General features: G+C 52.4%; 7 protein-coding genes, 1 long non-coding RNA gene, 3 other non-coding genes and 2 pseudogenes across 16 annotated transcripts; 10 read left to right on the top strand and 3 right to left on the bottom strand.

Annotated features, from left to right (window-relative positions):
* Positions 1-910: 910 nt before the first annotated feature.
* On the top strand, positions 911-15,023 carry ABO (ABO, alpha 1-3-N-acetylgalactosaminyltransferase and alpha 1-3-galactosyltransferase). Of its 3 annotated transcripts, XM_064371749.1 has the most exons (7): positions 911-951; positions 7,224-7,293; positions 7,985-8,041; positions 9,505-9,552; positions 11,370-11,405; positions 11,949-12,083; positions 14,241-15,023. In XM_064371749.1, the coding sequence occupies exons 1-7, from the start codon at positions 924-926 to the stop codon at positions 14,929-14,931; spliced, it is 1,065 nt and encodes a 354-aa protein (XP_064227819.1). In that variant the 5' UTR covers positions 911-923; the 3' UTR covers positions 14,932-15,023. The 3 variants fall into 3 exon arrangements, with proteins under 3 accessions (XP_064227819.1, XP_064227818.1, XP_064227817.1); XM_064371748.1 differs by lacking the exons at positions 911-951; positions 7,224-7,293; positions 9,505-9,552 and having other exon boundaries at positions 7,926-8,041; positions 11,952-12,083; XM_064371747.1 differs by lacking the exons at positions 911-951; positions 7,224-7,293; positions 9,505-9,552 and having other exon boundaries at positions 7,926-8,041.
* Positions 15,024-38,683: 23,660 nt separating this feature from the next.
* Positions 38,684-48,305, bottom strand: LOC110567512 (surfeit locus protein 6-like). The gene is made up of 5 exons (XM_064371746.1): positions 48,212-48,305; positions 46,587-46,796; positions 45,924-46,012; positions 44,766-44,978; positions 38,684-44,565 (listed from the first exon to the last, which is right to left on the bottom strand). Exons 1-5 carry the CDS (start codon positions 48,303-48,305, stop codon positions 44,086-44,088), a joined length of 1,086 nt encoding a protein of 361 aa, XP_064227816.1. The 3' UTR covers positions 38,684-44,085.
* A 2,382-nt stretch (positions 48,306-50,687) lies between these two features.
* On the bottom strand, positions 50,688-58,272 carry LOC135272966 (mediator of RNA polymerase II transcription subunit 22). The gene is made up of 5 exons (XM_064371702.1): positions 57,891-58,272; positions 57,297-57,457; positions 55,837-55,917; positions 54,821-55,029; positions 50,688-52,428 (listed from the first exon to the last, which is right to left on the bottom strand). Exons 2-5 carry the CDS (start codon positions 57,417-57,419, stop codon positions 52,239-52,241), a joined length of 603 nt encoding a protein of 200 aa, XP_064227772.1. The 5' UTR covers positions 57,420-57,457; positions 57,891-58,272; the 3' UTR covers positions 50,688-52,238.
* A 1,278-nt stretch (positions 58,273-59,550) lies between these two features.
* LOC135272973 (uncharacterized) lies at positions 59,551-62,376 on the top strand. 3 transcript variants are annotated; one of them, XR_010340865.1, is made up of 3 exons: positions 59,551-59,796; positions 60,744-60,885; positions 61,071-62,376. It is a non-coding gene; the product is annotated as an uncharacterized LOC135272973 (long non-coding RNA). The 3 variants fall into 3 exon arrangements; XR_010340866.1 differs by lacking the exon at positions 59,551-59,796 and having other exon boundaries at positions 60,478-60,885; positions 61,071-61,559; positions 61,966-62,376; XR_010340867.1 differs by lacking the exon at positions 59,551-59,796 and having other exon boundaries at positions 60,482-60,885; positions 61,071-61,150; positions 61,429-62,376.
* Positions 60,152-60,223, top strand: LOC135272980 (small nucleolar RNA SNORD24). Its single transcript, XR_010340873.1, has one exon. It is a non-coding gene; the product is annotated as a small nucleolar RNA SNORD24 (small nucleolar RNA).
* Positions 60,928-61,001, top strand: LOC135272983 (small nucleolar RNA SNORD36). The gene has a single exon (XR_010340876.1). It is a non-coding gene; the product is annotated as a small nucleolar RNA SNORD36 (small nucleolar RNA).
* On the top strand, positions 61,287-61,357 carry LOC135272985 (small nucleolar RNA SNORD36). The gene has a single exon (XR_010340878.1). It is a non-coding gene; the product is annotated as a small nucleolar RNA SNORD36 (small nucleolar RNA).
* Positions 61,804-61,868, top strand: LOC135272976 (small nucleolar RNA SNORD36; annotated as a pseudogene).
* Positions 62,377-62,807: 431 nt separating the features above from the next.
* Positions 62,808-67,132, bottom strand: LOC110568969 (surfeit locus protein 1). Its single transcript, XM_064371717.1, has 9 exons — positions 67,079-67,132; positions 66,935-66,986; positions 65,783-65,916; positions 65,619-65,701; positions 64,715-64,906; positions 63,663-63,735; positions 63,419-63,581; positions 63,064-63,145; positions 62,808-62,986 (listed from the first exon to the last, which is right to left on the bottom strand). Exons 1-9 carry the CDS (start codon positions 67,130-67,132, stop codon positions 62,917-62,919), a joined length of 903 nt encoding a protein of 300 aa, XP_064227787.1. The 3' UTR covers positions 62,808-62,916.
* Positions 67,133-67,221: 89 nt separating this feature from the next.
* On the top strand, positions 67,222-88,727 carry LOC105721006 (surfeit locus protein 2). The gene is made up of 5 exons (XM_064371763.1): positions 67,222-67,341; positions 67,558-67,712; positions 68,483-68,586; positions 87,114-87,195; positions 87,383-88,727. Exons 1-5 carry the CDS (start codon positions 67,264-67,266, stop codon positions 87,492-87,494), a joined length of 531 nt encoding a protein of 176 aa, XP_064227833.1. The 5' UTR covers positions 67,222-67,263; the 3' UTR covers positions 87,495-88,727.
* LOC135272967 (transcriptional regulator Kaiso-like) lies at positions 70,039-83,760 on the top strand (annotated as a pseudogene).
* A 5,874-nt stretch (positions 88,728-94,601) lies between the features above and the next one.
* Positions 94,602-100,373, top strand: LOC105721063 (lipocalin-1-like). 2 transcript variants are annotated; one of them, XM_021674017.2, is made up of 7 exons: positions 94,602-94,905; positions 95,359-95,489; positions 97,195-97,265; positions 97,803-97,913; positions 98,769-98,870; positions 99,071-99,097; positions 100,183-100,373. In XM_021674017.2, exons 1-6 carry the CDS (start codon positions 94,816-94,818, stop codon positions 99,094-99,096), a joined length of 531 nt encoding a protein of 176 aa, XP_021529692.2. In that variant the 5' UTR covers positions 94,602-94,815; the 3' UTR covers position 99,097; positions 100,183-100,373. The 2 variants fall into 2 exon arrangements, with proteins under 2 accessions (XP_021529692.2, XP_021529691.2); XM_021674016.2 differs by having other exon boundaries at positions 100,178-100,373.
* A 5,229-nt stretch (positions 100,374-105,602) lies between these two features.
* Positions 105,603-123,201, top strand: OBP2B (odorant binding protein 2B). The gene is made up of 6 exons (XM_012457836.2): positions 105,603-105,772; positions 106,085-106,155; positions 106,437-106,547; positions 107,242-107,343; positions 108,484-108,654; positions 123,146-123,201. The coding sequence occupies exons 1-6, from the start codon at positions 105,603-105,605 to the stop codon at positions 123,199-123,201; spliced, it is 681 nt and encodes a 226-aa protein (XP_012313259.2).
* Positions 123,202-123,730: the final 529 nt, after the last annotated feature.

Here is a 123,730-nt window from a genome sequence, read left to right as displayed (position 1 = left end):
CTTTCCTGAGATGAGAACGGGGCCCGTGAGGGTGGGAGGGGATCAGGGTCCTGTGAATGGGGTATCAGTGTAAAACCCTCTGAGTGATACCAGGGAAAGCAGGAAGAGGCCTCTGGGACGTCGCCTGGAGCCTTCGGGAGGTGCCTCCTCCTCGCAGCTGGGCGCGGTCTCCCGAGTCCCTGCCGCCTCCGCCGCGGGCTCCCGGGCTTCCTCGGGCGGAGGCCAAGCAGGGGCGGGGGTCGTGGCGGGGCCGAGCAGGGCTCAGTCCGCAGAACGCGCGAAGGGACTTCAGGGTCCGGGGCGGGCGCCGGAGGGGACTCGATCTCAAGCAGGACACGAAGGATTCTCAGCCTGCGGGGCGCGGAGCTCCGTGGGGAACGTGGGCCCGGGTTGGGGAGGCGACTCTGTCCACCTGGGGGCGTCGCGGACGCAGGGCGCAGGGTCCTGGGGGGCTGGAGGGCTACAGGCTGCAGCGCGCGAACCCGGAGGCTGGGGGTCGTGGGTTCTGGGGCCGGCGCTTCAGGATTTCGTCTCCCCTATTCTCTGGGAGCAGGATAGCAAGGGGTCGCCCCCACTCAACCCTGCTCGAGGACAGGGTGTCAAGGGGTCACCCCCGGGGGCGGGGCTTTAAGGGCACCCGGAGCTGCTTGGCCCCGGGCGGGATGTAGGGACAGGGCCTCAGGGGACCAGGGCTGCCGGGGGCTCGGGTGCCATCGGGGGCTCGCGCGAGGAGGCGCCGTTCTTTCTCAACGGGGGTCCCTGGGGATCCCGGCCGCCTCCCGCGCCCCACTGTCCCCTCCCGAGTCCGGCCTCGGCAAGTCGGGGCGTCGGGCGGCGCGGGCCGGGAGGGGGCGCCTCGGGCTGATCCCGCCCCAGGGCGGCCGGGCGGGCGGAAGGCGGCGGCGGAGACCAGGCGCGGAGCCATGGCCGAGCTGCTGCGGACGCTGGCGGGTGAGTGCCGGCCTCGGCCCCGGGTACCCGCGAGGGAGCCGCTGCGGCTGGGAATCAGGGGTGCGCCCGAAAGCCGGGCCGGGGCGAGTGTCGGGGTTGGGGGCGCCCAGGGCCGCGAGGTCTCAGGCCGGCCGCCGCCCCAGCCTCCGAGACCCTGCGCCCTGGGGAGCCGGCGGCAGGTGGGCGCGGCCGCGATGTCGGGACCCGCAGGCCAGGTGGGCGCGGTGGCGCTGCCTGGCGGGGGGCTCCTCTCCGGGGTCCCCGGGTCCTGGGGAGAGCAGGGCCCCCGACGCCATGGCGGCCTCCGGCCTCTCCTCGCCCCTCCACGCTCCCCGCCTTCCCTGAGCTGCGATTTTCAGCACAGATCGACGGACCCTGTACGAGGACGAGGACGAGGACGAGGCCGAGGCTCGGGGCTGCCCTGCCCGCCCCCAGCCCTCCCCTCGGGCACGGTGACCAGGTGCCCGGTCGGCCGGGAACAGCCTCGAGACCCCAAACGCGGAGGCGCCTCCGGAAGGAGGTGGGCAAGTTCAATGCCGAGCGTGACCGGGGAACTGCGCCCCAGACGCTCAGGTGATGTAGGAGTTAAGAAGAAATTATTGAGGCAGACCGTGAGGGTACTGGAGTCCTGGGTAATGTTTTCCTTTTAATGAAAAGCAGTCCCCAAATCATCTTCTTTCCTAACAATGAGCAGCCGGTAACAATGAGCTGCAGACATAAACAAGCAAGCTGGGGCGGGCCAAGTGGAAAGTCCCTGGGCTTAATAAAATTAGGGTGGGGTGGCCAGCCTTCCCATGCAATGTAGACGTCACACCTGGTCCAACCAATCTTGGGCCCTATGTAACTCAGACACCCGCTTCTCAAGCCTGTCTATACAATCTATTGCACTCACCCCAGGCCTGAATTCCCATTGGGTCGTCCCCTCTCACAAGAGAGACAGCGGTTCTTTCTCTTCCTTTTGCCTATTAAACCTCTGCTCCTAAACTCATTCCTTGTGTATATCCCTGTCCTTTTCTTGGCGCCAGAAAACAAATTCGGTATTAACCCCAGACAAGGACGTCGCTTCAGAGGGTGGGACACAGGAGGCAGGGCATGGGGCGTCGGCTGCAGGCCAGTGAACCCCAGTGCCAAAGGCCAGGGAGAGCCAAGTGGGGCGCCCAGAGCCGGCACACAGCCCTTTAATTTGGAAGACTGCCGCGTACACATCTGGGGAGAGAAATGTTTGACTTTGACTTGCAGTCAGGTGGGGGATAAGGCGTGGCGAGGCCGGAGTTGGTGGGGGCTCCTGCCCCAGAGGTGCAGGAGGGAGAGGAGTGGAAAATTCATGAAGAAAACCGCGTGGGGGTGTGGTAGGTCGCGGCCCTGCCCTCAACAATGCTCACCATTTGTCAGGGTTTACTGTGAGGCAGGACTGGGTTCAGTACCGCTGAGTTCTCAGGAAGGAACAGTAAATACCTCCCAGGTCGTTCTTTCACCCATGGGAAAACCGGTTTCCAGATATCCGGGACTTTGCTCTGGTCCCAGGCAGGCTGGGCTGAGTGGGGCCAAGGAGTCAGGTCTCACTTCGATTTTGCGATCTTGCTGTGGTCTCAGGCAGGAAGGGCTGAGTGGGGCTGGGACTCAGGTCTGACTGAGAACATCTGCCTCTTCGCTGTGCTGCCAGCTCCTTCCGGGTTCTTCCCTGTTCCTCCTTTGTGGTCTTTTGTCTTCTTACTATGTTTCAACAGATGTATACAGTAAGCTGTACATAAAAGGTACAGGTGGATACATTTTGACCCATGTCCACACCTGTGGAATGGTCCCCCAGTCAAGATTATGAACACAGCTGCCACCCCAGGAGTCCGTCCTGCCCCAAGGGTTACGCCGTGTTAGTTGGTCTCACGTCTGGGAGCCTCGGAGGACCAGGGACTCGGCAGTTCTCCACCCCCCTGGGGTTCTGGCACTGGGTCTGGCCCACGACTGGATCCAAGACAAACATCTTGAAGAAGAAATTAGGTGTTTTGAGAAACCTGGCAAACAAGTGCCCATTCTCAGGTTACTCACATTCATGCATGTTGATTCAGTCATCCGATCGATGCTGGTTGAACGCTGATGAGAACAAGCAGGCCTGCAGCTGCAAGCTGCACAGAAAGAGACAAGATAAGGCTGATCACCCCAGCACCTGGACCCATTTAGATTAAGTAAATTGACTGAAGCTCTAGAGAAAGGACTCAGACCTTAGTTATAGATTAAAAGAACTTAATCACTTACGTCTTTTTTTTTTTTTTTTTTTTTTTTGAGATGGAGCCTTGCTCTGTCACCAGGCTGGAGTGCAGTGGCGCAATCTCAGCTCACTGCAACCTCCGCCTCCTGGGTTCAAGCAATTCTTCCGCCTCAGCCTCCCAAGTAGCTGGGACCACAGGCGCGCGCCACCATGCCCGGCTACATTTTTTGTATTTTTAGTAGAGACGGGGTTTCACCATGTTGGCCAGATGGTCTCGATCTCTTGACCTCGTGATCCGCCTGCCTCGGCCTCCCAAAGTGCTGGGATGATAGGCTCGAGCCACTGTGCCCAGCCTCTCTTTTAGTTATTTTCAAGTGTATAATTAACTTATTATTGACTATAGTCTCCCTGTTATGCTATCAAATACTAGGTCTCATTCATTCTATTTTTTTGTACCCATTAACCATCCCACATACCCTCCCACCCCTGCCACGGCCCTTCCCAGTCTCTGCTAACCATCCTCCTATTCTCTATCTCCATGAGTTAATTGTTTTAATGTTTCAATACACATAAGTGAGAACATGCGGTGTCTTTTTGTGCCTGGCAAGAAAATGTTTGTAATATTTGTATTTAGCAAAGGACCTGTATCCAAAATGTAGAAATAAATTCTACTGTTCAATAATAAAAGAGAAACAACTCAATTTAAAAGGAGACCCAGTGTCTACAAACAGTAGAATAATTAGCCGAGTATGTTGGTGCGTGTCTGTAGTCCCAGCTAATCAGGAGGCTGAGGGGGAAAGATGGCCTAACCACAGGAATTTGAGGTTGCAGTGAGCTGTGATCATGACACTGCACTCCAGCCTGGGTGACAGAGTAAGACCCTGTCTCTAAAATAAAATAAAAACGAATGTCCGGGTGAGGTGGCTCATGCCTGTAATCCCAGCATGTTGAGAGGCCGAGGCAGGTGGATCGCTTGAGCCCAGGAGTTCGAGACCAGCTTGGGCAACATGGTGAAACCCCATCTCTATCAAAACCCCAACAAATTAGCTACGTATGGTGGTGCACTCCTGTAGTCCCAGCTACTCAAAAGGCTGAGGTGGGAGGATCACGTGAGCCCAGGAAGTGGAGGCTCCAGTGAGCTGGGATCCTGCCACCACACTCCAGCCTGGGCAACTGGAGTGGGACTGTGTCCCCTAAAATATATATAAGTAAATAAATAAATATTAAATGGGCTGGGCGTGGTGGCTCACACCTGTAATCCCGGCACTTTGGGAAGCCAAGGCAGGCAGATCATGAGGTCAGCAGATGGGGAGACCATCCTGGCCAACACGGTGAAACCCCGTCTCTACTAAAAGTACAAAAATTAGCCGGGCGTGGTGGCATGTGCCTGTAATCCCAGCTACTCGGGAGGCTGAGGCAGGAGAATCGCTTGAACCAGGGAGTCAGAGGTTGCAGTGAGCCAAGATCGCGCCACTGCACTCCAGCCTGGTGACAGAGTAAGACTCTGTCTCAAAATAAAATGAAATGAAATAATAAAATGAGCAAAACATTTGGACAGGCTTCATAAGAAGCAAACAAATGGCCAATAAATACATGAAAAGATGACTGTCCTGCTTAGTCACCGGCCACAATCAGACACCACTACTCACCCCCTAGGAGGCTAAAACGTAAAGGAGTGACCCTCAGGTGTCAGCAGGAATGTGGAGCACCGTGGTTCTCTTGCATTGCTGGTGGGAGTGGAGAATTCAGTAACCGCTTTGGAAAAAAGTTAAACGCAGGATTACCGCATGATTCATCTTTTCTGTTCCTTGGTATTTACTCAAGGAAAATGAAAACGAAGGCCCACAAATCCCTGCACATGAGTGTTTATAGAAGCTTTGTTGCTAGGGGCCCCAAACCGTAAAACCATGATGTCTGTCGGTAGGAGACAGGATAAGCCAATTGTGGCGTATTAACAACGGCGCTTCTCCGCGATAAAAAAGAACGAACAACTGATACCCGGGACGATGGAGGTGAATCTTCCAAACGTCATGCTGTGTGATGCAGCCAGACAAAAAAGAGCATGTGGCAGGCGATTCCGTTTATGGGAAACACCAGGGAACCAGATCCGGGGTCAGAGGGACCTTACTGGGGTGATGAAAATGTTGTCTATCTTGTTTCGGGGCGATTACATGTGTGCATTGTTCAAAACCCCTCAAAACCGTATACCTAAAGTGCATAGATTTTACTGGATGTAAGTTATCCCTCAAATGAAGTTGATTTTCAAAGATTTTGAAAATGGAATAATTTTTGCCAAATTGAAGGACAATTATTTCCATCTAGATTTCCCTACAGCCAAACAATCTACCGACTACAAAAGTGGAAAAAATAATTTAAGACGTGTAAAGTTCACATTTTGCCTCCCACGTTTCCGTTTCAGGAAGCTATTCGAGATAAATTGTTCCATGCTCACAGGATTTAGAAAGGTGGAGGTAAATACAGACAAGCTTTATGGGATAAGAAGCAACAGAACAATCAGCTGAAAGGGACTGATTTCAGGGGAAGGCATAGGAACCCGGCCGGGAGACAGAAGCCTTCCAGGCTTGACCTTGTGAAAACAGGAGTCCCCTCTTACCTGCGGGGGATACGTTCCGAGATCCCCAGTGGGTGTCTGAAACCACGGCTAGTACCAAACCCTATACGGACTGTCTTCCCCTATGCACACATACCTACGATAGAGTTTAATTTAATAAACTAGGCACAGGATGGATCCAACAACCGTCATAATAATATAGAACAATGATAACAATATATTGTCCAAGGCAGGCGGATCACTTGAGGTCAGGAGTTCGAGACCAGCCTGGCCAACATGGTGAAATCCTGTCTCTACTAAAAATACAAAAAATTAGCTGAGTGTGTTGGTGGGCACCTGTAAATCCAGTTACTCTGGAGACTGAGGGAGGAGAATCGCTTGAACCCGGGAGGTGGAGGTTGCAGTGAGCCGAGGTTGCCCCATTGCACTCCCAGCCTGGGCAGCAAGAGCAAACTCCATCTCAAAAACAACAACAAAAACAATGCACTGTAATAAAGCTTCTGTGAATGTGATCTCTCTCAAAAAAAAAAAATATATATATATATATCTTAGTTTTTTTGTTTGTTTGTTTGTTTTGTTTTTTAAGAGACAGGGTCTTGCTCTGTCACCCAGGCTGGAGTGCAGTGGTGCATTCATGACTCACTGCAGCCTTGACCTCCTAGGCTCAAGTGATCCTTCCACCTCAGCCTCCTGGGACCATAGGGGTGTGCCACTAGGCCCAGCTAATTTTTTTTCTTTGATAGAAGTGAGTTCTCACTATGTTGCCCAGGCTGGTCTAGAACTCCTGGCTTCAAGCAGTTCTCCTGGCTTAGCCTCCGAAGTGCTGGGATCACAGGCATGAGCCCCCAGACCTGTCCTCAAAATATTTTACTGCCCTGTACTCACCTGTTATTGGCCTTTGGTTGACCATGGGTCACTGAAACTCCAGCAAGTGAAGGCGTGGACAAGGTGACTTTAACAGACATCAAAATCGCCTTAAAGAAACACCACCGTTGTTTCCAGGGCACGGGCCTCTCAGAGGGCAGGGAGACACCGGGGGAAGTGGGTGGCTCCTCTCCGTGGCAGGAACTGGTCCGGCCTCCTGGCTCAGCCTGGCCATGAGACTGTCCTGGCCTCCCCCAGTGGGTTCAACAGTGACCTCGAGGTGCTCATTTCAGTGTGGTTCCCTTCGGTCTCCCATGGGGAGGGGGTGCTGAGTGGAAGGAGGTCACTGGGAAGCCGGGGTGACGCTCAGAGTCTGTGGGAGCAGTCGGGCTGATGAGCTGGGAGGAGCAGACTGCCTCCCTGTTCTCTGAGCGGGAGGAGGGCCGGGTCTGGACTGGGTTTGCAGATGCTCAGGTGGGGCTGAGAGCATCCCTTGTGGGGCAGAGGGACCGTGTTGGCAGATGATGGCCCCTCGAAGGGTCTGGTGCCTGAATCACAAGACAGGACACGGAAAGTGGGGCAGGGGAGAGAAGGAGGGTGAGTGATCTGATTTTTCCCCTCCTGTTTTTCCAGGAAAACCAAAATGCTATGCACCTCTACCTATGATCCTTTTCCTAGCAATGCTTGTCTTGGTCTTGTTTGGGTAAGACACATTTGCCCATTGGTGCTGGCCCGGTTTGGGGAGAAGTGGCCACAGCAGCTAATCATACCCATGGGGACCCCCTCAGCCCCCCAAGCATCACAGTAGCCATCAGGGTCCTAAGGACAGTTGTTGCCCACGTCGGGCTGTGGAAGAGGTGTGTTTACTTGCTCTCTTATTTAAGCCTCACCGGGCAATGGGCTCCTCACTCTCCCATTTGAAATTTTCATAAGTGGGGAGTCAGTCTGGGGCTGGGAGAGCGAGCCCCTTGCCCGCAGTCACGTGGCTGGCGTGAGGAAGGCAAATCTGGGTCCCGAACTGTTAGCCGCATCCAGACACAGAAGGTCCCAGAACCACAGAGTGGGTCATCTGTGGACATGGCCTGGAAATGCTCCCTGAGGTGGCCTCGGGGGCTGCACTGACCAAGGCATGGGGGCGGGGGATCTTCTGCAGCTGCTGCAGGTGCCTCTACATGGGCAATATCCCCAGGGACCCCCTCCTGCCCACCTCCTGGTGTGGCATGTGGTGAGGTGCCTGGGCTTTGCTGAGAATGTTTCCTGCCTGCCTGGAGGCCTTGCAGCTCATCGGGGACTCCTGTGCTCATGGCTGGCCCCAGCATGTGCTGTTTGGAGGAAGGGATCGACAGGCAGTCTTGATTCTGTGTCCTGAACCTTGGCGCACTTCCTTCCTGCAGTTACGGGGTCCTAAGCCCCAGAAGCCTAATGCCAGGAAACCTGGAACTGGAGGCCTGGTGAGTGAGGGGAAGGACAGACAGACCGTGTGCGCTGACCGGGGTGCTGGCTGTGGGCTGGGGTCCCTCTCTGGCAACTCCCCCTGCCCCTCCCGGGCACACACATGGGTGGGCCTGGGCCCCCTCTCGATCCTGTGCCCAGCGTAGATGCAGCCAGCTCTGTGGCCTTGAAGGGTCACCGGACACGTCTGCCTCCACATCTCTGGAGTCAGCCTTGACCTCCTTCTGACCTCCAGTCCCCGACTCCAGGCTTACCCAGAGCTCGCACACATGGTCTCTGCTCCCTGCCCACACCCCTCCTCCTGAGTCGCCTTCCACCTGCCATCCTCAACTCTCCCTTTGCCCTCAGCCCTACACTGGGTTCCCAAGTCCCTCCAGCCCTGCTGTTCAGCAGGTCACACGCCCACCGGCCTCTCTGCCTTCACAGCCCTGCTCCATTGGTCTGGTGGGGCTGCCTCATCTCTCAAACAGCCTCAGACTTGCCTCCCCATCCCCATCAGCCCTGTCCCCCGTGTCCTCACAGTAGCTGGAGTGATCTTTCCAGAACAGAAGGTAGGGGCTCTCTATGGTCTGATCCTGCCTGCTGACCTCCCCAGCCTCACCTCTCCCACCTCTGCCCTCGCCCTCTGTGCTTCAGAGTGGCCTGCCGCTCGTCCACGTGCCGTGCGGTCCTGACTCCGGGCCTGTGCCCGTGCTGTGTCCCCTGCTGCGTCTGCTAATTCCCACTCGTGTCAGTGACCCATGGCTGCAGAGCACCACCCCATGGATGGAAAACGATCAGTCATTGGTCACATCTGTCCCTGGGCTTCCTGGGGTGCACGGGGCTCACCTGGCTGGTTCACTTCGGGGCCTCAGGCAGTTGTGGGCAGATGCTGGGTGGCTGGGGTCATCGCAAGGACTTCCCTGCGTCTCTGGCAGTTGATGCTGCCTCTCAGCTGAGACACCTACCCAGGGCCTCTCCCCGGGGCCTGGACTCCTGCTCAGCTTGGTTTGGAAGCTCCAAGACCAATATCCTAAGAAAGAAGATACAGAAGCTGGATGGCCTTCTAGGGCCTGGCTTCAGAAATCACCCAGTGTCACTTCTGCCGCATTTTCTTTCTTAGAAACAGGAATATCAGACCCCATCTCTTGATGGGAGGGGCCTCGGGGTTTGCAGACATGTTCTGGAACTCCACTCCACCCAGCCTTGGCTTTGAGGAGTCTGGTGAACCTGTGGGCTGTGAGGCCCCCCAGACACAGACCTCAGACAGCAGCATTGGCCTTACAAGTTCTGGCACACGGGCCCACGCCAGGCCCATCAGCACAGGGATGGCTCTTCTGTGACTGTTTCTGGTGGACTCTGCTCCGCGCACCAGGCTGACGCTGTGTCCCTTCCACTGGGACCCTCTGCTGGCTTCCACGCACTTGTGCCCTCAATCCCTGCTCCCGGAATAAACTTCGTCTCCTGTGTTCTCATTCTGCAGCACGGCTGTTCGGGAACCGGGCGGTCTGCAGAGTGTCGCATTGCCAAGGTATAATGTCTTCCTTCGGTGGCTCCCATGTCACAGAATCGTCCCGCAGCCGGGTACTGTGTGTGTGTGGGCAGAGGCGTGTGGGAGCAGCTCCTCTTTCCTCCTGCGGCTGGGAGGGAGGAGGCCGCTCCTTCCCCAGTCTCTGCTCTGACTCTGCCCTCGTCCTGCAGCCACTCAGAGAGCACAATGCGGCCGGGGCTTCAGTTTCCACCAGCTGCCTGTCATTGGCTTTGAAAGAGGAGGACCAGCTGGCCTGCTCTGTCTGGGCCTCGGGGGCCGTTTCCCGGGATGTGGGCCTTTATCGGTGCTGAAACCGGGGGAGTCTCGGCAGCCAAGGCCAAGTTGCCCACACCGCTTTTGATTTTGTTTTTTTTAATTGTGGCCAAATACACTTAACATAAAATTTGCTATCTTAATCATTTTTATTTTATTTTACTTATTTATTTATTTATTTATGTAGAGACGGAGTCTTACTCTGTCACCAGGCTGGAGTGCAGTGGTGTGATCTCGGCTCACTGCAACCTCTGCACCCCAGGTTCCAGCAATTCTCCTGCCTCAGCCTCCTGAGTAGCTGGGATGACAGGCACATGTCACCACACCTGGCTAATTTTGTATTTTTAGTACAGACAGGGTTTCACCATGTTGGTCAGGCTGGTCTCAAACTCCCGACCTCATGATCTGCCCACCTCGGCCTCTCAAAGTGTTGGGATTACAGGCGTGAGACACTGTGCCCGGCCGGAAGCTGTCTTTTTATGACGAGCTTACTTCACTGAGCGTGATGTCCTCACAGTCCATCCAGGCTGTAGCAAGTGCCAGAATTTCCTTCCGATTTCGGCTGATTCCCTGCTTTTACAGGCCATCATAGGACGTTAAAATTGTGGCCATTACCAAGCGTGGGGGCTCACGCCTGTAATCCCAGCACTTTGAGAGGCCGAGGTTGGCAGATCACCTGAGGTCTGGAGTTCGAGACCAGCCTGGCCAACCTGGTGAAATGCTGTCTCTATTGAAAATACAAAAATTAGCCTGGTGTGGTGGTGAGTACCTGTAATCCCAGCTACTCAGGAGACTGAGGCAGGAGAATCACTTGATTCCGGGAGGCGGAGGTTGCAGTGAGGCGAGGTCGCACCACTTCACTCTAGCCTGGGCAACAAGAGTGAGACTTTGTCTCAAAACAACAAAACCAAATTGTGGCCATTACTGACGGTCAAAATGGCCGTGGCTCATGTGTCCTGGGCCTCTCCAGTACTTTAGATGGGGACATCACTGCGGCCCGCACGTCCCCACAGGCTGTTTGTGGCACCTGACTGTGCTTTGTGCCACTGTCGGAGCAGGTGTTACTCACTGACTTCTCAGAGAAGAAGCCGGGCTGTGGACGCCACCAGCCCACAAGGAGGCCCAGCAGGCTTCGGGCCCAGGTGGGGCGTCTGCACGTCTCAGGCCCTTTCCCTAGGAATGACCAGGGACAGAGGGCACACACGCAGCCTCCTCTCTGCCCACAGTGGATTAAGACAGGACCTCTTACGTCCCTCCCAGCCTTAATTCAAGTGGAAAGCAATGGGCCTGAGGTCACTTCGTCCCTCTCCCCAGTCTACAAGTGCTGAATCGGAGACTCTGAGCTTCGGCCCTGCCCCGGGGTCCTGGGGTTGTGGGCTGACACAGCCCGGAGCAGCCACAGCGATTTCAGCCTGGGAGTGCGGCCTTGGCGGGAGGGTGGACGCCCAGTCACAGTGCAGCAACTGTGCGCGCCCCCTGCCTACCTGCATCCCACGCTTCCCATACAAACTCCAAACTCACAGGACGCCACTTTGTGCTTGCAGGATGGTCTACCCCCAGCCAAAGATACTGACACCATGGTGAGTAAGTTACTGAAACTGCACGCAGCTCCGGGGGCTGTTCTGAGGGCATCAGAGGGCGGTTTCCCTGATGGAAATCTCAGCTGGGGCTGCTCCGCCGCTCTCTCCTCTCAGGTTCCCTGACATCTGAATTCCGAGGCCCACGTGGCTGTTCTCATTCCCTTTGCTTTCTTTGACTTGGTCTCTTGTTTTCTATCTCTTTGTTCACCAAAGCCCCTGCAGAGTCCTGATAGGTACCTCCTTCCTGGGGAGGGGGGCTGGGGGAGGGTGTCGGTGGGGGGGTTCCTATCTCTGCCAGCAAAGCTCAGCTCCCTCTGTGGTCCGGCAGATCCAATGTTGAGGGTGGGTTGGGAATGACTGGTCCAGCTGGAGTCTGCATTTGCCTCTGGTTGGTGTCGGGGGGATGGTGGCTGCCTCTGGAAGGGCGGTCAGAGGAGGCGGAAGCTGAGTGGGGTTTCCAGGTGGGGGTGGCCGTGTGCCAGAGGCGTGTGTGGGCGGTGCCCTGCCGGCTCCGTGCTACCGCACGCCTCTCTCCACGTGCAGTAGGAAAGACGTCCTTGTGGTGACCCCTTGGTTGGCCCCCATCATCTGGGAGGGCACCTTCAACATCGACATCCTCAACGAGCAGTTCAGGCTGCGGAACACCACCATCGGGTTAACCGTGTTTGCCATCAAGAAGTAAGTCAGTGAGGGGGCGGAGGGCAGAGACCGGGCTGTGGAATGACCGGGAACATCGAGGTCTCTGTGTTCAGGACAGAGTGGGGTGGCGGCCAGCCTTGTCCTCCCAGAGGGTAGATGGGAAAGGCCATTCACACAGCATCTTACTGCGCCCACGTGGGCTCCCTGGGGGTAAAACTGAGCTCCTTGTCCAGAGGCTGCGTCTCGCCCAGGGATGGCGGCTCCTGCTGCCCCCTCCTCTCTGTACCTGTGGCTGGCCCTCCTGCTGAGCCACCACCTCCATACAAGGCTCCAGATGGACTCTGCTCACTTAACAGAGATGACAGGAGGGGGACACCTGTTTACTGTCCTTGGACCCTAGAAAGAGGATGCTGGCAGAGCCGTGGTCACTCTGTGTCCTCAGATGAGGTGAAGCAGGCAAGGCAGTTGGCCCCAGACCTCAAGGGAAGCGGCTGACCCATAATGCCCTTGGACTCTGGGCCAGACCAGGTTCACGCGGAGCTAGCGAGGTGAACGCAGACACATGTTTGACCTGTCAGCACCTGTGGGCAGAGGGGCCAGTGACAGCGACTGCTTCTGAGACTTCTGTGGGGCACAGATGGAAGGCATGGAAGCGGCATCTGCACATGGAAGGAGGAGCGTCCTTCCCCGCAGCGTACAGCCTGCAGGACGGCCCTGTGGCCTTCACAATCCCCTTTACCCATTCAGATGTGGGCGAGGTGTGGCCACAAACCCTGAATCCAAAGGTAGAGCTTCTAGACCCAGGTCAGGTGTCTCCCTAACCACAAAACTTTTTCTCCAACTGCCACAGATGGCCGGTCCCTCCTTGAGGTCCCCCAGGGCCATGTGCCACCACCATGGGACATAGGCTTTCCCACCATTCAGCACGTGTGCCGTGACCCCCTGAGGCCCGAGTTTATGGAGCAGGCACTGCGGCTGCTTTGCCATACCCAGCTCATTGGCAAAGCACTCACAAGGGGAGTATGGGCCCTACAGATACCTGGGGACACACACGCCCCCGGGGGGAAGCAAACCCAGCAAGCCACCCAGGCATGGGGGTCAGGCCACTGGGGTGGTGTGGCCCGATTTGCAGGGACTGAAAAGGGCATGGGGATAGCCAGATAATTCACGCTCCAGTTCCTAGGGACAAAGGGCTGGGGAGTTGCCCCTGGGGGCTGTGTCAGGGCACCACCTCACTGCTGTGGGCTGTCTGGCTGGCTGTGTCCTCTCTGGACCCTGAGGTGGTCCCCACATCCCCAGTGCCTATGGGGAGAAGCAGCCCTACAGAGCTGAGCCTTGAGCCCACAGCCACACTGGGCCTGGACTTGCACCCCAGGGCCTGACTGCCATGCCTGGGCTCCCCGCTGGGCTCGCTGGCTCCCTGGGACATGGGTGCCCCCAGGTATCTGTAGGGCCCTTGTGAGTGGTTTGCCAAAGAGTCAGATGGAGCAAAGCAGCCACGGTGCCTGCTCCATAAACTCGGGGCCTCAGTGGGCACAGCACACCCGCTGAATGGTGGTAGACGCCCACCCCATGATGGTGGCACACGGCCCTGAGGGACCTGAAGGAGGGGCCGGCCATCTGCGGCGGTTACAAAGACGTCCTGGGGTGGGGGGACACCTGACCTGGGTCTTGAGGTTCTACCTTTGGACTTGGGGTTTGTGGCCTCAACAAACCTTTACCCCTCTTCTTTCTGGGGTCCCCTTTTTCCCTTCCCCCACATGATAGCCCTGGTTCCTGATCCAGTGGCGGAGTCCAGGAGTGACCTACTCCTAGGAATATGTGCAGTTCAAGCCTGGGATGGAGGAAGCTCTAGGGTGCAGAGGCGGGTGTGTGGGGCCCCAGCGCAGCTTCTAATGAGGGGCACATGGCTGGCCCGGGCATAAGAGGGGCAGCTGTCTGGGGGCTCAGGCCAGGCGGAGGACTAGTGAGCCGGCACCAGCCTGCGGCCTACTACGAGCCTCCAGCCGCCTGTCCTGGGAAGATGATGATGTGAGTCACAGCCCGAGGACTCGCTCAGGACAGGGCAGGAGAACGTGGTGCATCTGCTCCTCTGAGCCTTCTAATGGCCGCTGGTGGGAGCGCACAGGGCAGGCCTCCTGCAGCCCAGGGGTGCACGGCCGGCTGCTCCCCAGCCCCTGTCCCCCTGCCTTGCAGATACGTGGCCTTCCTGAAGCTGTTCCTGGAGACGGCGGAGAAGCACTTCATGGTGGGCCACCAGGTCCACTACTACGTCTTCACCGACCAGGCGGCCGCGGTGCCGCACGTGGCGCTGGGGGCGGGCCGGCAGCTGTCGGTGCTCGAGGTGCGCGCCTACCGGCGCTGGCAGGACGTGTCCATGCGCCGCATGGAGATGATCAGCGACTTCTGCGAGCGGCGCTTCCTCCGCGAGGTGGATTACCTGGTGTGCGCCGACGTGGACATGAAGTTCAGCGACCACGTGGGCGTGGAGATCCTGTCCCCGCTGTTCGGTACCCTGCATCCCAGCTTCTACGGAAGCAGCCGGGAGGCCTTCACCTACGAGCGCCGGCCCCAGTCCCAGGCCTACATCCCCAAGGATGAGGGCGATTTCTACTACATGGGGGCGTTGTTCGGGGGGTCGGTGCAAGAGGTGCAGCGGCTCACCAGGGCCTGCCACCAGGCCATGATGATGGACCAGGCCAACGGCATCGAGGCCGTGTGGCACGACGAGAGCCACCTGAACAAGTACCTGCTGCGCCACAAACCCACCAAGGTGCTGTCCCCCGAGTACCTGTGGGACCGGCAGCTGCTGGGCTGGCCCCCCGTCCTGAAGAAGCTGAGGTTCGTGGCAGTGCCCAAGAACCACCAGGCAGTCCGGAACCCGTGAGTGGGTGGGCTCTGGGAGGGCTGCCGGCAGCCCCATCTCCCTCCCGCCCTTGGTTTTAGAAGAATGAGTAAAGTCCGCTTCCTTTCTCCGTCCTATTGAGAGCAATTGAAGCCTAGGCCCTGCCCCCACCTCAAATCACAACCCCCCCCGACAGAGACACACCATTGCATACACAGACATACACACAAAGACATACACAGAAAAACATACATGCAGACACACACAGATGCACAGACACACAAACACACACAAAGATGTACAGAAATATAGACAGACACAGACGTGCAGAGACACAGAGACACACAGAGACACAGACACAGAGACATACACAGAAACACACACACAGACACAGACACAAATACAAAGACACAGAAACATATCGACATAGACACACAGAAATGCACACACATGGAGACACACATGCGAACATGCAGAGAAAGACATAGAAGTGCACAGACACATAGACACACAGACATGCATACAGAGATACACAGACGTGCACACACACAGACAGCTATGCAGACATGCATACAAACACAGATGCATGCACACAGACTTAGGCAGCCTGAATGCAGGGCCTCGGGGCATAAGTTCCTGGAGGGGCTGCCACCTTCAGCCCCCATGGTGAGCTCCTGGGGCACCTTCCGCTTAGACAGGGTATCACAGACGAGGTCTCTTCTGGAGCCTGGAGGGAGGCAAGGACAGTCCCGGGGGGGCTCCCTCCTCTCAGAGCTCCTGCACTGCCCCACCCTGCTCCTCCCTGAGTTCCCCCACCCCCAGCCTCTCAGGAGATGCTCCAGCCAGACCCTGAGAGTCATCTGTGACCTCTCTGAGGCTATCTCAGACTGCTCACAACCCTGCCGGCTCTGCCTTCCCCAACCATTTGCAATCAGCCTGTACTTCTTCCAACCCAGTCCCAGCCAGCATCATTTTGCCTGGATGGTGGAATCGCCTCCCCTGGCCCCACTTCCACACTGGACCCCCTGGTTCACACTCCCCTCAGTAGCCACTGGGATCCTGTTAATCCCCTGTGGAGTTGCTCCTCTGCTGGGAATCCTGGGGGCCCATGTACCACCTGGAGTCACAGTGTTTCCTGTGGCCCCATGGGCCAGCCTCCCACCTCCTCCCCATCCTCCTTTCCACTCAGGGATGGCCCAGCTTGCATGAGATGAAAGGCTACAGTTTGGGGGGCTTTTTAAGGAAAAGGATAAAAATTTACTTACAAACATGAATACATAGGATGGGAAAGGCAGGGCCGGGCGTGGTGGCTCACGCCTGTAATCTCAGCACTTTGGGAAGCCGAGGCAGGAAGATCGTGAGGTCAAGAGATCAAAACCATCCTGGCCAACATGGTGAAACCCTGTCTGTGCTAAAAATACAAAAGTTAGCTGGCCATGGTGGCGTGCACCCGTAGTTCTAGCTACTCGGGAGACTGAGGCAGGAGAATCTCTTGAACACTGGAGGCGGAGGTTGAAGTGAGCCGAGATCGCATCACTGCACTCCAGCCTAGCAACAGAGTGAGACTCCGTCTCGGGTGGGAAGGTGGAGGGGAAGAATGGGAAATACAGTTGCACGCTCTCCCTTCCACTAGTGAACATATAATGAAAATGTTCCGAATAGACAGTGGTGATGGCTGTGCTGAATTGTGACTAAAAATCATATAATTGTGCACCTGGTAAGGATGAAAATGGTGAATTTTATATCATGGGATTTTTTTTCTATGAAAAATACAAGTAAAAAATGAGGCACGGCCAGGTGCGGTGGCTCACGCCTGTAATCTCCGCACTTTGGGAGGAGGCAGGAGGATCGCTTGGACACAGGAGTTTGAGACCAGCGCGTGGGGTGCCAGCTTTTTCTCCAGTCCCTGGCATACTTCTGCACCAGGGCTTTGCATCGTCTCTGCCCAGAGGCCCTTCCCCAGATCGCAGACACTTCCGCAGGTCTGTGCTCATGTGGCCGTGTCACAGAGGTCTCCGGCCAGCCACCGGCAGATGGGACCAGCAGCCCTGCCCCACGCTGCTGCCTTGGGTACACTTCGTCTTTCAGCATAGCATTGAAAATATTTTTATTTTGAAATCATGATGGATTGACAAGAAGTTGAATGAAGAGTAAGGGCCAGGCACGGTAGCTCACGCCCACGGTCCCAGTGCCTCGGGAAGCCAAGGCAGGAGGACCGCTCGAGCCCAGGAGTTTGAGATCAGCCTGGGCAACACAGGGAGATTCCACCTCTACAAAAAGTAAAGGATTGGCTGAGTGCGGTGGCACGCGCCTTTTGTCCCAGCTACTTCGAAGGCTGAGGTGGGAGGATCCCTTGAGCCTGGGAGTCTGCGGTTGCATTGAGCTCTGATGGCAGCACTGCACAGCCTGGATGACAGAGCAAGAGCTTGTCTCTAAAAACAATAAAAAGGAGTAAGAGGGAAAGAGCGTAGAGAATGCTCCCATGTTCCCTTCACCCGCTTTCTCCTTTCATCGCCTCTTACTTCACAATAGCACCCTATGAAAATCTGGAAATGAACACCAGCCCAGTGCATATAGTTCCGGGCCATCTTGTCCCAAGCGTGGATATCTGTGACCACCCCCCCGACAGGATACAGGACTGTCCGCACGGAGAGCTCCCAGTGCCACACCATTAGTCATGCCTGTCCTCGGGCTCGCCATCTATTCTCCATCTCTGCTTTGTCATTTTGAGAATGTTCACGGGGCCATTCGGTATGGGGCCCTCTGTGGGGTGTGTTTCTCAGTCCCAGCTCCTCTGCGTTGCTGACGAGCAAGCCGCGATCTTGATGTACGTGGCCCACGGCGTGTGCCCATCCACCTATTGAAGGACACTGTCTTCTGGCACAACCTCCACTCAACACCGTGTTGGTTTCAGCCTGGACAGTTAAGCAAGGAAAATGAAACACATCCAGATGAGAAAGGAAGAAGCGAAACCATCTTCGTTTGCAGATGACATGATGTTATATGTAGAAATCTAGGAAAAAGCCTTTTCCACGTCATATACGTTGAGTAAAGTGAAACCAGCCCAAATGGATGAGTTGATGGATATCAACTCATGACTAGATAAGTGAATCGCGGTCTATCTATATCATGAAATAGGATTTAATTGTTCAAATAAATGAGATGCTGATACGTGCTACAACATGGATGAAAGTTGGGACCGTTATGCTAAGTGAGAGAAACCAAGCACAAAAGGCGTCTTATGATCACATGATTGTATCTCTATGAAACGTCCAGAACACGCAAATCCTTGGAATGGAAACGAGGGGGCGGGGCTGGGCATGGGGGGCTGGGGCATGACTGTCAATCAGCACAGTTTCTTCTGTGATGAAAATATTCAGAACGGACAGTGGTGATGACTGTGCTGAATTGTGATTATACTAAAAATTGCAGAATTGTACATCTGGTAAGGATGAAAATGGTGTTTTCTATTATGGGACTTTTTTTCTATGGGAAATACAAGTAAAAAATTAGGTATGTCCAGGTGCGGTGGCTCACGCCTATAATCTCAGCACACCGAGAGGCAGGAGGATCGCTTGGACACAGGAGTTTGAGACCAGCTTGGGCAACATAGTGAGACACTGTCTTTACAAAAAATTTAAAAATTAGCTGGGGGAGCTAAGCTATGAGGACACAAAGGCATAAGAATGATACAGTGGGCTTTGGGGCTTGGGGGAAGAGATGGGAGGGGGAGAGGGCTGAACGAATACACGCTGGGTGCAGTGTACCCTGCTCAGGGATGGCTGCACCAAAATCTCAGAAATCACCACTAAGGTACTTATTCATGTAGCCAAACACCACCTGTTCCCCAAAAATCTATTGAAATAAACAAGTTATCTGGGCGTGATGGCGTGTACCTGTAGTCCCAGCTACTTGGGAGGCTGAGGTGGGAGATCACTTCAGCTCAGGATGCGGAGGCTTCAGTGAGCTGTGATCGCACCGCCGCACTCCGGTTTGGGCAACAGAACAACCACCTTGTCTCTAAAACAAAACAAAGCAAAAAATAGATAGAGCGGTTTCTGCAACTGTATTATTCTCTTTTAGTACTGTGTTTTACCTATTCTAATTCCTTTCCCTTTCCATGTAAAGAGATGAAAAAACTTGTTTATGGCGAGGTGTGGTGGCTCACGCCTGTAATCCCAGCAGGTTGGGAGGCTGAGGCAGGTGAATCACCTGAGGTGAGGAGTTCAAGACCAGCCTTGCCGACATGGTGAAACCTCAGATCTACTAAAATTATAAAAACTAGCTGGGTGCGGTAACGCGTGCCTGTAATTCCAGCTACTTGGGAGGCTGACACAGAGAATCACTTGAGCCCAGGAGGTGAAGGTTGCAGTGAGCTGAGATTGCACCATTGCACTCCAGCCTGAGCAACAGAGTGACTCCATCTCAAAAAGAAAAAACTTGTTTGTGTTAAATTGAAATCATGCTGAGATTTTGATAGACCAATGTGGGAGAACTGATTCTCTTTACTATTGTAAACCAAAAAGTATCTGAGACAGGTAGGTCTCAATTTAGAAGTTCATGTGGCCATGGTTGAGGAAGAGCCTGGAAGAAGAAACCCGAATACAGGAGGATCTGTGGCTGGTACTTTTGCTGGAGAGGATTTTGAGGGCTTCGGTATTTAACGGGGAAAAGTAGACAGGAGGGGAAAGGGGAAAGAGAAACAGGGAGGGTATGGCCACGTTCTCGTGACTCCGCTTGTTGCATGTGAAAAGTAGGAAGTAGAGGGAACAGTCCATTGTGTATTTGTCTCACGCTCAGTCAATCTGCACTTTACAAAAGATACAGTAAACACGGGCTAGAGGAAGCAGGCAAGGTGGCGCATGCCCGTAATCTTGGCACTTTGGGAGGCTGAGATGGGAGGATCGACGGGGGCCAGGAGTTTGAGACCAGCTGGGCGACATGGTAACACTCCATTTCTACCCAAAATTTAAAAATTGGCCCTGTGCAGTGGCGTATGCCTGGGGTCCCAGCTACTTAGGAGGCTGAGGTGGGAGGATCACTTGAGCCCAGGAATTCGAGGCTAAAGGGAGCTGTGTTTGTATCACTGTAGTCCAGGCTGGGTGACAGAGCAGGAGTCTCTCTTAAAAGAGAAAAAATAGAGGAATCAGTCAATATGCATTCATCTTGGAGTGGGCATGTGGGGGACCATTTCTAGTGCCCTCCTATCCCATACTCATGAAGACAAACTGTTAATTTACATTGCCAGGGCCGGGGGTGCCCCGTGGAGACACGTGGCCTTCTATCTGTAGCTGTCGGTTTAGGAACAAAAGGACATGCAGGGGTTTTTGCTTTTCTCTGTGACTCAGTTTCCAAGCCTAACTTTCCCCTTGGCGTAGTGAATTTGGTGTCCAGAGATTTTATTTTCCTTTCACACTATGTTGAGTCTTGCAATCCGCGAACACAACACCTTTCTCCATTCATTTTGATCTTTGATATTTTTAGTAAGCATTTTACCATTTATATGTACAGCATACAACTATACATACCTTATTAGATTAAAAAACAACCTTTTGTTTTTTAGTCTATCTTTGTTTTTTTTTTTTTGTTTTTTTTTTGAGACAGGTTCTTGTTCTGTCGCCCAGGCTGGAGTATAATGGTGCGATCTTGGTTCACTGCAACTTCCACCTCCCAAGTTCAAGTGATTCTCCTGCCTCAGCCTCCCAAGTAACTGGGATTACAGGAGCCCACCACCACACCCGGCTAATTTTTGTATTTTTAGTAGAAACAGGGTTTCACCACGTTAGCCAGGCTGGTCTCAAACTCCTGACCTCAGATGATCTACCAGCCTCGGCCTCCCAAAGTGCTGGGATTACAGGCATGAGCCACCACGCCCGGCCAGTCTTTCATTTAAAAAAAAGCAATTGTAAATGCTATTGTAAGTTTTGTTTTCCACATGTTCATTGCTTTTCACATTTAAAAAATACAATTTTATGTTGAGCTTGAGAAAATAAGCTGGGATTACGGGCATGAGCCACCACACCTAAACCCTGCTCTCTCTACCCAGAGGACAAACAGAAGTGTTTTCTGATTAAAATGAATCAAAGTGGAAATTAATAACAGAAAGATAACAAGCTGGGAGTGATGGCGTGCTATGGAGTTGAGTTCCTTGTCTATGTTGGATATTAATGTTATCCCTGAGCGAGTCAAGGAATGCGCCACACTCTGAGATTGAATTATGAGTCCTTTATTTTAACCGGCGACCGAGAGGTGGCTAACGCCCAAAATTCTCTCGGCCCCGAAGAAAGAGTTAGGGGCTTCTTATACCCCAGCTTGTAAAGGGAGGGGGGACCCAGCTGAAGCAACGTTTTCACAGAAGCAGAGTAAGCAAAACGTTCAAAGATAAACTAGTACATGAGAAATAAAACAGTGCCAGGCACAAGGCTGGAGCTGTCACAAAAAGACACACAACTGACAGATGTGGGGGCTCCCGGCGCTCGACGCACCTGCATTCCCAGGCTCTGCTGGTGCCGCTTGGCCTCTTATCGGCAAGTGCACTCCGGGATGCGCCCGGGGTCAGCCTGCCCCAGCTACATGCTACAGTTACATACTGAATGAGGGGAGTAACTCAAATGAAGAAGCTGAGATGGAGTCTGTCCGGCTGAGGAAGCTAACATGAGGCCTGAGCAGCTCTCAGCTAAGAGAGAGAGAGTCAGTTTAAGCTAACATGAGGCCTGAGCAGCTCTCAGCTAAGAGAGAGAGAGTCAGTTTAAGCTAACAAAAAGCAGGTTATCACATTAAGCCCTTATCAGATGTAAGATCTGCAAATATTTCCTCGCATTCTGTAGGCCGTCTCTTTATCCTGTTGATTGATTTCTTTCCTGTATGTAACCTTTTTAGTCCGATGTAATCCCATTTGTCTGTTTTCAATGGTGTTGACTGTGCTTTGGGGCTGAGGACAAAACTCTTGAGTTTTTTATCTTACCTAAATTCCCGTCTAAAGGGTCTGGGAGGTCATGCCCTAAAAACCATAGATTCTCATCAGATGGGTTTTATTTAACACTATATATCACGACTTACTTTCCAATCTGACTCTGGCGTAACATTACAGGACAAGGAAGAAAATCTAAATATTTTACCCCAAAACATGTTTCTTTGGTCCTGCAAGCTGTCCTTTGTGGGGGAACACAGGCATCTGTTAAGAACCTTTATTAACATAGCTAGATCTTTTTCTTCCAGGCCCTCCTAATCCTGAGGAGATTAAGAGTCTAGCACATTTTTAAGATCTGAATAGGAGACTGGGCTCAGTGACTCACACCTGTAATCCCAGCACTTTGGGGGGCTGAAGTGGGCAGATCACCTGAGGTCGGCAGTTCAACACCAGCCTGACCAACATGGAGAAACCTCCTCTCTACTAAAAATACAAAATGAGCTGGGCATGGTGGCGCATGCCTGTAATCCCAGCTAACTCAGGAGGCTGAGGCAAGAGAATCACTTGAACCCGGGAGGCGGAGGTTGCAGTGAGCTGAGATCATGCCACTGTACTCTAGCCTGGTGACAGACCAAGACTCTGTCTCAAAAAAAAAAAAAAAAAAAAAAGAGATCTGAATAGGAAACATTTTTCATCTATTGTCTCTAAGGGCAGCCACTATAAGACTTCAAAAGAACCTTGGTCTCCACAGTCTTTTATCTTAACCTACACATTTTCTTTCTATAGAGCCCAGCTCTTTAGACAAACTCAACCAATTGTCAATCAGAAAATACTTCAATTTGCCTGTAGCCTAGAAGCCCCTGCTTTGGGTTGTCCCGCCTTTCTGAACCAAACCAATGTATTTTTGAAATATCTTTGATTGACTGATGTCTCATGCCTCCCCAACACGTGTAAAACCAAGCCACGCCCCAACCGTCTTGGGCACGTGTTCTCAGGACCTCCCGAGGGCTATGTCATGGGCCATAAATCTCTCCAAATATTTTACAGAGTTTGACTCTTTTCGTCAACAGGGCCATAGCCAAGAACAAATCATTGTCCACATTGATACTGTGGCGTTTTCCTCCGTGTTTTCATCTAGTAGCTTTACAGTTTATGTAAAGACTTAAAGACTCCATCTAGTCGTTTTGCAGGTCTTATGTTTAAGGCTTCAATCCGTTTTGAGCTTACTTTTGAATGGGATGTTCCCACACGGAATAAGGTCCGGCTACTCGTTCCTGCGGTCCAACGACGAGATGCAGACAGGCTGGGAGAGAGGAGAGTTTATTTCTGCAAAACCCGTTTCAAGGAGAAGGTCAGAGCAACTCACCGGATCGACTCGAAGTTCCAAGCTTTCTACTGGTGTTTATCTACATTTTAAGATCCATGCCTACGTGTGGGAGTGCACTTACAAGCAGGTGTGTTTCATTCACTCTATATCTAAGTTGGGTCTGGGGTCTGGAAAGCTTTCTCTAGAGCCTTGGCAAGTTTCTTAATCCTAAGTGAGCCTTGGCACGAGATGTATAATAACGCCTCTCTCTGGCCGGGCGCGGTGGCTCATGCCTATAATCCCAGCACTTCGGAAGTTCAAGGTGTTGGGATTACAGGCATGAGCCACCGCGCCCGGTCAGAGAGAGGCGGGCAGATCACTTGAGGCTAGGAGTTCAAGACCAGCCTAGCTAACGTGGTGAAACCCCATCTCTACTAAAAAAACAAAAAATTAGTCGGGCGTGGTGGCACACGCCTGTAATCCCAGCTACTCAGGAGGCTGAGGCAGGCAAATTGCTTGGATCTGGGAGGCCGTGAGCCAACATTGCACCACTGCACTCCAGCCCAGGTGACAGTGCAAGACTGTCTCACAAAAAAAAAAAAAAAAAAAAAAAAAAAAAGGATGCCTCTTTCTTTTTCTTGGTAAACTTCTTAATCTTAGGTGAGCTGTTAAATATAGTGAACCCCAAGTTTCTCTTCAAAGAATCCGTATGTCAGTATGTTCGGTTCTCTTATTCTTTCTCTATTTTAAAGTTTAACTCCCTTGTAGTTTCAGTAAACAACCTTTTCCACCAGTTCTAATCAGTAGTTCACATCTGTTCCCCGTCCCCTGCCCTGCGCTGATTCATCCCAGTCACCTGTTCTGACCCCTGCTTACCTGCTCTGACCTGCCCATAACTGTCCTTCCCACCAAACTACCCACCTCGACACTCGGCTCCTACCCCTGCTCCCTTTAAAATAGCCAATCGGAATTAGACTAGCCTGTGCCGTCTAAGCCTAGCCAATAGGGGAACAACACAGTGGTCAGGGCGACCTCTGTCAGGGCATAAGTACCCCTTCCCCTCCTTGTCCAGGTGTGCACCCGCCATTGTTCCATGTGTGAGCCACACCCTTCTAGAGAAGGAAATTGACTTGCTGAGGAAATTTATATTAGACTGCTACTTCTTTGGCGGCATCAAAAATTCTACTTAGAACCGTAGTATGAGATGTGTAAGAATCCCTCTTTCTTCCTCCCTCCCACCCTCCCTTTTTCTTCCTTTTTCTTTTCTTTTTTAGATATTTTCACTCTTAAGAATGCCTCTTCCTTCCTTCCTTTCTTCTTCTTTTTCTTTTTTTTAATTTCTTTCAATAGACTTTCACTATTGTTGCCTGGGCTGGAGTGCAATGGCATGATCTTGGCTCACTGCAGCCTCCACCTCCCAGGTCCAAGCCATTCTCCTGCCTCAGCCTCCCGAGTAGCTGGGATTACAGGTTCCCGCTACCACATCCAGCTAAATATTTGTATTTTTAGTAGAGACGGAGTTTCGCCATGTTGGCCAGGCTAGTCTTGAACTCCTGAGCTCAGGTGATCTGTCTGCCTCGGCCTCCCAAAGTGCTGGGATTACAGGCATGAGCCACCATGCCTAGCCCTTTTTTTTTTTTTTTTTTTTTTTTTTTTTAAGATATGATCTCACTCTGTCTCCCTGTCTGGAGTGCAATGGCACAATTTCAGTTTATTGCAACCTCCATCTCCCAGGCTCAAGTGATTCTCCCACCTGAGCCTCCCAAGTAGCTGGGACCCCAGGTTTGTGGCACCATGCCAGGTTTCTCATATTTTTGTAGAGATGGTGTTTTGCTATGTTGTCCAGACTGGTCTCAGACTCCTAAGCTCAAGTGATCCACCCACCTCAGCCTCCCAAAGTGCTGGGATTATACGTGTGAGCCACCTCACCAGGCCGGAATTCTTATATTCTTCTATTAGACGAATTGCAGTTAGGATCTGCAAACACCCATGAGGGTTCTTAATGGACTTGTGTCCACATTTCACTCTCATACTCAGGCGCCAGGTTCTCCAGTTCTTTTATATTTAACTTACACATTCATCAGAGTTATAGTAAAGAATTAGTGGAAACATACTGCTGTGGTTGCTAATGGAAACCTGGCTTGCCACGATGTGATAGAAGAATCTAATTTCATTCTTCTGCATATAGCTATGGAGTTCTTAATACCACTTATTTTTTCTTCCTTTCTTTTTTTTTTAAATAGAGATGGGGGTCTTACCATGTTTCCCAAGTTGGTCTCTAACTCCTGGCCTCATGCGATCCTTCCACCTCAGCCTCCCAAAGTGCTAGGATTATAGGCATGAACCACTGCACCTGGCACTAACACCATTTATTGCAGAGTCCTTTCCCCATTGTGTATTCTTGGCATTTTTGTTGAAAATCAGTTGAGCATAAATGCATACATTCACCTCTGGGCTCTGTATTCTGTTCCATTAGTCTGTTTTTATGCCAGTACCATGCTGTTTTAATTATTATAGCTTTGTAGTATATTTTGAAGTCAGGTAGTGTATTGATCCAGTTTTGTTCTTTTTGCTTAGAATTGCTTTGGCTATTCAGGGGTCTTTTGTGGTTCTTTATGAATTTTAGGATTATTTCAGTGAAAATGTCATTGAAATGTTGACAGGGATTGCATTGAATCTGTAGATTGTTTGGGCTGTACGGACATTTGGACAATATCAATTCTTCCAATTCATGAACATGGGATATCTTCTTTTTTTGACACCTGATCTCAGACACAGGATATCTAATTATTTATATCTTCAATTTCTTTCACAAATGTTTTATTGTTTTCAGTATACAGATTTTCACTTCCTTGGTTAAATTTATTCACAAGTATTTTATTTTTTGTAGCTATCATAAAGAAGATTGTTTCCTTGATTTGTTAGTGTATAGAAATGCTACTGATTTATATGAATTTTATATTCTACAACTTTACTGATTTCATTTATTCTAACCGCGCATTGGTAGAATTTTTAGGGTTTTCTAGCAGATCATGTCATCTGTAAACAGGGACAATTTCACTTCCTCCTCTCCAGTTTGGATAGCCTGTATTTCTTTCTCTTGCCTACCTGCTTTGGCTGAGAGCCGACTTGTTGGGTTTGTCGTCTGTGCCCTTTGGTGTTTTGTGTTGCTGGCTTCTCCAGCACGCAGTCACAGATATATGAGGCAGAAAGCAAACCCAGGGAACTCCTGCCATGTCATTCCTCAGGTCCCAAGGTCCCTACCTGGTCTGCCTTCCTCTCTCCACCTTTCAGTGTTTTCTATGTATACAGTTCTGTATGTGCTCATTGATGTATGTGTCACATCCAGGGAACTCTACGGGGATTTTAACTGTCCTTAGTGTCGGGCATGGGGACGGGTGCATCTATTCTACCTTGCCTGGAAGTGGAAGCTTCTTCAAGCCAATTTATCACCAACTGGCATGACAGAACCACTGGTTTAGTGTCTAGGTGTCCCCACTAAGAGCGATCACCATGCAGTCAGGTGCTCTCTTGCTTCTGTGCTGCATACGGGGACCTGAAACAGCGCCCAGCACCCCGAGTGCACAGAAAGTCTGAGGTGCAGGAAAGAATGAGTCATGCAGCCTCTTATGTGCCCCACCCAGTCACCCCAATTCAGGCCCGGACTGGGAGCTGAAGTGACAAACTGGCAGTTCTGTTACTTAAGCCTGGTTCTTCCTGACTCCAAAGGTCAAGCCCCACCCTGTGCTCCTTCCCAGCAGAAGATGGTTTTATCCGGGTCTCAGGAGGACAGGATGACTATTCCTGACCGTTGTATAGCAGTGCCGTATCTCCCAGTTTCCAGAACATTTCGTGTGTTGCTGCGGAGGTCTGACAGCTCTGAGTAGCCCCTTGCACCTGGAGGGAAGGGGTAGGCTGAGACTTCCAGTATCCTACATGGGAACTATGTTGCTAAGGGCAACCTCCCCTCCCTGGGAGGGAGGGGAAGGAAGAGGGAGGGCACCCTTCCTCCCTCTGTGTTTCCCTGGAGATGACCTGCGTCCTGCTGTGGTTGCACCTGGACCAGCCCAGAGGGACTGGAGTGACTAACTGCAGGTGGGGTGCACCTGGTCTGGGTGCAGGGTTTCCCCGAGATCCCTGGTCCCCGCCTCCTTGGGGCTTTTCACGGCTTAGTGAGCGGGGTTGTGGGGGACCACAGACGAGGCCGGCACCTACATAGCATGGCTGGAGTCCAGCTGCTCTCTCCCTCCACGCCCCTCCCTGTGTCCTGCACCCCTAGAGTCCCAGCACCGAGGCCAGCAGCGGTCGGGGTTCCAGAAGTTCAAGTCCAGGCTAACTCCTCAAATGCACCGAGCTTTGCCCAGGAGGGGCAGGGAGAGGGCAGCCTCAAAGTGTCACTTTGATTATTCTTTGTCCAAAACCAGCCTTGGGTGTGTGCCCAGCATGGGGAGAGCTGCTGCCTCTGTGGGCTCTGGCTCACCTGGAGTTGGAGTTATTTTTACTTCCTTGCCCTTCTCTGCTCTGTTTGGTGTAAAAAACAAAAACCAACACCTGCGGGTGGGACTAGGCGAGCCTTGACCTACCCTACTCTGCCCCTGCAGCCTCGGGGGCTCCATTCTCCCATGTAGCTGCCCTAGGGGTGCTGGGGGTTGAGTGGGGACCAGACCCAAGGGGGTTCCAGGTACGATTTTCCAGCAGGAGCGGCTCAGGTGTCATTAGTGGGGCAGGTGACCCAGGATCTGAGCCGGAACCCTCCAGGTGGAGGTGGGACCATCCATCTGCTTCCCACAGCTGCCTTCTGCTCTGTGGGCAGCCCTGGCTGAGAATCCAGTCAAATGAGGGCTTTAAAATGGCTGATTTTAAAAAATGCTTAGTCATTCCTTTTTTTTTTTTTTTTTTTTGACAGAGTCTGACTCTGTCACCCAGGCTGGAGTTCAGTGATAAAATCTGGGCTCACTAAAACCTCCACCTCCCAGGTTTAAGTGATTCTCTTGCTTCAGCCTCCTGAGTAGTTTGAATTAGAGGTGCCCACCACCATGCCCAACTAATTGTTGTATTTTTTAGAAGACATAGGGTTTCACCATGTTGGCAAGGCTGGTCTTGAACTCGTGACCTCAAGTGATCCACCCGCCTTGTCCTCCCAAAGTGCTGGGATTTCAGGCATGAGCCACCGTGCCCAGTCATGTGTAGCCATTTTTTAAAAGTTGTGAATGGAGAATTAAGTCTATTCTCAACATTTAAAAAATCTAAGTAAAAATTTAAAGGACTCGAGCAAGAATTAGCGTTTAGGTGCCCTGGGGCCCCCTCTCCCCACAACCCAGAAAAGAGTTTTCTATTTCTCTTATTTATACAATGGGTTTGATTGAAAACTAGTGTTTTGAATCTGACTTTGCCTCTTCACGGAGTCTCGCAGGTCCTTGCCCAGGTCCAAGAGGCTCTTCTGTGACCTGCTGATGGGCAGCTGCCTAGTTGTGACAGCATCTCCCATCACATGGTGGGACCCCTCCCCAGGCCACACCTGGCAGAAGGTGGCTGATGATGTTAGAAGCTTGAAAATAGTCTAAACCAAAATTAAAATTCTAAGCCCACTCCCCCAACCATCTGAACGGACCCCTCCTCTAGGCCAGGGCACTCCAAAGTGAACCTGAAAAACTGGTTCAGGCTGTGAAGAGAAGGTGGGGTGGACATGCCTCATTTGTGCCCTCCTCCCTTTTGGGATTCAGCAAAAGCTGACCAGCATTGAACATCAACACAGGCCTCAAGTCTGATAAGAGGCATTTACACTCTTTTCTCTCTGAAGCCTGCCACCTGGAGGCTTCATCTGTGCGATGTAACTTTGGTCTCCACGACCCCTTATCATAACCTAGACATTCCTTTCTAGTGAGAACTCTTTCAACCAATTGCCAATAAAAAAATTTTTGAATCTACTATAAGCTGGAACCTCCCCGCTCCACCTTCCTGGATGGAACCAATGTGTATGTTGCATGTATTTGATCGATGCCTCATGTCTCCCTAAAATGTATACAGTTAGGCTGTGCCCAGATCACCCAGGCACACGTCCTCAGGATCTCCTGAGGGCTTCGTCACGGACCATTGGTCACTCAGATTTGTCACAGAAAAAATCTCCTGAAATATTTAAGAGTTTGACTCTTTTGGTTGACAACAAGCTGATCAAATTAAAGCTGTTGGAACTTTAAATGACTGAGCCTTGAAGGAATGTGATTCTGAGACCCTAGGCAAGCAGCGAATCACTGTGAACTTTGCTTCTGCAGTTACAGATTAACCCTCTTCCTTTCCTGATTTGTAAAATGTTACGAGAGACTAAATGGCAGCAGCTATAAGACCCCTTCCGTCTGGCAGTAACTGACCTGTTACGGATTAGCTTCCTTCCTTCTTTTCTCACACCCAGCTCAGACCAGATGGCACAAAAGACCCCATGACTATCAAATTGCATAAGACGGATGTTAAATATACCTTTCCTGAAGGGAACAAGATGTAACCAAACAAATTGCTGCAAGTCATAAGCCAATCTCATGTGGAAAATGTAATTACGCTAAACCTCCTTGTGTTCGCCCATATAAGTGAAGCCCTAACCCCTCCACCTCAGAGCACTGAGCCCACTCCTATGGAGTCTGGGTGTTCTGAGTGGCGGTCCTGAAAGTTACAATAACCTCTTTCAAATTGGATTCTGGGCCTTTCAGTTATTTCAGGTGGCAGGAGAAACACTGACCCCACCTCTTTCTTTGGAGTTTCGTACTGCTTATTTCAAAGGGATTTCATCCTGCCTTTTGATAAGCACCCAAGGGGTTCTTCCTGCCCGCTGCCCAAATAAAGACCACGCATTCCAGTAAAGAATGCGTTGCTCAAGCCTGTAATCCCAGCACTTTGGGAGGCCGAGGCGGGTGGATCACGAGGTCAGGAGATCGAGACCATCCTGGTCAACATGGTGAAACCCCGTCTCTACTAAAAATACAAAAAATTAGCTGGGCACGGTGGCGCGTGCCTGTAATCCCAGCTACTCAGGAGGCTGAGACAGGAGAATTGCCTGAACCCAGGAGGCGGAGGTTGCGGTGAGCCGAGATCGCGCCATTGCACTCCAGCCTGGGTAACAAGAGCGAAACTCCGTCTCAAAAAAAAAAAAAAAGAAAAAGAAAAAAAGAAAGCGTTGACTAGACAGGAGGCCGGCCACACCACATGGAGGAGAGAGTCTGAACGCAAATCATCTCATCAAAGGCTCATAGGTAGGTGTGGGCCCAGATGACCAGGGGCAGACGTATGCTGTCTCTACTGTTCCTGATTAAACAAATCTAAGTTTGATTTTGCTTATTATAGAGTTTGCGGTACAGTGAAGTTTATACCCTGCAATAATAGTGAATGAAAAGCACAGCACAAAAGGGAACAGCCTGTAGCTTGTAAAAGCACGAGCAGAAGCGGAAATGGGGGGCCCCATTAAGCAGGGCACATCGTGGGTGTGGTTTCGGGGCAGGAAAACACCGCCTTGGTCCCACGAACTCCTTTCCAACATGGGGTCCGCACGCGGTCACGTAAAGGGGGCTTGTGTAAGCACCCAGGAAAGGTCAGCGACCTCTGCTCACAAGATCCAGGAGGGTCTTTGCAGATGGGAGCTGGCAAGGCAGGAGGGCCTTGCGGGTGGAGACAGTGGAACACCTCCCGCTCTGCTTGTGTTCTCAGAATATGGGGTAACATGGCTGCCCCAAGTCCACAGTGCTCAGGAGACAGAAGCCCCTTGACGCGTTGTGTGCGGTCGGACCTGGTGGCGCCCCCACCCGCCGTGTTCCGCTGCAGCCGCACGTCATTAATGATCAGTGGTAAAACCTGGTGGACTGGGTTAGCTGCGCTTAGAAAAACCAGCTGTTTTTTGTATTGTAATGATGCATGCTTCTCCCCCTGGCTATCTTGCCCCACAATAGTTTCAAAGCCTCTCCTGATAACCCCCCGCTGCTTTCCACCCCTCGATTCACCAGTGTGTGCACCTAATAAAAACCTGTGGAAACCAGAACTCGGGGCGAACGTGTTCCTCGCACTTCGCTTTGGTCCCCTGGACCCACGCTTTCACTCTGTGTCTGTGTCTTTATTTCCTTTCTCAATTCCTCGTCACCACCAGGGCTTGGGACACCCACGAACAGGGTTGGGGCTGGTACCCAACAGGTAGGGGTTTTTCATGGCAGTTTAGGGGGGTTGGGGTGGCCAGGTAACAGGTGATTGGTTGGGCAGACATGAACTCATAGGGGCTCAAAGCTGTCCTCCTGCTTCTTAGGGGGTCACCGCAGGAGCGAGACTGGCGGGTCCAGGTAGAACCACGGGTATCAGACACGCAAAAAACCCAGAAATACGTCTCAAAAGACCAATGTACGGTTGGGGAAATGGCATATTTTGTGAGCGGGGCTACACCTTAGCTCCTCCCTCTAGCCTCGTGGCTTTTCATTAGCTTTTCACAGGCAGTAGAGTTTTGGGGGAGGCCTATTATTTAAACTATGAACCAAATGTCTCTCAAAAGTTAGCTCAGCCCAAAAGCCCAGGAATCATTAAGCGAAAGGACAGACGGGAGGCGTGTTCGCTCAGCTCACTCTTAGAGTTTTTCTCATTGATAGAATTTTTGCAAAGGTGGTTTCACTTTCAGCGTGGGCGTTTCCTAACCTATCCTGCTTCCCCAGGTCCTCACCCCAAACCAGCACCCACCCTGCACTCCCAGGTCGTACCTCCCTTCCCTCCTGCTCACCTGGGCCTATCCCGGGTTCCCCACAGGAGCTGGGGAAGGGCTCAGTGGTGCCACCTTGGCCTCCAGGCATCACCCCCCCAGCTTCTTCCCTCCTCCCTCCACGGGAACCTTGCCTCAAACATCAGTCCCGCTGCTCTCTGCTGCACTCAGCCTCTTCCTGGCAAGTGTGCCTCTCCCCTCTTGAAAAAGAAGCCATTGTCAGCCTCTCTTGCCCACCCCCAAATAGACCCCCACTCCTCTCCAGACCCAGTGTCTTGGAAGAGCCTCTGGATCACAGGGGCTGGGAAATTCAGCTGTTATCCCCACCAACCAAACACATTCTCCCATCCACGGCCCCTCAGTGTGTGAAGGCTGAGCCCCAGGAAAGGATAGATCATCACTGTCAGAGGCAATTGAACTAGAGCGACTCCATGTTGAATAGAGGCTGGTTCACATGAGGCTGAGACTTACGGGGCTGCATTCTCAGGAGGTTAGGCATTCTTAGTCACAGGGTAAGATAGCAGGTTTGCAGGATTGGTATCACAAGATATAAATCAGTGACACACCTTTGATAAAACAGAATGCAGTGAAGAAGCCCACTGAAACCCACCAAGACCCACCAAGACCCACCAAGACCCACCAAGACCCACCAAGACCGAGATGGCAACAGAAGTGACTTCCAGTCGTCCACAGTGCTCATTATGCGCTAATTATAATGCATTAGCTGCTAAAAGACATTCCCACCTGCGCCATGACAGTTTACAAATGCCATGGCAATGTCCAGAATTTAGAGTGTATGTCTAAAAAGGAGAGGGACCCAGTTAAGGGAAATCCCCTCCCCTTTCTCAGAAAACTCTCGAACAATCCACCATTGTTTAGCATATAATCAAATAACCATAAATATACTCAGCTGAGATCCAAGAACCCTGTCCTGGGGTCTGGACCGGGACTCCTTTCAGGTAACACTACTAGGTACAGGGAGCCCCCACATCCCGGGGAAGTGGGGCAGAAACCGGAGCATCGGCGGCCAGTCCAGCCAGGCTCCTGTGTGGACTCCTCGGTCCAGGGTGTTCGGCTTATCAGACTTCTTTAATACTCTTTGCTCTGAAATCACTGAAAGTAGAAAGAGTACTGAAGAGGATCATCTCACAACAAGGGATAAATTAATCAACAAGACAACAATTGTAAACTACTATGTCTCTAAGAAGGGAGCTTCAGGCCGGGTGTGCTGGCTCATGCCTGGAATCCCAGCACTCTGTGAGGCTAAGGTGCGCTGATCACTTTAGGCCAGTTCAAGACTAGCCTGGACAACATGGTGAAACCCTGTCTCTACTAAAAATACAGAAGTTAGCCAGGCATGGTGGCATGCACCTGTAGTCCCAGCTCTCGGGAGGCCGAGGCAGGAGAATCACTTGAGCCTGGGAAGCTGAGGTTGCAGTGAGCCGACACTGTGCCACTGCATTCCAGCCTGGGTGACAGAGTGAGACCCCGTTTCATAAGTACATCCATGGCAGACACAGGCTCTGCAGTGGGATCAGGGTCCAAGTGCAGCAGCTGTGACCTCAGACGTGTCACATGCTTGCTCGTGATGGCATCATCATTGATCACACAGGCAGTCATTCCTTTAAGAGACATTTGCTGCCCAGAAGTGGCTCACACCTGTAATCCCACCACCTTGGGAGGCCACCTTCCAGCTTCAAGCAATTCTCCTGCCTCAGCCTCCCAAGTAGCCCGCCACCACGTCCAGCTAATATTTGTATCTTTAGTAGATACGGGGTTTCACCATGTTGGCCATGCTGCTCTCAAACTCCCGAGTACCGAGTACCAGCTGAGTCATGAGACTCCCACCCAGGTGGGCCGAAGGTATTTGAGAGGCAGACACCCAGATAGAACAACAGAGTGGATGTATCCTGGGGACCAACAGCCCGAGAGCCTGCAGGGCTGACAGCTCTCCAGGCTAAAGGTCCCGAGCAGATTTTCATCCACGTGTTTACTCCTGGACAGGTGAGTCTCATTAATACACAGGTGTTCTACATAGACACAGAACGCAAGAATATACCAAGCAGGCAGCTGTTACCCACCTACCACTAATTACAAACTAAAAGACCTTCCACAAGGGAACCCTGGGGCAGGGGAAACAATGTTCCTCAACATCTCCCCATTTCACAAAGCTAGGTACGCAAGCACGGCTCTATCTCGGTGGACCTTTCTCGGACGCTTCTGGATCCATACTTGCAAACGACACAAAGAACAACAGATTAATAACATGATCACAGTAGCAATCATAGATCCTCCAAGTGTTTTCATCCAAATTTTAGGGCTGCTAATCCATCAGCAGCTTCCTCAAGCACCTCGGAACCTGACTACCTACTCCCCATTTCTTAAGGAGTTGGGACCCGGAAGCCTTTTGGGAAATAGGACGGAGGCTGTTCTCTTGTAACTACTTCCTGCTGAAAAGGGGCGTGGAGGGCCCTCGAGGCCCCTCCTCCTTGCTTGCCATCTAAAGGCCTTTCCAGGTGCTGTTTTATTCTCCCACTTATGTTCAGTCTCATGCCTTTTAGACTTACTAAAGTTAATTTATAACTCTCCCACCACCAAAAGTTTTGGGGGGTTTAACACAGCTCTGAATCTAACGAGTTTTTCTTATAAACTTCTAATCAATAAGAATCAGGGCCCGATTCTCTATTACATTTCCCTTCCCAGACTTATCAGCTTTAGGGCCGTAGGGATTTTTCAGAGTTCCTTTTTGTTCAGCTCTTAACATCGGCCATGGTCCTGCTAGTCCCCCATCTCTCCGGACAACACAGTTGTTCATCTCGGTAGGTATAAATTCTCAGTTGTAGCTCTTTATGTGCCATCTGAATTCCGTGTTACCCCAAGAGCACTGACCGGTGCAATCAATGCTAAGCGTCCCCTCAGGGGACCAATAATAACTCCGTAGGAATTCTTGCGCAGCACCTCAGCCTCTACCTCGCCACGATCTCTCCAGGTTAATGGTTTTAACTTAGGGGACCGTTCTTTTATTTGCATGCAAGTTTTGATGGCCAAAACATTGTTACTTTCTTTCCTAAATTACAGAAAATACTAAGGCCAGAGATCATTAAAGGAAGGAAAAAACATATGCCCGATGTGTGACACTTACTTCTTTCCGAACTCCAGAAACACTCACTGTAATCGTGATAGCCATCGTCCTCATTACCATAAGCTGTCCTGCTTTCTTCAGGTTTTCCTCCGCTATTTGTGAAAGCTTTAATTTGACCCCAAGTCGGTGGTGACGTTCGGCGCTTTCTCTTTGTGGGAACAGTACCCCCTCGCTGTGAGTCTCGCCGTCTGTGACTGGGGGCTCCTCTGCAAGTCTGTTTTTGTCATCTGGCTCCTAGCACGGCTTTACATGTCTGGATGGTACCACACCGGTTGTTGGTGTGGATCTGCAGAAACGCAGCAAATCCTCTCCCCCAGGTTATTACATTACCTCTTTCCCGACTCTTTGCGAGTAGATCTCGCCAGCGGATCAATTGCCTTACAGTTTCTTCCCTGGATGGTTTATTCAGGTGCTGTTCAGTAACTACGTTTTCTAAAGCCTCCGGTTTTTCTTTGGTCAGCCGCCATGGCTCTATCCATATAGGTTTGTCATCCATTTCAAAGCAATAGGCTCTGGAGGCTTAACAATGGCTGCCATCAAAAAGAACATCCTAAATCCTGGCCAGAATTTTGTCCTATAATTTCTGAAGATTCCCTTGGGCTCTGCAAATTTTCTTCCAATCCCATCCCAGGCACACAGCCCTTGTCCTGCATCATTCGGTGGCCTGGGGGCTATATGATGGTTCAGGTATTAAAACCTGAGCTCCCCACTGCTGTAACAAATCTTTTCCCCCACAAGTTAACAGGGATTTGCATCACAATAGGCCCAGTAGGTCCAAGCTGTCCCTCATGCCCTTGCCAGGTTAAAATGCCACTACTTGGATACATTTCGGAGGTCTGCCCTACTCCAAGCACTTCGAGCCTTTTCCAGGGGCCAAGAAAGTGGCCAGTGTTGGAAAGAAATAATAGAAACATCTGCTCCAGCATCTACCAACCCTGTAAATTTCTTTCCTTGAATCGTCATCTCACATGGAGGATGTTTACCAGTAATTTGACTTACTTAATATGCTGCTGTCCCATTTGTTTGTACCTCCAAGTCCTCTCGTTCTTTTAGTGTCACTTTTCCCTATTTTGTCATACGGTGTAACTAAAAGCTGCGCTATGCCCTCCCCAGGCTCAGCACTCCAAGGAACGAAAACAGACGCTACAATTTGAATTTCCCCTATAAAGTCCGCATCAGTAACTCCTGTATGAACTCTATCTCCTCGAGCAGCAAGACTACATCTTCCTAGAAGTGAGCGCACAGTTCCGGGGGTAAAGGGCTCAAACTCCTGTAGATTATTTTTTGCGGTGGCTCTCCCGGTAAAATGATTACCCTTTGAGAACTGCACAAATCTGCTGCCCTCCCAGCTGTGGCAGGGAACAAGCATTGCATAGGGATGAGGAAATAGCTCACACTGGATAGGCCCCGGTTTGGATCGGGGCCCGAGGAAGGCCCCTCGACCGTTACCCAAAATCAGATCTATTGGAATCAGCCGGTAAGAAATAGCTACGTTCTTTAATAATCCCAGCACAAATGGGGATCAGGCCCATGCTGACCGATGGCCTCTTTAAACTCCTTCAGCTGTTTGAAGGGAAGGGGTTCAAGAGCAAGGCGTACTTGCCCCTGCTGATCTTGAGGGTGCACAACAACTGGAAATTGCCCTGCCTCCAAATCTCCCTCCTTTCTCACTGGCTGAATTCTGGCTTGGGTGAAACCACTTACTGTAATTCTAGGAATACGAACGCCTGAAGTGGTTACTGTAGTTCTAGGAATACAAACGCCAACAGAAGCAGAGGTAGAAATATCGGGAGTACCGGCCATCCCTCAGCAGGGTACTGGGACGGGGAGCTGACGGGCACACCTTTTCCTCATTTGGCTTTTCATCTTTTTTGCTCTATAATTTCTTTACATACTTCATCACATTCCTTCTCCTCTCCTGAATCATCTTCCTTCTCATGGGGTCTGAAACAGCCCCAGGGCAAAACACATCAAAGCCCAAAGAGACCACACCAAATAAGCCCCGTGTTCACTTTTGTCCCATGTTACCCTAATATGACCGAGCTCCCCCAGCTGCCACCCTGGGAGATCTTTTCAAACGTTCTCGGGCTGATCCCGAGCTCCCCCAGCTAACCCTGGGAGACTTTTTTCTCTAAGATTCTCAGCCGAACCCCAGGTTCTCCCTAACTCACCTGGGAGTCTCCCCCGGGTCCTCTGAGCTCCCCCCAATTCACTTGGGGCATTTTTCAAACATTCCCAGGATTCCTTCTGAGCTCCCCAATTTGCCCCGGGATTCTTTCCAAATGTACTCGGGATACCTTCAGCTTAGCCTCTCCTTTCTTCGTTGCCCTGGCAACTCTTCATCCTGGGTTTGAGTCCCCACACTTGGGTGCCACTTACCGAGAACCAGCTCAGTCAGGAGACTCCCACCCAGGCGAGCTGAAGGTATTTGAGAGGCAGACACTCAGATAGCACAACAGCGTGGATGTATCCTGGAGACCAACAGCCCGAGAGCCTGCGGGGCTGACAGCTCTCCAGACTAAAGGCCCCGAGCAGATTTTCGTTTACTCTTGGACAGGTGATTCCCATTAATACACAGGTGTTGTACACGTGCACAGAACTCAAGAATATACCAAGTAGGCAGCTGTTACCCACCTACCACTAATTACAAGCTAAAAGATCTTCCACAAGGGAACCCTGGGGCAGGGGAAACAATGTTCCTCAACACCCAACCTCAAGTGCCCTGCCTGCCTCAGCCTCTCAAAGTGCTGGGATTGCAGCTGTGAGCCACCGCGCCCAGCCAATTCGTCCTTTCTTGAATGCCCTTTTCTGCCATCCCAGTTTTCCCATTGTTTGGGGTCAAGGTTGATGCTCACCTTCCCCAGTAAGTCCTCCCTGATCTCCTCCCAATTCTCGTGGGGTAAGCAGGGCAGCTCAGTGGCTGGAGGCACAGGCCTCATAGCCAGGAAGCCCCGGCTTACGCTGTGACCCCACTGCTTCTGGCTGACCCTGGAGAAGCCATCCACGCTGAGCTGCAGAAGGGCCACAGCATGAATAGTAAGTATGAACAGTAGGTAACCACTAGACCAAAGACATCCGGCCTTCCTAAAAACCAGAAAAGCTACATTTTTTTTTGAGACGGAGTTTCGTTCTTGTTACCCAGGCTGGAGTGCAATGGCGTGATCTCGGCTCACCGCAACCTCCACCTCCTGGGTTCAGGCAATTCTCCTTCCTCAGCCTCCTGAGTAGCTGGGATTACAGGCACGTGCCACTATGCCCAGCTAATTTTTTGTATTTTTAGTAGAGACGGGGTTTCACCATGTTAACCAGGATGGTCTCGATCTCTTGACCTCGTGATCCACCCGCCTCGGCCTCCCAAAGTGCTGGGATTACAGGCTTGAGCCACTGCGCCCGGCCTAGAGGTACATTTTTAAAAAGCAAAGAAAGCAGATCGAGTAGTCACTACGTGTAGTAAACGTCAAATGAAACAATTTCAAACAGAACAAAGTTGGAAGACTCACGCTACCTGATTTCAACACTTACTACAGAGCTACAGTGACGGTGTGGCACTGGTGAGAGGTTCAGGGGAACAGAACACACAGTTTAGAAACAGACCTACCCAGACCCATGGCCGATCGATTTCAGATAAAGGTGGAAAGGCAATCTGCGAAGACAGTCTTTTCAGCAACTGGTGCTGGAAGACTGAACATCGTTATGGAAAAACGAATGAACCTCCAAAATGGTTAAGCCCATTTATTTAGTTATTTACTTATTTATTTGACAGAGTTTCGCTCTTGTTGCCCAGGCTGGAGTGCAATGGCGCAATCTCGGCTCACTGCAATCTCCACGTCCTGCGTTCAAGTGATTCTCTTGCCTCAGCCTCCCAAGTAGCTGGGATTACAGGCATATGCCACCACACCTGGCTAGTTTTGTATTTTTAGTAGAAATGGATTTCTCCACGTTGGTCAGCCTGGTCTTGAGTACCCAACCTCAGGTGACTGCCCACCTTGGCCTCCAAAGGGCTGGGATTACAGGCATGAACCGCCACACCTGGCTGCCATTTATTTATTTATTTGAGAGGGAGTCTCACTGTTGTCTAGGCTGGGTGGAGTGCAGTGGCGACATCTCAGCTCACTGTGACCTCTGTTTCCCAGGTTCAAACGATTCTCCTGTCTCAGCCTCCCAAGTAGCTGGGATTACAGTCATGTGCCACCATGCTTGGCTAATTTTGGTATTTTTAGTAGAAACGGGGTTTCAACATGTTGGCCTCTAGTTTTGGACTCCTGACCTCAAGTGATCCGCCTGCCTCGGCCTCCCAAAGTGCTGGGATTACAGGCGTGAGCCACCGTGCCTGCCCACAAGTCCTTTATTATACTGTATGTTTTACAAATATTTTCTCCCATTGTGAGCCTTTTTTTCTTTTTGTTTTCTTAATTTTTAATTTTTGATGAAGTGCAATAATTGGCAGGATGGCTAGTTAGAAAATTGGCAAGGATATGGAACTGAAATACACTGGACCTGACTGACATTAAAACAGTTGACCCCACAAGAGCAGAATACATTCTCCTCCAGCACACACACACATTTACCAAGAGAGACATAGTCAGGGCTATGAGACAAACCCTGTTAACTTCAAAAGGATTCAAGTGGTTTTTCGTTTTGTTTGTTTTTTTGATACAGGCTCTTCCTCTGTTGCCCAGGCTGGAGTGCAGTGGCAGGAACATGGCTTACTGCAGCCTCAACCTCCTGGGCTCAAGTGATCCTCCCACTTCAGCATTCCCAGTAGCTGGGACTATAGGCACGGGTAACCACCCCAGGGTAATTTTTCTGTAGAGACAGGGTCCTGCTACGTTGCCCAGGCTCAAGTGATCCTCCTGCTTCAGCTTCCCAGTGTTGGGATTACAGGTGTGAGCCACCACGCCCCAGGCAAGGACTCAAGTTGTACAAAATATGTTCTCCGACCACAGTGAAATTCAACTAGAAATCAGTAACGAAAGATCTCTGGAAAATTCCCAAATATTTGGAAGCTAAATAACACACCTCCAAATAACTCATGAGTCAAAGAATAAATCAAAGGGAAACACAACATAAGAAAAGTTGCCAGCTATCACTCAACTTTTTAGACCTTACAAATGCCTGACGGTCCCTCTTGCCTCTGGTCTTCTGCCGGGGCTTGCCCTTCCCGTCTTTCTTCACTGTGCTGAATCCTACATGACACTGTCAACCTACGAAGAAGTCCAGAGACGGACTCTCTGAAATAAATGGGATTTGGGAATAGCAGCTTACCTGGAATAATGCAACTGTGAGGATGGTCTTGTGCTCAGTCCTGCCATCGGTCTGTCTGCAGACATGTCTTGTGCTGAGTCCCGTTATTGGTCTGTTTGAACAAATGTCTTAAGTCCTGCTATAGGCCTGTCTGTAAGATGTTTTGTGCTAAGTCCTGCTATTGGCCTGTCTGTAAGATGTTTTGTGCTAAGTCCTGCTATTGGCCTGTCTGTAAGATGTTTTGTGCTAAGTCCTGCTATTGGCCTGTCTGTAAGATGTTTTGTGCTAAGTCCTGCTATTGGCCTGTCTGTAAGATGTTTTGTGCTAAGTCCTGCTATTGGCCTGTCTGTAAGATGTTTTGTGATAAGTCCTGCTATTGGCCTGTCTGTAAGATGTTTTGTGCTAAGTCCTGCTATTGGCCTGTCTGTAGAAATGTATTGCGCTAAGTCCTGTTACAGGAACGTGTGTATCAGGGCTGCTTCATCACCTCCGTTTTATTAGAGTTTGACATAAGGGACTCCATTTTGGTACCGGCAACATTCACAACTTTCTATGTGACATCAGGGCCCTGCACCCTGAGCCTTCCCCTAGCCATTTTGCAGGATGACTATCTATGAGACTGAGTTCCTTGAGAGGTAGGACTGGGTCTCATTCCCTCCTGAAACTCATCTGGGACAGCGACGGCCCATACCATCCATTGCTGAATGACTGCATCCACTCTCCCAGCCAGTGTGCCAGTCCCCACCGAGCCTCGCTGTCAACCTCGCTGGCTGGCATAGGTGCCTTGCACAGACATCCAGTGGCACTAAGATTGCTGCGCTCTCAGCTTCCCCGACCTGCAGCCCTCACTGGCCCACCCAGCTGTCCTGTCTCTGCTCAGGATGAGATCCCGCCCTCCCCCACCCATCCTCTCAGTCTCCATAGCCAGGTGATGGTAGGTCCCCCGTGGTCTTTTCCAGACCCTCACTGGCCCCTTAGTTCACTATGAAGATGACCTCACCTCTTGGGACTCCATGTGGACATCTTTCCCTCAAATACATCTACATTTGCCTGACCAAGAATGTGGTTTCAAGATGGGTCCCATATCTGGCTCCAAATCCCCTCGTCAGATTAAGGAAATCCCCTGAATTCCGAGCTTGCTAAGAATTCTTATTATAAATGGCTGTTGGGTGACTTACTGAGTGCCTGTTCTGCAGCCACTGAGATGGTCACATGGTTTTGCTCCTCTCGTCTATTGATGTGAATTACACTCTTAGATACTCTGGCGTTGAAACCGCTTTGCAATTCCCAATTAAATCCAGTGTGGCACTTTGCTAAACTTGGTTTATTATTGTTTAAAATCTTGACGTCGGTATTTGGTTTGTAAGTTCCCTTCCCCTTACCTCGTTTCTTCTTGTCTAGTTTTGCTATCAAAGTTAAATTATGAGGTGTTCTCTGACTTGATTCTCTGTTAGAATTTGTCTAGGTCTGGAATTACCTGTTCTGTTTCGTGGAACTTCCCCGTAAAACTGTCTAGGGGAACATTAACTACTGACTCAATTTCATCAGTGATGACAACTCAGGCTTTCTGTCAGTCAGTTTTGGAGACTTTTCTTCCATTTACTTTGAGTTGTACAAACGTAAGTAGCCCACTTAGTTTATCTTTGGCCCTTAATAATACAGACACATGTGCTGGGTGCGGTGGCTCACACCTGTAATCCCAGCACTTTGGGAGGCCGAGGCAGGCGGATCACAAGGTCAAGAAATTGAGACCATCCTGGCCAACATGGTGAAACCCTGTCTCTACTAAAAATACAAAAATTATCTGGGTGTGGTGATGCACACCTGTAATCCCAGCTACTCTGGAGGCTGAGGCAGGAGAATCGCTTGAACTCGGGAGGTGGCGGTTGCAGTGAGCTGAAATTGCACCACTGCACTCCAGACTGGCGACAGAGTGAGACTCGTCTCTAAAAACATAAAAATAAAAATAAAGTGTAGAGACATACAGCACATATGTGTATGAACGACACTATCTATCTATAGACACACATGCATTTAGGGAACATGAGCGGTTTTTTGTGCAGGTTTAGCTCTGTTCCACAAATTTTTTTCTTTTTGAGACAGAGTCTCACTGTCGCCCAGGCTGGAGCGCAGTGGCGCCATCTCAGCTCACTGCAATCTCCACCTCCGAGGTTCAAACGATTCTCCTGCCTCAGCCTCCCCAGTAGCTGGGACTATAGGCACGTGCCACCACACCCAGCTAATTTTTGTATGTTCAGTAGAGATGAGGTTTCACCATGTTGGCCAGGCTGCTCTCCAACTCTTGACCTCAAGTGATCCACCCACCTCCACCCGTAAAGTGTTGGGATTACAGGCAGGAGCCACCAAGCCAGGCCACGCTCCACAAATGTTAATATGTAGTATGTTATTATCTTTTAGTCCCAAATATTTCTAACATCCATTAGGAATTCTTTATCTCATAGAGCTCACTTATAAGTATGTTTCAAAAATTCCAAATATGAAATTTTAAAAATTAAAAAAAGTTGTTTTTGAGACGGAGTTTCACTCTTGTTGCCCGGGCTGGAGTGCAGTGGCATGATCTTGGCTCACTACGCCCTCTGCCTCCCAGATTCAAGCAATTCTGCTGTCTCAGCCTCCCAAGTAGCTGGGATTACAGGCTTGCGCCACCACGCCTGGCTAATTTTTGTATTTTCAGTAGAGATGGAGTTTCTCCATGTTGGTCAGGCTGGTCTCAAACTCTCAACTTCAGGCGATCCATCCGCCTCGGCCTCCCAAAGTGCTGGGATTACAGGCGTGAGCCACCGTGCCTGGCCTAGCTCAAAATTGTTTTAATGACAGTGGGATATGGTCAGATGATGACACTGATTCCTTGAAATATCTTAAGACTTCTTTCCTGGACAGAGTAGGTGGTGTTCCATACACGCTTGAAAAGAAGATGTATTCTTTTCAGACACTGTTGTGTCTGTCCTGAGATGAAGCTCGCACACATCTGACGTTTGATCTTTCAGTGCCTTTCCACGTCGGTCTACTGTCTAATAACAGACATGCCAGTTCCCTTTTGGTTACAATCTTTGTCTCATAACTGGAGACCAAAGAATTTTATTCACAGCTTTATCATCCATATACCACTAAAATTCACCTGAGTTCATTCTCCTGCGTTCATTTGTCTGCCTGTAGCTTTGGATTTAATTCTTCCATCCCACTTTCTATTTTCCATTTGCCTCAGACTCTCTCTAGTTTGATTCTCTTTTCCTTTGGACCAATGCACGTGGCCCAACTCACATGCATGGACTCTGGGAAGGTACAGCTCCCTTCCTCCCTCTAAATTCTGAGCAGTGAAGAAGAGAAAGGAATGAGACCCCCACAGGCAGAAGCCAAGAGAGGGGGGAGGAGCCATGGCGTTCTGCCCCCGGATGCCCCATGCCTGGACATGCTCCTGCCACTCCCGAGTGCCAGGTGCCCATACGCTACACCTCAGGGCTCTCCTTGTGAGCTGTGAGCTAAGGTGGCCTGGCAATAGAGGCCACCCTCTTCCGTCCTGTGGCTCCTGTGAACACAGGCAGGGGAGAAGAGGCAATGACTGCCCACCCCCACCATCCCTCCTCCCTGACCCTGCAAACTTCGGGGAAGCTTTCAGGCCTGGAAAAGACCGTGCCCCAATCTGGCTCACCCTTTCCCTGGGTCTGAAGGCCGCGGGCCCCATTTTCAAGGATGACGCTGAAACATCCTCTTTCACACGGATGATCTGAGCTCTCACAACTCAGCACAGCGACTCTGTCCCCTTCACATGGAGGCGCCGAGGTCCGTGGACATCCTGGGGTGAGCCACCATCAAGGACTCAGAGGGTCCCCCGGAGCCTCCCAGGCGGGAAAGGCTCAGGCCAGGCCCGCGCGCTCCAGGTCCTGCGGCAGGATGCGGCCCTTCTTGCGGGCCTTGAGCAGGCGGCGCTCGGCGCGGGCCGCCTTCTTCCTGCGCAGGTTCTGCCGCCGCCGGTCCTGGCGCTGCCGCATCTTCTCCACCACGCTGGCCGTGCGCTTCTCCCACCTGCGCTGCCGCTGCGCCCTGCGCTTCTCCTTGCGCTTCAGGGCCTCCTGCAGCAGGCGCTCGTCGTCACGGATCTTCACGCCCTCCGCCTTGTACAGGAGGTTGGTCCACTTCATCTTGGCCTCCAGCTCCCGCGCCTTCCCCTCGTCCCGGCCGCGCAGCTCGTCCAGCCGGCTCTGCCGCGCCTGCAGGCGCTCCAGCAGCTGCCGGTAGTTCCTCCCGGTCAGCGGCGTGAGGTTCCCCTTCACCCTCTGCCTCTTCTCCCTCCTGCGCTGCGCCTTGCTGGCCGGCTCGTCTTCACTCACCTCCACCTGGGAAGGCGATATGACGTCAGCTCGTGCCAGCCCCGCGCTCGGGCCCCCGCCCTGGCCAGCACCCCAAGGGACCTGCCCTGTCCCTGTCGCCACCTTACAGACGTGATGGGGTCGGTGGGGAGGTCACGAAGCTGACAAAGGGCAACGCTGAGGCCTGAGGCGGACCCGGCCCACCCGAGGCCCCGGCTGCCACTCACCTTATTGAAGATCAGCCCCGGCGGCTCCCGAGGCTCCCTGCCGGCCCCCTCTGGGACTGGCTCCACTGGCTCCTGGGCGTCCGCAGCCTCCTCAGCCTTCCTGGCCTTCTCTTTCGCCCGCAGCTCCTTTCGCTTCCTCTTCTTCCGGTCCCGTTCCTGCTTTCTCCGCTGCCTTTTCTCCAGGGCAGCAGGGGACAGCTCCCGGGCACTGCCCTGTGGGAAAGAGGCGCTCGCTCATTAAAGCTCTCTCGACCCCGGGGTCCCGTAGCTTGGCCCATGGTCGACAAGAATCAGGGCTGGAAGACAGGTGAGAAAATCCTCACGCCGAACAAGGGGCCCACTTAGTTCAGAGTTCCACAACGGGATGCTGCTCCCCAAAATGCAAATGACCCCAAAAGGGAGAAGGGACCCCCCGAAATAAGAATCACAGCTTCCAATTCCCAGGCAGTTACCATGTGCCGGGATACGTTACGAACATGGTTTCACCTGTCACACAGCGTTTTATGGATGAGGAGACCACTGCCTAGAACTTGGAGTTGGGGTCTGAACACCCAGGCACCTGTCCCGACCCCTACCCGCTCTGCTCATGAGGTTCCCAAACGAAGATCTCCCCAGTGGCCTTTCCCATCCCCGGGCCAACGAGAGCACGACACCAGCCCGAACCAGACCTGTGCTACAAGAATGGGGGCCGCGAGCCTCTCAGGAACCACACCCCGTACCTCGGGATGGCAGAGGAGAGAAGTGGGGACTGTCCCCCACACAGCACGAGGCTGTAAGGAAGGGCCCCAGGGAAAGCGTGGGTAGGGGCCCACACCACCATTCAGCACAAAGAGTGCACTGGCACTTCCTGTGCCTGGTCACTCAGCTCAGGCCCCTCTCAACTCACAGGACTATCACGACATTCAGAGAAACAGACACAAGAGGTGCCCATCCCAGTGTCGTGTTCAGCAAAGGTAGCATCCCAGAAGGAAGGAGGCTGATGACGCTAGGGACTGAGGCTCTTCCAAGAAACTAGGAAGTGCTCTCCCCGGGCCCAGCTGCGGGGCCCAGGCAGGGTCACCGCAGAGGGAGAACAGGGCTGCAGCTCCTGCTGACGGCTGACCCCGGGGAGAACACAGGCAGGGCAGAGACAGCACTCCGGCACACCTGCCCGCCTACCTGGCTCCGGGCCTCCTGGATCTTCTCATGCAGTCGTTGTCGCAGAACATCCAGGGCAAACAGAGACTCAGGCTCTGTGGCCAGGCCACCTGCAGGGAAGGAGACAGGACTGCAGGGGGCGCTCTCTCACCCTTCCCCTCCCTCCCTAGGACCCAGCACCCCTGTCCCACTGTGGCCACTCATGGATCTGCAGGACAATTCCCGTAAATTCTACTCCACCGCTTCCACCTGGACTGGTTCCTACACCCTCCTCCAGGATAGAAAACTGAGTGCCTCTCGAGGTAGGTCAGTGTGCTGAGAAAACACTTCCTATGGCACAAGCCAAACACCTCCTCCAAATTCGGCAGCCTGGGCCCCTGAACAAGTTGGCTCTCACCACACCCCTGCAGAGACGTGAGGGCAGTGCAGCTCTTCAAGCCAAGCTGCTCCAGGTGCTCAGAGAGACACAGCCTCACCCCCTGCCATCCTGCTCGCCACGTGGCCTGGAACGCCATGCAGTTCCTTCGGTCCCATCCACCCTAGTGCTCCTGTGAGCTTCACTCTTGGGGAAGTCTCGTGCTATCCCTGTGGGCCTGATGATGCTTTTTTTCTTTTAAGAGCAGAGGGGACCAAGCCCAAGCCAGCCTGCCCCACACAGAACCAACACGCCCTGAAGCCTCTCACCTGCAGGGAGCTCTGCTGAGCTGGAAGCTGAAGCCGCTTCCCCTTCGGCTGCCTCAGGCCTCCTGGCCCCAGAGGCTGCTGGAGACTTCTCCCCGAAGGACTTGGCCTTGTGCTCAGCAGTCTTCTCTTCGCGCTCCCGAAATTTCTTTTGTGTTTTCTTCCTTTTCTTTCTTGGGGGCCCTGCAGTTTCTGAGCCTTGAGTTCTGCGAGCTAAAATGTAAAATGAGAAAGAGTCGCCGTTCCGATCCCGTGGCCCATTCAACAGGCAGGAAAGGCTCAGCAAGGCTTTGATCCCAGTAGGAGGCAGAAAGAGGATCAGGACTGGGGGCCAGAGACACTGACCCCAGAGCTCAGAACCACAACCCTGATCCGGCTGTTCTGCTTGTGAGAATTCATGCACAAATATTAGGCCTCAAGGACGTTCATCACATTATTTGAGAGAAAAATTAAGAAAACCTGACTATCCACCTCCACCAATAATTTCTGGCCCTGCTTCACGACAAGCTACTATGTGGCCATCAAACACGACGAGGGCGCGTCCTTTTAGTGGCTGGGGGTGACGTTTACATTTTAAATGGAAGACATCAGTATGTAAAGTGGGAACTGAATCGTTTTAAGAAACGAAAAAAATGTTTTAAAAACTTCGAGAAAGACAGACTAAAGACGTACTGAGTAAGAAGAAAACTCAGTTAAGTTTTTGGATTTGCTATAACCAATATTTTGTCCTTGAATAAAAAGGAAACCCCGTTTTACCTCTGGTGGTTCCAAAGACCCTGCTGCTCTCCCCTCCTCCTGGGCCCAGACAGCACTGACAAGTCCCCGCTGTCTGCTTCCCCGCCCGATTCTCTAGATTATCTACTTCCCTTGCGCAGCCTGCTCACCGAGCCATGCGAATCCTATGCGCAGAAGCCCTCTGCCATCCTCCGCCTCCCCACACCGCACCATGCGTGGAATGAATGAAGGGGCTAAAGGCTAAAAGGGCCTTTTCCCACTGACTGACAGTTACTCCTGTCTTCCCGCCCAGTGCGGAAGTGGTGCGTTAGTTCAGGACGCCAGCAGCCGAGAACCTGCCCTACAAGGGTGGCCTCCTCTGAATCCTAGCCATGCTTCGAGCAGTATGGGCAGGCGGCACCGAATTCCGCAGCCCCCCGGGGTGGCGGTTTCTCCCTGATACCCATAACAAATAGGGGAAACCGGCTGGGCGCAGTGGCTCACGCCGTAATCCCAGCACTTCGGGAGGCCGAGGGGGGTGGATCACTCCAGGCCAGCAGTTCGAGACCAGCCTGGGCAACATGGCGAAACGCCGTCTCTACTAAAAATACAAAAATCAGCCAGGCGTGGTGGAGTGCGCCTGTAATCCCAGCTACTCGGGAGGCTGAAGCAGGAGAACTGCTTGAACCCGGGAGTCGGAGGTTGCAATGAGCCGAGATCGCGCCATTGCACTCCAGCCTGGGCGACAGAGCGAGATTCCGTCTCAAAAAAAAAAAAAAAAAAAAAAAAGGAGACGGCGTCACTGAGATTCACACGTCACTGAGATTTTTTTCTAGTACTTCACAGACTCGTCTACACCGACCTCGGCCACGTCCCCACTTCGCAGGCCCCCCAGTCCCGGCCCTGAGCATTACCCCGCGTGCGCGCCTGCGGCTGCGGGCCCGGCTGGGCGCAGATCTTCCTGGCCAGGCTCTGCAGGTAGGCGTCCTTGGCGAGCAGAGAGGCCATTGCGGAGATCGGGGCAGTCCACGACTCACACCGTCCCCGCGGCGCTGGCCACCCTCACCAACCCCGCCGGAAACCACTACACGTGCAGGCGCCGCCAGACGAGCGCCGAGCCTCCAGCCCGCACGCTCGATTAGTCAGGCCTGGCTCCTCCGGAAGCGGCGCGCGGGGCTGGGCGCACAGCATTGTGGGCCGAGGGTAGCGGACCTTCGCCCGCAGCAGCAGCAGTCGGAGACTCAGATTTCGGGCCTCGGGGCGTCCATCTTCTGCATCCCGCACGTGTCCCTTCGCTCCCCTCACCCCCACCCCCGGCACAGCAGGCGCTCTGGAGTAGGGGCGAAATCAATGAATGACCAGCAGTATATTCATTCAGTCCTTAAGGGGCCTCAGGTCTCGGGCGGACGCGGACTGAACGCCTGACACGTGGCAGGCCTTAGGTTCAGTCCCACCGGACACAAGTCGTGTGTCACACACAGGTGTTCTCGGCCAGTGTCTGCCGTATAGGTAACTGATAAACAGGGCAAGCGTGTGACCGTCATGTGAGGGGAGCGCCAAGGAAAGCCCCGGGGAAAGGGACAAGTGTTGGGTGGGAGGGAGCCAGCCTGTTCAAGGAAGACCCCCTGGGTGAAAAATATTATTACACACCACTATCTTTAACACAGGACGTGGCGTTCGTAAGAACTCACCAGGGGCAGGAGAAAGGACAAGTCATGGCCTGAGGCTCGGGACCCCCATACCCCAGTTCCTGCACAGGAAAACTACAGGCTCGTTAAGGACCCAGAGCCCCTTCCAGGGCAACCCTGTTGGTGAAGGGAGAATTTGGAACTCTTAAATTACAATTGAAAAGGTGGCTGCTAATATATGTATATTAGAAACAGTAAGAACTAAACTTTCTTCCTCTAATTTCTGCCATGAGGCGAGTTAAAAAAAATTTTTTGGCGGGGCACAGTGGCTCACGCCTGTAATTCCAGCAGTTTGGGAGGCCAAGGAAGGATTACTTGAGCCCAAGAGATGGAGACCAGCCTGGGCAACACAGTGAGACCCTATCCCTACAAAAAAATTTAAAAATTAGCTGAATGTGGTGGCCTGCCCCTGTAGTCCCAACTACTCAGGAGGCTGAGAAGAGAGGATCGCTTGAACCCGGGAGCTGGAGGTTTCAGTGATCCAAGATCATGTCACTGCATTGTAGCCTGGAGTGCCAGGCTGTCTCAAAAAAATTTACATTTTTTTCACTTTTAAAAAACCCAGTCAAATTGAGCAGTGGGGGGGGCAGGTTGTATGTCAACTACGGTGACACTAAGGTTAGTAAGTTCTGACATCCCACTGCCATTCAGACCAGCCTAGAGGTGATGCTTCATGCATGGGCGTGGAGAATGGGCGTGACACTTCACTGCTGGGCATCTTAACCCCATCACCTACTGAGTTCAGAATGGGTATCTGATCCCCTAAGCCCCATCTCTTCCTCTCATCCCAACTCTTTTCAGTTAAAGCAGGTCCATCCTTCCAGGTGCTTGGGTCAGACTCTGAAACCAGTGACTCCTTTCTTATTCCCACATCCAATGCTTCAGCAAATCCTATCAGCTGTGCATTCAGAGCACCTCGATTACCCAACTAGACCCACTCCCATCTCACCACCATTCTGATCCTGTTTTTATTTTTTTTAGACGGGGAGTCTTTTGCCCAGGATGGAGTGCAGTGATGTGATCTTGGCTCACTGCAACTTCCACCTCCTGGGTTCAAGCACTTCTCCTGCCTCAGCCTCTTTAGTACTGGGACTACAGGCACGTGCAACCACGCCTGGTTAATTTTTGTATTTTTTTAGTAGAGACAGGGTTTTACCATATTGCCTAGGCTGGTATCAAACTCCTGACCTCAAGTGATCTGCCCACCTTGGCCTCCCAAAGTGCTAGGATTATAGGCGTGAGCCATCGCGCCTGGCCTGGTCCTGTTTTACATTTTAAGACTATCCGAAATAACAACCAAATACGATGCAAAATAAAAACAGGCATAAAAAACTACTTTCGGAAAAACAGAAGAAATCTAACTATGGCCAGATACCAGAGGATATGGAATCATTCTTTCTGATTGTGATGATGGGAGGAGAATGTGCTCAGATGTAAACTGACAAGTGTTTCCATGAGTTCAAATCCCTTCAAAAGAAAAAGCTTGGGATAAAAGAGTAGCATAGCCTGGGGATTGGCCAGGGCTTAGCAACGCGGAGGCCGCTGGTGACCTTAATAGGTGTAGCTTTGCTAGAGTCGTGGAGACAAAACCTGTCTGATGTAGGCTTGAGGGAGAACTGCAGATAGACGTGTCAGCTGCTTCCCCATGGAGCACTGCTGCCAAGGGCCATGAGCCGGAGAGGAAAAGGATCAGGAGAGCAGCTTGGCTTTAAGATGGGAGAAACAACTTTATTTTCACATGGGAATGATGGTACTGACCGAGCAGAAAACAAAGCTGATGGCAGAAGGTCTTATCACTCAGCTTTTCAGAAACGGGACAAGTGGAATCCCACCACAAAGTCTGGCCTGGTCCTTCCGGGCTTTCCCTTCATATATGCTTCCATCTGGTGGTAATCTTTTTGCTCCTTAGTCGTTAAGTACATGGCATTTCCACAACTAAAACAGTGCAGGAAGATCACCAGACTTCTCAATGGGGAAATTCTCACTCAGAGGGGAAGCAACTTCCCTAGGCCACCCCAGAAGCCAGGCCCAGAGTTGGGGCTGGGCCTCAGGCTCCTGTCTGTCTGGTGCTTCTGCTTAGCTGTGGGGTCCTCTGGTCCAGGTGGTGATGGGTCAGCTGTGTCCTGTCCGCAAGGCTGGATCCTGGGCTGTCACCTCATCCATATATCGGGGAAGATGATGGTCTCCCCCGCGAGAAGGTGAAGCACATGGATGGTGGTAGAGGAACTGGGGGGTGCGGGAGTCAGGGGCAGGTGTGCGCCCCCCAAACTTCCTGCCCAGTGCTGTGATTTCTGCATTTCTAAGGTGAGCTTGGCACCAAGAGACACTGGATCTAGAGTTCCATCAGGGTTCTGCCACTTCACTTCCTATCTCTGTGGCCACGGGTACACCTCACCCCTTCTAAGTCTGTATTCTCTCCTCTCTGAAATAGTGGCACCAGGAGCACTGGCTCGGGTGGCAGTGAGGATGAGATGCCATCACAGGCACCAGTGCCTGGATGTGCAATGATGCAGCAGGTCCATTCACTGAATACTGGGGATCTACCAGGTGCCGGTGGGGAGAGGGTGACCTCGGGCCAGGCTGTCCAGGCAGAGCTGAGGAGCTGCTGCTCGGACAGGTGCTGGGAGACTGAGCGTGGTTCTGGACTGATGAGGCATGAGGAAGAAAGAGGAGCAATGCGACGGGGTGGCGGTGTTCTCATCAACTCTCATCACAGAGGCAGAGTGAGGAATGAGTCCCACCTAGCTTCCACATGCGGGGGCAGCCCCTCTCATATGGCCCTGCCGTAACACTCAGCCACGCGCCAACATGCGCGGCTCAGGGCAAGCAGCAGCAGGTGGGGCTCCGCACAGGAACCCCGGACTGCCCAACACTGCTTGGAGCCCCTCCCAACTCTAACAACAGGCTCGGGTTGGGGCTCCCCCATATCAGGCACCCTCCTGCCCCACTGCTGAGGTCTCCAACAGGCCAGACCTATGTTGGAAACTTTCTTCTACCTGGCTGGCCAGAAAGAAAGCAAAAAGAGATGATGACTCGGGGAACGATGGGCTGTTCAGAAACAGCTAGGAAACAACTTTCCCAACCGTCCTGACTGGACCGGCCCTGGGCTAACGAGCTTCGCAAGGAAGTCCCAGTGGCTCTGGGGTCCTGAAGTCCCCAAATGGGAACCTAAGCTGAAAGAAGCAAGGCTGTGGCAGCATCCAGAGGGCGACCTCAGGTTTTGTTCCTGACAACGAAGGGTGGCCCCAGAGGCTCAGGCGTGCTCAGTGGGGCCGGGGCCACCGGCATGGGAATGGGCAGGGGCTGCCGCCTGCAGGGGGCCGGCACTGGGCTCCGGGGACGCCAGCAGAGGGGCCGAGAGGCCGTCAGCAGAGTCTGTGTCGAGGTCCAGCCTCCCATAAGCTTCGCACAGAGGCAGGTCATTAGCTTCGCAAAGGCTTGAGCTTTTCCACCACCAGAAACCCCAGGGAGACAGGAGCAGGCAGAGAGGAAAGCCAGGGGAGGGGAAAGCAAGACAGAAGCAGAGTTAAGAAAACGCGACCACACCCAGACCCGCCTTTCCCTTTTTCTACTCCTGCTCCACTGGCCTGAGCTGGCAGGCCTGGCAGAGAGAGGGGCCAGTGGTGAGAGCCACCCTAGCATCCTTAAGGGAAGAAGCCACCCTGGCCCAGCCACCAACAGCTGTGTGACCTCAGCAGGCTCTTCCTGTCCAGCCTCCACATGGGCCTGTCCTAACCCCTGCCTCCCAGCTGGTGCTGGTCCCCTCCTCTTGCAAGAAGCTGTGAGCCTGGCGGCCCTCCCGCCTCCCTGACTGCAGAAACCAGGGTCACTACACTGCAGAGAGCTCTCTGAGGTGGACTCTGTCTTCTTTCTGAGTCTGTCCCTGACACAGCCTGAAGGGGACGAAGTTGGGAACACAGGCCCTGGCACTTCCCCGTAGCGCTCCATCAGCCAGGTGGCCTCCGGCAGGCATCCCCGCCTCTAACACGGGGAATCCTCAGGGCGGCCAGGATGCAGCTGAAGGGCACAGCTAGCCCTTCCCATGCCCACAGCTGTGATGGTCCACGCCCGCCTCCTTCTAACCTGCAGGCAGGGGCCCTGGCTTTCCAGTGTCCTGCCTCCCTTGCTCCTGCCCTTGTTCAGTCTCAGAACCGTCCTGGGCACAGAGTAGCATCCCGAGGAGAGTGGAGGAGGAGAGGCAGAGGTAGAAAGAGCAAATAACCAGCGGAGAGTGGGCAGGCGGGCACGGAGGGGCAGCTCATGCAGGGCGGGGCGGGGAGCGCAGTGCCCTTTCGGGCACCAGCAGGCAGGGGCAGAGGAAACTCTTCCCAGCCCTGGCTGTTTAAAGGCGACGTACAGAGGGGGGGCAACTGCCTCTGCCACAGGAGCTGTGTGAGGACCCCGGGGGCGCTGGTGTGGACAGGGTGCCTGCGGGAGGGGACACAGGCTGCCCTGGAAGCACCTCTGGGTGAAGCCGAGGCACTGTTGGGGAGGGTGTGGGAAGCTTGGCACATCTGTCCTGGGTTCGCACCCTACTCTGCTGCAGGGCCGTGGGCAGGTTCCCTCCCTCCCCACCCCAAGGCAAGGCAGGCTGAATTTCGGCCTCACAGCTGCTCTGTCCAGGGTCCCTCAGGGATAGTGGCCACCCCAAGAGACAAACAGAACAGTTATGGAAGGAGATACCTGGAAGGGTCTGACACACCCCAGGACCCCTCTCGGCCACCCTGCTGTGTAGGAAATGCTATCTCCTGTCTGCTGAGTTAATGAGTACTGGGGACCAAAGATTCCCCCCACAACGCCCTGGAAAACTCTAGAACTGCTGAAGCCGGGCAGTGCCACTGAGCCCAGGGCAGGGAAACCAAGCCCCAGGCCACGCTGGCTCTAGATGTCCGTGGCTCCCAGAGTGGCCACTGGGCAGAAAGGGGCATTTTCAGTCCACCACCAGGAAGGAAAGTTTTGTCCAGGAGAAGGCACAAGATGGACATGGACTCTGCATCTGCTGGCCTGAATCTCGATTTTCTAAGCTAATGGGGGCAGAGAGGAAGGCCTCCCTGTCTCAGCCTAAGATTCCCCCTAGGTAAAAAATACATGGACTCTGATTTCTCAGACCCTGCCAGCTCAAAAGGTTCCAGGTTTCCAGCTTCTTACGTGGCCCCAAGAGGGTCAGGATGATGGGTTTTGACCCTTCTGTATCCCTGGGGCCCAGCATGGGCCTGGCACGTAGGCTGGCTACAGCTCCGTATAAGGCTGAGTGGGTCAGAAATCGGAACTCCAACAGCTTTCAAGGCCATTCGCTGCCTGGGCGTCATCCCCCATAGTCCCATGACTGTCCCTGCCTCCACACTGGAGTTTGGTGACATCCACATGGAATTGCATCCCTGATGCCCTGGACCTAGGTATGGACTTGAGTGCCCAGGAGGGGCAGGCCCAGCCTTGGCCAAAATCTCCGAATATGGATTCAGACGCTAACAGGGGCAGCACTGGCCCAGAGGCACTGCCCGAGGAGGGAGGTTGTCAGGAAGAGACCCTGCAGGGGATGCCGGCCAGGCCCTCCCTTCTCCAGACTCGGCCTCTCCAACCGGCGTGAGTCCTGTGGCTGTCATCACACTGCACTGTGGGAAAGGCCCAGGGCCCCGGCAGATGCTCGTGAACTGTCTGTCGATCAAACGCTCTGGCCAGGAGCTCTGCTCTGAAACCCAGGCACGGCTCCACTGCCAAGAGCAGCAAGGATTTGAAAAAGCAGAAGGCCCTTCAGAGTCAGGCCGGCCTTGCCAGCTGGCCAGGCCCAGGTAGGCAGGCTCCCACTCTGCACGGGGAGTCCAGCTCTATTTGTACCTGGACGAGTAATACTCCTCCTCCAGCTCGTAGAGATCGATGGAGATCTCGTCCCGCAGCGTGATGAGCTTCCGGTCGCACTCCTCCTGCAGCGCGCGCAGCTGCTGGTTGCGCTGGTCGATGGCCTCGTTCACGGAGGGGAAGTCGTTGAGGATCAGGAACTGCTTGAGGTCGGACACCAGCTTCATCAGGGACTCACCGGCTCGGACCTGTGGCCATCAGAACCAGGGTGGGCACAGGGTGAGTGGGGACAGCGGCCCTGCCCACAGGTGGCTGATGCTGGGCAAGTGATGGCCTCTCTGGGAGCCTCTGCTTCACTGCAAAGTGGGACTCTATCCCTGACCTCCACAGGTTCATTTGTGAGAACTGAGTGAGAAAACTGGGATGTCAGTTCCGGAAGGCAGGCCCTCCCCTCCGCCCAGCCTCTGGCTTCCACTCTCGCAGGACTGGCCTCCAGTCCAATTATGAAGGTGCATACTCGGCTCATTACAAACGCAAACCCCACAGATAAAACTGCAATCCCTCTTGCCTCCTGCCCCCGGGTAGGCATAGCACAGCTGCCAGCTCGGCAGGGCTCCTGGGGGACCTTTTCCCATACATCTTCTGCCTCGGACGTGAAGCTGCAGGAATATCTGCTTGCTGTGTTTCTCCCGTGGTCCGAAGGAATCCAATGGTGCCTACGGTTCCGTTCGGCTGTTTGCCTTTTCTCTCCCAACTGACCTTAGGAACCCGTGAGTTAGCAGGAAGGGCTGCCCTCTTCCTGGCACCTGCACAGCTACAGGACGGCATGGCTGGCTCTCTGCCAGCCTTCCTCCAGGTGCCCCACGTGCGGACAGTCTCCGAGAAATCATTTGCCCCCACCTCGTTCTTTAAAGCATCTCTACATTCGCCTCCTTCTGCTCCTTCTCGGGGGAAGAGCAGACCAGCCCCAGAGCCCCCTACCCTCCACCCAGGAAACCCCAGCGGGGACTGATGCTCCTGGAGCCTGGGCTGTGCCCTCCACCCTGGCCACTCACGATGTTGGCGGCTCGCACGTGCATCTCGTAATTGTCCTGTTCACCTTGAGTGGCCCGTGACACCTGCGTCTCGTCCTCAATCTAGGGGCAAACAAGAAAACCTAGAATCAACCCAGCCACGGTGTCCCACCCCTGGCTCGGCCCGGCCCAGCTGATGCTAACTGTCATCTCTGCCCGGGATGCCCACACTAGCCACGACCTGTCTGTGGTGCCGTCTACAGACCTAGTGCTGTCGTCCAAACCCCTGGCAAGGTTCAATTCCACCCTCTCCTGTTCTGGCCATGGGAGACAACAGGCACCTTGCTCAAGACAGACGGAGGCCAACCAACGCAGCTTGCCGTGCTCGGTGCACGGAGGGGGTCTTGGCTGGGCCGGGTTTTTCTCGGCTGTGGGAGCCCTGTGTGGCAGGAACTGTCCTCACTTGCTTGGTATTTGGTAAACCGTTGGATGAGTGAAGGGATGATGTATTTTTTCTTTCAGTGACCATTTCCTGATCACTTCCCAGGTGCCAGGCACTGTGTTACACACTTGACCACCATTACCCGATGACATTCTCACAGAAGCCTGGCCTGCCACCCCTGGTTTATAGGTGGGCAAGCGAGGCTGGGACAACCGGTGCAGTCAAGGAGTCTCAGACAGTGAACAGAGGGGCCAGGAGCCCAGCCAGTGCATTTGGCTAACCTGGACGGGGCTTCCCAGTGGGCCTTTCAAGGGCTCAGCTTGGGGTGGGTGTCAGGTACCCTCAGTAGTTAAGAGCCAGACTTCGTTAGTTCAAATCCTGGCTCAGCCAGTTATTAGCTGAGTGAGCTTGGGCAAGTCACTAAGTCTCCGGAGCCTGGGTTTCCTCCTAAAATGGAGAGGACGATGGTGCCCACCTCAGAGACCCCATGAAGATTCAGCGGAACGGGCACAGACAGCCACACAACGTGGCTTGATACATGGCGAGCACAAAGTACACGCTGGCTTCCAGGCTTACTGTCATTGCTTACCGAGCCTGCCAGGTCTGCAGCAGCCAGAAGGGATACAGCCCAATCTGCAGCCATCAGCAGGCTTGCAGGCCCAGTGCTGACCACTCCACCTGCCTGGAGGGGCCACAGCTTCTCCCCTCAGCCTGCCTGTCTCCTGCTCACTGGCTCTGTGCCAAGCCCTGAGGTAACTGTTTAACACAGGTAAACTCATCAATGCAGGACCCCACCATGCAGGAGAAACTGAGGTACTAAAAAGTGAAATCTCCATCCAAACCCATATGGACGCGGGGCCCCGGCAGTCCAGCAAGAGTCCCTTGCGCTGCTTTGCAGGACGTGCCATCACTTGGTTGATTTCTCTGCTGACCGGCTCCCTGTGCGCTGGGCGCTTCCTGCCTGGAACGCCATTCACTCACGCTGCTCAGTCCCTGGCCTCTCTTGTCTCGACCCCTCCCCAGACCCTGCTCCCCTTTGTGCGCCCACCCCCCGCCCCACCTTGGCGGTCTTGATGATCTCGGTGAAGTTGTCCATGATGGACTTGATGTCATCCTTCAGCCGCTTGTTGTAAGACTGCAGCAGTGTCTCCTTGCTCTGGGGCAGGGCTCTCTGCTGGGCCATGACAGAGCCTCAGGTGACGCAGGGGCGGAGACCTGGACCTGGAGAGCAGGACAGACCCCTGAGCGCAGGCAGAGCCCTCAGCCACCCTCTATGCCCCCGCCTTAGCAGAACACCCAGATTTCCGGGGATTCCCTTTCTGCCAATTAAAGTCAATCACTGAAACACAGATGAACTCATTCCATTAGCAGGCACCGCAGTGGGTGCCGGGACTCTCCTCTGGCCCCGCCTCTGCCAGAGGAAGCTCATCCTAGAACTCCTGGCCAGCCCTCCCAGCCCTGTCCAGGCCCACAGCGTGTCTCAGGAAGGCCTGCAAGCTCAACACCAGCTCCCTGGTCCTGGCCCTGGTGTAACTTCTTTGCCCACTGCCACCCTCGCCACGCCCTCCCATCTGAAGAGTCCTTCCAATCCGACCCTCTGCACCGCCTGCATCCACTCTTTCATTCCACTCTTACTCCGGCTCCGGCTCCTGACCTCATCCCTGCACTGCGCCCAGCTCCCTCGTTTCCGCGCGGCAGGGAAGAGGTCCTAAAAAGTGGTCATTGTGGCCGGGCGCGCGGTGGGTCACGCCTGTAATGCTAGCACTTTTGGAGGCCGAGGCGGGCGGATCACCTGAGAGGTCAGAAGTTCGAGACCTGCCTGACCAACATGGTGAAACCCCGTCTGTACCAAAAATACGAAAATTAGCCGGGCGTGGTGGCGGGAGTATGGAATCCCAACTACTCCGGAGCCTGAGACAAGAGAATCGCTTGAACCCGGGAGGCGGAGGCTGCAGAGTCGAGGTCGCGCCACTGCACTCCAGCCTGGGTGACAGAGCGAGACTCTTGTCTCAAAAACAAAAAAAAAGTGGTCACTCCACTCCTTCGCTTAACAGCCCTCACGGCTCCTCCGTACGCCGGGACGCGCCCTCTCGGCCTCTGGCTGCAGCCGCACTGGGCGGCCTCGGCGCTGGACCTGCCTGGCCCTCGGGCCGCGTCTTTGCCCACAGTGCTCGGGGAGGGCCTGGGGCCCCCTCAGTTTGGGGCCCAGCGGACTCTTGGAAGCACTCGCGTTGTTCGCGCCCATATTTGGCGGGGTGGGGGAAATAAGTGACGCGTAGTAAAGTGGACCCTGACCCCAGCCCCCACGGCCCACCCACCCCACCCCCGCCCCCGCCCCCGCCCCCGCCCCCACCCACCCACCCCCACCCCCGCCCCCACCCCCACCCCCTGACACACCCTCACCCCCAACCCAGCGCCCACGCACCAGACGCCGCGTCCGCGGGGTCGGCCCGGGGTGGGGTGGACAAGTGCCTCCGAGACCCGCACTTTCCGGCGCCTCTCCGCAGGCCGGGCCCGCCCGCCCCAGTCTCTCGGCCCGGACAGTCTTCCCGGTGGCGCCGGAGGCCGAAAACCGAGTCCGCCGCCGCAGCCTCTCCGCCCCGCGTAGGTTTTAAGGTTTATAGGAGTCCTGTTGCTTTAAATCTGAAATCCCGCGCCGTCATCAACTGTCGCGATCTTCGAGGTCACCTATTTATTACCCACAATTCCCTTTTCTTTCTCTGTCTTCCCGCCGCCCGAGATGATGAGTCAGCGTTCGTTCTGCGACACCGTAGCCCGGTGAAGACTTTATCCGCCGCCATTCTCCTCCAGGCGCGGCCTCACGGGGCCTCCTGCTCCGCTTAGCTCTAGGAGAGCCGTACCCGGTGTGGCACGGAGACACTGAGACGGACTAAAGCCCTGGGCGGCCAGGAGCGGGATGCGTTGGTCCCGATGCCGCTGGCTGGAGGAGGAGGGCCGGGAGCGCCGCGGTGCGGGACTCGGACGGGGCGGAGGCGCTCGGAGCACAAGCGAGCGGCTCCTGGTTCTTCTGAGGGCCGCCCCGATGCTTTGACCAACGAGTTTCGAGCCCGCACCTGCTGCTTCTGGAGCCTGCGAGGCCGCGGCTCAGGCGCCCTGAGTCCCCCGTCCGGGGCGTCTCGTGGGTGGGCGACGCGAAGAGAGCGTGGCCTCGGCCTTAGCCGGGCTCCGGCCACTCGGGCTTCCGTGGGCTGCGTGCTCGTGCGGCTGATGGGAGACGCTCCTGTCGAGTTACGGTGCGGACGTTCCCGGCAACCAAGGCCGCAGCTGCACAGGCTGGGGTGGCGCCCGGGGGCTTCAGGACGCAGCTCGCCGGCCTGGTTCGGGCAGGGGCCGTCGGCGCCCCTTGTTTTGAAGGAGCCAGCCTGAGACCTCCCGATGAAGGAGGCGGCGGTGTAACCGGGATTTTCTTTTTGTCCGGCCGAAAGGAAAGAAGGCCCAGGGGAAGAAGGTGGCTCCGGCCCCTGCTGTCGTGAAAAAGCAGGAGACCAAGAAAGTGGCGAATCCCGTGTTGGAGAAAAGGCCGAAGAATTCTGGCATTGGTGAGCAACAAACGGTAGAATGAAAACGGTCTATGTTTTTCCCAAGGAAAAGTGGTAATGGGGTTGAGTCGGATCTTGTAGGTTTTAGTGGGTGTGAAGTGGGCTCAGTCCGCAACTTGGTGTCCCTTAGAGACGGGCAGTGATGGTGCCTGTCTCTTGCTTTCATTGGGAGTTGCTGAGTGAGCGTTCGGCTGAATAGGGTCGTGGCCTTGGATTCAGCTTGGCCATCCGAAAACAAGTACAGTAGTGTTTTCCCAGCGAAGCCCTCGGACTGCAATTCTGCTGTACTTGGTGGCACCTTGGCTTCTTGTTAGGAAAGGCACCGTGCTCTCGCTCGCGTTCTCAGGTGTTTGTGTGCAGATGATGTAAAAGAATATTTGCTATCTGAAACATGATGACGTTTTAAACCACCAAGATCGCTGATGCACCGACACCCTTCTGAGTGGCCCCAGACATGAACTTGACACGGAATTTGAGCCTCACTCGGTCGATGTCGCCCTTTACTTTTCAGGACAGGACATCCAACCGAAAAGAGACCTCACTCGGTTTGTGAAGTGGCCCCGCTGTATCAGGTTGCAGCGGCAGAGAGCCATCCTTTATAAGAGGCTGAAAGTGCCTCCTGCCGTTAACCAGTTCACCCAGGCCCTGGACCTCCAAACAGGTGAGCTTCTGTGGCGTGGAAAGGAGTTTCTCAGGCAGGGACTCGACTCTGACAGTTGCAGATCTCAGGCTTTCGGGGTGAGGGGGCTTTTGAGGTTGATGAGTTTATTAAAATCAGTGATTCCTTACTTCATCCAAAACATGAGGGTGAATGGCTTTTGGTTTCTTCAACTGCAGTTGTCATTACATTATAGTCCTTATATACCAGGACAGCCATCTAGCATTTATATTAAGTGATAAGGATTAGAACCTTGACTACAAGCCTAAACTGAAGAGTGTTTTCCCAGCTATTGAGCTGCTAAAGCTGGCCCAGAAGTATTGGCCTGAAACGGAACAAGAGAAGGCAGCAGAGGCTGTTGGCCCGGGCCGAGAAGAAAGCTGCTGACAAAGGGGATGTCCCCACTAAGAGACCTCCTGTCCTGCGGGCAGGTGAGTAGACCCCACCTTAGGGTGAACACTGCGGGCTGGCTGTTGCAGTGATGTAGAATTTCTTCACCTGAAATGACTGTGAAGAGTAAAAGCGAGCTTTTTAACACTGAGTCAACACCTGGGCCCAGCAGCTTCTAGTGACCAGAGCAGGCCCGGTGAATGCTCACAGTGATTGTGTGTTCTAGGAGTTAACACCGTCACTGCCTTGGTGGAGCACAAGAAGGCTCAGCTGGTGGTGATTGCCCACGACACGGATCCCATTGAGGTGTGTTTGCCTGTTGACTGCTAATCCAAGGGCTTCTGTCAGTACCGGGAAGAGAGTAGGCCTAATGACGAGTCAGGGATGAGACCGCAGTGGGTGAGGACAGTACTGACAAGGGATCCAGCTCGATTCGTGGCTCCTGCAGTGATGTGAATCTCTCACTGAGTTTAACCTTGAAGTGGAAATCCATGAGCTTTAACCCTGAGCGGTTGCTCCCAAGCTAGCTTTGAAATGTACTGCTTTTGGTCCTAATACACTCTTCAGCTAATGCTTTCTTCCAGCTGGTTGTCTTCTTGCCTGCCCTGTGTCGGAAAATGGGAGTCCCTTACTGTATTATCAAGGGGATGGCAAGACTGGGACGTCTAGTCCACAGGAAGACCTGCACCACTGTCGCATTCACCCAGGTTAATGCGTAAGTACACGGCCTGGCCCCAGACTTCCCCAGTGCATTTAATCCAAGCCGCGCAGTTGTTTTCCTTAAAGGCCAATCTTTTCCTTTAAGAAATACATTTGGCCGGGCATGGTGGCTCAGGCCTGTAATCCAGGCACTTTGGAGGCCAAGGCGGGTGGATCACTTGAGGTCAGGGTTCAAGACCAGCCTGACCAACATGCTGAAACCCCGTCTTATTAAAAAAAAATACATTTATCTGAACTTTTGCCAATGATGGTTAAGAATTTCTTCACCTGAATAAACCATGTGGTCACATTGCATCTGAGGCAACAGATTGTCTTGAGCTAAAAATGAAGACACTTATGCGTTCTAAAAGGGAAACTGAGAGGCCAAAAACCCACTTTTGTTTTCCCTCCTGCCATGTTAGGGAAGACAAAGGCGCTTTGGCTAAGCTGGTGGAAGCTCTCAGGACAAATTACAGTGAGAGAGATGAGGTAAGAGCAGCTTTACACCAAATACTGTCATGTGCTAATCTTTTTCCCAAACAACTGGCTGGCTTAACTTATGAGCAGTTCTATTTGTCGATCAGCTTGAAACAGCCAAACAGAACAACGCAACTAATAACCTTGAAAATCTCAGAAAACAAGAGGCTAAGCTGACACCCTCTTTTTGTCTTTTCAGATCTGCCGCCAATGGGGTGGCAACGTCCTGGGTCCCAAGTCTGTGGCTCTCATCGCCAAGCCTTGAAAAAACAAAGGCTAAAGAACTTGAAGCTCAATGGGGTGAAATGTACACTGTAGAGTTTTCTGGAAATAAAAATAATTTAAACGATACAAATTTTCCTTCAGCCAGTGTCTGTTGGTATCTTGGGTTGAATCTTACTTGGGGTTACCAAGTATTTTTTTTTTTTTTGAGAAAGAGCCTCACTGTTTGCCAGGCTGGAGTGCAGAGGTGTGATCTCAGCAACCTTTGCCTCCCAGGTTCAAGAAAGCTCTGGTGACTTAGCCTTCCAAGTACCTGGAATTACAGGCCCACACCTGGCTGATTTTTGTGTTTTGGGTAGAGACAGGGTTTTGCAATGTCAGGCTGGTCTCAGCTCTTGACCTCAAGTGAGCCGCTGCACCCAGCCCTTCTTTCTCACCCTTGTACATTCTTAAACGAGATGTTTCGTTCCTTAGAGATGTAATTTTCATGCTAAGTTTTGGGAAATTTCTTTGAACTGACTGAAACAAAGCCAGGATTTTATGATCAACCAGTCATGAGCTCATGCAAGGTAGAAGGCCCAGAACTTTTATTTATCCCAAGAACACATGATTCAGCATAGAGTTAGTCTTTTCAAATATGTCATTATTCAGGGATAGGGCTTTGGCAGCTGGTCTCACACACCAGGTGTTCCACGTACAAATTTCTTAAACCACAGGTATGATGTAGCTGCAGAGAGTCCATACCTGGGGTTGAGAGCAAGCCAGTGTTAGTGGGATGCTGGGCTGAAGGGGAGGGAGCCAGAGGACCGCCTGGGACTCACCAGGTTATGATGTACTGCAGATGCTCATTCCTCAGAGTGACTCTGGTTTGCCCTCCAATGGGTCCTCCGGGGACTGTGCTTTCTGCAGAGACAGTGGACTCAAGTCCACCCTCTGCTGCCTGCCGGCCTCTGCACTACTTCCTAGTGGCTGTCATTTTAATTGGAAATCCTGTGCGGCCTTTACCTTGGCCTTGACCCCTCAGTACTTGCCTAGCTAGGTTCCCTTTGCTGAGTTGCCACCTCCCCCATATACACGTGCGAGAATGTATGCCACAGCAGGGACTGGGTAATGAGGGTTAGGAGGAAGGACAGCCTTCACAAAAGCTACTTGTGGGGTGAGCTGGTCACAACATACTGAAGTCAGCATCAATGAAGATGGGCTCTGCGCCTGTGATTCTGGCCATAGACTCCAGGTCCCGGTAATGCCATTGGTTCCTTTCTGGATTGTTCTCGGGGACAAAAGGCTTCCTGGTTTCTGTCAGCCTCACCGTCCCAACGAGGTCCACTTCTCCCTCAATCTATAAAGGAAGGTGAGAGACCATGGAGCCTGGCTGACTCCCAGAGCCTTCCCTAAAGTAGGAAGGGTCCATGTCCCTTACCTGGCCTTTCTGCCGGGTTTCAGGATTCACTTTCTTCCTGGGAACGAACCCTCTATTTACCAGGATGGTGATTCTAGGGTAACGAAAGGGCTGTTCAGCGGGGGAGGGTTTCTGAATAAAAACCGTCGTCACTCATGGTTACTCAGGCACCCATAGGAAGAGCTATAGCACCCAGGAAGGCTTTTAAAACAGGACTGGCTCAGTGGAGCCCTGGCAGTGCCACACAGTCTTCCTCTCTTCAAGCCCTTTGGTTGGTAAAACTTCCCTGCCACCTCACCACTTTTTACGAATGTGGCTTCCCCCCATCTCTGCTTCTTTCTTGTGCTCTCCCATTGCAACGTGCAAGTGGTGACCAACACTGCCATGCCAGAGTTGAGACCCCACACCTCTCCACTGAACTAGCAATGGCCGCCTCCAATCCCTCATAGAGGGGGCAGCCGTGAGGAGAAGCCCTGGCACCCCAGCCTGCTGGAGACGGAGCATTTTGGATCGAACCACCCCGGGCCTAAAACCGGAAGCCATGGGCTAACAAGAGTCCCAGGTATTTTCATTTGTACATTAATCCTCCAGTTCCTCAGTGAATCACACAGGTGCTCCTGTACCTGTCATTTGCTTTGCCTGGAATGTTCTTCCCATCTCTTAACTCCCAAATGGCCCCCTTGGGAGCCATTCCTGACTCCACTCCCTCAAGGTAGGGCTGGGATCCTTTCTCTTGAGTTCCTCTCGTTGGCCCCTCCTCATACCCTGACATCATCTAATGTGTGGGCCACTAGAAAGTTTCTCCAGAGAAGGGGCCCCCGTTTCATGAATCCCTCTTTCTCCTTTAGAGGTCAACATACAGAAATTGTTCAGTCATAAATGAGCTGGGTGAGAAGTTTAAGTCAATGTCACAATTAGGGATCTTAACAACTATGCAAGGAACCGAATCTTTTGGGTATCTTGGGTTTCCCAGGGTCTTACCCAGGTTAGGGACTGTGAAGGAAATAGTGATGTGAATTAGTATACCCTGACTGCCTCTGCCAGGATAGCCAGCTCCCACATGCCCTACTCACCCCAGGTCGGTGCAGTGGAAGGGAGTGACCACGTAGGCCCCAGTCTCAGCTGAGGAGGAGATGCGGCCGGCCTCCTGGGCCTCCCGGGCAGGGTCCACCATAGTCCGGGGCATCATATACAGCTCCTTGGAGTGGTCAAAGCACCCCCTGACTTTCACTGGCCTATACTCCAGATTTTTCAGTTCCACTGGGCTGCATGGAGACAAGAACAGTGCCCGAGCAACGTTTGGCTGGAAAACAAATCCCCTAATGAGGGTGGCAGACTACACAGTACACCAGGGCCAGACAAAGAAAGGAGAAAGGTAAAGGGCATCCTCGCCAAAGGGAAACTGGCCCTTTGATGCCATGTGGGAATGTGGATCTGCACTCCCAGAGTCCAACTTTACAAGAGAAGCTAAAAATCTGGACTCCTCAATGCATATTTCATGTGAAATTTTTTAAAACATGTGGGCCAAAACCTCATCCACAAGCCGAATCTGGCATCCTGTCTGCTACGCTGAATGGAACGTATGCTTAGATATACCCGTCTCTTGAGGGTATGTTCGAGGTAGAGGGCAGTCAAATCATTTAGGGCACTTTTTGAAAAGACCACCCTCACGGTGAGACCTACAGGGCCTTGAGCCCTGTGGAGGATAAGTTCACTACACCTGAAAAAAGAGTGACACGCAGGACCCCAAATAAGACTTTCCTCCATATGTCAGGAGGCGGCCTCAGGTAGCTTCACAAGGGCAGTGAGGTGTCAACAACAAGCCCAACAGGATGACTGATATTGACAGCTCTCATCTGAGTTCAGTGAAGGAAGTGACTAAATGTCCTGCCAAGAGGGGCAGGTCGCCCAGTAGAAGGCAGGGCTCCGCTGTTGAACCAAGTGAGATCGGCCCTAGGGGCGCAACCACACACTTACTCTGTGGGCAGAGGGACAGGCTCGGCCAGGACTCTGGACTCCAACTCTGCAATCAGGTTCAGCTTCCACTTCCGACGCTGGACCTACAGTGACAGAGCATAAGCCCAAGCAGATGGCAGCAGGGTCAAGGGCCCAGAGTTACCCCACCAGGTGCCGGTCTTTACCTGCCATGTCCCCAAGCCAAAAGCAGTCACGGGGATGAGGAGCAGGACCCACCGGAGAAAGGAGTCATCTTCCGCTTTTGTGGCAGATGCTTCTGCTGCAGAACTGCCACACCTGCTTGGCCTCCAGGCCACCTCTGGAGAAAGTTTCACAACACTGACATGGAGGCAGAAGCCCTTGAACAGAGACCTGGAGCAACCAGTTCCAAAAAAGACTCCAGTACTGCCCGAGAGAATATGGCACAAGAGGGGACAAAACCTGCCGCCTGGAGGCTACCAGCAGCCCCTGTGTCCAGCCCACCGAACCCAGTGCCCGGAACATGGCACACACTGAGTATGCTTGCCGACTGAGTAAGTGAGATCTAGGGCTCGGTGTTGGCTTGACCAACTACGACCCTGGGTAACTCATGCCTTTTTACTCAAGAATATGCTAAGATGTATTCCACTGGACGAAGATGCACCATTCATCCACTCAAAATGCATTTAATAAGCGGCTAGTTACTGAGTCGCTTAGCCAGGCGCTCCTGGTTGTGTTACGCAGAGAAACATATCGACTCAAGAGTAATGGTTCACAGAGCTCTTAACAGGTTTCAGTCTTTACAACTAATCGTGACGACACGGAAGAATGTACACAGGAGGTGCCTTTAAGCTCTCAGAGGGCGAGTCCCATCGGCTGAAAAGCACCATGGGCCTTGCAGATACTAAAAGAAACAATATAAAAAGGCAGGCCTGAAGCAGGTTTGCACAGCAGTCTCTACACACGGCGGATTACCCTGTGCTGCACAGAGGCAACACGGAAGCCGTGGTGGTTAGATGCCCCTTACTTTCATAACCCTGAGCTTTCAGCCTGGGCTGGCCACCCATTAGCTGGAAGGGACGTTGGGAAGTAACTCTCGAGTCTTCTCTGTAACACAGGAACGACGAAGGAGCGACCCCTAGCGTAGTTGTGAGGACAAAGCGCTTGCTACATGCCCGGTAGACGACCACGGTTCCACTAAAAGCATTTTAATATGGAACCTGTCACTCCCAGGGAACCTCAGTTCTGCCGGCAGCGGGTTCATTTCAATCCCCACGACACCCCTTCAAAGTGCAGGGCAGAGAGCAGGTGGCTCTACCGAGGCGCGCCTCTATCACAGCCCGGCCTGCGGCCCTCACCTGGGCGCGGGGAGACCCCAAGGACGCTCCTCCAGGCGGCGCTGGCCGGGGCCTGCGGACACGGACGGGAGGGCTGAGCTCTGGGTCCCTACCCCGCGCCCCGCGCCCTAGGCCGCCCTCTCGTCCCCTGCGCCCCGCGCTCACCCGTCCCAGCCCCGCCGCCCGCAGCCCCAACTGCAGTGCAGCCACCGCCGCCATCGCACCCAGCCCCGCGGGCGCTTCCGGGACGCGGGAGGCATCTGCTTCCGGGGCGCCGCCGAGTCCCGCCCAGAGCCCCGCCCACGTGGTGCGAGCGGCGTCCGCGCGGTTGCTCCGGGGGCTGCCAGGCCATGAGCGAGTTGCCCGCCGACGTGCGGGCCTTCCTGCGCGAGCACCCGAGCCTGCGGCTGCAGCCGGACGCCCGCAAGGTTTGCGGCGCAGGAGGGGAAACGGAGTGAGGGAGAAGGGCGCAGTTAGGACGAGGGGCTGAGCGGAGGATAGGGGAGAGAGGAAGCCAGAGGATAGGGGAGGGGAGGGGCGGGGCGCGGCGGGGCAGGGGAGGGAAGGGGGCGCGACTGAAGGGAGCACCGGGGAGCTGGCCTGGCGGGAGCCTGAGCCCTCCCGAGCGCCCGCCGCCCCCGCAGGTGAGGTGCATCCTGACGGGACACGAGCTGCCCTGCCGCCTGCCGGAGCTCCAAGTCTACACCCGCGGCAAGAAGTACCAGCGGCTGGTCCGCGCCTCCCCGGCGTTCGACTATGCAGAGTTTGAACCGCACATCGTGCCCAGCACCAAGAACCCGTAGGTGGTTTGCGGCGGCTCGGGGAGGCCAGCGCAGTTGGGACAGCCCCTCCGCTGGTGTCCCCGGTGCCTGAGTCTTCTCTAAGGGAGCCTCCGGGAGGGCTCGGTTGAGGACAGGTCCTGGGTGGTAAACTCCAAAGTTCCCTCCTTCTGAGGACTCCGCCAGTGCTGCAGCCCCCACTCTCTCAGAGCTGGGAGCCTTGCGATCCAGGTGGGCACCCGGATACTGGAGTCACCTGCGATCCCCGTGAGTCCCTTCCGTGAGCTCGTTTGCTTTTCGGTAAACGTGAGGTTTGTCCTGTGGGGCGTGGCTGCTTCACAGAAGAGTAGGGGCTTGTGCTTTGTCACCTGAGGTTGTGCACAGCGTTGGGTTCTCCTCTTGACCCCACAAGGGATCTTTGATTTAGCTGGGAGCTAGGGTTGGCAGTAATCGTCAGAACGGATGGGATGTTCCCATTCCTTGAGCACTTGGCCAGGCGGAGCCTTCCTCTTGCATGAATTCATCCTGGAGCGGTCAGTGAGGCTGCTATGCCTACTTTTCCAGTAAACATTAAGAAGCCGCAGCCGGCCTGGGTCAGCAGTTCCCTGCCCATCTTCAGAGTGGAATTGCTCGGAGAGCCTTTAAAAAAACCCAATACCCAGGTTGCGTGGTAGACCATCCCCGGTGCACCATCCCCGGTAGACCGTCCAGGAATGAGTCCAAGACGCAGACACGGGTCTGGATCCTTGCTGTGAACTGTCCCTGCAAACTGGGTCTCTCTGCTCTGTAGGCACCAGTTGTTCTGCAAACTCACCCTGCGGCACATCAACAAGTGCCCAGAACACGTGCTGAGGCACATCCAGGGCCGGCGGTACCAGCGAGCTCTGTGTAAATGTAAGTCTCGGTGGGCCCCCATCAGAGGGCATCGCCATTTGGGTGCGTGCCCGCCCTGCCCCCGATGGAGTGTGCTTGAAGGCAGGTCATCCTTCAGCGATCCGTGTTGATGCACCATGCCTGTTTCTGGCACGGTGAAGAGAGGGATGATGACCCCTGACCCCACAGCTTCCAGTCCAGGCAGGTGCAGGGCCAGAAGCAGGCTCCGGAGTGAGTGAGTGCACGTGGTGATGTGAGGTGTGGAAGAAACTGGGTGAGGGATGTGGGGTGCACTTGCGGAGACAGGGGGGCTGGGAGGTTCCCTGAGGGATTTGCTCTAGGCTCACGCTGAAGGGACGTGGTGGCAGTGGGGCTGGGGGGGAATAGCACCCCAGGTAGAGGCCAGGGTCCATGGAGGTCTGAGGCAAAAATGTGTTGGCTGAGGTGGGCTCACAGGCCGGGCTAGCGTGCACAGCAGGGCCGGCCCAGAGGCCAGGCGAGGATCCCTGCGGTGCGTGCGTGGAGAGGGTTGGGGCGGGGGCTGCATGGACAGTGCGCATGGCTGAGAGGGGAGGGCCCCTTGGCTGCGGTCATCCAGGAAAAGGTGGGTTTTGGGGGGAGAATTCAGAGTCCCTTTTAAGATTTGATGCTTGAGCTGTATTAGGAAAGGTGTTTATTAGAGGAGACATTGGGCTTTTGAAACAGGGACAGCCGTGCTGGATGAAGAAGATGCTTGCTCCGCCCGGCGAGTTTAGAGAAGGGAGAGAGGACTGGTCCTGAGCCCCAGGAAAAGGACGGAAGTCCTTCCGTGTTCCTGAAGGGAAGATGAGGACAGAAACATGATAGATTTGCTGATACGGTGCCCCTGACAACTGTGGTGAGGCACGCGAAGCTTGGCAGGGACACCTGGCGAGTGGAGCATAGGCTGCAGCCCATGAGGGCAGTGCCGAGCCTCAGGCAGGTGGTGGGTCACCAGGCCTTTCTGGAGTGCAGCTAAGGAGGGAAATGGACAGAGGCTGGAGTGGACAGATTCGGGTTGGTCTGCGCATGGGAACATGAGTCCACCGGCTTCTATTTCCCGGTGAGAGGTGGCCCAGCCCTCCGCAAGCACGAACGTGGATTGAGAAGGCAGGACCAGGGTTTCTCGAGTGGAAAGCGGGCCCTCGCAGAAGCCTTGCAGGCATGAGGGCTGCCAGCCTGGGGCTTGGACTTTCTCCAGCCAGTGTGTTAGCTGCTCAGGGGTGGGCAGGAAGGTTCTAAGTGCAGGGGGCCACAGGGTCCCCATGAGAGTGGTTATGATGACAGACCGTGGAGCTGAGACGGGACTGGGTCGGTGAAGTCAGTGCAGGTCAGTGGTCCAGAGAAGTCCGAACGTGGCTGTGAGGGGCTCTGCCTGCAAGTTGTGGTGGTAACAAGGCTGCTGTGTGGCCATGGGAGTGGGTGGCAGAGACAAGGAGGGAAAGAGCCCTGGAGATGGGCCGCCACATCAGCGGCCAGGGCCCAGCAGGGCTCCTGCAGCTCATGAGGGGTGATGGTGGGAGCTGCGTCAGACTGGAGGGTAAGCCCCAGCTGACCCTCTAATATATGAGGGAACAGTGGTGGACACTCGAGGTCCTTCTGTGGAAGGCTTGTCCCAACTCCCCTCTCACCCTCTAAGGGGCAGCAAAGGACAGGCAGCCAACCTCCACTGAGCCCCGCCCTCCCGGACAGGGCCTCCCATGCGCTGAGGGAGGACTTCGGGCTGCTGGGGAGAGGGTGGCATCACTGCCAGCCCAAGCTGCCTTTGAGAGGCCATGCCAAGCTGACTGGGGCAGGGCTCGCCTTGGGCCTGCTCAGTGCCCTCTTAGCCATGGCTTCCCAGGCCTGGCTGGATCCGGGATAAGTGGTCAAGGCCCAGCAGACCTGCACCATCTTCTTACCTCCCAGCTGCAGCCCTGCCCCACCACCCTCTGGATCACAGGGGCTGGGAAATTCAGCTGTTATCCCCACCAACCAAACACAGTCTCCCATCCATGGCCCCTCAGTGGGTGAAGGCTGAGCCCCAGGAAAGGATAGATCATCACTGTCAGAGGCAATTGAACTAGAGCGACTCCATGTTGAATAGGGCCTGGTTCACGTGAGGCTGAGACTTACGGGGCTGCATTCTCAGGAGGTTAGGTATTCTTAGTCACAGGGTAAGATAGCAGGTTTGCAGGATTGGTATCACAAGATACAAATCACCGACACACCTTTGATAAAACAGAATGCAGTGAAGAAGCCCACTGAAACCCACCAAAACCCACCAAGACCCACCAAGACCCACCAAAACCGAGATGGCAACAAAAGTGACTTCCAGTCGTCCACAGTGCTCATTATGCGCTAATTATAATGCATTAGCTGCTAAAAGACATTCCCACCTGCGCCATGACAGTTTACAAATGCCATGGCAATGTCCAGAATTTAGAGTCGGTGTCTAAAAAGGAGAGGGACCCAGTTAAGGGAAATCCCCTCCCCTTTCTCAGAAAACTCTCGAACAATCCACCATTGTTTAGCATATAATCAAATAACCATAAATATACTCAGCTGAGATCCAAGAACCCTGTCCTGGGGTCTGGACCGGGACTCCTTTCAGGTAACACTACTAGGTATAGGGAGCCCCCACATCCCGGGGAAGTGGGGCAGAAGCCGGAGCATCGGCGGCCAGTCCAGCCAGGCTCCTGTGTGGATTCCTCGGTCCAGGTCATTTGGTTTACCAGGCCAGAGAGCCCCACACCTGAAGCACTAGTGCAGCCCCAACACTGCAGCCCAGCCCCAACCCTGTGGCCCAGGGACACCACTGCAGCCCAGGGACACCACTGCAGCCCAGGGACACCACTGCAGCCCAGGGACACCACTGCAGCCCAGGGACACCACTGCAGCCCAGGGACACCACTGCAGCCCAGGGACACCACTGCAGCCCAGCCCCAACCCTGTAGCCCAGGGACACCACTGCAGCCCAGCCCCAACCCTGTAGCCCAGTGACACCACAGCAGCCTAGGGACACCACCGCAGCCCAAGGACACCACCGCAGCCCAGCCCCAACCCTGTAGCCCAGTGACACCACAGCAGCCCAGGGACACCACTGCAGCCCAGGGACACCACTGCAGTCCAGCCCCAACTCTGTAGCCCCAGCCCTGCAGTTGTCATCCCTGCTAGTTCTGTAGGGGGCAATCAGAGAGAAAACTCTGGAAAGTGCTGGACACATGGGAGGCCCTGAAAGAACGGTGGCTGCCACTGTGAGCTCTGTTTCTGTGGTGCTTACTGGACAGATGTCTCCTTTGCAGCTTTTTATTTCAAAACTAAGCTCCTGTCACCCAGTTCTGTCTTCCCCACTGGCAGAGCTTGTTTCTGGATCCAAGCTCTCTCCTGTGCACCAAATCTGGTGGCCTTGAGTCCCAGCTCTGCTTTGCACAGGGACTTTTCGAAGCCCTATCTGCCCTGTTGTGAGATGGGGTCACCCAGCTGCCCCCCAGGGGGTGGTGTTGCTGACAGAGCAGGTGAGGACACATGCCAAGAGCTTCACATGGCCTGTCTTTCCCAGGCTGGATGTGCCCCTCTGATCTCTGATCCTCAGTGTCCTCACATGGACAATGGCTGATGCCGACCACCCACACTTGGTTTGCCCCAGAGCCAAGGCGAGCTCCTTGAGGACAGGGATCTGGCCCCCACACAGGGCCCCCCAAAATCTGCTTGACGGGTGCCAGGCAGTTCTGCTAGAACTGCCTGTCAGGCATGTCCTCAGGGCTCTCTGGGGTTGGGTGGGCCTGGGCTATCACCACCTCTGCCCATGGTCTTTCTAGAGGCTTCCCCAAGTGCTAGAGCTGCCCTGGAGGGCCAGGGTTGTCAGAAAGCCCAAAGGGAGCACATCAGAGAGACACTGGCACATCCAAGAAGTCCAGGGCCTCGGGGACACGAAGGGGTGACTCTGTGCTGTGAAAGGCAGGCCTGCCCAGGAGAGGGGGTGGGCCTGCGGAGGAGGCGGGGATCTCCTGGGGCTCTACTGAGGAAGCCCCCGATCTCCCACTGTGTTCTGCTCTCCTGGTCTGCCAGGTGTCAGGATGGCACCTGGTACAGCTGGTTTTTCGCAGAAGCCCCGTCCATAGTATGCACTTTGGGTATCTGTGTGTTGGGTCCGTGCTCTGCAGCCTCAGCAGGTGCTGTGATGGGGGATGGTGGGGCAGGGACCCGCCCAGCTCCTTGTCTTAGCTGCCTTCACACTGCGGGGTTTGCTTTGCACATCACATCTCTGTGAACATACAGGTACGATTAGTTTGCTGGTTTGTGGCAGAGTGGTTTTTTGTTCTTCCTAAAAATGGGATTTAGTGGACTTTTAGCTTCCCAGGTTTCATCCGAACCAATGACTTGGAATTTAAGACAATGGCTACATGCTTTTGGCTGGGTTTGGGATTTGTGATCCAAAAGAGTTCTTGGTTCATTTTGTTATATGACTCAAATATGACATGATTTTTAGTGTCTTTTTAAAAATATAATGAGGCAGTGGCCACATCAACATTAACCAAGACTGGGGCGATGTTTAAGGAAGGGGCAGAATCACTGGGGAGTGCCCTTCTTATTGCTGGGGGACTCCCAGCCTCCCTCGGGCCTGAAGAGGAGAAGTGGCAGTGCCAGGAAGCAGGCATGGAGAGTAGAAAACTGATTTCTGCTACAATCAATACTCTGGCAGTCTGCTGACCTCCTTGAATGAGGAACGAGGCCATGGACTCTTCTGTGACATTACCATGATCATGTAAGACTAAGAATTCCGGGCCCAGAAGAATAGTCTTTCAGCTCCTAGTACCTGCCTCCATCAACTCTTCAAAGTGGCTAGGCTAATGGTACCAGATTGATGGATCATGAATACAGAAGATGCAGATTCCTACACTTCTTCAAGAACTGCTTTCCAATTCCTTAATAATTTCAAATATAATTACTGGAAATACTAATCATCCAGGCTTAGAATCAAAACATCTAATGGAGGGTGAGAAGATCGTTACTTTAGATACAGCTACTGAAATTGAAGGCTTATCGACTGGCTGCAAGGTTTATGCAAATATCAGTGAAGATCCTCATGACATAGTGATTCCTGTCAAAGATGACCCTGATCAAGGGGAGGCCAGCCTTGAGAATGAAATTCCAAAAACATCTGGCAGCAAGATGGCGAACAAACATATGAAAGTAAAACATGATGATCACTATGAGTTCAGAGTAGATGGAAGGGTCGATTGTATCTCTATTGTATGCAAAAGGTCGTACGTCTGACAAGCTTGCAGATACATTTTCACATTCATTCTTGGGAGAAGAAGTATCTGTGCCATTATTGTGAGAAGGTATTTCCTCTTACAGAAAGATCACACAAAGCATGAAATTCATCACACAGGGGAGTGAAGGTATCTGCGTTTGGCCTGTGGCAAATCTTTCATCAACTCTCTGTTCATCTCGTCACGTAAAAAGTCATTTCAGGGCCGGGTGCGGTGGCTCATGCCTATAATCCCAGCACTTTGGGAGGCCGAGGTGGGTGGATCACAAGGTCAAGAGATCGAGACCATCCTGGTCAACATGGTGAAACTCCATCTCTACTAAAAATACAAAAAAATGAGCTGGGCATGGTGGCACATGCCTGTAGTCCCAACTACTCGGGAGGCTGAGGCAGGAGAATTGCTTGAACCCGGGAGGCGGAGGTTGCGGTGAGCCGAGATTGTGCCATTGCACTCCAGCCTAGGTAACAAGAGCGAAACTCTGTCTCAAAAAAAAAAAAAAAAAAAAAAAAGTCATTTCATAGTCAAGATCCTTCTGGGACTCAAAGCTTTATCGTTTACATCCATCCAGGTCTTTACAGATCAGACAATATGCATCTTTCTGATAGATCAAGCACTATGGCTGCAATGAAGGTGTATGGTTTTGGGTAAAAGGTTGACATTGGAGAAGAACATCCAGTAGGGACCACCATATCTACTCAGAAGAAGCCAATGACCTGGGAAGATATTTTTATTCAGCAGGAAAATGATTCCATTTTTAAACAGAACATAACAGATGGCAGTACTGAGTTTGAATTTATAAAACCAGAATCTTAAGAAACTCCTTTGAAATACTAGAAAGTTTCATTTTGGATGATGAGGCAGGGGTTTCAGAAGATTGGTAAAACAAATTGAGGTGTGAACAAGTTAATTTGATCTGCCACATTATCTGAAGGTAGTGAAGTGGGATGATTTGTTGATAATTTTTAGAAGCAAATTTCTCTGAAAGTTTGAGTAGAGGTGAGACCCTCCCCTTACTCACTTAGTATCTGTTTATATAATAAGCTTCCAGCTCATTTAAAAGAGGCAAAAATAAAAAGCTTGGAGAGAGAGTTTTTCTGAATAGAATTTGAAGCAGTCCCAATGTTCTCTGAACATCACTGGAATTATTAGCATGCCCTAGTCCCTCTTACAGCTTTCCCCTTCCGTGTTAGCACTTCACTGCTGAATTCTCTATTTTCTTAACATTGAGACAATAAATGTGTGCTCTGTCTTGTACATGGCATAAAGAGTAAATCAGAAGTTTCAGGGTTGTTCTGGGAAATGTCAGAATAAGTCTCCACGTGGGTTGTGTATTCTGCTAGTCCAAGTGGACAGCAACTTCTTGCTATACCCTGCCTCCCTGAAAATAGCCATGCAGACAAGTCTCTCATCTGAAGAACCAATTAGATTTAGCTAAATAGAATTAATCCTTGCTTGCATTGCCATCATCTGTAAAAATTCTTTGGTGGCTAGACCACTTTATACCTGTGCAATATGGTCTCTGTGGGCAAAAAACAAATCTCCATGATGCAGACAGGAGGATGTGAAAAGTTCTGTTGCACGTATTTTAATTCTGTGGCTGTCACATGATAGTAGAATTGAATGGAGATTTCCTTTTTGCTTCGTAGGGTTAAAAATATTCCCATGAAAATTTCAAATTTTGAATCTGAAAGCCAGCAAATGAATCTTTATGTATAAATCCTTGTAAATGATAGATTCCGTAGGTGAGACTTTTACATATTTTGGGTGGGAGGTTACTAGCACATATTTTTAAATGTTCATACCATGTGGATCTCCAGTAGGAAGTCTTTATTTGAAATAGTTGAATCAGTGATCTAGTATTTTCTTTTCAGCAAGATCTGTTAGGTTTTTACCCCTTCTAAAATAAGTTTTATTCCATCTGCAAATTGTTGCAATATTATAGCGATCAGAAACTACGTACAGAATGTTATGTAGGCTTGTCAGTTCCCATTTATCTTGACACCAATAAATACCACCTTTCTTCTTTTAAAAATGACACATATTTAAACACTTAAAAACTAAAGTTAACACTGAAGTGCTAGTACTAAACTGTGCTGGTACCAAAAGGAAGCAGGTTGGAACATACGTATAGCCTAGCATTTATAACAGAATTAACTTGTTGAATGTCTGTAAATGATTTTTGTTTTTGCAAAGAAAAAAGTTGAAACTGGAAAAGATTGTGCGTAGTTACTCGTCATTTGTAACCTTGCTTAAGTATTTCTGAGTTCAACATAGATATTTTCTCTCTCCTTACTATGTATTTTAAAGGTCTATTTCTTGACTTTGAACTTAAAGCTTTAATAATAATTTCTCACTTATACATCGTTCTTCTGATGGTAAGCTGGATTTGAAGACAGTGGTTGCAGTGTTTCTTAAGTTGGTAGCTGAGGGTATCAGGCATCAGTACGTGCAATAATATAAGAAAAAAAATCCTTTTTTATATTATATATCCTAATATAAGAAAAAAAAAATCCTTGGCTTTCCAAGGGGTAGAGTGATGTGCATTTATCTGTTTTCTGTTCTGTAAGTCTACACCTTCAAACCATTTTGTAAACTAACCTTTGGGAAATTTGAAATTACCTTACGACTTAAGACCCTGTGATCCCTGGAATCACCCTATCTGTTTCCTTTCTGTGGTGAGATTGATAACATTGCTGTTTGACTATGGTGTGCGCTCTGAAATGTTCTCAGTGGAGATTTGTTCAGGTTTCATTAATGCAGTTTCGCCAGTCACACATAATTACATCTAGCAATGCGAATGACACTCATGCCAGCAGAACTTCCAGATCTTTCAGACTCAACTGCTAGGGCAATTAGTTTGTCGTAATACAACTTGGCAGTTCTACAAGCCTATTATGACAAACCAGGAACTAATTCAATAATGGAAAACTATCCATTCTGAATAATAGGGATGTAATTATTTGCTGCTGCTGTGCTCTGTAAATTCTGAATATGACATATAAACTCTGTGCCTACTAAAGGTATCTTCTGGAGTTTTTTGACAAGAGGGAAACTGGAAAATTTAATTGTATTTTTACCAGGAGACTCCTACTTGCCTGTGTCTCAGGCTCTTTAGTTTTTCTAGAAGTTTTCATATCCAAGGTTCGGAGTTCATGGGAAATACCTCCATGGGGGCAAAAGTCCGTCATTCCTGGTACTTACTGGTTTGGAAATCTGTAGCAAGATGCTGTTTAAAATTACCATATGGTTTTTCTATCTTATACTTAGCTCTCTGGCTATTCAACTTCCTTTTCTTCTTTGAAGTTAGCTTTAAATTTGCCCCTTTGCTAAATTACCTGTAAATATTCTGGATAGTAACTATTTGAAATAGTAATTTGTTAAAAGAAATGCTAAAAGGAAAATGCTCAAACTACAGAGATTTTATTTTATTTTTATTTATTTATTTTTTCTTTTTTGTCACAGGACCAAGATGGGATACAGAGATTTTATAATGATAAAATGAAAATGTTCAAACTACAGAGATTTTAAAATGCATAGAAATCTTGCAAGACTAACTTGAAAATATGCCTTTTTTTTTTTTTTTTTTGAGACAGAGTCTCACTGTCACCTAGGCTGGAATGCAGTGGCGTGATCTCGGTTCACTGCAAACCTCCACCTCCTGGGTTCAAGCAATTCTCCTGGCTTAGCCTCCTGAGTAATTGGGACTACAGGTGTGTGCCACCATGCCCAGCTAATTTTTGTATTTTTAGTAGAGATGGGGTTTCACCATGTTAGCCAGGATGGTCTCAATCTCCTGATCTCATGATCCACCTACCTCGGCCTCCCAAAGTGCTGGGAGCCACCATGCCTGGCTTAGAATATACTTTAAATGATTCTTATGATTTTGGTGGTAATGATCCCCCTCACAAAATCACTATGAAGAAATAATGTCACATTTCCCCCTATTGTACCAAAAAGATAAAGATGGTAAACGTTGATCAAGGTATTTTGTATTGTCAAGGCACGCATATTCTAATGAGTTAAATGCCAACTCAACAGCACCGGCTTCCTGGCTGGTCAGCCATGTGAAGCCTTGTTCATTTCTCTCAATACTGTCATGCTCATGTGTCAGCAGTCTTCCCTGTCATGACTGTAACTTCCATGCTTCATTAACCATTGCCTGATATTAGTTCTTAGAGCTTCTTATGGCAAAAATAAAATAATTTAATTCTGAAAAATATAAATAAATAAATAATAAAAATATAACAAACCTGGAGGACTGCATGATGTCCTGTAGTGTGATGGTTGAAAGCTTGGGCTTTGGAGCCAGCAGTCAGCCTTGAAATTGCAGCTTTGCTGCTGCCTGGGGCACTGGACCTTCTGAGCCTCATTTTCCTCCTGTGTCCACTGGGGGTGGTGATTTGGGCTCCCGCTCAGGGATCAAAAGAGGTTCTGCAGCCTCTGGGTCCACTGTTCTCGGTACCCGCCTGGGTGGAGGTTTCTGGGGCTTCTCAACAGCAGTGGCGGTCTCAGGTGAACGCTGTAACAATGACCATCCCTTGAGGTGCCTGTTTCCTGCTCTGTTTTTATTTAAAGATCTGTGCAAGTGTTGAACAGGAAAAATGAACTGCAATATTCGGAATGGAAATGAATTAGGCTAAGTATTCCTGATTTAAAAAGAAAGAACTTTTATCTTAGGTGTAGGGGAAGCTATGCAGGATTGTTCTAGCGGTCAGCTGCGTGTCTCGGGGCTTTGGTGTACAGGTTATTTAGTCACCCAGGTAATAAGCATAGTGCCCAATAGGTATTTTTTTGGTCTTCTCTCTCCTCCCACCTCCAAGTAGGCCCCGATATCTGTTCTCTTCTTTGTGTCCAAGCATTGCTGATTAATGAGTCTAAAGAAATAATGAAGAACCAGTGAAACAAACCTGTTCTCTTTCCTGCTACCCTCTCCCCCACCCCCCTCTACTCCAGGAAACAACAGTTTTAACCTTGGCCGCACATTATAGTCACCTGGGGTGCTTTTACAATTCCTTTGTCAGGCCCCACACTTGAACATTGTGATTTAATTGCCTGGCCCAGGCATCAGTATTTTTTTTTTAAGAGATGAGGTTTTGCCCTGTTGCCCACGCTAGAATGTAGTGGCTAATTCATAGTGCACTATAGCCTTGAACTCAGTGGGCTCAAGAGATTCTCCCACCTCAACCTCTTGAGTAGCTGGGACTATAGGTATGCACTACCATGCCTGGCTAATTTTAAAAAAGTTTTTGTGAGATGGAGTCTCACTATGTTGCCCAGGCTGGTCTCTAACTTCTGGGCTCAAGCGATCCTCCTGCCTTAGCCTCCCAAAGTGCTGGGAATATAGGTGTGAGCCACTGCACCCATAAGGCATCAGTGTCTTTTGAAGTTCCCCCAGTGATTCTACAGAGCAGCCCAAGTTGACAACGATTGCCCTGGAATCACCGTCTTCACTCACATTTCATTTCTACAGTAACTGTAATTGGAAAGATGTAGAGAAGAAGCATCTGGCCATGAGGAATAGGAAATGGGCTACTCATGTCTCATACAAATCACAACAGGCACCTCCCCCTGTAAGGAACAGGCCTCTGGGAAGGTTCTAGAAAGAATTGGTCCCTGTGTTTGAAGCTTTGCTTCTGAGCAACGGCCTGGCTGGGGCATCCCTGCTCCCTGGGGGGTCACTGAACTTCACACACTGCCTCCCAGCTACACTTTCCTCCCTCACGCTTCCTTCTTGCTTGACTGGACTCCAACGGGGAAGGCTCTTTTCCTTCATAATTAAAAGAGAAATAATGGGAGAAAAATAAACTCATATAGAAACAGACAGGCAAAGTGCAGTGGCTTATGCCTGTAATCTCAGCACTTTGGGAGGCTGAGGTGGGTGCATTACTGGAGCTTAGGAGTTTGAGGCCAGCCTGGGAACATGGTGATACCCCATCTCTACAAACAATGCAAGAAAAAAAATTAGCCAGGTCTGGTGGCGCGTACCTGTAATCCCAGCTACTCAGGAGGGTGAGGTGGGAGGATCATTTGAGCCTGGGAGTTCGAGGCTGCAGTGAGCCATGATCAGGCCACTGCATTCCAGCCTGGGGAACAAAGCCAGACCATGTATTTAAAAAAAAAAAAAAAAAAAAAAAGGAAGGAGATGAGCAGAAAGTAACCACCCACCCCCCAAAAGCTCCTCTGCCTGAGACAGTAGGCACCCTGGAGTCACAAGGCGCCCAGGCTCCTGTCCCACTCCGCCACCGGCTGTCTCTGCTGTCTAACCCCAAGCCTGAGTTTCCTTGCCTGTAAAATGGAGAGGACAACAGAGCCTGCCCCTGGGCCTGGGAATGACCAGTAAGGGAGTCGGAGCTTTAGAGGCAGGTGGGGCGGGGCAGAAGTGCTGCATGCTGTTTTCACAACATGTGCAGCTGTAAAATGGTTTTTAAAAACACGAAATGTGTCATTCTATGCACACCATTTTGCTTTCCCGACTTTGTGCCCATGGCTGAGTTTGCCAGACAAGCAACCCCCAGTCAGCGCAGTGGGCTCCAGAGAGGGCAGCCTCAGAATCTCAGATGGCCGGGCTCGGGGATAGCCCTGGTGTCCTGGACAACTCATGTCTCATACAAATCACAACAATTACCTCCCCCATAAGCAGCAAGCCTCTGGGAAGGTTCTAGAAAGAATGAGTCCCTGTGTCTGGAGCTGTGCTTCTCAGCAACTGTCTGGCTGGGGCAGGAGGGGAGGGAAGGGGACCTGAAGGCCACAGGGACTCCTCTCCCTCACATTGACCAGAGTAAAAGCTCCAGAAACAGCTCAGTCCCTGAGCTGAGAATCCCTGATCGGTAAAGGAGAGTAACAGAACTTTCAAGGATGTGGGAGGATGATGAAAGGGGCTCCAGGCAGCAGCCCCGTTGAGTCAAGGGGGAATGACATTTTATCCACAGGAGGCCCGGAAGTGCAAGGTCCCATCATGCTTCCGTCTGGCTTTCTCGCCGTTTGCTCCGTGTGCCTTTAACTCCTGCCCTTTCGGAATCCTGGTGCTGTAAGCAGCACTGCCCCAGGGTAAGGGTGAGTGAGTACTCACCCACTGGTGAGTATGGCAGTCATTGAGCCTCGGCGGCACGGAAAGCACCACTGGGATTTCTACCCGCTGAGCTGGGCAGGTCTTTCCTCTGCCCAGGGCGCTGCCCTCCCCCCAGAGGGCTTTGGGAAATGCGGGTTGGCTCTTGTGGCTGTTGCTATGTCTGGGGAATTTGGGGGAGACCAATGACAGTGGGAGGGAGAGAAAGTACCACGCACTGAAGAACGTGCCCGCCCCCCAACCGCACACCCAGGGTGCTCAGAAGAGGACCACTGGGAAGACTGCGGATGAACATTCTAGATCTGTCTCACGGGGTGACTGGGGAGAAAAGGCCTCTTAGCCCTCTGGTCCTTGAGCACAGGCACACTTCGCGTTGGAGCCCATTTAGAATAAACATTCAGGCCGGCGCAGTGGCTCACGCCTGTAATCCCAGCACTTTGGGAGGCCGAGGCGGGTGGATAACCTAAGGTCAGGAGTTCAAGACCAGCCTGACCAACATGGAGACACCCGTCTCTACTAAAAATACAAACTTAGCCGGATATGGTGGCGCGTGCTTGTAATCCCAGCAACTCGGGAGGCTGAGGCAGGAGATTAGCTTGAACCCGGGAGGTGGGAGGTTGCGGGGAGCCTAGATCGCACCACTGCACTCCAGCATGGGCAACAAGAGCGAAACAACGTCTCAAAAAAAAAAAACCAAAAAAAAATAAACATTCAAACCCTTAGAGCCCACTGGATGGCTCAGGGCCATTCACCTTGGCTAAGAAACGAACCCCCATAGCCTTAAAGCTGGGTGGAAGGTCAGGTAGGTAGTCAGGGTCCCTGGGTCAGCCTGTCTGCCCAGCCCCAGGCAGCTTCCCGGATTCTTAAAGACTCCAGGTGCAGCGCACCACCTCCGGGCCCCGCCCACCGGCCTAGCCCTGTCCATGCCCCCTCCACACCTCCACACATCCTTGACCCTGGCCCCGCCCCGGCCACGCCCACTCCGCCTCTCCACACAGCCTTGACGCTGGCCCCCCCCGACCACGCCCACTCCGCCCCTCAACACAGCCTTGACCCTGCTCCACTGTCTCCGCCCCAACCACGCCCGCTTCGCCCACCTCCGCCCCGCTCCGCTGAGCTCAGCCCCTGTGGGCCTGGACCTCCCCGGTCCCTCTCTATCCTCCCCCACCACCCTGCCCTCTAACTGAGAGGTTAGGGTGCTAGATGGGGCGGGGATTCATAGATCATAAGCCAGGCCCTGCTAGTCACCTGGAGACCGCCGACAGCCGCCCTTCACCCTGGCAGGGTCACCCTGCCAAGAGCTGGCCAGGCCTGGAGGCGGGGACCGGGGGGCTGAGTTTGGGGTCGCTGCTCCCCATACCTAGGGTTCTTCCCCCAATCCTGGGGCCGGCTCTGCTGGGGGCGCATTCTCTCATCTGTCTCTCTTTTGTTGTCGCTCAAAAATGCTGCTTTTTTTCTCATTGTTAAGTTATAAATGCTCTTAAAAAGTAGTGCCCGGCGGGGAGGCTCACACCTGTAATCCCAACACTTTGTGGGGTCGAGGCGGGAGGATCACTTGAGCCCAGGAGTTCGAGACCAGCCTGGGCAACAAAGTGAGACCCTGTCTCCGTAAACAAACAAATAAATAGTAGGAACTTGATAAAGGTATGAGGAAGAAATTAGAGATCACTGCGAATTCTTTCCACAGCTGACATTTTGGCACATTTCCCCAGGCTGCGTGAGGCCCGGGCTGAATGTATACTTTTACATCTTGTTTTCTTTATTAACATCATTCCACAGCATTTTCTGAGATGAATACAAACTGAAAACATTCTTCTGAACACCTGCATAAATCCCTCTTTTCATACATGACCCTGTGACAGGCAGGCTGGGCTTTGGATTAAAAAAAGAAGAAAAAGTGATCAGAGGTGATCCAGAAGGGTTGCTTTCCCCGACTGAGGCAAAGGAAGAAGAAGGCACTTTAAAATGTTCCAGAAACAGCTGTTTTCTACAGAATGGCCCCATGATCGGTTAAAGTTGAAGAGCCTCCCTGTGGAATGACAGCTTTGTCACCATCTAGTTGGGGAATAGTTTCTATAGTAACCTATGACATGACCCCCTTCCCAAAAACCAAAACAAAAAACAAAGACAATGAATCCCTGAGAACAGTGAGGAAGAGAAGGAACCATTGCTTCCTTTGGCCTATGGAAGGTGTGGCTGTTGAGCTGAGCCTTGGAAGTTTCTGAGTTTGCCGGGTTCCCTGTCTGGCAGTGCCAGGGGCTTCGAGCCAGCGACCTCACAGGACAGCCAAGCTGGGAGGCCAGCGTGCACGCAGGTATTGACGCTGGCTTTCTGCAGGTGCAGTGAGCCGCATAATGGTTTGGGGTGAGGACTTAAACATTTTGAGACAGGCACGGCTTGCCTCTGTTTTAAAGGTCAGCTGCTGCCATTTCAAAGATACATCCTGTTGCTTTGCCAAGGGGCCTCATTCTGTCTTGCTGGAAATCAGCAGCAGTGCTGCTCTGACCTGGGCAGTGGCCATCCCAAGCCCCTACACTTCCCTGACCTCTCGCTGCCCAGCACCCTCCCTCTCCAGGGGCGCTCACACCAGCTGTCACTCCCCCTCCCAGTGCTCACATCCCCCACCTGTCCACGGTGCCCTGTCCACAGCACAGCTGGCTCAACACATGTGGCATCCACATTGGGCACCATGCTTCACCTCGTGCTGCTGAGCCCACCTGGCTCTGCGTGCCCACATGGCTGGAGTCCAGGCATGGGGCAGGCTTCCATGATGGCGTCAAGGACTGGGCACTTCCTGCATCTCTCCTCAAGGTCCCCAGGGCTGGCTCATCCCAGCTGGGGCCCCTGCTATGAGTCTCAGATGCCCTTTGTGTGTTTCTTCTCTGGGCTCCCCATTCCAGAGCAATCACAGACCAGAGGGACGGAGCCCCATTAGATCAATCAGACGCCCCCTGAAGTGAGGAGGGTGGTCCCCGTCCATAAGGATGCTGGTGTGTTGAGGGGATGCAGGGAGGGGAATGGATGACATGTCAGCCACCAACAGCCCCGTTGGGCCCCTGACTTCCTGCACTAACATCGTGCCAGTGTATACATCTGCCCAGTACCACTGGGGTCATTCTCACCTATGGGTCTACCAGATGCCCAGGAAACACCTCCAAAAATGTATGTTGCTCACAAGGCAAAGGCCACCTGCCCTGAAGGACATGGGGGCCACAGGGTAATGGAAAGCAAAGGGATGGGGGATTATCCCAAAATCAGTTACACACCTGAGGGCAACCCAGTCACAATCCCTAAGGAGTTGTTTTTTGTTTTGTTTTGTTTTGTTTTTTGTGGGTGACTTTGTAGAAAAATTGCATTTTTTTCTTAAAAATGTAAAATTATCTGCAATTCAATTATACTGTGTTCTGTTTAGGACAAATAGCCTCTTCTAATTTTGAGTCTACAAATAATCAGAAAGCACTGAAAATTCAAAAGCAGGAATTAAAATCCTCAGCAGCACTTGGGTGCACGGTCGGGTTTGTGACAGACAGCCGCAACCGTGGGCTCCAAAGGCCAACATCGGAAGGAAGGAGAGAGCCTCGGAGGAGTGGGCAGGTTGGACCCCGTCCACCCCCGCTGTGGCGCCCTCAGCCCTTCTCAGCTCCCGGTGCCTCTTAACACTGCTGGTGGTGTGAGTCTGAGGTCGTACCAGCCTCCGAGCGAGCTCAGCCCCTTACTATTTCCAGCCTCAACTTCCTCTACCATGAAAGGGGCACAAAGGTTACAGCTCTCTCGTGGGAGTGTAAGGCTGTGCAGTCTTCAGCTGCATCTCTGACCCCTTTCACCAAAAAGGACTCACCAAACCAAACAGCTGCACAGAACATTAGCATCCACTTCCACCCCAGAGAGGGGCTTCCTGGTGTTCACCTGGGGGACGGCAGGTGTGCAGGTGAAAGGATGGGGAATGTGGCCTCCCTCCATGTGGCTCCTGCTTTGAAGCCCCCACCTTGGACATCTCCAGCCTCCAGCTGCCTAAGTGGTGGGTGTTGTCTGGGGCCAGGAGACCTGGTTCTGCCTGGCTGGGCCTGTTTCCCAGGAGGGGACCTGGACAGGATCACACCACCCCCCACTCAGTGGCACCTGGCTTGGGACTCCCTCCTTCCCTCCCCGCTGTTCTTCCTTCTCCTTACTCCTGGGGTCTTCCAGGAAAGTGCCGATCCCAGAGTAGGATTTGAAGGGCAGTTCCGGCACTGGCCTCAAGCCCCCTGTGCACCCCTTCCCCAGCTGCAGAGAGAGGTCGTCCTGTCCTCCAGGAAGAAGAGCTGGGCTAGAAGCTTAGGGTGTTCCCTGAGTCACAGGGCCTCTTTCCACCCCCTGGCTCATGGACCCCATGCTAGCTACACTGCGGAGGCCTGCTGGGCTTCCAGATGCCAGCGACTCCACTCTCGTGACCAGTCTTCTGGAATGGGGGTGCTGAGCCCATGAGGGGCTCCGTGAGTGGGGAAGCAGGTGGGGACGTTGGTGTCCACAGCATCACCTTGGCAGCTGATGGGCAGGAGGACTGGTCCAGGTGGCCTCCAGGCACGTTCCTGTTTGTGTGGCATTCACTGTGACGGGGGGCAGGCCATGGCACAAAGGGTCCTGTGTTCAGATAAGCCAGGGCCTGGGAGGAACTCAGGCAGAAGAAAGAGCCGGAACACAAACGTAATGCGACCTTTCCCGGGAAGCAGCCCCTCCACGAAAGCGCCCTGGGCCCCCACCACACCCTTGGCCCCCATGGCCAAGTGCAGATCCCCTCACTTCCATCACCCATGACTCTGCTCAGCTTGGCTGAGCCTGAAGAGCCTCTGCTGAACCCAGGCCGGAAGGGCGAGGGATCCTGGGTGGCCAGAGGAGCTGAGACCCATCGGGATGACTGGGCTTCTTCAGGACAGGCACCCACCTATGACAGGGCCGGGCAGAGACCGCTGTGGCTGCCCTGGCCCAAGACACCGGGAAGCCAGATGGTCAGGGCCTCTTCCTCCCCCAGGAGGTGGGACTGGGCTGGGCTTTGAAAGATGGCAGCAGCTGGGTGGATGAAGGGCACAGACAGCGAAGGCCATGTAGGCCTAAAACACACAGACTCAGGCAGGCAGCATTCAAGGTCAAATTCCAGAGCCCTCAGAGGGGGGACTCAGGAAATCAGATGCTCAGTGGGGGGCAGAGTTTGGAGCCTCAGCCTTGGGGCAGGAGGCACTGTGTCCAGCAGAGGGGCTGCTGCCCACCATGGCTGGCCTGCCCTTGGTGTTGGTGCTGGGGACATGCGGAGCGCAGGCCAGACGCCTCACAACCCTTGGGTGTCCTTCCTGTGGCTTCCTTCAGTCGCAGGCGGGTGACGCATCTATGTCACCGCATCCACACAAGACGCCACCCTCACCCCTAGTGGCACCTGACTTGGTACTCCCTCCCTCCCCACTGCTCTTCCTTCTCCTTACTTCTGGGGTCTTCCAGGAAAGTGCAGATCCCACAGTAAGATTTGGGAGGCAGTTCTGGCGCTGGCTTCAAGCCCCCTGCGCACCCCTTAGAAAAAAGAGAGGAAGGAAACCATTCCAACTTGTGACCGAGTCACTGGGGAGATAGGATTGGAAGTAATTTTCTCCCCTCTTCCATCTTTCTAGGATTTTTTTTTTTTTTGAGATGGAGTCTCACTCTGTCACCCAGGCTGGAGTGCAGTGGCGCGATCTCGGCTCACTGCAACCTCCGCCTCCTGGGTGCAAGCGATTCTCCTGCCTCAGCCTCCCGAGTAGCTGGGATTACAGGCACGTGCCACGCACCCAGCTAATTTTTGTATTTTAGTACAGATGGGGTTTCACCATCTTGGCCAGGCTAGTCTCGAACTCCTGATCTCGTGATCCACCCACCTCTGCCTCCCAAAGTGCTGGGATTACAGATGTGAGCCACCACGCCTGGCTTGCTTTCTAGGATTTATAACGTGTGCATCCTTTAAACGCGTGTCAGGAAGTGACCTCACTAGGGCATGTGTCTGAGCAGGAAGAATCCCAGGATTCCCTGGTTTTCCTCATTTGAGCGCCAGCCTCCAGGTGACGGGGCGAGGGGCTGTTCATCTTCCATGACTGGGCAGCAGCTCTGCCTTTGTTTCATGGGTGGTCAGCGGGGTGGCTGAAAGGCTCACGTGTTCCTCTAGCCCAGGGGACCCGAGGAGCCTGACCGTCACCGTCTCTCCGTAGCCCGGCCAGCGGCCCAGCAGTGGACAGAAGTCCTGCAAGCCACCGAGGAGGATGGAACCCCAGGCACCGAGGCGGAGCCGCGGTGAGGGGTCCAGGCGCTGCCCACAGCCCCACCCTCGGGGCACCCCCACCCCTGCACTCTCTGTGCTTGCCTTGGGCATCTGCTTTTCAAACTCCACGGAAAATATTGTGACAGTAACGTGGGAGCAACAGGAACCCAAGTAAAAGAACGTGCCATTCCCGCGGCCTCCCTTTCTCGTGATCTGCAGGTCCCAGCACATCCGGGCACTTTCTCCATGGTACGCTGTCCTAATCCTGACTATTTCAGCGCCAGAGAACAAGCCGAGAATGAAAGCACCCATCGCCCATGCCCGGTGTTAGAAAATCTCAACGTGTGTATGTATTCAGATTACTTTCAAAGGAAATTAAACTCACACATATAGCCAGGGGTAGATGGATTTTGTGGGGCTTAAAATATATGTAAAATTTAGGGGTTACTTTGAATAATAATAGAAATTATGAATCCAAATTAGATATGAAAATATTTATTTGGTCTTCATCCTCGTCATCTTCATGTTGAGTAGGCTGAGGAAGACAATGGTCTTGCCATCTCAGGGGTGAAAGAAAACCCGTGTGTAAGTGGACCCACACAGTTCAAACCCATGTTGTTCAAGGGTCAACTGTAATTACGTATAACTACATAGTTTGTGCTGTGCTTAAGCAAAGGGAAGGAGAAACAGTATAAACCAGAATACTTAGCCAAGAACCTAGGTTTCAGTCCTCTACTAACCCGCCACGCAACCTGGATTTTTCTGAATAATTGCTTTGTATTTTGTCTTAAATAGTATAGTATTTAAAAACCCTAGGAATTCCCATCTGTTAAAGTGGACTCCATTCTGTAGCCACTAAAATGGATGGTAAACCAAAGCGAAAATACATGAAGACCTTTATGATGATCCACTAATTAAATAGTAAATATATTTTTCTTATTTTCTTTTCTCTAGCTTATTTTATTTATAAGAATATAGCATATAACACACCAAATGAGTTAATTGTTTGTTATTGGTATGTCTCCAGTCAGCAGTGGGTTATTGGTGATTGAGTTTTGGGGGAGTCAAAAGTCACATGCAGATTTTTGACTGTGCGGGGTGTCGGCATCCCTAACCCCATGTTGTTCAAGGGTCAACTGTAGTTTGAAATGACTCCTGTCCTCAAAAAACCAAAGGATAACCTTTAAGGTGTTGGCAACTTTGAGTCTAAATTGCTTTGTAATCTTTTTTCACAATGTACTGAAAAGTGTGGCTAGTTATGTTTGATCCACATTCTAGAGAAATTTGTAGGTTTTAATTTTTTTCTTGGTCCTCTCTTCATGTATAATGGTTGCTTTTAACAACTATTCGCTGATGTGATCCTGCTCTGTCCCAGTCTAGCAGCTTAAGTGTATAGAAAAACTGAACTAGGAATTGAGTTTGAAGAAATAAAGTTGTAAGAGAAAAAAAAAAGAAAATATTTATTTGAAGTGATAAAAAAATCACAAAGCTCACACATGAAAAAGCTGATAGGTGCAATAAACATCATCAAATGGAAGAAAAAACATCAGCTCTGATTGGTTACTTCCTGGCATACCTCTAGAAAACTGATTTTTTCTGTGTCTCTTGGCTGCTACCCCTTGATTATTGGTTCCTATGAAAATGATCTCCTATAAATAGAATAGAAAGGTAATTCAGCCTTCCCTCCGACGTGGGGTTCAGATTCGTTTCTCATCATCGGTCGGGGGCTGCAGGACACACGTAGTCACCTGTGCGTGTGATGATGCTTCCACGGGCGTCTGCCCCCTGAGCAGCAGCTCTGGTCAATTCTCCTTCGTGAGGTGACCGCCACAGTAGCGCAGAGCTGGCCGGGGCATTCGTGTGTGACCGAGTACTTTTCACACAGAGAGGACTTCGATCCTGACGGATGTCAGTGAGAACTGATCCCAGGTTACAGGCGTGCACGTCAGGGGATGACAGACGTTGGTGAGGACTGATCCCAGGTTACAGGCAGGCACACTGGGGGTGAGGGACGTTGGTGAGGACTGATCCCAGGTTACAGGCAGGCACACTGGGGGTGAGGGACGTTGGTGAGGACTGATCCCAGGTCACAGGCAGGCACATTGGGGGTGAGGGACGTTGGTGAGGACTGATCCAGCTCACAGGCAGGCACACTGGGGCTCTGGGACGTTGGTGAGGACTGATCCAGCTCACAGGCAGGCACATTGGGTGCCGAGGGACATTGGTGAGGACTGATCCCAGGTTACAGGCAGCCACACTGGGGGCTGAGGGACGTTGGTGAGGACTGATCCCAGGTTACAGGCAGGCACACTGAGGGGTGAGGGACGTTGGTGAGGACTGATCCCAGGTTACAGGCAGGCACATTGGGGCTGAGGGACGTTGGTGAGGACTGATCCAGCTCACAGGCAGGCACACTGGGGCTGAGGGACGTTGGTGAGGACTGATCCAGCTCACAGGCAGGCACATTGGGGGTGAGGGACGTTGGTGAGGACTGATCCAGCTCACAGGCAGGCACACTGGGGGCTGAGGGACGTTGGTGAGGACTGATCCAGCTCACAGGCAGGCACATTGGGGGTGAGGGACGTTGGTGAGGACTGATCCAGCTCACAGGCAGGCACACTGGGGGCTGAGGGACGTTGGTGAGGACTGATCCAGCTCACAGTCAGGCACACTGGGGCTGAGGGACGTTGGTGAGGACTGATCCAGCTCACAGGCAGGCACACTGGGGGTGAGGGACGTTGGTGAGGACTGATCCAGCTCACAGGCAGGCACATTGGGGGTGAGGGACGTTGGTGAGGACTGATCCAGCTCACAGGAAGGCACATTGGGGGCTGAGGGACGTTGGTGAGGACTGATCCCAGTTCACAGGCGTTCACGTCAGGGGCTGACCGTCACTGGTGAGGACTGAATCCCGGCTTACAGGCGTGTACATTGGGAGCTCAGAACAGCTGACCATGACCCGTTTCTGGCTTACCCCAGGATGAAACCCGCCTCTCCTTCCCGACCGGCCGACTCCCATTCATGTCCTGCTGTGACATGCAGTCCAGCATCCTTGGGTCATGACAGCAGGTGCACTGGCACAGGGAACGGCGGGCATATTCCTGAAAATGAAGAGGACCCCGGGAGGCAGGAGCTTCTAAGCTAGAGTGACCGTCAGCTTCAACAGGCCCTGCTGCACCTGAACCAGCCCGGGGCCTCCCAACACCATGGAAAGAGACAGCTGTGGTGAATTTTACAAAATCATGCCCAGGGGAGCTCCCCACTTGCACATCACAAGGACCAGGCAGGAGCATCTCAGCGTCTGCGGGAGGCAGCGGCACTGCGGAGGCCCGGGGCACGCTGTCTCCGGCCTCGCTAGCTGGGCCATTGCTCTGCAGCGCCTGCACCCACGGGTGCTTCCTGTCACAGCTCATCCTACCCACGTTACTGCCAGAGTGAGGAATGCGCTCAGCCTCGGCCCTCGGATGCCCGTCTCCTTACTCAGCCCCTCTTCCCGTCCTTGCGGCGTCCGGGTCACCTCTTCCCCCGACTGCCTTTTCCCATCCTCTGCCTGCTGTTCCCTGCAGCTGTCCGTCCTCCTCTCCATCACTGGCAGGAGTTCCTCGTGCGCCCTGCATGCTGAGACCGTGCAGCTGGACGCACACAGGTCTTCCCCTGTCTGGCTCGCCTCTTGCCTCTGTGAAAGACGTGACTCTTCCGCAGCTTTAGGACGTACCTCCTGGTCGCAGAGGGATTGTCCCGTTTCTTCCACACGTTTTTAAAGTTTTGCTTTTCATATTAAGCCTTTTAATCTGCCTGGAATCAACTGTGTGCCGTGTGAGGTAGGAAGCTAAATGGATATGTCCTTTTCGTACGGATGAAAGCTTCATTGATTCAATATTTTCCCCTCAAATGTGTTTGCTACGCCCCTAATTTTCTGATTCCATTTCCGGTCTGTGTCTGGGCTCCCATCCGTGCAGCCTCGTGTCAACACCACAGGCTTAATGACAGTGGCAAAGGACACCCAGCCCCGCCGGCCATGTGCCCCGCTCAGCTTCCCTCAGTCACGTGAGCTTCTCTTTGGCCTCCGTCGCAGTGTCTGTCACCTCGCCTTTCCTAACGGTGTTGAACTGCTGCTTTTCTCATTGCTTTCTTCAGCAGGCTTGCCGGAGGGCTACCCACTTTACTGCATTTTCCTCGACGAGCCAGTTTTGCGTTTCTGGGTGATCTCACTTTTTCTGTATTCTCCGGTCCATGGATTTCTCTTCTTTATTATTTCTGCCTTCTGATTTCTTTAGGTTATGTGTTATTGTTTTTTATTTCAATGCCTAACTTACTTTTTCATCGTATAGCAGATGCACCTAAGGCTGTAGACTTGAACTTTTCTCTTTAGGTAACACTCTGCTCGTCGCCGATTCTAGTTTTATTGCCTCGTAGCTGAAAAGGGCAGGCTCTGCTGTGTTGGTTCTGTGAAATTCCCCATATTGCCTGGTATGTGGCCTAATTTTTAAATGATTCCATGTGTCCTTAATAAGAATTAACAATTAAGAATTGTTCATTGTAACAATTACAACAATGTAATTGTTTAGCTGTTGGGGCAGTGTCTGTATACTTTACAATTTTGGTTCCAAATCTTCTACATTAGTATGAACTTTAAAAACTCTAGCTCTCTGTGTCGAATGGGGAAGTTCTGGCATCTCCTGTTCCGACTGTGGATTTGACCCCTTTGTTCTTCAGTCTGTTTGGCTTCTTGCATTTTTATGCAGTATGCCTTCAAATTCATGAATATTCATCTCCTTGTGATTGTCCTTTCAGTTGTTTTCATGTTGATGAAATTTTTCATCCACACTGATGAAAAATAAATCATGCTTTTGTCTAACAGCCTTCATTTGTTTTGAAAATTTATTATCCCTGCCTGCCCCTTTCTACTTCCCTCTCACCATAGCTCACTATTTTCCTGTGCTTCATGTGCGTCTTTTCATTCATATGAACCCATGCATATGGGCACAAGTGTGTTTTGTGTGAATTTAACACTCTTTAAATATCCACTAAAATAGAACCTTCCTCCCTGCATCAAAGTCTGCACCATTCGTATTTGTACAGCCAGCAGGTAGTTTGCTTTGCTGACATCATTTATCCTCCCTGCCCCAGCCTGCTACAGACTTGCTAAAATTCTCCCTTTCAAAGCCCCTTTAATGGAGGCCAGTGAGTGGGAGACACTCTCAGCTGTTTTTCAGTGTCTGAGATGTATTTATTTTGCCTTCAGTATTTTATGAAAGTTGCACTGAGAATAACATTCAAAGGCAAATGTTATTTTCCCTGGGTTTGTTAAAGACGCCACTCCATTGTCTTCCGGGAGGCAGCCTTGCTGTTGAGAAGTCTGCCGTCAGCTCACGTCTGTGTTTTTGGTAGGTTGTATGGCTCTTCTTTCTGGCCGTTTTGACTTTTTTCTCCTTTTCTGGATGATCTGCATTTCACTTTAATATTCTAGGAGTGGATTTCTCAATTTTGATCATTCCTTGGTTTGTAAGTGAGATCTGGGATCTTATGTCTTTTCAATTCTGGAGAATCCTGAGCCATTATGGTTGCTTTGTTACCATTTTAAAAATGTTTTCCTTTGAGAACTCCTATTCCATTTATATTGGCGCTTCTTGATCTATTCTCCATGTGTCTTAACTTTGTGCATGTGTGTGTGTGCATATGTGTGTATGTGTGCATGTGTGTGTGCATGTGTGTATGTGGGTGTGTGTATGTGTGTATGTGCATGTGTGTGAATGTATATGTGCATGTGTGTGCATGTGTGTACGTGTGTGCATGTGTGTGTGCATGTATGTACACGTGTGTGTGGCTGTGTATGTGTGTATGTGCATGTGTGAATGTATATGTGCATGTGTGTGCATGTGTTTATGTGTGTGCATGCATGCATGTATGTGTGCACTTGTGTGTTATGTGCATGTATGTCTGCATGTGTATGTGGGTGTATGTGTATGTGCATGTGTGTTGTATGCATGTGCATGTGGTTGTGAGTGTGTGTATATGTGTGTATGTGCATGAGTGCATGCATATGTGCATGAATGTGTGCATGTGCATATGTGCACATGTGTGCGTGTGTGTGTGTGTGAGTTGTGTTTTCGGAGCTGCTGCACTCCGGTTGGTTCCCTCCACTCATTTTGTTACTAGCTGCAGGCTGGAGACTGACTCTGTCTGTAACACCTCAGTTCTCTTTCAGATTGTTCCGTCTTCGTTGATTTTGTTAGTATATGTTCCGCGACACTAAGTCTCTTCCGCTATGTCAAGTCTGGAATCGATCCTGTCGAGTTTTTTATTCACTTTATTATTCATCTTCAAGATTTGTCATTCTTTCTATTTCATCTCTCGTGTTTCTTTGATTCTGGCCAGTTCTAATTTTATACTTTATATGTGTTTAAATCGCTAGGCATTTCAATCATACTCCTGCAGGTTTAAAGTGAGTGTCAGACTTTCCTTAGCTGGTGTAAGTTCCTGCACCAAGTGCTCATTTTTAGCCTGCCTTTCTGAGTGCTGTTTCCTTGAGTAATTTGCAACCTTGCCCTGCTAGCTCATCTCAAGGTGAGGATGTCGGGCCTCTGCGTGCCTGCCTTTCTCCGCCATCTTGTCGGGCAGTGTTTCGTGGCCTCTGCCCCATCCCGGGTCCCAGGCTTCTGCTCTGCGGTGATGTGGAAGGTGTCGCAGATGAAGTCGCCCTTTCTGAGGACGGCTCGTCTCAGCTTCTGCTCTTGCGGCTGCGTCGCTGTCCTCTTGCCTTCCTGTGCCACAGAGTCCACTCAGTTATAAGAAGTTACAGCCCCGAATGTGTCAGGAAGGGTTTCCAGCCTCCTGCCTGGACTCAGGAAGGCCGCACCCATCACTCCCAGGAGCTGGACCCTGGCCTTCTCTGCCTGCCTTGGGGCTTGGAGCCAACAGGCCCACCTCAGCCCCATCACCAGCCTGAGTTTCTCCTCCATTCCTGGTTTTATGTGAGTGTGTGTGTGCGCGTGTGTGTGCATGTCTGTATGTACGCACGTGCATGTACACACTCACCTGCCTTGGTCTTCTGTCTGACTATTGCTGCCCGTGTGTGGAGCAGAGGTATTGCACACCTTGCTGAGGAGTGTGGACACCCCCTTAAATGCACACGGTACCATGTTCACACAGGAGGGTCCCTCTTTTTCCAGGATGAATCTGAGGCCAAGTAACCTTCCCAGAGATGCAGGAAGTTCAGCTGAGCCCCAAGCCCATGGCCCTCGGACTCCAACCCAAAACCCCTTTGGCGGTGTGCACACCAGCGCGTGTGGGATGGCTGGAGGGCGCCTGTTACTGCCACACACGTCCCCAGGAGGCCTGCACACCCTTCACTCCCTTCAGTTTCCTCCCAGGCAAAATCTGCAGACCCGCTCCTCTGCACGTGGCCCTGTCCGGATGATCCTGTGGGATTAACAAGATGTTATTCACCAGCCTCCAACAATGGCACGTTATCTGCTCCATTGCAGAACTGGCCGTGTTTACATCCAGGAAGGGATTGGTCAGTCACCTGTGCCAGGTCCCCGGGGGACCCTGAGCCCAGCGGTATAAAGGGCAGGCACGGGAGAAGCAGCACAGCCTCTCCCAGCGCCAGCAAGCCACCTGTCAGGCTGCCGTGAACTCAGACCCCGGAGATGAAGGCCCTGCTCCTGGCTGTCAGCCTCAGCCTCCTTGCTGCCCTGCAGGCCCACCACCTCCTGGCCTCGGACGAGGAGATTCAGGATGTGAGGCTCGGATGGGAAGGGTGGGCTGGAGCGGGTGTGGGGCGAAGCTGAGACTGCTGGATGGAGACCCCATCCCTCCCCCATCCAAGGAGACCCTCATTTTCGGGTTGGGCATTAAAGCCCTGTCCCGAGGGAATGGTGAGATGGGCAGCAGGAGTCTAGGCTGGGGAGGTGGGGGCACAGAGGGGCAAGGCTGGGAGGGTGGGGGTCTGGCTGACTTCACTTCTCCCCTGGGGGTGAGGGCTCCTGTGGTCCTGGCTGAATTACAGGGACTGGAGCCACTTTCGGGTGGGCCTGGCGAGGCGCTGGGTGTTTTCTGGGTGGGTCAGATTGGGGAATGCACCTCATCTCCAGCCCTCGGGGTGGGGTAGAGTCTGAGGGCTGCAGGCCAGGGAAGCGGGGAGAGGATCTGGAGCGGTCAGCCTGAGCCTGATATAGAGGAACCTTCTCCAGGCGTCAGGGACATGGTATCTAAAGGCCATGACGGTGGACTGGGAGCTTCCTGAGATGAATCTGGAATCGGTGACACCCATGACTCTCACGACCCTGGAAGGGGGCAACCTGGAAGCCAAGGTCACCATTCTGTGAGTGTCGCCAGTCAGCCAGGCAGCCTGCAACCTGGTCTATGGCTTTCGTTTCCCCACCCGGGAGAGCTCTGGTGCTGGGGAGGTGGGCAGACCTGCTGGGAGGACCCTCTCAGCCCCTCCTGTAGTGCTTGAGGGCAAACTGTGCCACTGAGGTGCCTCGGCTGGAGGGGGCCTGGGGGGCAGAGGCCCCGGATCAGACCCTGTGGGCTACCAGGGGCAGTGCTGGGTACTGCCCACTTCATTCGCCCACTGGGGAATGTCTGGTGCTGTGCAGGACCCTTTGGGAAAAGGTATTTACCTTAGACCAGAGTCAGGCCCGCGGGCAGGGCCCATGGACTGTGGACTCGTAGTCCTGGCAGTAAATTTCTGCTTTGGAGAAGTGCGGGGATGAGGCTTGCAGAATGAACAAGAGGGGACGTAGGACATCATGGAGAAGACCCCTTTGAAGTCCCTGTGTAGTGCTCACCTGTGCCACTTCCACCCACATGGCTCATATCTGTGACTTCCCACCTGTGTGGCCCCCACCTGTGCCACTTCCCACCTGTGTGATTTCACCCGCGTGGCTCCCACCCGTGCAGCTTCCCACTCGTGTGATTTCACCTGCGTGGCTCCCACCTGCGCATTTTCCCACTTGTGTGATTTCATCCGTGTGGCTCTCACCTGTTCAGCTTCCCACCTGTGTGATGTCACCCATGCATGGCTCCCACCTGCACCATTTCTCACCTGTGTGATTTCACCCTCGTAGCTCCCACCTGTGCCACTTCCCACCTGTGATTTCACCCACGTGTCTCCCACCTGTGCCACTTCCCACCTGTGTGATTTCACTCACGTGGCTCCCACCTGTGCCACTTCCCACCTATGTGATTTCACCTGCGTGGCTCCCACCTGTGCAGCTTCCCACCTGCGTGGCTCTCACCTGTGCCACTTCCCACCTCTGATTTCACCCACATAGCTCCCACCTGTGCCACTTCCCACCTGTGTGATTTCACCCACATGTCTCCCACCTGTGCAGCTTCCCACCTGTGTGATTTCACCATATGTGGTTCCCATCTGCACATCTTCCCACCTATGTGATTTCACCTGTGTGGCTCCCACCTGTGCCACTTCCCACCTGTGTGATTTCACCCATGTGGCTCCCACCTGCACATCGTCCCACCTGTGTGGTTTCACCCACGTGGCATCCCCCTGAGTGGCATACAGGGCCTGTGCTCTGGTCCTCGGGACCAGCCCTTAGGAAGTCACTGACCCTGGCAATGACCTTGATGTTTGTCTGTTTGTTTTCCCGAAAGCCCCTAATTCAACCTTTCCCTCTCTGGGCCAGATCATGGTGGACATGGGGCTTGTCCCTGAATATCTCCAAAAGGAAGCAAGCAGCTGGTGGGATGAGGGCTCAGCCCCACGCCACAGACACTGCCTGCAAATCAGGCAGCCCAGGTCCCTCTAGCAGCAAACATGGCGGGGGGCATTAGGAAGGCAGCCACCAGGAGTGGTGCAGAGCTCCTGGCCACCTCAGGAGACCGCAGGAACTCCAGTGTGGCCTGGAGGGGCCGCTGGCATCTGGTCTGAGATGCAGAGAAGCACCCTCCTCCATGGGTGTGTGGCAGACTTGGGACCGCCTTTGCAGGGCATTGCGGCGTGGCTGCTCCCGGGCCAGGGGAGGCACAGGCCGGGGCCGCTTTGCCAGGGAGCTTCTGTTTTCCAGGATAAGTGGCCAGTGCCAGGAGTTGAAGGTCATCCTGGAGAAAACTGACGAGCCGGGAAAATACACGGCTGGTGAGTCCTGGAGCCCGAGCCGGAGCCTGAGCTCGAACACATGCTAAAAGTGGTGGTGGGAGGCAGCCAGTGCCTTTTTGGGGTGGCCTTTTGGTCTGCTGCCTTCTGACCCCATTAAAAGCCCATTCTCCCCTCCCACTGATCAATTTGTGTTAGAGACGTGAACCCTTGACCCTAAACACCAGGTGTGGCGGGATGGACCCTCTGGACTTTCCCTGTAGCTCTGGCTGAGGCCCAGGTGGGGCCAGGAGCAGAGTCGTATTTGGCTGCGGGGGCTGTACCCCAACTCCCACCTCTGCAGACCTCACACCTGGAACCTCCCATGCCTCACTGGTCTGGGATGTGGCTGCCTCTCGGGTGGGTTCCTGGGAAGTGAGGGTCCCATGGCCTGGGACTCAGGCCTGTTGGGAGACCTCTGGGAAGTTGGGAGGGTGCAGAAGCTGCGGGACTTGCTGGGCCCAGTGCCACACACTGTCCCGGGATCCTCTCTGAAGGCTCCAGTGGCTAATTCAGAACTGTGCTGCTGTCCTTCTGCAGACGGGGGCGAGCATGTGATGTACATCATCAGGTCACACGTGAAGGACCACTACATCCTTTTCTGTGAGGACGAGCTGCACGGGAAGTCAATCAGAGTGGTGGAGCTCCTGGGTGGGTCCCGCACCCCCGCCCCGCGGCCCGAGCCTCTCTCCTGCCCTCCCTCCTCCCTCAGTCTCCCGCACCCTCTTTCCATGGGAGAAGCCACTGGGACCCAGGAACCTACTGCAGTTTCCTTAGGATGGGTTTTCCTGACAAAAGCCCCAATTCCAACCCCTGGAGTTCAGGATTTAGGATGCCCCGGCCTAGGTCTCTGCGGCGGAGGCAGAAAGGAGCCACGGCTGTCGGCACAGGAGCTGAAAGGTCACACGTGTCACCAGGTGGACCAGGCCCTCCCCCGGGGCGGCTCCCTGCAGCGTCATCCTTGGGCGCGTTCCTGCGGGTCGTCCAGCAGGGGAGAGGAGCGGGGATGTGAGCAGGAGTCTGCGTGGAAAGGACGTTCCAGCTCTTGGGGCTGAATTCTGGACGAGGCGGCGCCTGCAGACAGTGGCGCGTCAGTGCCGTCCCTGCCTGAGGACGAGGCTGGCGAAGGCTCCTGAGTTCTCCCTGGAGCCAGGGGTGTGCGAATCACAGAGGAGAGGGACAGGCGGTGCCCTCCTACCCCAGAGGGGAGAGGTGCTTCCTTCAGGGCGGGCCCGTCCTGCCATCCACCATCCTCACTGTGGGAGATGCTCCGGCACAGACAGAGAGCCCTTCCCACTTCTCCCAGTTCTGCTGCCGCGGGAGCCTCCCGAGTCGTCCACGGTGCCCTGGTCCCACTTTGCCAGCCTGAGGGCCTCTGGGTTCAAGTCCCCCCATGGTGGGTGAGGTCCCCTCCCCAGTCCAGCTCAGGCCTCCAGGCTGGGACAGGGGTGCCGGCGACTGCCCAGTGCTGCCGGGAGCACCCACATCTCGTCCTGGCACCCACAGGGAGAGACCCCGAGAACAACCCGGAAGCCTTGGAGGACTTTAAGAAGGCCGCAGGAGCCCGTGGGCTTGGCACAGAGAGCATCCTCATCCCCAGGCAGAGGGGTAGGAAGCATGGCCCTGTGGAGTCCCCATGTCCCTGAGTGGGGACGTCAGCAGAGCCGCATTGCTCGGGCGCATAGTTGCGCTGCGTGTATTTCTGGCTTTGTCCTTCCTGGGGTGGTGGAGCTGGTGGCCGATGAGGGCCCCAGTCCTGGCTGCATTCCTGGGGTCTCCTGACTCACCTGTGCTTCCTTTTCCTGCAGAAACCTGCTCTCCAGGGAGCGATTAGGGTGAGTGAACAGCTTTAGAGGACGATTGAGAAAATCCAGCCCTGGGGCTCAGTGGCGCTTCAAGAGGCCGAGGGGTCTCTCCCACCCACCCCACTCCTACCTGGGTGGGAGATGCCCCGCGTGGGCCAGGCAGGTGCGAGCTCTGCTCCTGAGCTGCCTGCACTCGGGCACTGGCCTCTGCTATTGCCCTGGGCGTGACTCCTGGGCAGCTGGGAACCCCGCAGTGCCAAGCCCACCTTTGCTGGTTGCTGGCGGAGACAGTATCTACCCCACAGCCCCGTGCATGGGAGTAGGCGGGAGATTCAGGTTCCTCCTTGGCACCCCTCACCCTCAGCCCTCCTTGTGACCCCGCTTCCCTGATGAATTGCTGAAAGATTCAGCAAAGTGGCAGGCGTGCCTGTGCTCACTGCGTCAGATGGGCCCCTCGCTGGCTGCACGAGGGAACCAGAGGTTCAGAGACTCACCTGAGGTCACCTGCCCAGGTGTGGGCGGAGCCAGAATCCGGACCGCATCGCTGTCCTTCCCGAGCCCTCCCCTTGGTCTACAGCCACCCAATGCCTCTTCACTCGGCAGGGAGTTCTGTGGGCAGCCTGCGGAGGGTCCCTGCCCCATCTGCTCCAATCCAGAGGCTGAAGCCTCCACCTGGAGCCCGTGAAAGCCCAGTGTGTGTCCCCCACACCATAGCTCCTGAGGGCTCAGCTTGTGACCCCCACCATAGCCCCTGAGAGTCCTGTATGAGCCCCCACACCCTAGTCCGTGAGAACGTGCATGTGCCCCCCACACAACAGCCCCTGAGAGCCCACATGTGCCTCCACCCTGTAGTCCGCTAGAGCCCACATGTGCCCCCCACACCATAGCCCCTGAGAGTCCAGCATGTCCCCCCACACCATAGCCCCTGAGAGCCCGGCATGTCCCCCCACACCATAGCCCCTGAGAGCCCGGCATGTCCCCCTACACCATAGCCCCTGAGAGCTCACACGCACCCACACTGCAGCACCCAAGAGCCCGCATGCGCCCCCACGAAGCATCCCTCTCCCACCCTCCCTGTCGTGGTCTCACTCACCCTCCCCCCCTTTCTAGGGCAGAGGGCACCTTGGCTCCTCAGCAGCCCAAGGACGGCACCACCCAGCACCTCCGTCGTTCACAGGGACATGGAGAAAGCCCCCTCGCCCCTGCAGAACCCGGGTGGCTGCACCCCTTCCTACCAGCCCCCACCTTCCTCCTGCTCTGTGTCCCCCTCCTGGTTCTCGATAAAGAGCTTCAGCAATTACTGGTGGCTCCGCCTATCTGTGGGGTCCTTTGGGGTGGGGGCTGGCTAGGTGCACCCTTGGGTGCAGGGAGAGGGTGGGGAGTGGGAGGAAGGACAGGGGGCCAGCCTCGGCCCAGTTCTCCGTGGTGGGTGCTGCAGGTCAACGGTGTGAGGGGCCTGGTGGGTGGGCGGGTGCTGGGGGCTAGGCCTGAGGGTCCCAGGGTGCTTCCTGTAGGTCTGCCGCCCACGGAGCTCAGGCTCTGGCGGTGGGCAGGGTGGGGCAAGGCTCTGCTCCTCGGTCCCGCACAAGTAAGACCCGAAGGCCTGGGACCCAGCGCAGCTGCTGCCCCAGAGGGGGACTGGGCAGGGCCACCTGGGCGCTCGGCACGGACCCTGAGTTTGGATGTGGGGGGAGGGGACAGCAGCTCCAGGCTGGATCTCACCAGCCCTGTCCTCAGGTGAACCTCACCAGCTCTGCCCCCCAGGGCCTGGCCCAACGCTGTCCCCCTCTGTGCATGGGCAGGTTTGGGACAGCAAGTTCTCAGCTTGGGGGCAGCCACCACAGGTGCCACCTCATGCAGGCGCCTTTCCCGAGCCTGGCGGTCTGTAGGATTTAAAGTTTCCTTAGACGGCGCAGCACCACAGACGTGCTGGGAGTGAGGAGAGACAGATGCTTAGTGACTCACTGCTCCGCGGGAGAGGGCGACTGCCAGGCAGGGCCGCAGGGCTTGGCTTGCGCCCCAGACAGGACAGTAGCCGCTGGAGCTCAGGGGCAGCCTATGTAGAGGGAGCGGCCGCCCATGGCCGGCTAACAGGAGTCATTTCTCTGCTCCAGGGCATAGGGGCCGTCCCTGATTGTCTGGTACCTGGCCTTAGGGCAATGAGGGCTGGTGGGGAGTGGCCCCTGAGTGGGGCCGTCTGATTAGGGCAGAGCTGCTGTGTGGAACAATCAGCTGCTCAGGAAGTCGGGGGGTGGCCTTAGCCGGGGCCTGAACACTGCTTCAAGACTGCATTTTCAAAAAAGTCGATTCTGGTCAGGTATGGTGGCTCGTGCCTGTGTTCCCAGCACTTTGGGAGACTGAGGTGAGAGAGAATCACTTGAAGGCGGGAGTTGGAGACCAGCCTGGGCAACAGAGCGAGCCCCCATCTCTACCCTCACCCAAAAATTAGCTGGGCTTAATGGCACACACCTGTCGTCCCAGCTACTTGGGAGGCTGAGGTGGGAGGATTGTTTGAGCCCAGGAGATGAAGGCTGCAGTGAGCTATGAACATATCACAGCATTCCAGCCTGGGTGACAGAGCGACACCCTGTCTCAAAAAATAAAAAATAAAAGTAACCTGATTCCGCTTGGCCTCCGCTTTCTGTATCTCAAGATGAAGCCTGATTCTTACAAGGGGTCTGAGGTTCTCACTCGTAGCTGATGCCACCCATGCCCAGCTCCATGTCCCATCTGCCAGGCTCCAGGGGTGACAGGGCTGCAGCGGGTGTCACCTGCAGAGGGTGGACGTGACCACGCGGGCCGGCACGCCCATCTCAGGCGCACAAGTCTTCAGACATCGCGCCGATGAGTGTGAAGAGCCCGTGCACGCACGTGTAGCTCAGAAAGTGCTGCGTGCCCCATATGTAATTGCTGAGAAGTGTTCTGTTGCACGGATGTACCACAGTTTGCCCTATTGATGGCGAAGGCGTTTGTTTCGTTTCTAGCGGTTATGAATGGAGCTGCTACACACATTTGTGTACAAGTTTTAACTGTAAACATGCATGTTCTGTGTTTTCATTTCATTTGCATAAATGCCAACAAGACAAATACATACTGGGTCATATGGTAAGTACATATACAAATTTATAAGAAATCGCCCGACGGTTTTCTGAGATTGTGGCGCCATTTTGCATTCACGGCAGGGACATGTGAGTTGCAGATGCTCCCCGTCTTTGCCAGCATTTTGTAGGGGGAAGTTTCCTACAGTGGTGTCTCCCGGCGGTCGGCGTGCGTTTCCCTCGCGGCTGGCGATGCCGCGTATCAGCCCAGGTGCCTACTTGCCGTCCGATTGTCTTCTTGGGTGAAGTGTCTGTTCAAGGATTTTGTTTTCTTTTATTGAGCTGTTTTCTTTCTTAATCTTGAGGTTTGACATTTCTTTGTGTGTTCTTTTGTTGGGATATGTAATTTGCAGATACATTATTTTCAGCGTATAGCTTTAAAAAATTATCTAAACAGCATCTTTTGCAGAGCAGTTTTTAATGCTGACGTCCAATCCACCCGTCCTCCTTGAATGAGTCGTCCTTCTGGTGCTCTAGCTGAGAATTCTTTGCCTCACCCCAGGTCATGACGGTCTCTCTTTGTTTTCTTCTGAAAGTGTTGTGGACTTACGTTCCGTGGACACCTGTGGTTGTGTGGGAGCTGGTTTTGTGTGAGGCAGGCATGTCACTCGTGACAAGGACCGTCTGTCTGCCTGTGGCACAGCAGCTCCTCCAACCCCAGTGGGTGAAAAGACCATCCTTTCTCCATAGAATTGAGCCAGGGTTTCCATTAATAAATGACCCGTCTGTGCGGCTCTGTTTCTGAATGCTCTATCCCGTTCCATCATGTGTGTGTACAGCCCTTTCCAACACACATACTCACACCCCTATAAATACACGTGTGGAGGAAATGATTTCTTTTAGCCGCCCATGTGGCTGTTGCCCACATCCCCATCCTGGCCTGCCAGCCTCCATCCACACATTTCCTCCCGCAGAGCCTGCTGGGCTGTGGACGGACACTGCCTCTAGAGCCCCACAGGTGTCCCTGAGTGTCCAGGCTGCTGCTGAGAAGGGGGAAGCCGTGGAGTCTGCTTCAGGGACTGGATGGTCAAGGGGCCTCGCAGAACACCCTGTCCTCTCTGAGATCCGGTAGTGGGCAGGAATCCTGCCTGTCACTGGGAGGAGGTCACCGTGGACAGGGAACACTGGAGCCTTTCTCTGTGGCCCTTGGGGGCTGGGACCTGCCCACTTGTCTTTGGCCCGAAAGGGCACTGGCCCTGCCTCTCTTTACCCTGGATGGCAGGACACCACCCAGCAGTCCTCCCTGCAGGTAATTACTGGGTCGAGCTGACACCTACGGTGCCACCCCTGGGGTAATTGGGATTAGGCAGGGGAGGCAGCACCAGGGCCTGGGAGGCACAAGAGTGCCATTGTGAGCCCGCATCACCTGCAGCCCTGGCCTCTGCTGGGGTCAGCCCTGGGTGGCAAGGAAGATGCTTCAAGCTCAGGAGCTTCCCCAGTCCCAGGAAAGAACCCGAGAACCCCTGGCTCAGAGAGCAGTGGGGGCTCAGGTCAACAGGGTGCCCTTTTGAGCCCAACTGCTGAGTCCAGCCTCTGGTGTCTGTGCCTTTCACCTTGCCTGCATGTGACATGGTGACAGCTGGAAGATGCTGGAAGGCCTGAGGTCAGGGAGACAGGGAGGCCAGAGTCACCGGAGCAATAACGGAGCCCCTCTTGGAGCGCTGGGTCCTCCCCTCATGGACCTGTGGCTGTGAGCAAGGGGAACAAGTCCTTACCCTTGGGGACTTAAATGATGCCAGAGGAAGATGGCAACAAGCCACACAAAGGCGTGAATGGGGATGCTCCAGAGGGCTCTCTGCTGGAGTGGGATGCACGATGCCCCCAAAGACACGTCCACCCAGAGCCTGTGAATGTCAGCGTGTTTGGGAAAAGGATGTTTGCTGAGGGGATTGAGTTAAGCCTCTCTAGATGAAATCTGCATCTGGGTGAGCTGAAAGTCAAGAGTCTTTCTAACAGAAAGGCGGAGGGAAATTTGGGACACAGAAAGTCCCGTAAAGACAGAGGCAGAGATCAGAACCATGGGGCCACCAGGAGCTGGAAGAGGCAGGAAGGACCCTTCCTCCAGAGCCTTCAGAGGGAGCGGGTTCTGCCTACACCTGGAGCTCAGATCCCTGGCCTTGGAGCTCAGAGAGGTTGTGTTTCTGTTGTGCTTCGGCCCAGGGGTGGCCCTTTGCAAACAAAGATGTCCTCAGGGTACTCACACAGGCCCCCTACAGAAAACTAAGTGGGAAGCCAGAGGAGGGTGGGATGGTTTGGGGAGCTTCTCCATCCTGCGTCGGGGAGTGCTCCCTAAGGAGGCTGTAGGGAAGTTGGGCCCTGAATCACAACACAGGATGCTGCAGGACAGTGCAGCGTGGAATGTCCCAGGCACAGGACGGCGGGGACCCGGGCCACCAAGGCTGAGTTGCGAGGCCCAGGACGAGCTGAATTGAAAACATGCCTCTCTCCAAAACCCTGAATCCTCTCCATCAACCTGCAGCTCAGATCTCCCCCGAAAGGCCTTGCAGGGGCAAGAGAGAGCCATGGGGGATGCTGGCAGGGTGGGGAGCGAAGCCAGCCTTTGTCCTGGAGGCTCCAAGTGCAGAAAATGCCCATTCCTGCATGTGTTCAGTGTCCTACTCCAAGCAGACCAAGGTGGGAATGAGCCCGTGGAGAAAGCGGGGACTGCTGACGCCTCCAGCGCTTAATGAGCTGTTATTCAAAACGGCGACTGTCCCTGCCAGTTGGCTGCGGGTCCTGTGGGAAGGGACTGGGTGGTCGTTGTGCCAAGCTCCCCAGGGGACCCCGAGCCGAGGGCTATAAAGGGCAGCTGGGGGAGACGCCGGCACAGCCTCTCCCAGCCCCAGCAATTCCCTGGTCAGGCAGCTGTGAACGCAGACCCCGGAGATGAAGACCCTGCTCCTGGCCGTTGGCCTCATCCTGATCGCTGCCCTGGAAGCCCAGGACCTCTTTGCCTCAGAGGAGCCAGATGTGAGGCTGGGCAGGTGGCCTGGATGTGTGGCCTGGGTGTGAGTGGCCTAAGCAGGTGACCAGGGCAGGCGGGTCAGGAAGAGGCTGAGGCTGAGCCCTTCCCACTTCACGGGGAGCACCGTCTTGTGGTCAGAGATGGATCCAATTTGGGGCCCTGGCCTGCCCCTCCCAACAGCTGTGGCCAGAGACAGCGGAAGACATGGAGCCCCAGGAATCCATTTTACGTCATCTGCCCTGCCAGGCAGAGTAAGGGCGGAGAGGAGGGACTGGAGGAAGGGACCCGAAGCCCTGGGAGGGAGCAGGTCTCCTCGGAGTGAGTCGGGGGTGTAGGGGGCAGGAGAAGAGTGATTCAGAGGTGCAGGGGAAGGGGCGCAGCCTGGGTACTCGTGGTATGTGGCAGGGGCCAGGGGCGCAGCCGGGGTGCTGCGTGTGTATGTGTGGGGGGCAGGGTCACGTGTGCAGCCTGGATGATAGGGCAAGGACAGCAGCGGCTGCAAAGAAAACATGTTTTCCAGATTTCAGGGACATGGTATATCAAGGCCATTGCAGCAAACAAGGGCATCTTAGGGAAGAAGGTGTCCCCCATCACGCTCTCATTGCTGAGTAGCGGTAACGTACAGGCCTCCTTCACGAAGAGGTGAGCGTCCGCCCAGATCCGCCTTGCTCCTGCTGTCCCAGGGCCCTCGGGCTCTTGCCAGGCCAGTCAGGGCCCATGGAGCTGGGGTCCTTCTGCTCTCTCATTGGTGTGGGGTGCCACTAAATGTCCCCTAACTCTGGAGGGGAAGGGCTCCCAGGGGCGGCTCAGCTGGGAGGAGGGGGCAGTGGACCCCTGGCAGGGTTGGGGTTCCTATGTTGCTTCCAGGTCTGGGGTAGGGAGGTCCCGGCACATCTCCCAAAGTAGAGATGGAGGCTGGGCCACACCCCTGCCCACCTGATTTCCGCTTTCCAGGAGCAATGGTCAGTGCCACAAAATAGACACCATTCTGGAGAAAACTGAGGTGGCTGGCACATACAGAACCTGTGAGTTCTGGGTGGGAGTGAGGTGGCGGGTATACCCCCAGAGAGGAAGCCCCTCCTCCCCTCGTGTCTCCCACTCAGTTCCCCTCCCTGTCCTGGGGCTGGCCCTGTGCCCATGAGGGGCAGTTGCAGAACGTGGGTCCCTACATGTGGGGACCCCAGTGCCTGGGGCACAAGGCAGTTGGTGCACCTAGGACAGGTGAGGCACCTGGCAGGCAAGGCGGGTGAGAGCGGCACTGCAGGGCTGGGGGACTCACCTGCCCTTCCTCTGTGGCGCTCCACAGCTGGGGCCCTGCACTACCTACACATGGAGGGCTCCTCTGTGAGGGACCACGGCCTGTTTTTCTCTGAATTGCAATTTGAGGGGGAAAGATTCCAAGTAGCCAAGCTCATGGGTAAGTCTCCCACAATTCCCAGGGCCCTGCTTACTCCATGGCTTCCTGCCCCGGCCCCACCAGCTCTGCTCTCAGAAGCTACCGGAACCAGGATCAGTCCTTCTCTGGGTATAGGTCCCGTACCTCTAGGGAAGCAGCGTTTGAGTCCACGTGTGCTGGGTTGTGTGTGCTGCCTAGAATCCAGCCCAGCACCCCGAGCTCCGCCATGGGAATAGAGTGGGGTGGGCAGGGCAGACACAGCCCTCGGCGACACAGATCTGGGGTCTGGGATGTGGGGAGGTCACCTCATGGGGAGGCAGCATGCTGACAGAGGCCTCTGTGGGGCAGGGACCCTCCAGGGTGGGAGGCCGGCCCAGCGCCTCTGGCACACAGGGTCCTTCCAGGTCGGGGCCTGAACCTGCAGGTGATTTAAGGAGCTCCCGGGCCCCCCAGGGTTGCTCAGTGGCTCGCAGAGTCTCCACCACTATCCCTCTTCCCAAGGACCTGCCAGTTGGGTGGTGGCTTCTCCTCTGTCCCCAACCGCTACCCCAGAGCCCCATATCCCTCCTTGGGCCAGGCCTCTCCTTCTGTCCCCGGCCGGCCTATCCAGGGTGAAGCCCTGGGCATGGGTGGCCGCCGTCTTCTCAAGGCATCTGCTGCCTGCAGAGGCATGCAGCCATCCCCACCTTGGCTCAACTGGCCACTTCACCTGCAGGTAGGAATCCCGACGTCAACACAGAGGCCCTGGAAGAATTTAAGAAATTTGCTCAGTGCAAGGGATTCCTGGAAGATGACATTTTTATACCCCTGCAGACAGGTGAGGGGATGGCTCTGCCTGAGCTCCCCACGTCCCCTCGTGTCTTTCTGTGATCTGGGGGTACCCTGAGGCTTCCCACATCCCTTTCCCAGGTCCCTCACATCCTGCATGTTCTCCTATGGGACTCCAGTCCCTCACAGGGACTCCGGGGCCCTGCTTTGGGTCTTGGTCATCAGGGGGTCTGAGCTCTGGGCTGTGATGGGGTCTGGGCCCTGGACGTCTTCTCATCCCTGGGTTTTTCTTGCTCTCTGTAGAAAGCTGCAGTCCTGAACCACACTAGGGTAAGTAACCCTTAAAGCAAACAAGAGCCCTGGGGTTTAAAGGGCATCAGGATGCACCAGGGCACCGTCAAGTTGCAGACAGGAGGGACCCCTCCCTGCTCTGAGATCCTATCTGTTCTAAAACATCAACTCCAGGACATTTACAGACTTCTTTCTTGGCTCCGTCACCTGGGTTCCCTATTTGTGTAACTTGGGAACAGCAGACAGGGTCTGGCCCCCACCATGCCCAGGCACCCGTGGAAGCCCCTTGGCTCCCCATTCTCTGGGCGTACTGTCACCTGGGGCTCCCCAGTCCTTCCGCATCCTGTGTGGGGCAGTAACATTGGTCCTGCTGTGAGCAGAGCCAGGTGCCTTTTTTTTTTTTGAGACAGCGTCTCACTCTTTTGCCCAAGCTGAAGTGCAATGGCACGATTATGGCTTACTGAAACCTTTACCTCTCAGGCTCAAGTGATCCTCCCACCTCAGCCTCCAGGCAGCTGGGACTACAGGCACGTGCCACCACACCCAGCTAATTTTTGTGTGTTTCTGTACAGATGGGGTTTCACCATGTTCCCCAGGCTGGTCTCAAACTCCCAGGCTCAAGCAATGGGCTGGCCTCTGTCTCCCGAGTGCTGGGATTATAGGCATGAGCCACTGCCTAGCCCGGGTGCCTTCCGGTCCTGAGAAGGCCCCTTTTCCCAGGCACACCCTCACTGGCTCTCCCACGTGGACAGACTGGTTGTGGGGAGACAGCAGAGAGGAACCCCTTCTGCTCATGCCAGTTCCGCAGTCCCTCGGAGCCCGCATGTGCCCTTCACACCGCAGCAGCCCCCTCCCACTGTCCCTGTCCTGGCTTCACTGACCTTCCCTTCTTTTTCAGGACAAGGGACACCTTGGCTCTTCAGCAGCCCCAGAGCAGTACCACCCGGCACCTCTGTCCTGCCCAGGGACTTGAGAAAATGCCCCCCCAGCCCAGCCAGCTGCCCCCTTCTGCCACCCCCTTCCCTGTGTCCCCTCTCCTGGTTCTCCATAAAGAGCTTCAGCAGTCCCTGTGACTCTGCCTGTCTGTGGGGTCCTTGGGCAGGGGCTGGTTGGGCACTCCCTTGGGGGTCTGCTGGGTGCAGGGAGTTGGTGGAAAGCACTCCAGAGGAAAACCCATACCCAGGTCACTCCCCTCCCATCCCTGGCCCTGGTGGCCTCTCAGCTCCTCTCTGTCTCTGTGGATTTGCCTCTTCTGGGCGTTTCCAATTGTTGCCTGTGGAGGGTGTCCAGGTCCTTATTTAGTGTTTTGAACAAAGAATTGGACAAAACACACAAAGCAAGGAAAGAATGAAGCAACAAAAGCAGAGATTTATTCAAAACAAAAGTACACTTTGCAGCGTGGGAGCAGGCCCAGGGACAGGGCTCCAAGAGCCTAGTTGTAGAATTTTTTGAAGTTTAAATACCCTCTAGAGGTTTCCCACTGACCACTGGGTGTACACCCCATGCAAATGAAGTAGTGGCCTACAATCAGTCTAGTTTCAGAAAGCAACCAATCAGAGGCTGAAGTGAAGTTACAAAGGCTACTCCTATGCAAACCTCTGATTGGTTGTGGAACGCAACCAATCAGAGGCTGAAGTTACAAAATCTACTCCTATGAAAACCTCTGATTGGTTGTGGAAACAACCAATCAGAGGCTGAAGTGAAGTTACAAAGTTACACTTCTAGGCAAAGGAAGACTTGGCCTGCAGTCAGTCTGATTGGTTGGGTAAAGCAACCAACACAGGCTGAAATGAAGTTACAAAGTTACACTCCTATGCAAACGTCTGATTGGCTGTGGAAAGCAAAAAATCGGAGGTACGGTTTTCCCTCTGCCGGGCAGTAAAAGTGGGGGTGGGTTGCAAAGGGTGTAGCCTCTCTTTTGTTACTGTGGAAACTTGGGGTTTTCCTTTTGATTTAGTTCTAGGAAGTAAGCATAAAAAAAAAAAAAAAACCCTTGGGGAGGGATAGGAGGTGAGACTCCTGTTTCTGAGGCGCCTGGAATGGTTAGAATCGCAGCCCTATGGTTTGGAGCCCCAGGTGGATGTTGGCTGGTGTCCCTTCGCTTGTGTCTTTGATGAGTGTGCCTGACAGAGGAGGGGGTGCTGAGCGGCGCCCAGGCAAAGCCACTCCCCGTGGGAGAGCACAGCATCTTCCTGACTCTGGGAGCCAGGAGCTTAGTGTGGCCTTGGTTTGACATATTTCCGTTGAAAATGGGTCCCTCCCAGCCCCCGACTCATGGTGAAATCGTGGGCAAAATCTGTAGCTTCTCTAAAGCTGAGTTCCTTCAGAGGTCAAAGTCATTTTCTGGTAGAAACTTTGCATATTTTAAGTCCCTCTAAAAATGTGAGGTGTCAATCTAAATAACAAACAGGGAGAAATTCTTCAAATATATTAAGTTTACTCAGGAATGAGATTGCAATCTGGGATATGCAGGCTATGTCAACACAGGCATAGCAATGGAAACTGAAGCGTTGGAAAGCTTTCAAAGGCAAGAGGAGGCGTGTCCGTAAGTTGGTTTTGAAGCAAAGAGAACACTGGTTACAGGGTCTTACCACAGGAGTTGACATGAGCTCGTTGGTGGAGACGGCATGTCGGGCAGGGGTTATTGTGCATCTGGCCAGCTGTCCTCGTGACTCCTATAGCAAGCTGCAGGTTGGAAAGTCCTTGGGAAATGTTCTTGTTACAGGCAGTTTGAGGGAAGAGCCCTTCAGGGAGCCTTTGTAATCGTCCTTATCACAGGCAGGTGTGGGTGAAGGCCCTTTCTTCTTAACCTCCTGACTCTTATTTTGTTTGAGTTTGACACAACTGACTCCAGTTTATAATATTGACAGTGTTCACATTTCCCTCTTTTTATCAAGGTCTTCCTCCAAAAGCATCAGTGCTCAATTGTCCCGTGATTAGATTCTGATTGTCCCTTGTTGTTGGGTCGGACCTTTCCCAGCTGGTCTGGTCCCACATAGCTGGGAGGTGCAGGTGGGAGTCAGTGTCAAGACCCTTTTGGCCACGTTTGAGCAACAAAGGAGTCAGAAAGAGTGGCTCTCGGGCCAAGGGAGCCTGGAATTCATTGTAAGTTCAATTGTAAATGCAGTTTCACAGGTGTTGATTATCATTTCAAAGTGCAGGGCCAGCATTACTCTGTTGGGAGCTGTACTTCTGCAGAAATTAACAGACAGTAGTTACAAGTTTTAAAAAAGGATCATATGGAGCAGAATTAATAGTAATACGGTAAACATGGTTTGCATCGTGATTCTAAATCACGAAGCCTGTAGATAATCAGCTGAGTAAATCAAATCACCGCGGGAAATTGTGTGGGACTTGTTATAGCCAGATTTTAGAGAAAACTAGAAGAGTTCAGGATTCGGTGCACAACTTGAAGACAATGAACAATCTAATCACAGGTGAAGTACAGTTTTTCTTCTGAATATTTTTCTTTTGAAACATATTTTTTCTCTGTAGTTTCCTTCATCTTTACCAAAGATAATAAGGCCAATTTGTTTGCACAAGTTTCACCTTATCAAACTTGGCCTGACTATTTACATAAGTGCCGTAAGACTAGCAATTGACCATACAGGAATCTCAGATTTAAAAACGTCTTTGGGGCTAGGAAGCCAAATCAAGTCAGATTTTAGACTTCGTTTGCAGTACCTACAAGCAATTTCAAATATGACATCCCAGTCAAAACCTTATTAATAGAACCAACATTTCCAATTGTATCCAGTTATGTGAAGGGAGCAGATTCCTACTGAACGTATGTTTAATAACTATTTACCATAAAAATAAGAATACCCATGAACAGTTTCCAAATTGGGAGGCATCAGGTAGGAAGAAATGTAACAATCTTAAATAAAAAGGTATAAACACATCATCTTCATCAGTCATTTAGTTTCACGCAGCGAGTTCTTGTTCTCTGCTTGATTTTGATTGGCAGTTTCATGAACCCATCAGTTTCTTCGTTTGAGTTCTGGAAGTTTTTATTTAGTCTATTGATCTTAAAGTCATTAGAAACCTACATTCAAGAGTACTTGTCAGGGGCTTTTTCATGCTTTCCAAGAAGGAAGAAGCAATTTTGGACTGTAACTGATTACAAATGCTTTTAGAGATGAATCAAAACTGGATAACAAAACAGAATGGCCATGGTTAAGAAATCTGATGAAATTTCATTATAACAATAATGCAGCTGGCAAGAAAATTCCATCATGTCTATTGTGTATAGCATTTTAGATTAACAACCAGAATCATGACTGACAGCATCAGGACCATCAGATGTCTATAAATTCCATATAATCGTTATCATATCAATAACATATCCATAACAAATATTACTTTAAAATATTTAGCATCACTTTTGTATTAGCAAGGGTTCCCTAGAGAGACAGACCTAATAGGAAAGCTATATAAAGGAGTTTATTAAGTATTAACTTATACGACCACAAGGTCCCACAATAGGCCATCTGCAAGCTTGAGGAGCAGAAGAGCCAGTTCGAGTCTCGAAACTGAAGAATTTGGAGTCTGATGTTTGAGAGCAGGAAGCATCCTGCACAGGAGAAAGATGTAGGCTGGGAGGCTAGGCCAGTCTCTCCTTTTCACATTTTTCTGCCTGCTTTATAGTCGTTGGAAGCTGATTAGATTGTGGCCACCAGATTAAGGGGGGATCTGCCTTCCCCAGCCCACTGACTCAAATGTTAATCTCTTTTGGCAACACTCTCACAGACACACCCAGGATTAATACTTTGTATCCTTCAGTCTAATTGAATTGACACTTAGTATTAACCATCACAACTTTATTGTTTGACAGTGCTTTCCATACAATTTAATATATCAAACAACCCTAATTAGTTTAATATCACTCTTGTACAAGGTGAGAGACACATCCTTTGGGGTTTCCAGGGGCTCAACAGGGAAATCCCAAAGTCAATTCTAGGTCAAAGAGACTTACTTGAGAATTTGATTTTTGTGAAGTTTGTCAAAAGGATGACACTGTGCTCATAACATAAAGGGCTTGACAGAAAAGACAAAAAGGATTTTATAGTCCCAAGAAGGATGCAGAGTCCTTTATTAACGTGACCTTATCCAAACTAGATTCCAGATAAAGTCAAAGAGCGCTTACCAAAAAGAAAGAGCCCAGTCTCACTAAGACTCACCAGGGCAGAAAAATTGAGCCATGGAAGTGGAAACCTCTAAAGAGCTCAATAAGGGTACTGCCCTCCATTCCAAGAATCACGGATTTCTTCTAAAGGTAATCTGACTCAGATCCCACTTCTGACACCAAATTATGTCAACCTAAATAACAGAGAAATCCTGCAAATATCATGAGTTTATTCAGGAAGGAGCAGAAGATTGCAGTCTGGAATGTTCAGCCTATGTGAAAACATAGGCATATCCAAGGAGGCTGGGGCGTAGGGAAGCTTTTAAACACAAAAGGAGTGCACATAAATTGTTTTGAAAAGAGAACAGGCTGGGTGCAGTGGCTCATGCCTGTAATCCCAGCTCTTTGGGAAGCCAAGGCAGGCAGATCTCTAGAGGTCAGGAGTGTGAGACCATCCTGGCCAACATAGTGAAACCCTGTCTCTACTAAAAACACAAAAAATTAGCTGGGCATGGTGGCACTTGCCTGTAATCCCAGCTACTCAGGAGGCTGAGGCAGGAGAATTGCCTGAACCCAGGAGGCGGAGGCGGAGGTTGCGGTGAGCCGAGATTGCGCCATTGCACTCCAGCCTGGGTAACAAGAGCGAAACTCCGTCTCAAAAAAAAATACAAAGATTAGCTGGGCGTGGTGGCAGGCGCCTATAATCCTGGTTATTACTTAGGAGGCTGAGGCAGGACAATCGCTTGAACCCGGGAGGCAGAGGTTGCAGTGAGCTGAGATTGTGCCACTGCACTCCAGCCTGGGTGACAGAGCAAGACTCCATCTCAAAGAAAAAAGAAGAGAACATTTGTTACAGGGTCTTATTGCAGGAGTTGCCATCAGTTCATTAGTGAAGGAAGTGTCTTATGCAAGGGTTCCTGTACATCCGGCCAGCTGTCCTCATGACTCATGTAGCAAGCTGCAGTTTGGAAAGTCTTTGGGAAAAGTTATTGTATGGGCATATGTGCATAAGAGCCCTTCAGGGAGCCTTTGTGATCGTTCTTATCACTGGCATGTGTGAGTGAAAGCCCTTCCTTTTTAACCCCCTGACTGTTTTGTTTGGGTTTGACACAGGTGACTCTGTCTTGATATTGACAGCTTTCACAGAAGCGTGTTATCTCTATTATGTGTTTATTTTTCAAGACTGCTGCATTAGGGTCAATATTAAAAATCAAATATGTTTTTACCAAACATGTTATAAACTTTCAAAATCCACAGTACTTTTGGAACAATATTTAACACCTGCAAACATCCCTATGGCCCCCAGTCCTTGGTCACTAACCTTCCAGGTACCATCAGAGCCTTATCTTCTTGGGACCTCCTTGTGCCTCTTGTTGGGGTAATGTATCCTGGTCACAAAAACATCCTGTTGGCCGGCGTGGTGGCTCATACCTGTAATCCCAGCACTTTGGGAGGCTGAGGAAGGCATATCACTTAAGTCCAGGAGTTTGAGACTAGCCTGGGTAACATAGTGAGACCTCATCTCTACAAAAACCAAAAATTAGCCAGGCATGGTGATGCACACCTGTAGTCCCAGCTACTTGGGAGGCTGAGGTGGGAAGATCCATTGAGCCCAGGAGGCAGAGGTTGCAGTGAGCCAAGATCACACCACTGCACTTCAGCCTGGGTGACAGAGTGAGACTGTCTCAAAAAAAAATCCCAAAAAACAAAAATTCAACACAAAACATTCTGATGCTTAGGCCTGTGGACCAGGTATCTCCAGCAGCACCTGGGCCCCCAGTGCTGGATCCAAGATTCCCACTGTTTTGCACCCACTGTGCCTCCACACCCTCATTTACCTCTCTGAGAACTGGTCAGCTTCCAGCCACACTCATGTCCACCTGGGCCAGAAGACCTGAGCTCCCTTCTCTCTGCCTTTTTCCTGGTAAACACCCCTGCCTAGGTCCTCCTTCTTTCTCCACTCCTGAAGGGACAAGGCTCATTCAATCCTGAGAGTTATCCTAGCCTCTAGGCCCAGGGATTCCTCACCTTTGGCATGGGAGACCCCTGAGGAAAATGAGTCCCATGAGGCCCGGGGACAAGGCAGGAGCTGATGCTGGGAAGACAGATCCTGGTGGTCAGTCAGTTCTAAGCAGCAGGGATTGTGGTGCACTGTCATTTATGCATGTCATCAGGACTAAACTGCATTTGATACTAAGGAAAGGGCTTGGCAATAGGAGTGGTTAGAGGGCCTGGAGCTCTCAATTGTGTCAGGGAAAATGCATATTCAGCCACACAAGCATAGTAGTTTCTATCCCATGTTGCTCAATCGTCTAATAAATGGATGGATGAATAGGTGGAGGATGGACGGATGGGTGGATGGATAGATGGTGGATAATGGACGGTGGATGGGTAGGTGGATGGATGGATGGATGGGTTGGTGGATGGATGGATGAATGGTGGGTAGATGGATGGATGGACGAATGAGAGGATGGACGGATGGGTGGATGGATAGATGGTGGATAATGGATGATGGATGGGTAGGTGGATGGATGGATGGATGGATGGGTTGGTAGATGGATGGAGGAATGGTGGGTAGATGGATGGATGGATGAATGAGAGGATGGATGGACGGATGGTGGATGAATGGACAGTGAATGGATGGTAGATGGTGGATGGATGGATGGGTGGATGGATGGATGGATGGGTCGGTGGATGGATGGATGAATGGTGGGTAGATGGATGGATGGATGAATGAGAGGATGGACGGATGAGTGGATGGATAGATGGTGGATAATGGATGATGAATGGGTAGGTGGATGGATGGATGGATGGATGGGTTGGTGGATGGATGGAGGAATGGTGGGTAGATGGATGGATGGAGATGGACGGACGGATGGTGGATGAATGGACAGTGGATGGATGGTAGATGGTGGATGGATGGATGGGTGGGTGAATAGATGGGTAATGAATGAATGCATGGATGGTGGATGGATGCATGGATGGATGGTGGGCCGATCACTTGAGGACGGGAGTACCATACCAACCTGGCCAACATGGTGAAACCCCATCTCTACTAAATATACAAAAATTAGCCAGGCGTGGTGGTGCACTCTTGTAATCCCAGCTATTCAAGGGGCTGAGGCAGGAAAATCACTTGAACCCGGGAGATGGAGTTTGCAGTGAGCCGACATTATGCCACCGCACTCCAGCCTGGATGACAGAGTGAGACTGTCTCCAAAATAAATAAATAAATCCTGTCCTTATCACATGTGGAAACTCACAAAACAATAATGTCAATTATATAATTGTGAAATTGCAGGGGACACCTTTCCGATATTACTTTGGGGACATTATCACATGAGAATTCTTATTGGGCAGGGATCTGAAATTCAAATGCCCACAAGCAAGCAATTAAAAGAAAAAAACAAGAGGCCTAGAGACCAGGTATAAACTACTGAGACAAAGAATAACAGCAGAGGAGGGTGGAGACCAAATGTGAGTCCTGAGAGTGCTGAAGAGCGAGTGTAAATGCAGTCATCCACCCACAGCCACACCCAACTCCGAGAATGCAAAAGTCCCATACACAAAATGGCACGGTATTTGCATATAACCTATGCACATCCTCGCCTATACTTATTTATTTATTTATTTAAGACAGGGTCTCACTCTGTCACCCAGGCTGGAGTGCTGTGGCATAATCTTGGCTCACTGCAGCCATAACCTCCCAGGATCAAGCAATCCTCCCACCTCAGCCTCCCAAGTAGCTGGGACTACAGGCATGTGCCACCTTGCCGACATAATTTTTGTATTTTTTGTAGAGATGGGGTTTTCACCATGTTGCCCAGGCTGGTATCAAACTCAAACAACCCCCCTCCCTCGGCCTCCCAAAGTGCTGGGATTACAGATGTGAGCCACCGAGATCAGCTTCTCTCCTGTACTTTAGATCATCTCTAGATTACTTACAATACCTAATGAAACGCCTATGCACCAACTGATTCTCATGAGTTGAATATAGTACTTGGCATATCAGGACACTCACTGTTGCTTTTCAGAACTTGATGGATTTTTTTCCCAAATATATCTCATCCATGGTTGATTGAATTCATGAATATGGAACACACAGAAAAAATGGTCCATTGTCAGAGGATGATGGACATGAAGGGGAAATATTGAGGTTAACAGAGACAAAGTGTAAATACCAAGGAGGGTAGAGACCAAATGCAAATACAGAGAATGAAGGAGATCAAGTATAAATTTGAGGATGATGGAGACCAAGTGCAAATACCAAGGCCGATGGAGACGTTAAGTGTAAATTTCAGGATGATGGAGACCAAGTGTAAATACCAAGGCCGATGGAGACGTAAGTGTAAATTTCAGGATGATGGAGACCAAGTGTAAATACCGAGGCCGATGGAGACGTAAGTGTAAATTTCAGGATGATGGAGACCAAGCGTAAATACCGAGGCCGATGGAGATGTAAGTGTAAATTTGAGGATGATGGAGACCAAGCGAAAATACCGAGGCCGATGGAGACGTAAGTGTAAATTTCAGGATGATGGAGACCAAGCGTAAATACCGAGGCCGATGGAGACGTAAGTGTAAATTTCAGGATGATGGAGACCAAGCGTAAATACCGAGGCCGATGGAGACGTAAGTGTAAATTTGAGGATGATGGAGACCAAGCGTAAATACCGAGGCCGATGGAGACGTAAGTGTAAATTTCAGGATGATGGAGACCAAGTGTAAATGCCGAGGCCGATGGAGACGTAAGTGTAAATTTGAGGATGATGGAGACCAAGCGTAAATACCGAGGCCGATGGAGACGTAAGTGTAAATTTGAGGATGATGGAGACCAAGCGTAAATACCGAGGCCGATGGAGACGTAAGTGTAAATTTGAGGATGATGGAGACCAAGCGTAAATACCGAGGCCGATGGAGACGTAAGTGTAAATTTGAGGATGATGGAGACCAAGCGTAAATACCGAGGCCGATGGAGACGTAAGTGTAAATTTCAGGATGATGGAGACCAAGCGTAAATGCCGAGGCCGATGGAGACGTAAGTGTAAATTTCAGGATGATGGAGACCAAGCGTAAATGCCGAGGCCGATGGAGACGTAAGTGTAAATTTCAGGATGATGGAGACCAAGCGTAAATGCCGAGGCCGATGGAGACGTAAGTGTAAATTTCAGGATGATGGAGACCAAGCGTAAATGCCGAGGCCGATGGAGACGTAAGTGTAAATTTCAGGATGATGGAGACCAAGCGTAAATGCCGAGGCCGATGGAGACGTAAGTGTAAATTTCAGGATGATGGAGACCAAGCGTAAATGCCGAGGCCGATGGAGACGTAAGTGTAAATTTCAGGATGATGGAGACCAAGCGTAAATGCCGAGGCCGATGGAGACGTAAGTGTAAATTTGAGGATGATGGAGACCAAGCGTAAATGCCGAGGCCGATGGAGACGTAAGTGTAAATTTGAGGATGATGGAGACCAAGCGTAAATGCCGAGGCCGATGGAGACGTAAGTGTAAATTTGAGGATGATGGAGACCAAGCGTAAATACCGAGGCCGATGGAGACGTAAGTGTAAATTTGAGGATGATGGAGACCAAGCGTAAATACCGAGGCCGATGGAGACGTAAGTGTAAATTTGAGGATGATGGAGACCAAGCGTAAATACCGAGGCCGATGGAGACGTAAGTGTAAATTTGAGGATGATGGAGACCAAGCGTAAATACCGAGGCCGATGGAGACGTAAGTGTAAATTTGAGGATGATGGAGACCAAGCGTAAATACCGAGGCCGATGGAGACGTAAGTGTAAATTTGAGGATGATGGAGACCAAGCGTAAATACCGAGGCCGATGGAGACGTAAGTGTAAATTTGAGGATGATGGAGACCAAGCGTAAATACCGAGGCCGATGGAGACGTAAGTGTAAATTTGAGGATGATGGAGACCAAGCGTAAATACCGAGGCCGATGGAGACGTAAGTGTAAATTTGAGGATGATGGAGACCAAGCGTAAATACCGAGGCCGATGGAGACGTAAGTGTAAATTTGAGGATGATGGAGACCAAGCGTAAATACCGAGGCCGATGGAGACGTAAGTGTAAATTTGAGGATGATGGAGACCAAGCGTAAATACCGAGGCCGATGGAGACGTAAGTGTAAATTTGAGGATGATGGAGACCAAGCGTAAATACCGAGGCCGATGGAGACGTAAGTGTAAATTTGAGGATGATGGAGACCAAGCGTAAATACCGAGGCCGATGGAGACGTAAGTGTAAATTTGAGGATGATGGAGACCAAGCGTAAATACCGAGGCCGATGGAGACGTAAGTGTAAATTTGAGGATGATGGAGACCAAGCGTAAATACCGAGGCCGATGGAGACGTAAGTGTAAATTTGAGGATGATGGAGACCAAGCGTAAATACCGAGGCCGATGGAGACGTAAGTGTAAATTTGAGGATGATGGAGACCAAGCGTAAATACCGAGGCCGATGGAGACGTAAGTGTAAATTTGAGGATGATGGAGACCAAGCGTAAATACCGAGGCCGATGGAGACGTAAGTGTAAATTTGAGGATGATGGAGACCAAGCGTAAATACCGAGGCCGATGGAGACGTAAGTGTAAATTTGAGGATGATGGAGACCAAGCGTAAATACCGAGGCCGATGGAGACGTAAGTGTAAATTTGAGGATGATGGAGACCAAGCGTAAATACCGAGGCCGATGGAGACGTAAGTGTAAATTTGAGGATGATGGAGACCAAGCGTAAATACCGAGGCCGATGGAGACGTAAGTGTAAATTTGAGGATGATGGAGACCAAGCGTAAATACCGAGGCCGATGGAGACGTAAGTGTAAATTTGAGGATGATGGAGACCAAGCGTAAATACCGAGGCCGATGGAGACGTAAGTGTAAATTTGAGGATGATGGAGACCAAGCGTAAATACCGAGGCCGATGGAGACGTAAGTGTAAATTTGAGGATGATGGAGACCAAGCGTAAATACCGAGGCCGATGGAGACGTAAGTGTAAATTTGAGGATGATGGAGACCAAGCGTAAATACCGAGGCCGATGGAGACGTAAGTGTAAATTTGAGGATGATGGAGACCAAGCGTAAATACCGAGGCCGATGGAGACGTAAGTGTAAATTTGAGGATGATGGAGACCAAGCGTAAATACCGAGGCCGATGGAGACGTAAGTGTAAATTTGAGGATGATGGAGACCAAGCGTAAATACCGAGGCCGATGGAGACGTAAGTGTAAATTTGAGGATGATGGAGACCAAGCGTAAATACCGAGGCCGATGGAGACGTAAGTGTAAATTTGAGGATGATGGAGACCAAGCGTAAATACCGAGGCCGATGGAGACGTAAGTGTAAATTTGAGGATGATGGAGACCAAGCGTAAATACCGAGGCCGATGGAGACGTAAGTGTAAATTTGAGGATGATGGAGACCAAGCGTAAATACCGAGGCCGATGGAGACGTAAGTGTAAATTTGAGGATGATGGAGACCAAGCGTAAATACCGAGGCCGATGGAGACGTAAGTGTAAATTTGAGGATGATGGAGACCAAGCGTAAATACCGAGGCCGATGGAGACGTAAGTGTAAATTTGAGGATGATGGAGACCAAGCGTAAATACCGAGGCCGATGGAGACGTAAGTGTAAATTTGAGGATGATGGAGACCAAGCGTAAATACCGAGGCCGATGGAGACGTAAGTGTAAATTTGAGGATGATGGAGACCAAGCGTAAATACCGAGGCCGATGGAGACGTAAGTGTAAATTTGAGGATGATGGAGACCAAGCGTAAATACCGAGGCCGATGGAGACGTAAGTGTAAATTTCAGGATGATGGAGACCAAGCGTAAATACCGAGGCCGATGGAGACGTAAGTGTAAATTTCAGGATGATGGAGACCAAGCGTAAATACCGAGGCCGATGGAGACGTAAGTGTAAATTTCAGGATGATGGAGACCAAGCGTAAATACCGAGGCCGATGGAGATGTAAGTGTAAATTTCAGGATGATGGAGACCAAGTGTAAATACCGAGGCCGATGGAGATGTAAGTGTAAATTTGAGGATGATGGAGACCAAGCGTAAATACCGAGGCCGATGGAGATGTAAGTGTAAATTTCAGGATGATGGAGACCAAGTGTAAATACCGAGGCCGATGGAGACATAAGTGTAAATTTCAGGATGATGGAGACCAAGTGTAAATACTGAGGAGGAGACCAAGTGTAAATACCAAGGAGGATGAAGATCAAATGAAAATACTGAGGAGGATGGAGACCAGTGTAAATATCGAGGAGGGTGGAGACCAGTGTAAGTACCAGGAGGATGGAGACAAAGTATAAATACCGGGGATGATGGAGACCAAGTGGTAAATACCGAGGAAGATGGAGAGCAGGCATAAGTACAGAGAATGATGAAGACCGGGTGTAAATACTGAAAAGGATGGAGAGCAAGGGTAAATACCGAGAATGATGGAGACCAAGTGTAAATACCAAGGAGGTGAGAGAGCAAGTGTAAATACTGAGGAGGGTTGAGAGCAAGTGAAAATCGAGGAGCATGAAGAGCAAGTGTAAAATACAGAGGATGATGGAGCCCAAGTGTAAACACCAGGGAGAATGGAGAGCAACCGTAAATACTGAGGGGATTGGAGTGCAAATTTCAATATGGAGAATGATGGAGACAAATTGTAAACACCGAAGAGGATGGAGACCGAGTGTAAATACCGAGAAGAGTGGAGAGCGAGCGTAAATACAGAGGAGGCTGAAGATCCGTGTAAATACCAAGGGAGACCCTGCTTGCTTCAGCAGCACACGTATGAAGATACCGCGGAGGCTGGAGAGAAATATAAAACAGGAGCACGAAGCCTGGGCAGGGGTCGTTTGGCCTCCCTCTCCCTCAGAGTGAAAAACAGCAAAATAAACCACAACAGCCATTATTTACTGAGTTCTTGCTCTTTGTCAGCAAGCAGTAAGTCATCTGAATAGCTACGAGGGAAGAGCCATAAATCGACCCATTTTACAGATGATAAAACTGAAACTGAGAGAATTAGTCACTTGGCCCAGATAGAAAGAAGTTAGATTCAGGATATGAATCCAGACCCTGTAATTCCAGAGTCTTGCACCAGACACGATGCTCTTGGGCCTTTGAACTGACCGGAAAGACTTCATGATTGATTGGGTTTGGTGCTGAAGCAGAGCATAGGCACTGGAAAGCGTGGAAGTCGTAAGTGCTTTGCTGGGTACATTGCCCAAAAATGCATGTGGTAACTGGTACCCACAAAAGCTAGAGCATTTTCAACTCTGTGGGCACCACCCCCCATGCACCCAACCCAGGTGGTCAAAAAGCATAAAATTTACCATCTTAGCCATTTTTAAGTGTGTAGCTCAGTGGTAGAATGTGTATACTTAAATAGTCATCCAACAAGTCTTTGTAACTTTTGTATTGCAAATCTGAAACTTTCAACTCATGAAACAACAAATCCCCCTGTCTTTCTGCCCCTGCCCCCAGCTCCTGGTAACCATCATCCCACTTTTATTTCTATGAATACGATAACTTCAGGTACCCCGTGTAAGTGGAATCTCACAGTCTTTGTCTTTGTAACTGGTTTATTTCACTTTGTTTGATGTCCTCAAGATTCATCCATGTAGTAGCCTGTGCCAGAATTTCCTTGTTAAGGCTGAAAAATATTTTCTTATCCACATATACCACAAATGTATTTGCTTATCTGTTCATCCTTCAATGGACATTTAGGATGCTGCCACCGCTTGGCTACAGTTTATCCCACTTAACATGTCTACACTTGACATATGTCCACAGTTACCGATTGCAGCTTTCCTCACGAGAGCAAAAGATGAGAAACAACCCAATTTTCTCCAGCAAGGGTCTGGTTAAATAAAAATCCACATGAAAAAATGCAGTGTAGTTGGGAAAGAAAATAAGAAAGAGTGGAAGGGAGCCGTTTATGCATCGCTCTGGAAAGATCTCTGGCTAAACCCAGTTGCTGCTAGAGCTGGCACTTACAAGTCTGTGCGTGAACACCCAGCTGGTTTTTGCCAGCACCTTGGGAGATTGCTTTGCCATTGTGTCCCCAACACCTGGGTCATCATGCTCACTATGGGCCAGGCCCTGGGCTCCTGGCCCAGCTCAGCCACTGACCAGAAGACAACCACTGGCCAGTCCTCCCATCGGATGACATAGCCCAATGAACTCTAACCCTGGGCCTCCAGGTCACATAAAGACAGACCAACCTCAGGGAGCTCTTCTTTGCTTGCCTTGAAGAATCAAGGCCAACTTCATTCTGGAACCAGGAAATGGATTTCCTCACATGCCTATTTTGTAGATGGGAAAACTGAGACCCAGTGAGGGGAAAGCCATTGGGAATCGCATGGCATGGACGTTCAGAGCACGGATCTCACATCCCCTCCACCACAGGCCCCACCCAGGCTGGCCCTGAGCTGCTGGACAGGAACTTGTGCCTGAACTACTGATCCTGGCAGCTGTTCCCACTGAGCTTGGACCACGTGCCTGAGACCTGCCTCCCCTCATTTCAACCCTGCTTGGGCAGCCCCACACCAGTAGGAATGGTGCTTGTTCACAGCAGTTCTCCCAAGCCTCTATAACTGAGCCTGATACAGGGGGCACTTCATGTTTACTGAATAAACAGATGAATGAATCAGTGCCATCCTCCCAACAGCCCTGTGAGGGGGTACTCTAAAGAGTCCTGCCATGCAAAGAAGTCTCGGGTTCATTCATTCATTCATTCATTTGTGCATCCAGCACCTGTGTGCTGCTCCTTGTTATGTGCAGACACCTGGAATACGATGGTGAACCCCAGACACCCAGAATACGGTGGTGAACCCCAGACACCCGGAATACAACGGTGAAGCCCAGACACCCGGAATACGATGGTGAACCCCAGACACCCAGAATAGTGTGGTGAACCCCAGACACCCGGAATACGACAGTGAACCCCAGACACCCGGAATACGACGGTGAACCCCAGACACCCGGAATACG

Source organism: Aotus nancymaae, unplaced genomic scaffold (assembly GCF_030222135.1).
Source record: "Aotus nancymaae isolate 86718 unplaced genomic scaffold, 86718_ANA_hifiasm-v0.15.2.pri h1tg000158l, whole genome shotgun sequence".
Taxonomy (NCBI): Eukaryota; Metazoa; Chordata; class Mammalia; order Primates; family Aotidae; genus Aotus; species Aotus nancymaae.
The sequence above is the reverse complement of the archived record's forward strand: the minus strand, read 5'-3'. Positions and strand labels throughout refer to the sequence as shown.

What these genes read in the sequence shown, in the direction of transcription:
- LOC110568969 (XM_064371717.1), bottom strand. Translation starts at nt 67,132, where the DNA reads ATGGCGGCGGTGGCTGCACTGCAGTTGGGGCTGCGGGCGGCGGGGCTG. An exon ending in TTGGCTTGGGGACATGGCAG is followed by an intron (nt 65,702 to 65,782) that starts GTAAAGACCGGC and finishes CTGTCACTGTAG; the next exon opens with GTCCAGCGTCGGAAGTGGAA. An exon ending in AAACCCGGCAGAAAGGCCAG is followed by an intron (nt 63,582 to 63,662) that starts GTAAGGGACATG and finishes CTTCCTTTATAG; the next exon opens with ATTGAGGGAGAAGTGGACCT.
- LOC105721063 (XM_021674017.2), top strand. Translation starts at nt 94,816, where the DNA reads ATGAAGGCCCTGCTCCTGGCTGTCAGCCTCAGCCTCCTTGCTGCCCTG. An exon ending in CGGACGAGGAGATTCAGGAT is followed by an intron (nt 94,906 to 95,358) that starts GTGAGGCTCGGA and finishes AACCTTCTCCAG; the next exon opens with GCGTCAGGGACATGGTATCT. An exon ending in GCCGGGAAAATACACGGCTG is followed by an intron (nt 97,266 to 97,802) that starts GTGAGTCCTGGA and finishes GTCCTTCTGCAG; the next exon opens with ACGGGGGCGAGCATGTGATG.
- LOC135272966 (XM_064371702.1), bottom strand. Translation starts at nt 57,419, where the DNA reads ATGGCCCAGCAGAGAGCCCTGCCCCAGAGCAAGGAGACACTGCTGCAG. An exon ending in AGATCATCAAGACCGCCAAG is followed by an intron (nt 55,918 to 57,296) that starts GTGGGGCGGGGG and finishes GTTTGCCCCTAG; the next exon opens with ATTGAGGACGAGACGCAGGT. An exon ending in GAGGAGTATTACTCGTCCAG is followed by an intron (nt 52,429 to 54,820) that starts GTACAAATAGAG and finishes GTGGTGGAAAAG; the next exon opens with CTCAAGCCTTTGCGAAGCTA.
- LOC105721006 (XM_064371763.1), top strand. Translation starts at nt 67,264, where the DNA reads ATGAGCGAGTTGCCCGCCGACGTGCGGGCCTTCCTGCGCGAGCACCCG. An exon ending in GTGCCCAGCACCAAGAACCC is followed by an intron (nt 67,713 to 68,482) that starts GTAGGTGGTTTG and finishes TCTGCTCTGTAG; the next exon opens with GCACCAGTTGTTCTGCAAAC. An exon ending in CCAGCGAGCTCTGTGTAAAT is followed by an intron (nt 68,587 to 87,113) that starts GTAAGTCTCGGT and finishes GTCTCTCCGTAG; the next exon opens with CCCGGCCAGCGGCCCAGCAG.
- OBP2B (XM_012457836.2), top strand. Translation starts at nt 105,603, where the DNA reads ATGATAGGGCAAGGACAGCAGCGGCTGCAAAGAAAACATGTTTTCCAG. An exon ending in GGCTGGCACATACAGAACCT is followed by an intron (nt 106,156 to 106,436) that starts GTGAGTTCTGGG and finishes GGCGCTCCACAG; the next exon opens with CTGGGGCCCTGCACTACCTA. An exon ending in AAAGAGCTTCAGCAGTCCCT is followed by an intron (nt 108,655 to 123,145) that starts GTGACTCTGCCT and finishes CCTCCACCACAG; the next exon opens with GCCCCACCCAGGCTGGCCCT.
- LOC110567512 (XM_064371746.1), bottom strand. Translation starts at nt 48,305, where the DNA reads ATGGCCTCTCTGCTCGCCAAGGACGCCTACCTGCAGAGCCTGGCCAGG. An exon ending in CTCAGCAGAGCTCCCTGCAG is followed by an intron (nt 46,013 to 46,586) that starts GTGAGAGGCTTC and finishes CCTTCCCTGCAG; the next exon opens with GTGGCCTGGCCACAGAGCCT. An exon ending in TCCAGGAGGCCCGGAGCCAG is followed by an intron (nt 44,979 to 45,923) that starts GTAGGCGGGCAG and finishes TCTTTCCCACAG; the next exon opens with GGCAGTGCCCGGGAGCTGTC.
- ABO (XM_064371749.1), top strand. Translation starts at nt 924, where the DNA reads ATGGCCGAGCTGCTGCGGACGCTGGCGG. An exon ending in CAGAGTGTCGCATTGCCAAG is followed by an intron (nt 9,553 to 11,369) that starts GTATAATGTCTT and finishes TTGTGCTTGCAG; the next exon opens with GATGGTCTACCCCCAGCCAA. An exon ending in CCAAAGATACTGACACCATG is followed by an intron (nt 11,406 to 11,948) that starts GTGAGTAAGTTA and finishes CTCCACGTGCAG; the next exon opens with TAGGAAAGACGTCCTTGTGG.